Here is a 133,075-nt window from a genome sequence, read left to right on the forward strand (position 1 = left end):
TACAAACTACTATCCACCAATTGTCAAGTCATATTACTTATGAGGCATCCGTGCTTAATGCATCTAATAATTAGATGACATCTAATAAGCAGTGTGTTATCAAGTACAGATAATGGACAATACTAACTGGAAAACCATCAACAAATGATAGGTAAGTATTGATACCACAAAGCCACAACAAATAATAGTTGACTTCAAATATGTTGGAACTATTGAGTAATAGCATTCCCACACACCTACATACATTCCTAGATGCCACATGACGCTCTAATAAATTAGGGTAAATCTAACAAAAGTTATAAGAAAAAGTAAAACATCTAGCCATTGATTTACACTTAAACTGGTGGATAAATTATTTTTAACCATTAGATTAGACCTCTTCAAGTAATCCATTACGACTATGACTAATAGTAGCATTCCTGCACTTCCAAGATGCCGCGTGACACTCTCATAAATTAGAGAACATATAAGAAAAAAATATATTAAAAAAAATCAAAATCCAACTGTTTATTTACATATAAACCAGTGAATATATTATTTTCAGTCGTTATATTATATATATTCAAGTAATCCCTCACTATTTACGTACATAAGAGATGTCATAAATGAAAAAAAAAAGAGTGTGTATACGATTAACCCCATAAAGTAGTTTTCTCTTTCATGCAGCTTTGAGATTTTCCACAAATTGTGCATATAAGTAGCGATCACTCCTGGCGAGGCTGTTGAAGAAGCCACGCTGCACAGCACTGCTTCACACCATCTCGTCAATTTTCTTGAAAGTATTTTTTACTATTAATGTTAAAGGCAATCACGAGCGCATATATAAACATCCATCATAAAAATAGGCATACGCACACCTACCGTAAGAGAAAAAATATTTGTCAAAAAAAGAGGAAAACGTATGTACTTAGTATTTGCCAGGAAAAACATATATATATATATATATATAGCATCGAAAATGTCGCATGCAACCACATATATCTTTTTAATTATATCATTCCCATCTATATAATGTTAATAATTAGCATATATAATTTTGACACTATAGATTATTCCATCGTATATTACCCATGAATATGCAAAGGTGAATCAAATATATAATAAAAGAAAAAACAAAACAAAAAATATATTAACTCATATGTTAGCTAACGATGGTGATAGACGAATTTAGATATAACCGAAACAATTCGTACTGTCATTATAGTTTAAGGGTGTAATTCAGACTATTTCCTTTAAAAAAAGTCATTTCCACATAAGGATTCATAATAAAAAATTAATCAACACTAATTTAGTAAGGTGCCCGTGCATGTGCGCGGGCCACCTTCCTAGTGTAAATAAAACATCAGTGGAACAGAACAAGTATGTAGCAGCGGCCGGTGGTGTTCCACAGCCGCGGCTAAACTTGAACTTCGATCAGTAAATGATATAGCTCCGGTCACTAAGGTGCGATAAGATACAAGATGCGCCCTAAATGATAGACGCAAGCAAGTTGGAAGTGAAGATTATGCATGTCTGATAGCCCTGATGCCTTGCAAACCTATTACTTCATGTGCTGAGTTAGCTTAGTATATGATCTATGGAGTGAACAAGTTTTTTTTTATCTGAATACATCACAGGTGGCAGACATGGAGCTCTGAACTTTATATATAGGCAGGCATTGTCCTACAGATCCAGGACATGATCGAGTCAATTTGGCTCTAGCAAGGCTGCAAGCAAGAATTTATCTCTCTGTAAGAGTGCTCACTTGTACGACGAACAGTGTGAGAGCAGATTAATTAATTAATTATGTGTACAAAACTCAACAATTATTACCAGTTTGTAGCTATTGACTCGCGTATTTGACGGGATTAACCGCACGGCATACTGCAGAGGTTCCAACGTCCATGATGTTATAACTTATAAGGAGTAATTCACACCATATTACAACACTGAATCATATATATGCTTCTGGTGAAACTGAGAAGGAAATCCCCATAAAGAAAACTAAGAAAATGTGAAATGAAATTTGACAATTCTTGTATTTATCTTGCTAGGAACCAACTTATTTCTCTACGTACCTCAAGTTTCCAACTGCATTTAGTGTGAAGCTTTTGTAAAAAAGAGTACCTCTGAGCTTTGTTTGTCTGTCTGTAATTGACACAAGGGCCGGTTAATCCATTGTCCACACAAATGAAGGAATTGGACGTACTACTGTATCCATCAGAACCCTGATAGCACACAAAGAACTAATCGAAGAACATGGTCAAGGAGTGAGTGTTATGTACTGGTAAGATCAGAGATTGAACAAAGAACCAACTGACTCTACATTCAGATTGCTCGGCACCCCTCACGCTACGGGATCATATGCATCAATGTGCTACGGGATAGATGTCACCCATTGTGCGGTGTCGATGGCAACTTTTTGTGTTGTAGCAGATGGCAACAGGACTTGAAAGGGATTATGTGTTATAAAATCAGTCCTGAAATCACATCGGAAACCAAACGCAGAAGAAACATAGCGGATCCAAATGTGATGACGACACCGAGGCACGATATATGTTAACAATGTTTAGCCAAAATCTACGTCTCCGGGATACTGATTACGGGCACTCCTCCCAAATCAAACATATTAGAGTTACAACGACTCACGGCTAGTCACAGCCGGCAGGCGGCAGCCACTCTCTCTCGCTATACTAAGTCGTGATATGCGATTACAACAGGTCAATCCCTCTATTTAAGAGAGATCTTAGGATAGAGTCCGACTATTACTCTATTCATAAACCTGGTTCAAATCCTACTTCTTAACTGTAATCGACTTCGTGCAAATATCCGACACAAAATCTAACGTTATGACTTGGCATGTCCTGCTCAGAAGATAACTACAGGCATAAAGGAATCTTAGTAGCTCGAACTACTTTTCGTCGATGAACCCTCTGAATTCTCTATGCTTCCCAAGCCTATGGTTGAATTGCAGGTGGAAGGCCCCGTGGCAGTTTTGGTTGCTGAAAACACATGCTCACAGCGAAACATATGAATTCCCGTGCTGTGTGTCCATTTTTTTTATATGATGGTAATAGGTTACATCTTCGGCTTATATCATAAGACACACAGCTATAAGTTTAATAGTAATAAAAAGGTAAAATAAAAGTAAATCAAAATGAGAAATAAGGTGATGGGACAAATCCCCAACTCCCCTTTATTATTGACTAGCGTTAAACCACATAATTTTTTTTTAGCTAGCAATTCTAATGGAACTACGCCACCCATAGTGGAATAAAAGACCCTTGGCTACCGATTTCAAGAGTATAGCACCATTGCGCATAGTATCCTGCTCCTCCTGTGGTAGCATCGTAGACAAAAAGTGGAGCCAGTAGGAAGACATGAAGATAATCTGCATAAGGTTAGATAATTGTTTACCATTAAAAACTTTATCATTACGATAATGCCAAATTGACCAACATATAGCACTAGCTCCAATTAGAATTATCTTCTTAATGGACCTAGATACCCCTCTAAGCTAATTACCGAAAATGTTTTTGGCGTTATAGGGTGGAGGGATATTAATAGCAAAAAACAAACATCTCCAAACAAAGTGAGCGACATGATACTTAAAGAAAAAATGTTAGATTGTGTCTTGTGCATAGCAGAAAGAACAATGTTTGTCTCCCCTATTTTTTTTTAGCCAGGTTATCACCGTGCTGTGCGTCCATGAAAACACTTTTTTTATTTTTGCCTTTATAAAGTTTTTGGGGGAAGTTAATTCTATCTCTACCATATCAATCATTTAGACTTTCTCAAATAGAGACAGAATATATACAGTTCGGAGTATGTGGTATTATGTCTCTCCTGCTGCTAGCTGAGGCTAATTCTAAGCTGTTTTGTGCAGCAGTGCACAACATATGCACACTGATCTAGGCCATGTGGCAACAATTAAGTACTTCCTCCTTCCTCCGTTCCGGAATATAAGAAGTTTTAGAGTTAGATACGGTTATTAAGAAAGTAGATAGAATAAAATAGTTATATATTGTGATTAGTTGAGAAGTAGAGATAGATAGAAAAAGTGATTGTTCGAGAATTGTAATTGGTTGGAAAGAGAATGTTGGTGAAGAAGTTGTTATATTTTGGAACAAATCGTTAGTGCTAAAAGTTGTTAAGATAAGACTACATATAGCCCTATATCTTGATGATCTAAAACATCTAGTTTCGGTGACACCGCAAGACATAAATGTTGTTCTTTAGTTTTGGTTAGTTTCTATGCACTATCACTCTATTGTTTGCTCATAGCAAGCGACATATCGACTAAATGAGATGCTACGGATTGGTACTGTCAAGCAGCCAATTCTTTCTTCTGGAACTTGACATGCATTAGTGAAGATTTTAGGAAGGGACATATCGACTAAATGCAAGATTCATTAGGATGCAGCTCCTTGATTCGCTACTATAATTGTATGTACTTCTGAAGCCTATGATCACAGGTATTCTTATTAACACAAGCACCCAAACCATATCTCTCCTCGAGCTCAATACTTAGGCTAGCAAATAGGTGAACAGTGGCAGAGAGCCAACTACAGTAAAGACTGACCTACAGTAAAACTAGCATGCTACCTTTAGATCAGCTTTGAGCAAATGCAGTTCTCGTGCAAGGCTGTAGCTGCAAGCGCTTGAATTTGTACTGCATTCGTAGTTAACGGACGCATGATCACAAAGTGCAAGTCATATCTATTGTCGATCAGCATCAAAACGTGCATAGTTTGCTGAAGAGAGCAGTGGAACCACCAAAGTTTTTTTGGAGCCCAACCAAACCTAATATAAAAATAATCTAATTTTCACTGCAAAAATAAATGGACAATCGTCAGTCCCTACAATACTAATAAAGTTAAGGGAGCATTGGCTAAAACGAGCCAGTAGGTGATCAATAGCCCTGAAATCTGCACTGTAGTGATTCCAGGAAAATTCAGAGATAGCAAGACAGAGGAAGCAGGGGAACATTCAGTGTAAAAGCAGAGAGAACATTTGGGGCATTTTTTTCCTCTATTATTTGTCTAGAATTCAAAGTGCTTAGAAAGCAAATCCTAATTATTTAACACCGCCATCCATATCAGACAGGCTTGCCGTAGCGGCCAGCAGAATGAGATAATTGCGGCCAGCACTAACACTTTAAGCTAGTGAAATATGTAACTCATCTTAGGACACCATAGTTGCGGCCAGCATTGAAGCCGTAGAAGCCCTAGACATGTGGGCGCTGCATATCTGACAATCTCATTGCCTTCCAAACCTAGCTAACAGTATTTGCGTGCTAACTGAGTTCTGCCTCTCCCACGCATATATACTGGACCAGAATTCTTTGGATATATACAGGTGTTATGGGAGAGCAAAAGCGGCCAAAAGATCGAGTAGATATACTACATCAATGGTGAAAATAAATGTGACATCCATATTAGTATCTCTCAGAAAACGGTAGTAGTTGCCGGTCATTTGTACTGCCATTTGCATCAAATGCAAGTTACGGTACCTGGTGGAGGGGCTAATTTACGAAGAGATTTTCAATGTGTATTAATTCCTTAGAGCTAACAATGAGATATGCACAATAAAAGGTCTAAAACTAACATATTACTCCCCCCGTTTCAAAATGTTTGACACCGTTGACTTTTTAGTATGTGTTTGACCATTCGTCTTATTCAAAAAATTTAAGTAATTATTTATTATTTTCATATCATTTGATTCATTGTTAAATATACTTTCATGTACACATATAGTTTTACAAATTTCACAATATTTTTTGAATAAGACGAACGGTCAAACATGTGCTAAAAAATCAACGGTGTCAAACATTTTGAAACGGAGGGAGTAGCAAATAAAAATGAAAGCTTTCTTTGAATTTGTGATGTAGTCGAAGGAATTAATCGATCATAATGATTGCAAACAAGGGTGGAGAACTCGTTTTTACTCCTGGTTAATAACTCCTTGTAGTCCAACCGGGACTAAAGATCGCTATCTTTACTCCCAGTTCAAATACCCGGGACTAAAGGTCGATCTTTAGTTCCGGCTAGTTTCCATTTTTTACATTGTTTTTATTGCTACCTACTACTTAATCCCTAACTGACTTTCACCCAAATCGAGAGGGATGCATATCCCAAATCAAACCCCAAATCAAAGTAACATCCCAAATACCACAAATCAAATATATCATAGATTATACATTTTAGATCCATGCAATGAATCACAGATTCTCAAAAATAAAATTATTCATCTCAATCCATACAATGAATCACAAATTCTTCAAAAAAAAAGAGAGAGAAAAAGGACAAATATCCCCGCCGCCGCCCTCCCATCCACCTGCCGCCGCGCAGGCCGCCGCTCGGCCGGCCCGTCCTCGATCCTGCGCTCGCTCAGCCGGCTATGAACTGTGAAGGAAAAAGAGATGAGGCTGTGAACTGTGAAGGAAGGGAAGAGATAAGGAGTTAGAGAGGAAAATTAAGAGAGAGGAGTTTGTGTGGACGGGGGAAGAGGATAAGTACTAGGGATTATATAGTGCGTTTTGATCTTTAGTCCCAGTTAGTAACACCAACCGGGACTAAAATTGGTGTTATTAACCGGGACTAAAGATCCCGATGATCTTTAGTTCCGGTTGATAATACAAACCGGGACTAACGGATCGAAATTTAGTCCCGATTGGAGTTATCAACCGGGACTAAAGATCCCAAAGGGCCCTAACAACCCCTGACACCATGTGAACCGGAACCAAAGATCATCTTTAGTCCTGGTTAACATAGTCTCGTTCTACTTATTAACCGGGAAACCATATTTAGTCCCGGTTTTCATTGCAACCAGGACTATTGTGGTTTTTGGCTGATCGGACAAAGATGGTTTCTCCAGTAGTGAAATTATGAGCTTCATCACAAATGACTGTTGTCAAAAAATTACATCGATATATTTTGGCATAACGGAATTCATTTCAGACATCGGTCTAACTGTGGATCAGCTGATTCGAGGCGCACCAATCTCGAAGGCGGAAGTGGTATACAAGTTTGAACTCGGTAAACCGCTTGTCACGCCTGAGCAGCTGCAGTCCCTATCGACACAGATGTACAAATTCCATGAACGGTACATGGAAATGAGCGCCAAGGGTAGAGAGATGTTCGGAGCGAGGATCAGAAACCCCGACTTCTTGCAAGGAGAAAATGTTCTCTGGATCCATTTCAAGGATCTCTTCGATCTGTACCATCTGGACGCCCTCGATGTCTCTCTTCTGAGCGCATGGATTTTGTGAGTATCTTTAAGTTCGATTTGTTTCATTCAATAATTAACTCCTAGCATATATGTAAGCAATAATAATTTCCTTTCATCGTTGTAGAATGGAGATTCAAAGGGCCCGACGGCGGAGGATCTACGATACTGGGTTCATCGACCCTCGGAAAATCAATACCGAAATGATCGACAAGTACGAGAAAGACACAGAGGACAATCTCGTCCATCTCCTAATGCAGCAGCATTTCAAGACGTACATACTACTGACGTACAACACAGAGTGAGTTTTTATTGTCGTTCGAACAAATTTCATTCCCATACATATAGCATGTACATTTTCATATATATCTCATCTCACGCATATTCCAGATTCCACTGGGTTCTGTTATTCTTCGACTTGGATGCATGCAGAGTCACTGTATACGACTCAATGAATAAAGAGGAGAAGATTTTTGACAAGGTCTTCCAACTGATAGACAGGTAATATAATGCCATCTATTCCAAAGTCGCGGGGAATCTATTACTATTATGTTGATCTCGGGTAATAATTAATTAATCATAGCTTGCAACTGCATATGTAGGGCTTGGGATCGGTTCCGTCAATTGGTCCACGGGACTTGGAAAGAAAAACTTGGACGGAGGTTTCATTTTCCAGTGAGTACATGCATGATCCAAAATTATATTGAATTGAATTTCTTATTACAGTTAATATAAAGAGTATATTAAATCTCTCATCGTTTCTCATGTAGTGTGCAAAGCAGGACCAGGGAACTAACTTATGCGGCTACTACGTATGCGAGTATGCCCACTGCTTATCAAACCAAATATGCACAACACGAGAGCTCGATGTACGTATACATAAACCATTCAAAATTTCGTTGCGTATCGATTTGTTAAGTTGTTTATTAATTTCATATATTGATATGTCATTATTTTTCAAATGATAGCGTATTCACATGAGGGATAATCTCCCACACAAGGATTTTATCACGGCTGTTCAAGAACAACTGATGGGATTCATCAACGAAGAAGTCCTTAATTCCGATGGTGAATTGTATTACGACGGATCGACAATTCATAACGTCAGTCATTCCTCTTCTGACATAACGCCGGCGTCAAAGTCGTTGCTATAGCTACCGAGTAAATGAATTGTACTATATATGCATATATATATATATATATATATATATATATATATATATATATATATATATATATATATATATATATATATGTACACATTTACTTTAGTGTTAATATATATTTTGGTAACATATATGCACATAAAATGTTAAGTGCTTTAAATTATACATATGTGTAATATATGTATTTATACATATACATATATATACATATAATATATATATATATATATATATATATATATATATATATATATATATATATATATATATATATATATATATATATATATATATATATAATCAACCATGCAACAAACAGGGCCGTGCAAATAAAAAAATGGTACATCGATCTTTAGTCCCGGTTGGTAACACAAACCGGGACTAAAGATGGTTCGGCCGGCCACGTGGCTGACCGATCTTTAGTCCCGGTTATTTCACCCGGGACTAAAGATAGTCCCGGTTGGACAATCGGGACTAAGGGGGGTTACCAACCGGGACTACAAACGGTTTCTCCACCACATCCTGCACGTACGTCTACAAAATTGAGGAATAAAGCTATAGCCAACTGACAAATTCAAGACATCTAAAAACATTGCCTTGGATATAGTGGCAGTTATTACCTGCAGTTTAAACCATCATCCGATTGACAAACCATGTTTCTACCGCGGTTTGCAGCCACAAAACTGTCGGTAATAATCAGGTGCAGTTGTACCAGCGGTTTGTAGTTGGAGCAAACGGTACCATAGTTTCTTTAGCTCGTGATAAATACCATTACCATCATTGTTTTACATATAACTGATATACAGTGCAAATGATTCATGCCCTCGCAAGCCAAAAACGAGGTAACATCATGCATGGATTTTGAGCAGCCACCAAGCCTTATTTTTTCTAGTAATGTATGGATCAATAAAAACTACAAATTATAGCAAGGAACTAATCTGGTTAGCTAGCTAATTAATTGGCTGATGATATTGTTGTCGGTACACAGAAAAATTTTGAAAGGCATCAGTTGGAAAACAATGAGCAATGACCTAATACCGTATGTACACGATTCAATATTGATTATTTGATCTCTCAAAACAAGTAAATGCACAGTAAAGTGAAAGCGATTACAACCTTACTAATCATCAAGTAGTGTGCCTCCTGGAGCAGCGAAGGGTTAAACCTGTTATTAAGCATCATCCTCCACATGCAAACAGAGTGCTTCTGATATTGATTATTTCATGTGTGGAACTCATGTGACTTGTATTGGATATGGTATCTTCCGATGCACATCTTAAAAAATATATATATAAGACCGTAGATAGATTTTTAATTTCATCTTTGAGGGCATCATCTTTTTCGTATGCTTATGCTTAATCAGCCAAAATTTAAATTTTCAAACTTAAATTTAAAGCTGATTTTGAGGGTTTTTTTATCGAAGTTATTTTTCAGTCTTTGTTTTTTGATCATTAATATATAAAAGTTTTATTTATAAATTACTTTTTATTTGCAAATATACCATTACGCTTAGTCTTTTATATGGTAACTCAGCTGCTAATCTAATTGGTCATTCGCTAATTAAACCGGTGTTTCTTGTGCGTAGTATACGACCTCTGTTTCTTGTGCTGACTTTGTAACCTCGTAGTCATCATTATAATTCATCCAATTGTAGACATGCTGACTAAGCAAGCTCAATGTCATCCATTTGGAAAACAACCTATGATTACATGAAGGTCAACAACCAATAACACCAACCAATCATGCCATTGATCGATAAACTATAGATTTGTCCAGGAACGTCTCTTGGTTTCAAACTGTTTTTAGATAGTGGCAAACTTTCATTGTTTATTGAGATAACATATATACTTGCATGAGGCAAGCAACTATATATAATTTGTAAATGAGTTAATTGGATCCATTCTATTGTAAATTTGTCGATTTGAAAAAAAAATACAATTACTCTTCACGATATCGACTGAGTGCCTATGATATTTTGTAAAATTGGAACCGTGTCATCACCGTCATATTTTCCATCTTCTTCCTTCTTTTCTTTTCTTCTTCTCCTTGTCAGTGAGCTCCATGGAAGCCGGACAATGAGCTCCGAGGTGGCAGGCTAGCGTTGGATCATGGGGCGTGGTGGTGCACGGTCACGGTGTTGGTGTCGGTGGATAAGGGCATCTATGGCTCCATCAATGATGGGAGGGGGTCGACGACGATGGTCTCGCCTGCTCCCGATTCCAAAGAGGATGGGGCTCGCCAGATTCAGGTTGGCGCCCTCCTTGTCACACGAGCTCCGCTCATCCTCATCGCATCACCGAGGCAAGAGCAAGAGGAGCCCTTAACCTGGATCACCGACTGCTCCAAAGCCTTCCAGGTGCGATCGATCAAGGCGGCAATGGATGCTCGCCAACCACCTCCTTTTTACGATGGGGATTGGGGGGGGCAGCCTTCGCTGGAGCTCACCAGTCAGCCTCCTCGCAGCGGACCCATCGATGGGGAGAAGAAAGAAAAGAAGGAACAAAATAAATGTCACGACGATGGCACGGTTCCAATTTTATTTCAGTTTCACACAACCAATATCGCGAATAGTATGTCACAGTTGATGTATTCGGTGCCAGTTCATTTAAAAAGTGGCAAAGACGGTCTCACATCAGTGCCGGATTTTCCACTCCTAGTACGCATGTGTCTCTATGTACAGAGGGTCGAAAGTCTAGTGGGCGAATTTTCCTTCATATGTAAACTTTCCACATATAGACGTTCTATATATATATAAACTAGACTTTATATATATAAACTTTCTATATATAGACTTTCTATATAAAATTTTTGTGTGGAATGTTTATATACATAACTATATATAAAAAGTTACCACGAAAATAATTCATATATGTTTCTACATATAAACTTTATGTAGAATTTATATGCAACAAAAAGTTTAGTTTAGAAATTTCGATAGAGATTAAAAATTGCCTATCAAAACAGGATACTTTTGGAAAAAACAGAATCCAATATAAAAAAAACTCGTAACAGATGGTGGATTTGTTTTTTCAACCGAAACTCAGCGATGTTGTAGTCTATACCTACAATTTCAAAACTTCAGAGATGCATCCTGGCCGTTAATCACACTCTGGCCCACTGGATTTTTCACATTTTGGTCCTTTTGAAAAACTTATTTTGTTAATAGACCTCTGGAAAAACTTATCCCAGAAATAGTTCTTTTTGGGGCGCCAGAGTAGCTGGCGCCATTGTCTAACGGGACGGCGCCAGCCTCTTTGGCACCGTCATCCTGCCACCGTGGCACACGCGAGCCGACGTGGCAGGAGGAGGGCGCCAACATGGTTGGCGCCGCCCTAGGGAGGAGGGCGCCAGCCATGCTGGCGCCGCCCCCCTCCCCCCACGGCCCACCCCTCACCTCCATTCCTGTTTCTCTATATAGAGTTGCAATATTTTTATTTTTGATTTATTTTTTCGGATGTTTTTTCGCACTTAGGATCACGATACAACCAACTACTAGAGAAAAAAAATTAAACTCGAACGGAATATACCATTTAGCTAGATATACGAAAATAGTATACCACTTAGCCTACTTTGCACCTTCATCAAAATTATACCATAACTCCTTTAGCATGTTAAACATAATGCACTCTACCACTATATGAAATTACTTAATCTCTAACCACATGAAATGATGTAGTTTTTTATTTTTATTTTATTTTTTTGATATTTTTTTCACACTTCGGAGAATACAGGAACCAACCGTAGAAAAAATAAACTAAACGGATAAAATATGTGACTTCTAGAATTTTCCAAAGCTCTCCCGAAAAGTCATTCGGGTGTCATTTATTAAAATAGGCGTAACTTTCTCATACGGACTCGAAATCAGGCAAATAATATATCCACGGACATCTACAGAAAAAGTTACATCCGATTTTCCCCTACTTTGTCGGGTTCGGCGATATTAAAACCTCCAAATTCTGCTTGCAAAATTGTGTTTTCGAGGAGAGAAGTTTTTCGGTAGAGCTTTGGAAAATTCCACATGCCACATATTTCGTCCGTTTGAGTTTATTTTTTATATGGTTGGTTCTTATGAGTTCCTAAGTGTGAAAAAAATATCAAAAAACTAAAATAAAAATAAAAAAGTTGCACATCTCTCTCCTCTGCACTAGTTCGGAAAGAGAGGAGAGGGGAGGAAAAATTTTACAGGTCACATATTACGTCTATTTGAGTTCATTTTTCCTATGGTTAGTTCTTGTGTGTCCCTAAGCGTGAAATAAATATTAAATAAATAAAAGAAAAATAAAAAATTTCGGGGGGGGGGGGGGGCGCCAGCCACTCTGGCGCGCTCCCCCTAGCCACCTCAGCATCGCCCCGCCACATCGGCAGGGGACGGCGCCAGAGTGGCTGGCGCAAAAAGACCATTTCTGGGATAAGTTTTTCCAAGCGTCTATTTGCGAAATAATTTTTTCAAAAAGACCAAAATGTGAAAAATCCAGCGGGCCCAGAGGTCATGGACTCGTCAACCAGACTTGAGTGCTTGCCTCCTTGTTGGTAAAGGATGCAACGGTACGAGCCTATAGAACATATGCTGTTCTAACTCCAATAGTCAATCGTGATATCCAGAAACCCGTTGGAAATGGGGAGCAGTTTTAGGAATACGTACAATGACCATTGACCAGACTGGAAGGAGACAACCAGAGAAGAAGAATAAAATAGTAAAATGAAGTTATATGATGGAATAAAATCAAACACGAGGTGATTTTTTTTCTTTTTTTGCTTTAGTGGAATCGCTAGGAAATGAAAAACATAGGTCAAGCCAACGGCGAGCTCCGAACGACAACGAAAAAAAAAATAATTGAGGTATATGCATCTCCTAGTTATTCATTTTCGAATACATTGGCATGCGTACATGCACACACAGATGTACACGCAATACCACGCTCACACACTCACGACATCCCTAAACACGCGCTCAAATAGACCGAAACCAACTTGTTATTATGGTTTATAAAATAATTTTCTTACCAATTTCTACTTACTACTTAAAAAACCAAATAGGGAACGGTCTTATAGGTGCAAGTTCAGTTAAAACCATTAAGTATTTATCAGACGTTTTGTGTCGAACTGTGCCCTTTTGACGAGATAAAAATAAAATTTGACACCTATAACCACTCATATAAGTTGGTTCATAATAAAAATCGGTAGTAATAGTTATAGGTGCTGATTCTTATAATAAACCGGCATTGATATGTAGGACATCAGTAACGGTTTTCAAATTGAACCGGCACTTGTGTAGATCGAGCCGAGCTGAGAGCCATCCAGAATCTTTTAAGTCTATTCTCTTATCTCTTTCCCTCGATCTTATCCACTCAAACCCCTTTCCCTCTTTCCCCTTTTTCGGTTCCTTCTCTACCGCTCGTCTCCACAATCTACGCCCATCTCCTCCCCTCTCTCGCCACCTCACTCCTCTCTCGCATGGGACATGCAGCAGAGGCTGCTCCTCCATCCCCAGCATGGCTCCTATTATCTTGGGGCAACACTCCCTCTCCCTGGAGTGGCGGCAGCGGCGGCTACTCTCCTCCCCGCGTGGCAGCAAAGATAACAGCTGCTCAACTTTCCCGATGGCAGCTCCCCCTCCACCTCCATGGAATGGCGGCAACGGTTGCTCCCCTACCACCCCGACGCGGCACCCTCCCCCCCTCCTCCTTGGTGGTGGTGCCTACTCCCCCTCCCTGGAGTGGCGGCAGCGGCAACCGGTGCAAGGCTTAGCGCTAGCGCTCATCCCCTCTCCCAGGTGCATCGCTTAGATCTGGCGCATGTAATAGCTGTTCTGGTTGATTTTTGTTATTGTACTTGTGTTGATCTGATGATGATTTGTGGATTATATTTTATTTATTGATCTGACGATAATTTGTGGATTGTATGATCCAAGATTTGAGCATAAAACTTGTGGATTAAAATTTGGTTCATTTTTGACCTATGGACTGAACAGTGTTGTGTGTTTATGTGTTACCTGTGAATTAAAATTTGTTCTTGTGGATTGGGAGCCGGGACCGAGGTCGGCGACAGTTCGAAGTATCGACTTGATGATGCGTTTTCTTTTTTTGGCTTGTGGAATCAACATGGTTATCAGCTCTCTCATCAGTGTTGCTTAGTGCTGCCGGTTTGGAAATCTGGCACATATGGGGTTTTCCCAACCGAAACCAAAATGTATTTATGTAAGTGATTATTAGTAGTAAGGTAAATTTTGCTACAGTACATCCAAATATATTAGCCACGTAAGCCACGCGTTGCGTGGCTCTTAAAGACCCGTTTGAAAAATGTGTATATATGGCTCAGGCCAACGGTGCCCTACTATTGATATCTCGTTGATGGGCAAATAAATGGTGACACTATAGCTGGTAGGTTTACAGATATCAATCAGCAGTTTTGTCTAAAATCCAATGGCACTGTAAATTGAAAATCAACATACAAACAGCTTCGGTAACACATTCTGAAAGTAACAGAAGCATAAAGGAAGTAGTATTATATTAATTAGTTCGCTTCATAATATAAGATGCAACTTAAGTATGAGGAATCAGTCAAAGGATAACGTTGATTACAACTTTAACTAATAATCTGCAATCATATATTTTCTCAGCGATCTAAAGTGGTAAGTAAAACCATCCTTATTTTCATTCGTCATTTGATCAGCCTCAAGTGATGTGCACTTGAATATTTAGTATTTAGCAGCATAAATTCAGACATCATTTTAGCCCTTGGAAAAGCATATATGTAAACTGCTGAAACCCTGTCTATGAACAAAACTATTTTTACTGTAATCATAAATGAATACAGTAATTCACTCTCCATGGACAAATTCAGCATGATCATAAATGAACATAGTAGCTTAGCTTATTTTTATGGAAGAACATCAATCAATTGTTGAAGAAAATAGTTGAGCTTCAACTCCTTAAATTAGTATAGCATGTAGGATACAGCAACAAAATCTAGCATTTACCGAAAGAAGTGTAATCCTAAGTTTTCATGCTGTTGGTGGCATGTTACGGTTAGGGAAATACACCCAGGATCATTTGTGCAAACATCAATTGATGCTAGCGACCCAATCCCTCCAAAGATATTGCTGGGATATTTTGGTGTGCTTGCTTGTAATTTATGAAATTAATATTCAGAATTAATTGAAAATTTTATATACACTTCAATGCATCATCTATTGTGAGCTGAGAAGTTAATTTGAGCAACATGTATTGGTCAATTTTAATTTATCTCTAGTTAAAGTCTATTAGTTACATCCAGAAAACAGAAATTTCTAATTAAATTGAAAGCCATTGGCTTTAATCTTATTTGGCTTAAAGGGTAACCTTCCCTGGTTTCTGTTCAAGCAATTTATCAAGCACGAAACGTGCAAAAACTATATATCAAGATGGGACAACTAACCAAATGTTTGCATACTGGCTTTGGCCATCTTTACACACCGTACTTTAACACCGACTCGCAACGAATTACCTCAGATTCTAACATGCTATTCCAGCTGGTACGCAAGCTTTACTGGGCTCCAGCCTCCAATGCTGCCCATGTCGCATCTTGAAGGGCGATGGCCAACCACGCCTCGAGCCCGTCGTCACACGCATGTCGCCAAGAAGGAGAGCAAGGGCAACGCATGATGTGGAGGGGGAAGCCGATGCCTTTGGCTTGGAGGTGGGGGTCGACTTCGATGGCTATCTCCGATCTGCCATCGTGGATCTAATTTTACAGCACCAAACTCGCCTAGAGGCAGCGGCAATAGTTGGGAGGAGGCATGGCTAAGGCGCTCGAGCTCATTGGCGAGGTGGTGCAGGATCCAGTGCGCCTATTCTGGGACGCGGTCGAAACTGGTAATCCACTTCATGGTGGCGGTGGGGAGGTTGGTGGGCTGGCGGCGGCGGTGTGGCCATGTGCGGTGAAGAGACAAGGAGGGGAACATTCTCTCCTTTTTTTTTTTGGTTACCCAGGGACGTGGAAGGATGTATTTGAAAAAGAGCTTTCTCGAAGGATCCAGAAGAGATTTTGCAAATAGAGAGATCTTACGGATGATAATGTCCGGAGGATGTATCGAACGGTCCTTGATTTATTGATGACGTGGCCCAATCAGATTGCAAGAAACTTTAGTTCTTTCAATACTTTAGATGTGTAATTTAATTAGCGGTAGACATCAGAAAAACATGTCACGGTTGAAAAACACAAAAAAAATTGGTAATTTGCTGGAAGGTACTTTCGGCTCAATTGAAGAGATAATTTCTTAGGAATGATGAGAACACTTCTAAGACCACATACTTCAAATATAACGTTAAAGGAAAAATTTTGAAATTATACAACTATAAATTTACCTCATCCCAACTACATCCTTAGCATACACCATGTTCCATATTCACTCTAGTCTCAGCTCAGAAGCTTTTGGCCCTAGGAGCATTCTCATCTTTTTTAAAGAAAAACTTCTATCCAATTGAGTCGAAAGCATCATCTCGCAACTTTTAGTTGTAAAACGTTTTTCCGATTTTTACTAGCAAATTACATAAAATTGAAGTGTCCTATAATAAAAGTTACTTAATAATTATTAAATAAACCAACCTAATACATGATATAATACATCGTACTACTATGAATCCGAGAATATACCGGATGGCCTCGCAATTAAGATTTTATCGAGATACTTAGTATTGATGCAAATAAATTCTCCTCAAAACAATGGGCGCCTGTATCAGAGTCATTCTGGCACAATGTACCATGTCTGCACACGGGCACGTGTGTGCGTGCGTCCTCACAGGCTGCAACGTACGTGTACTTGGCGTGTTCTACGACGGCACGTACGACGTACGCAAGGGGATGACGAGCATACATGCACGCATAAACTTGACTCCAAATTAACTACTGCACCTTGTTTTTTTCCCAAATGGATAGAGAATAATACTAGGAAATCGCAATACGCAGCAACTTGGATTGGATATTCTCTTCAGTTTGAAAGCACGAGCTCGAGCTTAGCGTGCCCGACACTATAAAACCCCCTGGTGTGAGGGCTCTTTTTCCAGCAAGAACACCAAGTCACAAGCCACTCCACAGTAGCTAGTGTTGTGAGGTTGAACCACCCCAGCAAATCATCTGACAGGTTTGTTCTTTTGAACTCTCCGGTCTTTTTAGCTGCACAGGGACGAGGGATGCAGAGCAGATGAATAATTAACGGTCCAGTTCATACTTATATATAATATATCCGTATTTTAATACAGAAGTTGTCATTCACCTATGATATAACGTTTATTTATCTTATGTATTTATTTTTTAAATAGTTATGTATTTATTTTTTAAATAGCTACAGGGATGGCGGATTCATATAGGAATACTTAATATTTTTTAACAATTAAACTAATGACAACAAAATAAATGAAACTTGTTTGATTTTTTTTATTAACCCGAATGATCAAACATTATATAAAAAGTGAAATAGGGAACTTTCCCACGTGATTTTGTGGGACTAGTTGAACTGGGTTTGATATGCAACTCTTTGCTCATTTTTCGTATATATACTTGATATACAATAGATACAAGTACAATTGAATTGAATATACGTTTAATATGTAACTCTTTGCTAATTTTTCATATATATACTTGATATACAATAGATACGATTACTATTATATTGAATTGAATATACAATGCTTATATTTATATAAATACAATTGTATTTTTATACAACTATACTATCTATACGCATAAGTTAATATGATAATTTGTAGGCCTCCAGAGTTGACGTGTTGTTTTGTTTTCGAGCAATGTTTTAGGCTCAAATTCTTCAATGACTATTTAGGTGAGATGAAAGATACGAGAGGATATCTTTTCGAGGGATATATGAAATAAACTTTCTCTCTGTTTTTTTTATAACTCTTATTTATATCTCAATTTTTCAAGTTATATATTTTTTGGACTGTGTAGGCGACCGAAGAAACAAGAAAATGGCATCGATCGAAAGTGAGAGGAATGAGGAAGTCGTTGGGCAGCTCAGTTCGGAGCAGAAAGCACGCTTAGATGAGGTCATGAAGCAAGCTGCGCTGTCGTTGCAGTCTGACGAACTTCTTAACAAGGCAGCGGCAGGCAAATTACAGGCCGGCAATTACTATTTTTACGTACAAGGTGATTTGTACAATTATACAAAGGGACCCCTGACTACTACTACGGATGTACAGCAACAATATTCAGGATCCGTTCTCATTGACTATACCAACCCTCTTAAGCCCAGCAGCAACAATAAGGCCGGCACCGGCAGTTTTACCATGGCAGGCGACGGCAGTGTTGAGGCAGCTGTGGTATATTTTGGCAAGAACGACAAAGGTGATCAGGACTGTGCATGGCTCATTGGTTTTAACATAAACACAACGACTAAACCCGAAGTACGTGCTAAAAAAAATTCATTGCCTTGCTCTATATATATATATATATATAAAATCAAAGGTAATTAATATTTTTTTTTCTTTGATTTTAGAAGTTGCAGGTTTATGTGTTCTGCGGCCCTTTAATTAATTCTGTGATTAATTTCATCAACCCCAACTGGGCAGAAATTAAAACAAAGATAGAACGCGGTGGGCAAGTCGGTTTTTACAAGGACGACCAGACTGTTACAAATGTCTATGCCGGCGTTGCTGCTACCGACCCCAGTATGCCAGGCAGGTATTCTGTTTCTATAGCCTTCGATCTGTGAAATACGCACTTTCATCGATAATAATGTACTAGCTAGATCCAGCGGATCATTAGCTAATGTGTGTGCTCTATATATGTGTGCTACTATGTATGACCAAGGGCATTCGCTTGTTCCCCTGTAATTAAGAACATGCAAGGTACTGTCTTGTGTGTTTCTGTGTGTAATGTTTACATGTACTACACCCCTATGATAAATAAAACTGCCCTTCTATACGTAAATCATCTCTGTTCTGTATAAAGCATCATGCTTCTGGTACGGTGACTTACACCGTATTTATTCGTAAGTTACACGTACTGTCGGCTATCACTGCCCCTTCTTTTCATCCAGCAAATGCGCATGTCGGCATGTATAGAACAGTGATAGTGTTGGCTATCTCACTGCTGGTGGTTGCTCCACTGGCACTATTTCCTCTCCAGCAGACAGAAAAACAGGAAAGAAGAAAAAGGAAAAATGCAACTTTGAAAAACAATCCGTACTTGCTTGCAACGTTTGACCACTCGTCTTATTTAAATTTTTTTTCAAATATAAAAAATAAAAAGTTGTACTTAAAGTACTGTAGACAATAAAGTAAGTCACAAATAAAATAAATAATAATTTCAAAAAATTTTGAATAAGACGAGTGGTCAAACGTTACAAGCGAAAAAACTAAAATCCCTTATATTATGGGACGAAGGGAGTAACATACTATAATCCACTAATATCCAGTTTACAACTCAACGAATGCACACATCCATCCATGCACATCTAAAACATAAACATGCACATCAAGATCAGAAGTACACATCAAGAACAGAAACATCCACTACTCATTGTCGAATTGGATCTAGCTAGGAGAGGGAGAGATACCTAGAACAGCCGCCCAGCGTCGAGCAACTGCACACTACGCCAGATCAGCGATGGACCAAAATTTCCCGTCACAGAAGATATTTTTGTGATGGTTATTCCAACCATACTGTGGGTCTATTTTTTAATTGATAGTGACTGTCATTGAGTAATTTCAAGACGTGTTTTTTTCAATAAACAGGAGGAGAAACCTTACTGGGATTTGATTTTTTTTTATACAAGAAAAGGGATAACCAAACTGTACAAGAGATGCGACATAAAGGCAACAAATGCCATTTCAAAGCTTTTCAGGCATTAAAACCGTTATAAAACTGCTCCTGAAAGCATATCGAGAACCAAGCACGGAAGAAATGTCATAGGAGATCTAAACATGATAATGACATCGAAGCTAGCACACGATATTTATAAACGTGGTTCAACAGAAGTCTACATCTCTAGAGCACTGATTACGGACGCTCCTCTCCGATCCAACATATTACAGCATATCAAAGTTATAACAACTCTCGGCCGTATGCCGGCCGCCTGTAGCCACTCCCTCTCACTATGCTAAGTCGTCATATATAGTTATAACAAGTTCACCCTTTTATTTAAAAGAGATTCTAGGATAAAGTCTAACTCTTACTCTCTACTCCTATATACCTATTATAATTTTAAGTCCTAAACTGTAAGCGGCTCTATACACATATTCAACGTAAACTCTAAAAAACCCCGCTTTTGACTAATATGCCACGGCAAACTGAATTTATTCCTGTGTAAACCTTCATGTACCTTTCTGCCGCTCACAGCGAGCTGCTTGGACAAGCCTTCACTAGGCTCACCGTAAACAAGAGACTCCGTTATCCCTATAATTTCATCCTCTTGACTCCACCATGTCTCAGTCGTCTTGCCAAGCGAAATTGAATTCCTTTTGAGCTATAACATCATAAACTGCACGAAGACCATGTTCACCTCCATCTTCTGTGTTAATTTAGCTTGATCTAATCCATAACTAGGTAACACGCGTCATCACCAAATAGATAAATCAAACTCATCAGACATGAAGAAAACCTTTTTCTTTATTTTGAACCAAGTTAATAAATCCAACTTTCACGCTTTTTTGCATCCGTAGACCGATTCCATGATAATTTAAGAAAATCACCGTTACCTTCAATCACCCGAATAAATTATCACCATAGCGATTGCTCTTTTTCTTCGGTGACGCGGTTTTCTTATATTACTGTCATACTGACTTCGCAGATTCTGCATATATTATGTTTAGTCAATCATAGCGTTGACTCCATTAACGTATTTGACCCTTTCTTTCCCAGGCCTAATTAATTTTTTCCTCCCTGCCCATGATTGCCAGTGCTTCGTCAATAACTTAACACACCCCCTTGCAATATCACACGAAGAAATTACCATACATGGCCACACTGAATATGTAGCACATTGGACTATATGCTGGCGACGCGGTGGGCGTGGGCACGGCGCACGCTTTCGGCGTGGACGCACAACTGCGGGCGATGGAGCGCTAGCACACGAGGGCGGTGGACTCAGAGCAGCGGTGCAAGGGCGAGCGACGGCGCCAAGGAGGCGGCGTAGTGAGCGCCGATCACTCGGCTTCTCCTGGGCACGTGTCAGCGACGGATGGAATGGGCGGCGCCCGTTTGGGGCCGGATATCGACATCGGCTACGGTGGCACGGAGGGCGTGAGCTCGGCACACCCTTTCGGCGTGGACGCGCGACCGCGGGAAGGCGAGGCTGTGCACCGGGCGTAGCGGGTGTTGGCGAGGCTGACGGCTTCGAGGAGAAGGGAAGGGCGAGCTAGCGCGTCCGTGTTTCGTCACGGTTATAGATGGCCAAAGGGCCCGTCCGACACGGCCCGGCCCAGGCACGGCTGGGCACGGCCCAGCAGCCATCGGGCCGGCACGGCCCGTGCCGGCCCATGGGCTGCACCTCCCGCCCAGGCACGGCCCACCAGCTGTCGGGCCGTGCTGTGCCAGCCCGAAGGTATGGGTGGCCCATCGGGTCTTTTTTAAAATAAGTATATTTTTCATCCCTCCTCTTTGGGCTATTTCATATGTATAGCTAAAATAAGTCTATTTTCGCCCCTCCTCTTTGGGCTGACATATGTATAGCTAAAATAAGTCTATTTTCTGTCCCTCCTCTTTGGCTGACATATGTATAGATAAAAAAAAGTCTATTTAGGTCCCTATTCTTTCGTCCATGGCATATAATATGTCTATTTTTACTCCCCTAGCTGCCGGCCGATCGTGCCGGGCCGGCACGGCCTAGTGGTCAGGCCGGGCGGGCACGGGCCCGAACGTGCTGTGCTTGGGCTGGGCCAAAATACCGTGCCATGGGCCGGGCCGTCGGGCTTCGGGCCTTTTGGCCATCTATAGTCACGGTGTAGCGCGACGCGGTGCGGCACGGTTTGGCACGCTGCTCGCCCGGTTCAACATTTCGTCGAGCAGGTGGCGGGCGCGTGTGTTGGATGCTTGGGAGGAGAAAGGAGGGGGTGATTGGGCTGGTTTGGGCCGTCCTAGGTCCGCCGAGAATGAAGGAGGGAGATGGGCTGGCCTTGGTGCTGGGCTGAGATGGAGAGAGGAAAGGACAGATTCTAGGGCCCACAGGAATAGTAATATTTCATCATTTTAGGAATTTCAGAGTTTGAATTTTGGAGAGTATTTGTTGGAATTGTAAATGGACTGTAAAAGGGACGGTGGATTTTAATAATCCTAGGAATATATAGGTGGACTTTGGATGAAATATTTGAGATCTCTAATGGCGAAACCTAAAATTCAAATATGAAACAAAATTTTGAAAATAAATTTTGTATTTAAAATAACTTTTAACGGCAACGAAAATCAGGATGTTACAATAAACTTAGTTAAATTTATAGAAACTTGACTAAGAAAAAATTCAAATGACTTATAATATGAAACGAAGTGAGTAGGAAGACTATAGGAATTTTGAGATTATGTAGGCTCCGTTTGGTACCACATGTTCTCAACTTCTCCTCCTCGTTTTCCGCGTGCACGCTTTTCAAACTACTAAACGGTATGTTTTTTTAAAAAGTTTCTATACAAAAATTGCTTTAAAAAATCATATTAATTCATTTGCGAAAAAATAGCAAATACTTAATTAATCATGTGCTAATTGCTGCTCTGTTTTCTGTACCGGGGAGTGAGGGTTCCCGAACGCAGCCTTAGATTGAGCAAGAGAAAAGGAGATGTTACTTGGAATTCTCTTAGAAATCAAATAACATGAGGTTGGAGCACAAATCACTAAAAAGAGGTAAGTGATATTGTTTATTTTCAGATTTATTTTCGCATTTGGGAGAATTGTTTGAGGTAATTGTTCGAGGTATTAAATCAAGTGATAAATTCACTGCAGCTTTCATGTGAGTTTTGTGGGTTAATTTAGGCTAAGACCAGTAAGGTTAATTAGGAAAGGATAGACCAACTAGTTCGCTCGCAACAACTACCTATATGTCAACATTTCTGTCCAAAGAGAGAGATGCATGAGTCGTTGTCCGTTATGAAAGAGTAAAGTGCATGGACTGTTCTTAAACTTATTGGGATGTGTCGTCTAAGTCCTCTAAACTCTAAAAATACATATCTAAATCCCATAACTTGTCATAGTATGTCATATATGTTTCAAATCGTCATAGCCCTTCAAGATCCTATACGTGGCACTGATGTGGTATGCCACATGGATATAACGTGACATCATTTTAATTCACAAATAAGATCCATTTAAAAATTTTTCTGTTTCTTTTTTTCTTCTTTTCTTCTCCTTCTCTTTTTTCTTTTCTTCTCATTTCTCTATGACCCAAGCAGAAGAAAGGAAAAAAAAATAAGAGTGAGACGAAAACGAAAAAGAAAAGAAGAAATTACGAACGTAGTTGCTCGTTACTGATACTGCATCAAATGCAAGCTACACACTACCAAACCAGGTAGATCATTGCCTCCCCTTCAATCAGGGCCACTTCAGATTGAAGTCAAACTCATGTCATCTACCTATAGTACAGCTCATTTTGTTGTGAAACAAGTTGATTTGCTCTTTATTATTTGGTCGCAATCTTCGATGTCCCTTTTTTATGTGTTTATAGTTACATCATCAGTTTGCTGTTCTACACCGTACTTTTTACTGTGTTTGCAATTCATCATCAGTCATGTAATGTGTGTAATGTAATACACGCGCCCGGGACAAACAGAGGATGCTCTGTTCCATAATTAGCACCAAGGAATGCAACGGGGATTCGATTTTATGATAAGGATATATACTAATAATTAGTTCTTGATGAGTGACCAGCAAATGGATCGATCATCACCAGACAGAAATGTACTCTAGCTAGGCACTCCACACACGTAGCCAATAGCTAACTCAAACGCCAATGCTGTGCAATAACTTCTCTACTGTCGATGCATGATTAACGGGCATGACGACCTTGGTTACTCTAATTCCTATATATATCCTAATTGCAGGTTCTTTAGACATGCATGGTGTCTTGCAAGTTCCTGGTGCGTCCTAAACCTATGATCACACACCGGCATACCATAACCAGCCTCTTCGTATTTATACTCATTTGCAATTGCAATCGCTTATCGGAAGCACTACTTAGAAAAAAAACATTTTTCCTAACATGGAGGTCTTTTTTTTAGGCGGACAGGATCCTTGGAGTCAAATGACCACCTATAAAAATATAAATCGGGATGAAGTTCATGGACCACTTAAGCGGCGCCTACGAAAATGATTTTCGTAAGCGGACCATCTAAACGGCGCCTGCACCTTATATGGTCCGCCTACAAAAATCGTACCTACCAAAAAAACTTTAACACTTATCTACTCCTCCAACCCCTTCCACCACTCATTTCTCTAAACTTATCTTCTCAACTCCCTCCCTCCACCGGCTTCTTAGCTCTCTCTCTCCCCCTCCCTCCCTCCACAGGCAGCGGCGTAGCGGGTGGACACGGCGGCAGTGGTGACGTGGTTCCTCGGCCTCCCCTCCTAGATATATACACATACACACGTGCGCGCGTCTATATATATGTATGTATGTATGTATGTATGTATGTATGTATGTGTGTGTGAATGAAAATGCATATTTGAGCTCGGGTACATATGTACCCACCATCCCTGCCGTCCAACTACCTTGGAGATTCGCGTGGGCACCGTCACACCAAGCAGGAGTGGGGAGTGCTTACCCAATTGGCAGTCAGGCTTAAAGGGAGAACAGGAAGTAACATGTACGTACGATTGCATGGGGACTGTGAGCAAATCCCGGAATTGTCCTTTGCTGCTGAGAGCAAACACCACTGCAGACCCACGACGAAGAAAATGTCCGTAGGGCCCACACACATTGATGGCAAAAGCAGTCAAAAAAGATATTGGTGCATTCACTACGATTCATGTCTGGCTTATTTTAGATCCTGAAAAAACTTTTCACTTTACTCTCCTAACAAAATTTCTTTTCTTTTGTTTTCACTGTAGAGGTTTTTTTGTTGCGCTGAAAATTTGGTATAATAAAGATGCGTCCGCAACTTTCGCCCCAACGTTCCTTTTAGTTTTTTTTCATTGTTTACATAGTATGATAGCATTTGGAATTGATTTAAAATAATGGAGGATTACCGGCAACCATTTTTTTAGAAAGAAAATATAAATGTGAAAAAAAACACGTAAATAACGTAAAGAAGAAATACCAGCATAACGGAGAGGAGGTATTTACGTTATTTACGTAATTACATAAATAATAGTAAACATTTGACCGACAAACGCCATGAAAAGTTCCAAAATATTTAAGAATTTTTGTAATTCCAAAAATATTGCAAAATATATAGATGGCAATCTACGGTTCTAACAAATTTCCATTAAAAATGCAACCTGTACAAAGAGAAAAACAACCTATAAATCTAGAGAATGAATTACATACAAACTTATAAAGCGGTGATCTTTTTTACAAGGTCACTCTGTCAAAAACAACGATCCGCCCAGACTTTATGATCTCGATCAAACCGAGTTCTATATAAGAGCGTAGAAACGTCAAACCAGTTAGAATGGGTAGGTACCCTCATTGCTCAGTCTCCCATATGACCAAATGATGTATAATACATGTGCATGCATTACTACTGCGTCGTCCGAAACCGTCAACCAAGTATCTAGGGTATATGTGCTCGTGTACAATTTCCCATCTCCTATATATATATATATATTACTATACACACACTTATTATATATGTTTGTGCTGCAGATAATCATAGGTGGGACATTTCAGAATAAAAGCAGAATACACGAACAACATATAATTTATCCCTCTGGTCAAATATATTTTACGTTTGAGATCTGAGTTTAGCTCTCCAAACATGATATAAATGGCTGGAGGGAGCAACTCATATAAACATATGTAAATTAAAACAGAGCTTCCCTTCTATATAATATCCCCATGCTATTAACAAATTACGGCAAGTGTGTAGCTCGTTGCTCCACCGCTGGGGCGTCATTGTTGCTTGGGCATGGCGGTTGGTCACACTGCCCGCGGGATCTTACAGGAGGGCAATCGGGATTGTTTTGAGGGTCGTAGGTACCTGCACAGGTGACCGAAACGTTAGCTTTTCTTTTTCTCTTATATAAAAGTTACATATGCTAGTTAACATGATTGAAAAATATGAACTAATAATTTAGCGGACGGACAACTCTAAATTTCATAATATTCTTGACATCTATGATCTGCAACAAATTAACGTTTGGCGACGGATTTATGTCATGGCTTAGTGAAAACCTAGTATGAAGGTTCCCTTTGGGATTTTCACCGGTTTCCAAATGAATCTATTTTTATTATATACTAAAAATTCATTAAACAACATACAAATGCTCCCACACCGCCACGTAGTAGACATCCTACCATCGCTTTTTAAGTCGTTACGTGGTACGTACTCTACTAAATTAGAAAAAATCATAGAAATTATGATAAAAGAAAACATCCGATCCGACCATCGATATTTAAATATTTTTACTTAAAATAGGTGGACCATTACTTTAAACCATTAGATCTACTAGAGATAACACAAAGGGTGGGCCAATTGAATTTATTGCAAAAAGATCTCTCCTCCCACTCCTACCGTACATGTGCATATACATAACTATGTGAAACCCCGCGCATTGTTACAGAAGTTTATTATGATAACATAAGTAAAAAATAAGAGTTAATTTTATTTTGGACCATGTTTTATTGCCAAAGTTTTACTTTGGCCTAGGTAACTTGAACTTTGTTGTACAATGGATCATCCCAAACCACATGTTCATATATATATATATATATATATATATATATATATATATATATATATATATATATATATATATATATATATATATGCATATCATTGTCGAAGGAGAAGCTAGACATGACTAGCGAATAGAATTAGGGTGGTCCATTATATAACGAAGGTAAAGTTACCTACTCCACAGTGAAAAGATTGGGTATAGGATGGTCCAAAACTATTTGGCATTACAATCTCTTTTTCGTATGCTGATCTTTTGGAGCTAAGGTGTGGCATGCTACAATTCATGTGACTAACAAATCCTTAAAATCAAAAGTTAGATAAATTTTAAGTAAGAAACTCCCACTTGTTATTTGCATATATATTAAGTCTGTCACTCAACCACAATCAATATAACCAACACTATTCAACATGTTTAAATTCGAAAGGCAAAAGAAGTCACTATTACTTACAACCCCGTCGCTCCAGGGTTGCAGCAGCCGGCCGTGGAGCTAGGATGCTGGCCATAATAACAAGCAGGATCACCAGCAACAAGGCTGAGACAGAGTAATCTGATCTTGTCGACATTGCTGGCCTCCAAGCTAGCAATCCCCTCTCTGCTTGAAGGCCTCCTGAACAACTTCCGACGCACAAGAACTGAAGCCGTCTCATCGATCGTCTTGTATACTCCTATATATATTAATTTGTGAATATAGGGCGGCTTTCTACAACGACTGAGCAATCAATTGGAATTTTTAGTTTACATTGACCGTGTGCTTTTCGCAACGAGGGGCCGATGATCCAGGGAAGCTTCCGTGCCCTGCACTGCAGGCCTCTGTGCCGTGGTTTTCTTTTGGGAAGTGACATAATGTTTTCACATTTTCTTAAATAAAATACATAAATATACTACATCTAAAAACATGTGATGACCAGCATTAGTACAACATATATATATCTACTACCTTAATCGTAGAAAAATTACGGTCTAAAATTGTCCTGCACAATAATAAGAAACAAAAGGTACAAATCCAAACCGTGAAAGGTATACGTGTACTCTTCACCACAGTATCTATGTTTATTTTCACATTGTGTAGGTCGAGTTTTAGACTTCAATTTTTGTGGGATCGATGTTTGATGTCAATATAGTTAGAGTTTTGTTAACTTTTTCGATAACTAGATCTATACCTTATTATATTGAAAAGGTAAAGAAGTCTTATGATTCCTCCTTTTTCTGTTGGTAGTCAAAAACCGATGCTTCCCTTATTCCCTTTCCTTCCCGGCGATAATATCGTAGATGGAGAAGTGTGCCATAAATTTCTACGAAACGATGCAGACATGAAGACCGGTGACTCATGTAACGCGTCAATACAAACTACAATTAAGACGCTGTACGTACAGGATTCTTACAGCAGGTACAATATATATAGTAGACTATAAATTAGCTATAAATATATTCTAAAAAGATACTTCTTCCGTTTCACAATGTAAGTCATTTTAGCATTTCTTATATTCATATTGATGGTAATGAATCTACATAGATATATGTCTAGATTCATTAACATCAATATGAATATGGAAAATGCTAGAATGACTTATATTGTGAAACGGAGGGAGTAAGAGAGAAGAGAGAAGAACAACGAGATACAGATTTGTAGCCAGCTACAGCACATATATTAATATCAACGTATATATGATATGTGTGACAAGGTATTAATAGTGTGATATATGTTTCTAGGTAATTATTAGATTGACTATATAGATGATTTAAAGCTAGTAGTTGGCTATACCGTTAAACTTGCTCTTATAATAATTTTGACCCTGCAGGGAATCACTTTATTTTCGGCAGAACTTTTTTTTTTTTATAAAAAAACATGATCTAAACAATTCAGTACTTCTCTAGAGAATACCATCATGTATGGCAAAGAAGCTCGATATTGTCTGGACTCCACGGCTAAATGTCTGAGGATGTACATATCTATCTATTTGTCTCAATCTATGGAGGGAACGTATTCTATTCATATAAGTATTCTGGTGTATATAACGTGAACATCAACTAAAAAATTTTATCAAAAATTATAAAAATAATTTTACAATTACTTCCAATAGTATTGTATTTATATGTAAAGTCTTAACCTCAATTTTTTTTATATTTCAGCTGTAACAAAATAAAAAATTCTGACAGTGTCGAGAGTATAATTTTTTTTAGAATTTTATCATTTTTGTTGTTTCATATATATATCAAAAATTGAAGATGAGATTTTACATAAATGTAATACTACTAAAGTACATAATTTTTATGATATTTTTAGGTGGTGTGCATGATGTGTATAAGATAAGCCTTGTGTATATAATATGTTCCATCTATCTGTAGCTCTGCTAATTGGACACTTCAAAAAAACTCCCACTTTAACTTAAAAGACCTAACCGTTAATTTGGCATTTGACCTAATCTAGATATTATATCCTACGAAGCCTCAACATTATATTGTGGGCCAATGTTTTTAAAGTTGTAGGTTTGTGGACTATTTTCAAAACCCATATTTTTAGGGTAATAATGCACATATAGGAAAAAAAACACCCCAGAGTAACAAACCTCCCCGCATTGCCCACGCACGGGTGACACGGGGAGAAACCCTAGCTGCCACCCTCCCCCCTCCCTCCTTACTGTCTACCACGTCGTCGCCAGAGCACGCTGCTGGAAAGCCAAGCAGCGTGTTAGGAAGGTGGTGGCGGAGCCATAACCTTAGCGAAGCTCGGCCTCAAGGCGGGGGAGACGGAGTAGCTGATGCAATGTTGACATGCCCCTGCGAGGGCAGCCGCAAATTTGGTGCCACTGCCACATGATCTGGCCCCACACGATGGGACTCGACCAACATGGGCAGGATCTAGCTGGGGTGTTGTCGAGCCATTGGTGGCGAGACTAGGAGTGGAGCAAAGCCATGCCGGTGCTACGCAGAGTGGAGGCGGGAGGCCCGAGCTGCACGGAAAGGCTGTGAAGAGGCGTGGCCAACGACTGTGGGAGGCCACGCGACGCTGAGAGGCGTGGCCAGTGCCTGGAACACAGCTGAGGTGTGACTAGCAGCAGCAGTGGGTTGTTGTGGCCCGATGAGTGGCAACCGGTGGCCGGCAGTGATGCAATGGTGGTAGGGGATTCAGGGTTAGGCGATAGCGATGAGGATGGACGGCCTGAGGTGGCGAAAGCGGTGGAGCCATGAGGTAGGTGTTGCAAGCCTATGTTGGGCTCCGATCTAGACGACAGTCCTCTTGACAGCCCACGAGATGGCCACGTTGGGACGTTGTTTGCGTGAAACCTGTGGGCACTGCTTTTCCCTTGGGACGTTGTTTGCGTGAAATTTCCTATCCTCTCCGATAGTGTCGTTCAGATGAAAACCACGTCCTAGCTCCTCAGGGCGGCATCAGTGGTACTCGGTGCTGCATCCTTTTTAGAGGTGTCGTTTAGAAGTTCCTCTCCCTTAGATTGTCATATTATGTTTGTTCTTCAGTAGAGGTTTTGGTCATAGATGCATGATGTGGGTGTTGTTTTTTCTTCTCCAGAGCTGTAGACTTACTTTCTTTTTCTTGCACGATCAATATGAAATGTCGCACCGTCTTGTGCGTGTTGTTTCAAAAAAAGTTTTTGGTAGGGTATGTTTATACCCTATTTTCAAAGCACATCTACCATATCTCTTGTTTCAGTACTATATTATCGATAGGAACGTAGAACTCATCATTATCTAATCTAAGGATGGCATTGGGTAAAGTCAGGTTCGGGTAGAGCAAGAACATGCCCGACCCGAGACCCAAAACTCCTCGCCCACCCATAGCAACTACTTTCATCAGACGTAAAATAAAACCCATACCCATATCCGTTGATTATTGAGTACACATAGGTTTTCAATAACATGATATAATATATCAATTGATAAATATAAGGAAGTGTAAGGGGGGAGCCGCGCCCTCGCGTCGCCCTCGCGCGGCGGCTAGGGGGCGAAACCCTAGCCGCCGCCGCCCCTCCTCCTGCCTCCTCCGTGCTTCGCCGCCGCCGGAGCTCGTCGCCGGCAAAGCCGGGCGACGTGCTGGGATGGCGGCGGCGGGGCCGTCCTCCTCGGCTCATCTCGCCCCGGCGCGGGCGTGGTGACGATGGCGGCGGGACGGTGAGGTCGCGGCGACAGGGACGGCGCGGCAGTGGGGCTCTCCATGGCGACGGCGGCGCGGCGGTGGGGCTCTCCACGGCTTCGACGACGGGCGACGGCGTCGCCAGATCCGGTCGCCCGGCTTCCTAATCTAGCCGGGGTGACCGGCGACGGGCTCGGTCGGTGACGACGCCAGCGCCGCTCGGGCGTAGGCAGGTGGCCGGTGAAGGGCTTCTCCGGCGCAGGCTCGTCGGCGACGACTACATCGGGTCGGCGGCGGCCCATGTCCAGTCGGCGGTGGCTCCAGTCCGGCTCTCGGTGGAGCGCGCTCCGGCGCCGGCTGCCGCGGTCCTGGCCGGGGGCACCCGACCTACTGCGGTTCTGCCGGCGACGGGGACGGCGCCTCCATCTCCCTCCCTCCTGTTCCTCTAGATCCGGTTCTCCTCTTCAGTTGTTCTTCTTCCGGTGCTCATCGGCGGTGCGACGCCCGCTAACCTCTTTTTAGGTGCTCCTCCCTTCTTAGGCTAGGCTGTTTCAAGTCGATGCCGAGGAGCTCCTTGGTGTGGTAGGGGTGGCGTGCGGAGTTTGGTTTCCGGCGTCCTGTCTCGCTGGTCGTCGGCCGCACCGTAGGTTTGCTGCAGTTGGGTTCCTATGTGTGAGGTGGTCTCTGGTCGAGTTGCAATGTGATTGACTGTTGAGGCGGAGTCGGAGCTTCTTGTCTTGCAAGCTCGGCAACGATGACCCTCAATAGACGTCCAGGAAATGCGACGAGGGTTTGGAGGTGGAGCATTTTGAGCGAGTCTCGGGTGAAAACCTTGCCTAGTGCTATTCTAGGTTGATGATATCGACGCCTGTGGGTGCCGTTTCCTCCTTGGAGGTATCGTCATGATGGCTCTCTCTCCCTTCAGGTGAAAACCGGGTTCCTTTTGGAACGGGCGTTGATAACATTCTTGATGTTGTTCCCTTGTTGAAGGCTTCGCTTAGAAGGTTTCTGCTCCACTAGAGGATGTTTGGTGGTTCTAGAGACCTCGTGCATTATGTTGTCGAAGCTGCTTGCCTTTGGCAAGCTCGGCAACGATGACTTTTGTGAGGTCTCAATAGTTGATTTCCTTTTCTTTTCTGTATAGGTTTTTGCCGGTTTCCCTTTTAATTAACCGTGCTTGTTCGGTTTTTGGGCCCGATTTCCCTTATTAACTGCGCCAATTCTCTTCTTCTATAAATTCCGGCAGGAGAAACTCCTGCCGTCGGTTCCTCGAAAAAAAAACATTTATATTTAGCCAATAAATATGAAATTGTTGACATTTGAGGTCATGATTACGGTATTTTGATGATATGGAGATCGTTGGTACTAGGGTATATACGAGATTGAGGTAAAAAAGATGGAGACAAGGATTTTTATACAGGTTCGGGCCCCTTATCTGACAGGTAATAGCACTACTCCTATTGGCCGAAGCCGGTGTTGCTCTTATTCTTCATAATCACACAAGTATAATATTTATGATAACTTATCTATCTGTTGTCTACTTGGCGGTATAGATAACCTACACGTAGTCAACGACAAGGTAGTCTTCCTCCTTGAGTATGAACTCATCGAGATCAGAGATAGCACTAGATCCCTCTTGTCAGCCTCTCCAGGCACCATATTGGGTCTATCTAGGCTTATCTCTGATGTCGATGTTTCGCAGTGTGTGCTGGTGTTTCGATCTTTTATGTCTCTCCTCTTCTCTTAGGGTCTTGTATTTATACCCATAGATGTCCCCATGTCCAAGTAGAACTAGGGTGATCAATATGGATACAATCCGAGTGGTCCGTGTTATTTCCATATATAACTTTATTTGTCCTTACTTATCTGGAACTCCTTCTATATACAATGTATGATTTTATATAAGACTTGGTATATGGTGGGCCCCACCGAGCTTAGTCAATTACTATTAGGTACGTGGTATCCATAACCATAGCAGAAACCAAAATAATCAATACTACAAGTTACAATCATTCACAAAATATGAAATATGGGCCAAAATTCATAAGTTCTACAATTACAAACTATTTCATCTCTGAGAAAGAAAACAAATGATTAAGCCATTAGTAGTATATGACTTCGTTACACTTGCATATTCAAGTTTAGTTAGTGTTGACCAATCTTTAAAAAAAATTGTATATTAAGATAAATATTTGGGTGCCCATGGGCAAAGAATAAAACCGATGAGTCTACGGGTCGGGCGCCCGATCGGTTTGGAGAAAAATCGAGCGCTGATATCAGCATGACGTCAACGCCCGATTTACGTGCAAAACTACTTTAAACTGATTTTTCTCTTAAATTACTTATCCAAATCATGATCCGATTGCACCATTAAATTCATTGCAATTAAATCTTCAAAACAAGACCACACATGGATATATTCCGACGAATTTTTTTAAGCTTATTATAGAATTATTTTTAAATGTTGCACGATGTTCCACCAGGTGTATCGGAATTGTTTCACTAAGTAGATTGAAAATGTTTCACTCGTTTAAATTGGGTGTTGTTTCACCTTATGTAAAAATAATGTTTTAACAAATAGCGAAAGAATGTTTCAGTTCACTGCAACATTTGATCCATATATAGTGAAACATTATAGTATACTAGGTGAAACATTTTTCGGTGGAAGAAAAAATAAAACAAATTCCATTAATAGGGGGGTTTCCAAAATATGTGGGTTTTTTTTGTTGCAATGGAGTATTTCAGTTAACTGCAACATTAGATCTATAAATAGTGAAACATTGTGAATATACTAGGTGAAACATTTTTGGTGGAACAAAAAATAAACCAAATTCCCATCATAGAGGGTTTCCAAAATACGTGGGTGATTTGTTGCAAAAGAATATTTTAATTCACTGCAACATTAGATCTATACATAGAGAAACATTGTAAATACACTAGGTGAAACATCTTTTGTGGAACAAGGAGAGGGACAAGTGGGTGGGTCCAGCGGGGTGCACACTTGGGGGGAGGGGGAGCAACCGATTTTCCCACCTCCCCCCGGTCGACCGATACAGAGCATTATCGGAATAATACTTCGGATTTCGATTGGACATACCACCCATACCCATCGGGTGCGGTGCGGATGCGGTGTGGACCCATGGATAAAAATACTATCCCTAATCTAGCCTCTAGGCGCACTTCTCGAGAAAAGGCACGGATGACATAATTTGGCTGAAAGGAAGCTACGACACACCAGCGATACACGATGTACTCAGCTGGCATTCATTCGCGATTTCTAATCGGCACGCGCCGGCGGCGCACGTTTCCGGCTCATAAGGCCCAGCGCCGGCACGCGCGCGCCTCCCACTCTTTTTTTTTCGTTTTTCTTTACCCATTTTTTTCGCTTTTACCTTTTTTTCTGATTATTTTTTTAATATTTAGCATGTTTTGAGTTTGAAAGTTTTAAATTTTGAGTTGAAAATTTTCAATTTTGAACTTGAAAGTTTTTAAATCTTGACTTGAAAGTTTTCAAAATTTTCAAATCTGGACTTGAAAGTTTTGGAAATCTGGACTTGAAAGTTTTCACATCTCGATTTGAAATTTTTCAAAGCTGGACTTGAAAGTTTTCGAATCTCGAGTTGAAAGTTTTCAAATCTCAAATTGAAAGTTTTCAAATTTTTCAAATCTGGACTTGAAAGTTTTCGAATCTCGAGTTGAAAGTTTTCGAATTTGAGTTGAAAGTTTTTGAATTTGAGTTGAAAGTTTTCAAAATTTGACTTTAAAATTTAAAATTTAAATCGAAAATTTTCAAATCTAACTTAAAAAATTTTCAATCTGTTTGTAAAAAAAATCTCCAGAATCTTTCCTAATTACTATCATTAGCATTAACTATATTAACTAATAGAGGTAGTTAAGTATATTAACTAATAGTGTTAATAGAGATAGTTAATAGGGGAGAAGTGCTCGCTAGCAGCGAGCACGCGCTAGCTAGGAGTCCCCGCATTCATTTCTAATGCGACAAGGATGTTTAGTTCACATCAAAATTCAAAGTTTGGTTCAAATTGAATGATGTGACGGAAAAGTTAGAAGTTTGTGTGTAGGAAAGTTTTGATGTGATGAAAAAGTTGAAAGTTCGAAGAAAAATTTTGGAACTAAACACGGCCAGAGTTAAGTTACGAATAAAAATCATTAGCATATAATAAATTAAATTTTAATTATTACAAATTTAATAAAAGATGAATTTATCTCAATATTCTAAAGCAAAATCTATTGAGAAAGTTTTTTTATAAAATACACCGTTTTACAGTTTAAAAACATACTAACGAGAATTAGCATAAAATACATATTTTAATCAGAAATAATAACCTAAATGAGTATCGTGGTTTCATCCCGAGCGTCAACGATGATTTGGACTCCTACTCAATGATAGGCGTCGCGCTCCAGCCATCGTTCATCCCAATTGGGGACGAACCATCTCGATTTCAACTCCCGAGGGTACGTACTCCCTCCGTCCAGGGATTTTGATTTTTTATTGGTACTGTTTAACCATTTATCTTATTAAAAAAATTTAGAATTATTATTTATTTTATTTGTGACTTACTTTATTATCTAAAGTAATTTAAGTACAACTTTTCGTCTTTTATATTTGTATAAATTTTTTAATAAGACGAGTGGTCAAACAGTGCATGTAAAAAATCAAAATCCCTAATATTATGGGACAGAGAGAGTACTATTTTTGGTCAATCAGAAAATTGGTTTCTCTCATAAAAAATGACACTAATCGCTCATTAGGACTTTAGGTTCACCATCGTCCAATAAAAAAAAAATGACACTAATCGGGACTCATTAGGACTTTAGGTACGCCATCGTCCAATAAAACAAATTTCAGGCGTCAACACATGCTCATCCACAAAATGGAAAAAAATCATGCACATATCTATCGTCACATTTAACTTGGACATACTTCTGATTTTGATTGGAATAATTAATTCTTTTGTTACCAGCTTCTTCCTATTAAAAAACAAGGTGAATATTACGGGATGACCTCGTATCAAATAATTAGAAGGGGTGAGCCTTCGAACCCAAATCATCTACCACGCTACCTTGTGAAGCTAGCCGGAAAACCCCTGAGCGGTTCTCAATTACCTTCACTACTACAAAATAGGTCTTTGCATACGGGCGGGAGAGATTTTCGCATGTGGTTGGCGCAACCGCATGCAGGAAATCGTCTGTGAAAATCGCTAACTTTGCATGCGGCCAGGGCACCCGCATGCGAAAATCCGATTTTCGCATGCGGGCACTTAAGCCGACCGCATGCAAAGAGAAAAAATCGCCAAAAAAAATAAAATTCCAAAAAAAAAACCCTAGCCCGCAGGCGGCAGTGCCGCCGCCCGAGCTCGCCGGCCGCTCCCGTGCCACCTGCCCCCGCTCCCACCGCCGTTCGCCCCGGTTCCGCCGCCGCCCACTCCCGCTCGAGCTACCACCGCCGGCCACCCCCGCTCTCGCCGGATCCGAGCGGGACGAGGCCCACCACCGCCGGATCTAGACGGGACGAGGCCCGCCGCCGCCGGATCCGGGAGAGACGAGGCCCGCGTCGCCACCCCGTCGCCGCCCAGTCGTCGGGATCGTCGTTGGGGTCGTCGTCGCGCCGCTCTCGGCCGCCTCCGCCCGCCGGATCCGGGAGCCCACTCGTCGTTGCCGCCCAGTCGTCGTCGCCGTCGTCAGGGTTTGTCCGCACCGGGGTCATCGTCATCGTCGCGCAGCTCTCAGCCACCTCCACGCGCCGCGCGCCATGCCGCTCCCGCCCGACGCCACCGCGCGTCTTCCGCCGCCGCTCACCGTGCGACGCGCCGCTCTTGGCCACCGGCGCCGCCGCACGCCCTACGCCTCCGAAAGTTTGAGAGACAGATAGGAGAGAAAGAGTGAGTGAGAGAGAGGAAGAGAAAGAGATGAGGGGAAGATATCAGAGAGGAGAGAGTGAGAGAGAGAGTAGAGAGGAGAAGAGATGGAAAATTTTGAAGTGGTGAGGAGGGAAAAAAATAATCTAAAATTATGAGAACTTCAAATCAAATTTTATGATATTAAATGAACTCATATGAAAAAGTTACCAAAAACAAAGTTGTAGAACTCATTGAGATCTACCAATTTTCTTTTGGTCATTTGTCCATCCGAGTTTGACTGAACTATATAAAATTTGAACTTTTTAATATAAGAAATTCAAATAATGTTTTCACATAGTAAATGATTTCAAATAGAAAAGTTGTCAACAACAAAGTTGTATAACTTATCAAGATCTACAACTACTTTTGTATTGGTCATTTTTCTATATGACTTTGTTTGAATCGTTTGAATTTGAATTTCAAAATATGACAACTTCAAACAACATTTTCAAATACAAAATGATTTCAACTCAAAAAGTCATCAATAACAAGGTTGTATAACTCATCAAGATCTATAACTTCTATTTTGATCATTTCTTCATCCGATAAAGTGATTTGTAAGATTGTTCATAAAATGCACATCTCTTTTATAGTTTATATAAGAGATGTGCATTTTATGAACAATCTTACAGATCACTTTAATTGATGACCTTTTCAGATGAAATCATTTACTACTTCAAAATATTATTTGAAGTTTTGAAGTTCAAATTTTTAATTGATAAAACAAAGTCACAAGAAAAAATAGCCAAAATAATACCATTAAGAACATAATAACATGATAGAGCATGATTTTACAAATATTTAGAGAAAAAAATCATTCAACTTGGAGTTCATATAAGTGAGATACACTAGTTTCAAATTTTTTAAATTTTATTTTCGCATACGGCTTCTTAAGTGGCCCGCATGGAAAAATCGATTTTTCCATGCAGGCGCTTAAGTGAGCCGCATGCAAAAATGAGCTCATTTTTGTATCATTTTTGCATGCGGCCCTCTTAAGAGGCCCGTATGGAAAAATCGATTTTTCCATACGGGCCACTTAAGCAACCGTATGGGAAAATGACCCTCGATTTTTTACAGATGCCACTTGTTACGGTCCGCATGGAAATATGATGGGGCCTCGTACATAAAAATTTTTGGTAGTAGTGCTTCTTCCTATTGAATGTGTTGTTTACCAATTTAACCGAACTTGCATGTTCTATCTATCTATGTACTTCCTCTGTTTTACAATGTAAGTCATTCTAGCATTTTCCACATTCATATTGATGTTAATGAATCTGGATAGATATATATGTCTAGATTTATCAACATCAATATGAATATCAATATGAATATGAAAAATGCTAGAATGAATTATATTGTGAAACGGAGGGAGTACATATTTGTACAAATTGACCACCAGAGCTCACACATTGATCAGCAAGATTTGGATCTTGATTAGATGGACCCTATGTACCTATACATTGATCACCACTTTCTAGGAGCTCACACATTGATTAGAAATATATATTTTTTTAAACAACACGTATAAGATAGTGCAAGATTTGGTACTCACAATAACTATTGAATCATGAAAGATCTATCTCGATATTGTCAAATATCAACAATAACAGCCCAATTTATGGGTCGATGACTAGTATATATAATAGATACTCCCTCCGTCTTAAAATATAAGATATTTTAGGTGGATATGACATATAGTAGTACAATGAATCTGGGACATACTCATTATAATAGTGTTGTCATATCTACCCAAATTTCTTATATTTTAAGATAGATGGAGTATTCGATCTCTTTATTGCATAACAGAACAACACGCAGAGTATGTAGTACTATCTTATATAGCTTCCTAGGACTATATAAGAGGATTTGTGGTCAGGTTAAGCTGAACGAGACAATCCATCTAAACGCCTGGACGATTTAGCGGGTTAATGAATAGGCTAGGCGGTTATATGTCACTCTCATGCATATTAGTCATCAAGTTGAATTGGCCCTGATTGACAGACGAGCAGTGACTATTAGCTAGTAGCAACCAATAGATGAAGACATTACTGAATGCATACAGTTGGTCTCCACCAATCTGAAGATAATTCAACAAATATGTAACCTTTCACAATATATAGGTGTTGCCTCGAGTGGGTTCAGAAAGGAAACCAACTAGACCAAGAGCAAGCATGATATCTCCCCAGCTTCTCCTACTTCTGGCCTTCTTCCATTTCCTGAGCCCATACCTTCCGCTATCTGCTTTTGCGCAATTTCGCAATGATTCCAGTGCTGATCGACTAGCCCTCCTCTGCCTCAAGTCCCAGCTCCTTGACCCCTCTGGAGCGTTAACCTCATGGGGAAATGAATCCCTTTCAATCTGCAATTGGAACGGAGTTACATGCAGCAAGCGCGATCCATCTCGAGTTGTTGCTTTAGACCTCGAGTCACAGAATATTACAGGCAAAATATTTCCTTGTGTTGCAAACCTCAGTTTCATCTCTAGAATTCACATGCCCGGTAACCATCTCAATGGCCAAATTTCTCCTGAGATTGGCCGCTTAACCCACCTTACATTCCTTAATCTCAGCATGAATTCCCTTAGTGGTGAGATACCGGAGACTATATCATCATGTTCCCATCTCGAGATTGTCATCCTGCATAGAAACTCCCTTTCAGGTGAGATCCCTCGAAGTCTTGCTCAGTGTTTATTTCTTCAGCAAATTATTCTAAGCAATAACCATATTCAAGGAAGCATCCCTCCAGAGATTGGTCTCCTTTCCAACCTTTCTGCACTATTTATTCGTAACAATCAACTCACTGGCACCATTCCTCAACTATTAGGGAGTAGCAGATCACTTGTCTGGGTGAATCTCCAGAATAACAGCTTAACTGGGGAGATACCCAATTCCCTGTTCAATTGCACTACCATTTCTTACATAGATCTCTCATATAATGGTCTATCTGGGTCTATTCCTCCATTCTCACAAACATCTTCATCGCTACGATACCTTAGCTTAACTGAAAACCACCTCTCTGGTGTGATACCTACCTTAGTTGATAACCTTCCATTGTTGTCCACACTGATGCTTGCTAGAAACAACTTGGAAGGAACAATTCCAGATAGCCTAAGTAAACTTTCTAGTTTACAAACACTAGACCTAAGTTATAATAATTTGTCAGGTAATGTTCCGCTAGGACTATACGCAATTTCAAATCTTACCTATCTTAACTTTGGTGCCAACCAATTTGTAGGGAGAATTCCCACCAATATTGGCTATACCCTTCCAGGACTCACAAGTATAATTCTAGAAGGGAACCAGTTTGAGGGACCGATTCCTGCTTCGTTGGCCAATGCCTTGAATCTCCAAAATATATATTTTCGAAGGAACTCATTCGATGGTGTTATTCCTCCATTAGGATCCCTGTCCATGTTGACTTATTTAGATCTAGGTGACAATAAGCTTGAGGCTGGAGATTGGACTTTCATGTCCTCACTAACAAACTGCACCCAACTACAAAATTTGTGGTTGGACAGAAACAATCTCCAAGGAATAATACCATCATCTATTTCCAACCTTTCTGAAAGCCTAAAGGTATTGATCCTAATACAGAACAAATTGACTGGTAGCATACCTTCCGAGATAGAAAAACTCAGTAGCCTCAGTGTCCTTCAAATGGATAGAAATTTTCTTTCTGGCCAAATTCCTGACACACTAGTAAATCTTCAAAACTTGTCAATCCTAAGTTTGTCCAACAACAAGCTTTCTGGAGAGATCCCACGATCAATTGGAAAATTAGAGCAGCTTACTAAACTTTATCTTCAGGATAATGATTTAACAGGGAAAATACCTTCTAGTTTAGCCAGATGCACAAATTTGGCAAAACTAAACCTTTCTAGAAATTACCTTAGTGGAAGCATTCCATCAAAACTATTTTCCATTTCGACACTTTCAGAAGGTTTAGACATATCCTATAATCAACTAACCGGACATATACCACTGGAGATTGGTAGGTTGATTAATCTTAATTCACTTAACATCTCACACAACCAATTATCTGGTGAGATTCCCTCTTCTCTTGGGCAGTGCCTTCTGTTGGAATCCATCAGCTTGGAGTCAAATTTTCTACAAGGAAGCATCCCAGAATCTCTTATAAACTTAAGAGGCATCACGGAGATGGATCTTTCCCAAAACAACTTATCTGGTGAAATCCCAATATATTTTGAGACTTTTGGATCTCTACACACTCTCAATCTGTCCTTCAATAACCTTGAGGGACCAGTCCCTAAAGGAGGTGTGTTTGCAAATTTAAACGATGTGTTTATGCAAGGAAATAAAAAGTTGTGTGGAGGTTCTCCAATGCTACATTTACCACTTTGCAAGGATTTGTCATCCAAAAGGAAAAGGACACCTTATATTCTTGGTGTAGTCATTCCAATCACTACCATTGTTATAGTCACCTTGGTATGTGTTGCCATCATTCTTATGAAGAAGAGAACTGAACCAAAGGGAACCATTATCAACCATTCATTCAGGCATTTTGATAAGTTATCGTACAATGATCTGTACAAAGCAACTGATGGTTTCTCTTCAACAAATCTTGTTGGTTCGGGAACATTTGGATTCGTATATAAAGGTCAGTTGAAGTTTGAAGCACGCAATGTTGCAATTAAAGTTTTTAGACTTGACCGAAATGGAGCACCAAACAACTTTTTTGCTGAATGTGAGGCATTGAAAAACATTCGCCACCGGAATCTTATAAGAGTCATTAGCCTATGCTCAACATTTGATCCATCAGGAAATGAATTCAAAGCACTTATTCTTGAGTTTAGGAGCAATGGGAACCTCGAAAGCTGGATTCATCCAAAAGTGTACAGTCAAAGCCCTCAAAAACGGTTGAGTTTGGGTTCAAGAATTAGAATAGCTGTAGATATTGCAGCTGCATTAGACTATCTTCATAATCGATGCACTCCTTCTTTGGTTCATTGTGATCTGAAACCAAGCAATGTCCTTTTGGATGATGAAATGGTTGCATGTCTTAGCGACTTTGGACTTGCAAAGTTTCTTCACAATGACATTATAAGCCTGGAAAATTCATCAAGCTCTGCTGTACTGAGAGGATCAATTGGATACATTGCTCCAGGTAAGGACTTTTCATTCTTATTCGTTCGTTTCTACAGCTTCCACATTATCTGTCACGGAGGTGATGGGCAATCCCATTCCATAGAATCAAGTATTATATTTCGACTGACAGATATTTTATTAAGTAACTTGGTCAATCTTTGTTGCAGAGTATGGCTTGGGGTGCAAGGTCTCAACTGAGGGTGATGTATACAGTTTTGGAATAATTGTCCTAGAGATGATCACAGGAAAGCGCCCAACCGATGAGATCTTTAAGGATGGCATGAACCTTCACAGCTTAGTGGAGTCAGCATTTCCACATCAGATGAATGACATTTTAGAACCTACTCTCACCACATATCATGAAGGTGAAGAACCAAATCATGATGTGCTTGAAATACAAACGTGTGCCATACAGCTGGCTAAGCTTGCGCTGCTGTGCACTGAGCCATCACCAAAAGATCGACCAACAATAGATGATGTTTACGCTGAGATCATTTCCATCAACGACAAGTATTGTGCACTGATCAACTGAGGAAATGAATGGACATCTTTCAAATTTTAGATAAGATTATCTCTGTATGAATCCAAGTAAAGAACGATGACGATTTTGTACTTACACTCTACACACTAAAATCTTAAAATGGGGGCAATGAAGTTATTGAGGTTCTCCAATACTGTGATGCAGTCTATTCCAAAGGCACTGATCTGGAATTGCGTATGATTGATTTTCCATGCAAGATGCAACAATTGCATACGATTGATTTTCCTTGGAACGGCACATGAAGAAAATATCTTTAATTATGCGTACTACGAACTATATATATTCTAGCTAAATTAAGATGCATCACAGTACATATTCAGAGGAACAGAAACACAATGTAATGAACTGTGATGATGACAAAGAAGCAGAAAACTTATAAGTACGAATTTGTTAATCATGGACCAGAAGTCTTAACCCTAGCTAGTATGATCATACACCCAGCCTGGGCCCTGGATACCCTATCAGGTCCAGCCCATGCATGTAGTGCTGAAACTCCAAATTGTGCAGAAATTGAGCAGCTGGATAGTAAATGGAGTCACCCATGTTACATCAATGGAAATAAGTCCTTATGGTGATTTAGCTAAATCAGTTATCCTATTCCACTTCTATTGGTCGCAACTTTCTAGATCCCCTTATACTTGTTTTTAGTTAGTCCATCATCACTTCGCTGTTCTACACCACGGTTCTTCTTTTCGCGTTTGATGCAGTACAATATCAGTCATGCATGGTTGCTGTAATTAGCACAAGCGATCGATGGAACGGGAACTCTGTTTTACCTAAGGATCTACAGTACTTCCTCCGTCTTTAAATATTTGACGCCGTTGATTTTTTTAAATATATTTGACCGTTCGTCTTATTCAAAAAATTTAAGTAATTATTAATTTTTTTCTATCATTTGATTCATTGTTAAATATATTTTTATGTATACATATAGTTTTACATATTTTATAAAAGTTTTTGAATAAGACGAACGGTCAAACATATTTAAAAAGGTCAACGGCGTCAAATATTTAGGAACGGAGGGAGTAATAATTATAGTTTATTGATGAGTAAAGACTAAAAAAAACTGGGAAACATACATATAGAACATCAATGAGTCAACGTAGAGGTAGCCCAAGATAGAAACGAACTCGACGAATTTCCATAGATAAAGCCAGGCTAACTCAGAGGCCAATCTCTGCACAATAATCTCTGGCGTCGATTGAAGATACAGGTGCATGGCTACATTTGTTAATCTTATGCCTAATGGCCTATTTTGAGAAAATGGTGTCCTGTAATTTCCTGGTGCGTCCTAAACCTACGATGACATGTGTGAATCATGTTGGGACAAAATCCAACTAGCGTGTTCAATGTGTACTCTGTATTCAATGTGTCCACAACTATGAACAATGTTTACATATTTATACAAGGGGTACAAGAGGAAGTTACATCTTTACCCTAGCTAAAAACAGATGTAGAGTGGCTGGCCAGTGGACCAGCCCTAGGGCAATTAGTAAAACCCCTGGTGACAGGGAGGGCTGCGCCCATTAAGGAGGTGGTGACGCTTCCCGAGGGTGATGACTATTATCCGGTTAAAGGCATCCTCTCGGATAATAGTGGATGTCATCCTACCCCTGTCAGGATGTCAGAGGTGGTTGGCGGATGCGTAATGCGTATTAATGGTGCCCCACTACGTATACGCTCGTGAACCATTCCTCCATGCTTGAGTATTCTAGCTTCCCGAGCACTCCGGAGCCTTTGATTTGCTCTGAAACCGTTAGTTAGCTCCGGAGCTTGTGACTCGCTCCGGAGTCGTTGGTCCGCTCCGGAGCATGTGGTGGGCTCCGGGGTGGTGAGTTATATTATACCCCTCGTTGGTCTCGAAGAGGGGTATAAACCTGCCCCCCAAGTGGCTCACGGTGACATGGGCCATCAATATGTGACATATTTTTTATTCTCGTGTTCGTGAATAGTAAACATTCATTTTATTGTTCATGTGTTGCATTTGTTTGATATAGAGCAATTAGGATGGCTTTAGTAATCTAGTAATTCCACACATGTGAATTAGGTGATCATCTAGGCTAAGATCATCCAAGTGAGCTGCGCACAGCAAAGATTCTGTTATTAGGATAATTGGGCTGGAAAGGTTTGTATCAGTCCCTGTAAGACATAGTTCTCATATCAATGTACTCTTTTCTAGAAGAAAGATATTTAAATTCAGAAAAAAAAACATGAACCAAGTAAAAGCAAAGGGAGGAGGGCAAGATACACATTCTAATTATCTCGTTTGGTCAATTGACCTGCAATAAGCTGCACTTCCGGTGTATTGGATAGCTAGCTCCATACCTGTAATATATATGCATTCCTACACGGCCAACTGATTAGTAGAACAAAGAGATGAAGAAGGATCGCCGCGATGGTCAATGCTCCACTCTACCAAGTGTGCGCAACAGGAACGGAAACTGGAGCAGCGCAACCTCACCACAAATTTCAAGTGACATGTGAATTCCCAATGCTTTCCAAGCTTACTATATACACTCTGTTAGTCTTTTTTTTTCTCATTTCATATATTTTTTGGGGCATATATAGATGACTTTTAAAGACGCCACATCCATCTTTTTCTTTCTATAAAGTTAATGCTCACTAAACATCTAAATCTTAACGTGCAAGCATAATATTTATTAGCACTCAACCTACATGCAAACATGCCACATCAACCTATTAAGCACACAAAACTCAACATGCAAGCATATAGTAATTATAATTATATCTATAATTTATTTCATTCTAAAACTAAACATACATATGCTAAATCTTCATTCTCAAATCATTTCAATTATATTTTAACTTATATCATTTCATCATTTCTCTATTATCCAGCATATATTCCGCAGCAAAGCTTTGAGCATCATCTAGTATATATTTATGTGGAATGCCACTATTCCGGTTGAGTGTTTTTAGTGTACAATTAAGGATTCTGTTTGTTTGCCCGGTTGAGTGTTTTTAGTGTACAATTAATAGGATTCGGTTTGTTTGCTCTGGAGCGATTGTCCTCGAGAGCGAAGTAATACAAAATAATACTTACAGTACCCTGCTACTTCCATTTCTAGGCATAGAAAAGCTTGGTTGTGTGAGCTGATAATTTATAGGGATGCCAGGCAAGACATCTAACTGAAGAGCCCAGCCAATTATAGCCAAGATTTAGTGTATCTTTTTTTTATTCTGCACCAATATATATGTAGTGTCTTCGAAGTCATCGAACACACTAAAACATATGCGAAATGAAAAAAAACAATGGCGTCGATCGCGGAGTGTGTGGTGAGCTTGGAAAGCATTAGGAATTGGCATTTCACGGACTGAGACTACCGAACGTTTAGCAATCGGTTGCTAACGGCCATTGTTGTCTCCGTATACGCCTTCATCTTATCTGCTAGCTGCGCAGGCGCAGCTAGTAGGCTTCTAAATCTGTCGGCAGAAAACAATAATCACCATAGGTGTTCTGCCTTCATCCGTTTGCTTGGACAGTGGATAAGTGTTCTGCAATCCTACCTAATTGATTGAATGATGGATCACGAAAAGAAAAAAAATAAAAGTAGTTTTGGCATGTGTTTACAAGATGGAGAATGCGTGGATACCAGCATATTAGTAAAGAAAATAGTTACATTTATTATGGTTAGGGGCTTATTTGATTTTAGTCAACTGAACTGGTGCCTCCACTCTACTACTCACCCTCCTTGATCATAATGCATTCGATATGCAGAGTGGGAGCCATGTCTAATTGTCCGTGATGACAGAGCGGAAAACACAGAAATACCACCCTGAGCAAGTATAGTGAGTAGTGAGTGTTGGAGGAACAGAGGAGTACACATCCACTAGCCATTACTGAATACCCGAGAGCATCCACAATGTGTAAACTAAGATGGCTACTAAAACAATCTTTAGATTGTAGCAAGGATCCTATACATTGCAAGAAGCAGGGTCTTAAGCCACCGAAAAGCAAATTGCCTCTTCCATGTGGGCACAAACTGAAATCCTATATATTGCACAAACTGAATTGTGTACTTATCTTTCCATGTGGGCCCTAGCTCAATTAGGGAGGGGGGTATTTACACATTGTGGATACTATGAGCATATGCATATGAATGGAGTGTACTAAATGAGTAGAGTGAGCTTAAAGTAGAGAAACCTAGTTTCACCGATGCCTATTGCCTAAGGATCCTAGTTGAGAGTTGTCTTCCATGCATGACAAGAAGTGGATCATAGGCTTGGAAAGCACCAGGATTGAGTGACTCAACCTAATTAGTATAGGATCAACTAAAAGTTGTGCATTTGCCTAAACATTTCTTAAGCATTAGAGATGCTTCATAAATGATACATGGTGTCAGGTCTCCCTCCAAGAAGCCTGATAACTCGGAAACACGCTATACAGGGGTCAGACGTGTTCCATACCAAGCTGGACAAGGTGGGCCACAACAAGGAAGAAGCCCAGAATGTCCTGTGCATCCAAAGGCCGAAGAAGGACAATCCCAAAAATCGCGAGGAGGAAGCGTGCATCAGTCTTGGCGTGTTCTGTAATATAAGCACGAGAAACATAGGAACGTGGTATATATATACCAGTGTAGATTATAAGCAGAGTAGACAAAGTACGCATTGGAGACAAACACACTTTAAGGTAATGACTTAGAGGATCTATGGCCCACTGAATCGTTCATTTTTCTTTTTGATTGGAATAAGAGTGATGGGCCTTGGGCCAGATTTTTAATGTGGTCCATGCCCACACACAGACCATCTTATAGCTTGGCATGTGTATATATACTATTTTAAAAGGTGGTAGTTGTGGTGATGGTGAATCTGCTACCACTAGCTCTATCACTAACATATGACCCTCCGTGTTCGTGAAATCCATGTAATCAATAAATTTAAACGTTCCCCAAAAGAACAGTGCCTACACAACATAATGTCCATATTATTTGGTAAGATCTGATAAGTATGTAGTGAAGGAATCTATATACTTTAAGTGGTTGAGCCATTCTACATATTCTTCAAATGATGAGCATGCAGTGTGCATAGCATGATAATTTTTTTTGTGATTGCAGTGCATAGGCAATTTGCTAGTCTATCGTAAAATACAGATTGAGAACCCATAATTCAGTGGTAAATTAAGGAGTAAAGCCAGCAGCCCCCAACCGAGTTGTCCTGACAGCACGAACTCGCGCTAGCATTTGTGCAGCCCATTTGGATGATCTTAGCCCAGATGACCCCCTAATTCGATGGCAATACTAAACCCCCTTGCCTGTATCAAACAAATATTTATCAATAAACGACCAAATGAATGTGTGAATGTAACTGTATGTAAGCATTCTTTTTTGTGACTAACATGGATGAATGTTGCATAACTTTCTTCACTGATCACTTTATTACCATCCTTACTTAGGCAAGAGGGCTTAATTAAGGTCTGAAACCTCTCAATTTTAAATTTTAAATAAACTCTCCAAAGTTTTATTTTATTTTGTTTATTTAGTATACTCAGTTGCCCGCACTTATTTTAATTATTTTATTTGTGAACACTCACGCGTCTATTTGAGTGGCCCTAATAGAAGCATGTACTTTGTTTAACACAATATAACCGGTCGATAGTTCGATCTACTAAAGCTTAACTTATCTTGTGCCATCCATTTATTATCATACTACTGTAAGATGAAAAGAGAAAAAAAATGGCAAACTCAAAGCAGTAGAGTAATTAAGCAGCAGAGTTCAGATGAATAAGGTAACTAGATCGATCATCTCCTCTAATAGAGAGTGAACGTACAATCCCAGCTAAAGGGATGGAACAAGGAGCCAACACAACTCAGTCGTTCACCCGGTTTAATTTCCAACCTCACATCTGCAGCCTGGTGCAGATGCAGGCAGCTTGCGGTGACAACAACAATGCTATCGGTCGCACGATGGAAAAACAGATGGTAGCACATTGCTGCTAAGCTTCCCTAACATCTAAGGAATGTCCAGGAGCAACAGCAGCTTGGTTGCTACCATAGCGACACAGGTTTAGCCATAGGCTCCTAATGCTTCCCAATCCTATATATGGCACATATATACCTTTGGCCTGGCATGCATGGAAGCAGGCAGCTATGCCAACTGGGATTCCCAAGCAGTAGAGGTATCTCATAGCTCCTTGAGCTCGATCACTGCTACTCATTTTATACTCTTTTTCATTTAAACATGCTCAGGAAGTACTGGTTAGTGCTTATGCCTCGGCCTCATTTTTTTCTCCCATTAATCATTTACACCTGCTCATGATGGTAGTTGTATGTTCTGCACTGCATCATCGATCATGCATAGTTAACTGCACATAGTTCGTGATGTGGGTAATAAGTAAATATGATCAGTGAGTCGGGTGCAAGCGGGCCAGCCCGGAAACAAATTTATAGTGCAAATAAATGGGTAACACGTCAGGTTACCCACTTATTTATATTATAGGTGGGTTGCTGGATCGACCCGCTTGCATCCTTATTAGTGAGAGTAAATTGTAGAGATGCAGCGCAGAGTCCAAGATGGGAGCCTATTTCAGCAATTAATAAACTCAGTTTCATGACTATATCTAAAAACCATTGGCTTTTTTCTTCTGACCACCGGGTAGATGGGTGTCGGAGTTTATGTTCAACGCCCTCCACATTTTCGTCTCTATCTTAAAGAAATGATACGGAGATCTTCTGCGTGTTCCTAAAGAAAAATATTTTACACTTAACTAATGCCGGTTATCTTTATCTCGGTCATTCGGTCATTGATCCACCCAGGGCCGGGTCTATGGGCGTGCGACAGTACAGGGCCTCCAAATTTTCGGGGCCTAAAATATCAGCCCAGTAGAAGGCCCGTGTACTTGTGTCATTGTGTGAGGCCAGAACGCCAGAAGTCCAGAACCCGTTGGAGTCCACGGCCGCGCGCGGCGACTTCGCTTCGCGTACGTGACGCTTCGTATCCTCGACTCCGAGCCTCGAGGCCCGCGTTTTGTATTCTCTTAATCTCTTTCGTTTTTCGTATTCAGTTCGTCTCGACGTCTCATCTCCCCGACTCCGCCGAGCACCGGCCAGCTTGTTGTCGTTGCCTCGTCCAATTTTTTTTTTTAGAAAATTCACCCGCGGGGGGGGGGGGAGGGGGGAGGAGGAGGAGAGAGTTTCCCCAATCCCCACCTGAATATGCCTCGTCTAATTTCATCCAGTGAATAGCAATTTAACAAGGAAACAGCAAAAGGCACTAGGCAGCCAGCAAGCCACTCAAGCCAGCAACAGCAACGGACCTCTCTCTCTCTCTCTTTTCAGTTTCTGAATTCTGAGTTCCAGTATTGCAGTCCAAACTCCGGTGAGGCCTCAGGCCACAGGCCTGAGTCAGCATGTTAGAGTATAGGGTAGTTAGAGTCATATTAGGATAGGATTGATTTGTGTGGACTCCTTCCATATCTGTAATCTTTCCTTATCTCCTCCCCATGTACTCCTATATATACCGGCCCCCTGAGGCTCAATACAATGTGTCCCATATTAAGCAGTATACCTCTTCTCATATACTATCCACATGGTATCAGAGCGGGCGACCTAGGGCCGCCGCTGCTCACGCTTCCGCTCGTCGCCCCCGGGAGGGGATCGATCTCCCGGGGGGGGCCACCGTTTTCGGTTTTTCGTTTCGTTGTCTCACCGTCGTTGTGGAGAATTCAATCTCCTAGCGTCGGGTCATCGTTCATCTGCGTCGTTGTTTGTCGCCGAGACGGATCGATCTCGGTCTCCTCGGCGGCCGCGTTCTTCGTCGTGTCATCGTCATCGACATGAGTCAAGCAGCAGCAGTCAGCACTCGCTGCTGATCTGGTTGTGTTTTTTTTCCTGTTTCAAAAAAAAAGGGGGTTGCGTCACCCACCGCCTCGTCGACATCCACGCGTCTCCGACATCGGCGTCGACTCTGCTTCGACTTCATCGTTCCACCTCGCGCATATTCGGCTTGATCACCCGTTTAAGCGCCCAGCTACAACGACTTCTACAACCGATCGTCATCGAGTACGCGTCTACGCCATCAAGCTTCGGGTTGCCGCTACGTCGCTCCCCTCGGGCCGTAGTGCCGCTGCTCGTGGTCCACCTCCACTGGTTGTTGGAACGCTGAGAGATTCCCTCCTCAGTGTGGCCTTACTACCGGTAGAGTTCTTGCCGCTGCATTGACATAGAGCTGCTGCTGTGTTGTCCTCTCGGACCGCAGTTTCGCCGCTTTCGTCGTCTTCCTCGCCGTTCGTGCATCGACAACCTCGTCGTCTGCACTGGTCATCGTTAGCCACTCAGAGTCTTCTTCCTCTACTTCGAGCATCGCCGCCGCGTCTCCAAGTTGCCACCGTCGCCGCTCTAGGCCGGTGGTCCAGCTATCTCTATATGGCTACCGACATCGCCGTCCAGGCCGTTGGTCCCGCTACTTCACCTTCTTCTTCGTCCAACATGGTTCATCGCCAGCGTCGTCGTATCTTCCTCGACTACACTTCACTCTTCTCCGGCAACTGCGTGCTGCTCCAGCAATTCTCCCTTTACGCCGTTCTCGCGCCGCGACTGTCCCGGAAGCCTTCTCTGCTAGTCTTCTCCGACATTGGTGTATGATTCATGGTGGTCCCCTACCTCGCCCGCTCGGTATTGCAACACCGTTGCGCGCGTTCGTCCCGAGTTGTCCCCGGGTCTGGCAAACTCGGCGTGATGTCTCGTCCTTCACGGTTCGACTACATCGGCTCTTCAGTGTCATCTACCTCAACGACTGCCGCAATCGCGTCACCATCATCGTCCTGCGCGTTCTCGCGCACCTTGGTCCACGACGCCCTCCCATGCATCCATGACCACTCTACGGCGCCCCCTGCGCAACTCTGCGGCTCGGCTACCTCGACATCGACTCCCGACTACGGCTACATCGACCACGGCTACTCTACGCACGGGTATCTCGACCACGGCTCCCTCGCACCTTTCGCTTTGGCTACATCGACTACGGCACAAAGGGCTATCATCCTTATTGAGTACTCTTGTTGGTTTCTTCTCCAGTCCAAGTGTCCGCGCTGCTCACGCTTGGACTGCGGGGGGATGTTAGAGTATATGGTAGTTAGAGTCATATTAGGATAGGATTGATTTGTGTGGACTCCTTCCATATCTGTAATCCTTTCTTATCTCCTCCCCATGTACTCTATATATACCGGCCCCCTGAGGCTCAATACAATGTGTCCCATATTACGCAGTATACCTCTTCTCATATACTATCCACACAGGGAGAGGGCGACTAGGCAAGAGGCGGAGACCAGCAGGTCCAACAGGAGTGCAGGTTTTCATTTTTTTTTTCAATTCTAAATTTGTAATTGTAATGTACTACTTTAATCCTTCGTATGAAAGTCTAGAACTGTTTGTATAATTTTAATTTTGTTCTTTTCATCTTCTGAAGCCATGTCTTCTACAAATCGATTTAGAAATTTTGAATCGGGTTCCCAAAAGCGTAAGAAGAAACAAAGAATTGAGGAGTTAACTCAATCTCAGAAAGGAGCAATTGATAGATTTATTATAAAAGAATCACAAGTATCTTCCAGTAATCAGACACTTGATCAAGCTCCTGCACTTGATAGAAGTATCGAAAATAATCCTAGAGATGATCAGACAGGGACAGAAAATAATGCTGAGGTTCAAGAAGTTCTTATTAATGACACAAGTGTTGAAATCAATAATAATGATGCTGATAACAATGAGAATACTGATGATTCTTTTCAGCCTGATATATTTGATCCAAGATATTGGGATTCACTTAATCCTAAACAGATCGACATTTTAGCACAAAAGGGCCCTAGAAGAGACTTATCAATTCAGAAAGGTCCCAAGGATAGATATTCTAGAAGGTTTTCTGCACTATTCTATAATAGAGTTCTATCAAATGGAGAGCATTGCGATAGAGATTGGCTTGTCTATTGTAAGGAACTCGATAGAGTATTTTGCTTCAGTTATAAATTATTTACAAAAGGACATAGAAAGGGTCAATTAGCGAATGAGGGGTACAATGATTGGATACATCTTGGTAGTAGGCTTAAAGAGCATGAGACAAGTGCAGATCATGTTTTGAATATGACCATTTGGTATGAGTTACGTAGTAGGTTGGAAAATGATCAAGCTATTGACAAAACCGCTCAGCAACAACTAGAGAAAGAAAAGGACCATTGGAGAAAAGTTCTATTCAGAATTGTTTCATTGTTTGCATTGTTAAATTTCTTGCCAAGCATAGTCTAGCATTTCGTGGTACTAATAACAGCAAACTATATGAAGATAGCAATGGGAATTTCTTAGGTTTGATAGAGATGTTGGCTGAATTTGACCCAGTTATCCAAGAGCATGTTCGTCCTATTACAAGTGAAGAAACTCTACTTCATTATCTTGATCCAAAGATTCAGAATGAGTTGATACACTTGCTTGCTTCTGCTATTAAGTCTGAAATTGTAAGTAAAATAAAGAGAGCAAAGTATTTCTCTGTCATTCTTGATTGTACTCCTGATGCAAGCCACCAAGAACAAATGTCTTTAATTATAAGATATGTGTATTCATCTTCAGATAATATCTCCATAGAAGAATCCTTTCTAGGATTTTTAGATGTAAATGATACAACTGGACAAGGACTTTTTGATGTGCTAGAGAATGAAATAAAATGTCTTGATCTTGATATAGATGATGTGAGAGGCTAAGGTTATGATAATGGGTCAAATATGAAAGGAAAACATCAAGGGGTGCAAAAGAGACTTTTGGATGTAAATCCTAGAGCTTTCTATTCTGCTTCTGGTTGCCACAGCCTTAATTTAACACTTTGTGATATGGCCAAGACTTGTGGTAGAGCTAAAGACTTCTTTGGAATCATTCAACGCATTTATACAACTTTTGCTAATTCCACTAAGAAATGGCAGATTCTGAAAGATAACATAACAGGATTGACTCTCAAGTCAGTGTCAGCTACACGATGGGAGAGCCGTGTTGAAAGTGTTAAAGCTATCAGATTTCAATGCGCTGACATTCGAGAGGCTCTACTTTAGGTATTTTACATTGACATATTAATAACGATACATTTCCTTTGGTTGTCCTCAAATTTTAAGTTATATTTTTTATTTTAATTTCAGATATTTGATGTTGATAATGATGTATAAACTAGCAGTGAGGCTAAAGGTTTGGCAAATAATGAACTTGGAGAATATGAATTTATAGTGGCAATTGTCATTTGGTATGAGGTACTGTATGCTGTTAATTTAGTAAGCAAACACTTGCAAGCAAAGGATATGCTTATTGATGTTGCTATTGAGAAAGTGCAAGGGCTTATTTCTTTCTTCAAAGGGTATAGAGAAACTGATTTCTTACAAGCACTGGAGGCAGCCAAAGGAATTGCACTTGAGTTGGATATCGGCACAACATTTCGTAAAAAGCGAGAAATTGAAAGAAAGAGACAATTTGATGAGAACCCAGATGACACAAATGTTGCCACACAGTCCGCGGAGGAAACATTTAGAATCAACTATTTTATACCTATTGTTGATCAAGCTATTTCTTCGCTTACAAGGAGATTTGAACAATATCAGCATTACCAAAAGAATTTTGGTTTCTTATTTACTGCTGACTCATTGCGATCATTGGATAATACGAGCTTGAAATCTTCCTATGACAATCTTGAAGCAGCGCTTAAAAGAGATGAAAAATCTGATATTGATGCCAACGAACTATACACAGAGTTGAGGTTTCTTCAAGATTTCATTCCTAAAGAAAATATGGGTCCTCTTGAAATTCTTAAGTTTCTAAAGCGGCATGATTGTTTTCCAAATGCATCTATTGCATATAGAATTTTATTGACCATTCCTGTGACTGTTGCCTCAGCAGAGCGGAGCATTTCTAAGTTGAAGCTATTGAAGTCATACTTGCGTTGTACAATGACACAAGAAAGACTTAATAGTTTGGCTATGATAGCACTTGAGAATGGATTGCTGGAGAAGATTAACTATGAGCATATTATTGAAGATTTTATTTCAAAAAACACTAAGAGAATGATGTTATTCAAGTAAAGATTATGCAAAGCAAGAGTTCAAAAGGTACTATTCTTGAAATATCGCATTTGCTCTGCCGTACATACATTATTTTAGCTATATTTGGTATTTGATTTTGGCCTCACTTAGAGCTTTGTACAGAGTCTACAAATTTGACGGCACGGCCCTGGATCCACTGACAAAGAAGAAACTATAGCCAATCAGCATGCAGTTCAGTTATGGTGTGTTAAAGATAAAAAAAACTCAATTAGGGAGTGGGCTTGAATCTGTTACAGATTGATCAAATGTCAGGCTAGATCGAAATGATGGCAAGCGCATCAGTAAGGTCTAGCTTGAGCCACACATTTACTGATGCCTCATAAGCCTACGATCTGGGCTGCACACACACACACCATGCCATGTTTGTTATGCATGGCTGGATGTCTCTTCTTCCTTGAGCTCACTAGCTACTCAGATCATTTTATACTCCATTCAATGAAGAAACATGCTCAGCCATTTCACTAGCTACTGGGTTACTGCCGCCTTTAGTGGTCATATATATATATATATATATATATATATATATATATATATATATATATATATATATATATATATATAGTAAATTTGTTTGGTGCTCCATGGTGCCCGGGCACCATTGCTGAAATTGAGTATATACCCAATTCAAATGAGTATGAAACTTTTTCAATTACTTAGGTATTAACATTAACTACTTTACTAACTAGTTTAAAGCAAGTTTGAACTGAATTTGAACTTGTTTTTGTTAGATTTTGATTCTAGGTATATAGCATCCATACATATAATTAGTTAGGTATGTAATCATGGATTGTGAAATAAAGTTAAATTTGAGTTGTTTTGTTGATAAGTATAGGTATGAATCAAATTATTATAACTAGGTATATACTCACAATTTGAAAATTTTGAAAAATTTGAGTGATTTTGTGCATTAGATACCATGGTGCCCGGGCACCATGGTGCCCCATATGAGTGTCCTATATATATATATATATATATATATATATATATATATATATATATATATATATATATATATATATATATATATATATATATATATATATATATATATATGTGTGTGTGTCTGCCTCTCCTTTCACTTGCTACTTTTATATACACTTGCTGGCTGCGTTCGTTTCAGCCTCTTCCCAACCCCCTCCCTCGTTTTCCGTACACATGCTTTTCAAATTACTAAACGGTACGTTTTTTAAAAAAAAAGTTTCTATACGAAAATTGCTTAAAAAATTAAATTAATCTATTTTAAAAAAAAATAGCTAGTACTTAATTAATTATGCGCTAATGGACTACTCCGTTTTCATGTGGAGGAGATGGGTTCCAACCGCTAGTAACGAACACAGCCAAAAGGCTGGTCTTCTGTATGTTTTGCGCTGCGTCAATATTAGTCTGCTATTTGTGTTGAAGCGAAATAGCAGTCTAGGAGCACAGAGAGTCTAGCTAGTGCCTAGTTCAAAGGTAAGCCCAGTTGACCAAACAACAAAGGGCTGATTAGCGGTGAAATGAAAATTTTTTAGTGTCATATAAGACGTTTGACCGGATGTCGGAAGGGGTTTTCGGATACGAATGAAAAAACTAATTTCATAACTCGCCTGGAAACCGCGAACGAATCTTTTGAGCCTAATTAAACTGTCATTAGCACATGTGGGTTACTGTAGCACTTATGGCTAATCATAGACTAATTAGGCTCAAAAAATTCGTCTCACGATTTACATGTGAACTGTGCAATTAGTTTTTCTTTTTATCTATATTTAATGCTCCATACATATATCCAAGATTCAATGTAATGTTTTTGTGAAAAGTTTTTGGGAACTAAACAGGGCCAAAAACTTTTGGAATCCCATTATGCAGCCTAGCTACTTGGATGTCCAAAAATTTCAAAGTGGCATTACTAGAGAAGGATCCTCTCTATACAAATCAATATAACCCGTAAATTAATTGTACCTTTATTATGTTCAGGGACATGACAATGAAAACAATAAGTCAAATGTTGATGACCTAGCTAGATTACCTTAGGCTGTGATCGGCACCCCTTTTTCCAACTCTTTTCCCTTATTTTCCGCGCGCACGCTTTTCAAACTATTAAACGATACGTTTTAAAAAAAGTTTCCATACGAAAGTTGCTTAAAAAATAAATTAATTTATTTTTAAAAAGAATAGCTAATATTTAATTAATCATACGCTAATGGATCGCTCCATTTTCCGTGCGTACTATTACGGGTTGGGAAATGAATGGCGAACACAGCCGTTTTGACCCTTTTTTTACCTACTATTCCCTTCACGCGTACCCAGAGTTGTCCTCACCACATTGAACCTTCCTGGCCCTGCGGCCCATATCCGGCAAGGCGTGCCACTGAATCAACCATCACTGATCGTTATGAATATTGAATAGGTGATAGATTATATATTTTCTGATGATATACGAGGGTACAAATAAATAAATTAACTACTATAAAATTGAAAAGTTATTTTAAAACATGTTCTAAGCAATTTACATATATATAGAGAGAGAAAGTTTGAGTTTTTTCTTTTTGCAAATTGCACACTGTTTATAAGTTTGAGAGGAAAAGAATTGGACCTAAAAAATCTAGGGTGCTAATTATCAGAAAAAGAAAACTAGTGCACTGTAGCCCTAAACCAAAATGAATATAAACATGTGTTTTTTTCAACAAGCTACTAACATGTTGCTCTCTATATATGATGTCCAGCTTTCCTAATGGGAAGTTCTAGCTTAACTTTCCTCATTTATCACTTTATACCATCCTTCCTTATGCAACAAGACTAGCTTAATTAACTATCTCAGAAAAACCAACAATGTGATGCTCTAGCTAGCTAGCTATAGCTCACACTCACAGCTGGACCAGCTTTAATTTCATCTTTCAAAAGGAAAAAAAGTCTCGAATGTTCATTCCTCCTTTCTAAGTTGTTCATGTACGTGCACGCTCTGTGCAACAGGGAATACGATTCCATGGCCTTCGCTTTCCTCCTTGACGGCACCAAACTGCTAACACCACACTCTTTCCTGCGGAAAGCTACCTCCGTCCAATAAAAAGTTCAGTTTTTAGTTTTTATATAACGTTTGGCTCTTCGTTTTATTTTAAAAAGTTTTACGATTAATATTTTTATTGTTGTTAGATTATAAAACATGAATAGTATTTTATATGTGACTAATTTTTTTTAGCTTTTCTATATCTTTTTTAAATAAGACGGACAATCAAAGGTTAGACACAGAAATCCAAAAATAAACTTAAGGGGTAAATTTAACACGTCTCTGTTATCTTTTAGGCTAGATCTTACCTTTAGTGCATTTTTCTATTGCTGTTCATGCTATATTCAGGCTGTGTTTGTTTTCCAGTGTTGGGAACATATTTTCAGCGTATGGAATGGAGCGATCTATTAGCACGTGATTAATTAAGTATTAGTTTCTTTTTAAAAAAATAGATCAATATGATTATTTTAAGCAACTTTCATATAAAACCCTTTTAAAAAAAACGCACCATTTAACATTTTAAAAAGCGTGCGTGCGAAACACGAGAGAGGTGAGTTGGGAAAGTTGGGGGAAAGAACTGAATCCAGTGCTGCAGGGAGCTTGAGAAACACAATTCAACGGAAACAAAGTGACAGATATGCGTGCACTCAATTTAGTTTTAACTTGGATTTCTCTTGAGGAGCATAGAACTTAGAAGCAGATCCCTTTTAAGTTGTTGTTTCATCTTCAGGACTGTACAATGGTTCCCTTTTGTTGCTATTTGCACAACTCCTTCCTCGATCAGTGAATTAATGAATAGTAATTAATCTGTAGTAGATGGAGTTCGACTACTACATTTTCAGAGAAAGTGAGCACAAGCAGTTGGTTAATTTAGTAGTTTCTTGTCAGTGATCAGGTGGTAAAAGTTGGTGTCACATACAAAGTTCATGTCGAATCTTGCGATCGTCAAGTTAGAAAGATAACTCGTCAGAAACTTCTAGCTAGTTAACTTTATCCATGGATTAATTAGGAGAATCTCCTACCTTAATTAGCCTAGCTAGCTAGTTACCTTCCACATTCTGGTCATTTAATTATATTACAGACATAATTCTTGTCCCTCTGAAACTAAGGATTACTGATGTGAGTGATTCTTGTGCTTTTCTACCCAATCTGCCAGAGGCATCATGCATCACAGGATATGATGCAAACTAGACACAACCTTGGGTTTGATTTTCTCTATAAACTGGATTATATGTGTGTGTGATTCTGCTGAAGTGTACGCATGGCATTGTTTTCAACTTCTTCACGTGTACAGAGTTATTGCTTACCTTGTACAGAGAAAAGCAACACATCTCAACACACATGAATGTTTGTAACGCATTTTTTACAAGAGAATATATTTTGGTATCTTCTGATGTGAAATATCACTCTGGTGCATATTACTGGAAACCTATTACTACTGATGTAGTATATATTGACATCATCCCGGTTTGCGGAGAAATTAGCTGTACTGTAGTAAAATATATGAAACAGGGGTTGGTGACAACTGGCAACCGTGGGAGATCAAAATTAAGCTGGAAATATTAAATTAGTTGGTAAAAAAATAACTGCAGTAATGAAGATTATATTCCAAATAAATAGGTCAATAAAAACAATTACAACATCCTTCTTGTAACGCAGAAATTAAGTGTCAGTTTTCCAAAGTGAGCGTTCGTACACTTGTAACAGCATAGGAGTACCTGTGTTGCTTTGGAGGCATTGTTGTCTCTGCCAGCTGTAGCCGTGCCAGTATACAGAATTAATGGGTAATAAAATGCTTATTAATTTACTTCTAAAACTTAGGGTCCTTTAAATCGCGGGAACGGAAAAATGGGGAATAGAAAAAAAATACAGGATTCTAATAGGAATGTAGGGTGTGTTTAGTTCACATCAAAATTGAAATGATGTGACAGAAAAGTTAGAAGTTTATATGTGTAAGAAAGTTTTGATGTGATAGAAAAGATGAAAGTTTGAAGAAAAAGTTTGAAACTAAACTCATCTGTAAATGCAAAACAGAGAATTGCAAAAGCGCAGAAAATACATAGGAATAACCGTTTTATTGGACCTTAGAAAAACCGTAGAATTCAGATGAGAAAGATAAACTCGAAGAATTTTTTTCAAAAGGTATAGATGTCAAAATTTTGTAATTAAATTGGCGTTAAACTTATAGTTACTGAACTTATAGTTTTATAATAAACTTGATATTAAATATCTAGTTTCATTATATATCATATTAAATATGTAGTTTAATGTTAGTTTAACTAATATAGTTTTCGAAAATTTACTCATGAAATATGTCGGCACACACTACTGAAAATTCCTACATGGTACACAAATTACATTTGTACCTTTACATGCTCCACAAATTAATGTTCGCGTACACGACCACACATCTTCTCGTATAATATGCCCATACGTGTACCATGAACCGTATATATATTTAGTTTGTTACCGGCTAACCTATTAATAAGCTATACTTGTACCATCATATGTATACCACCAAACTACTCCGTATTCCTTTTCTTTTTGAAAGGAGGTATCTGAACATGTTGTATATCCAGGTATATGAATAGGATTGTTTTTTTTTTTTAATGGAGGAAGTATGTCTGATACACAGTGAGCTGAAGCTGGCTAAGCTGGCACATGTGCGACGGATCGAGGCGTTACAGCTTCGTGCGAGGGGACACGTGTCAGCACGCGCGGTGTCCCAGAACGTGGGGCCATGTGATCAGAGACGTCGGTGGGCTTGGCCGGCCCGTTTATATGCGCCCACACCACACGCCTCGATCTCCCATCTCTCTCCATCACTCCATCCCTCCATCTCTTCTTCATCTCCTCTCTTCACACTAGCTGCTCCTTCCTCTTCTATTTCTCTCTCCATCTCCATGTAAGAAAGGAGGAACTTAACACACTTCATACCATAAGCATGGCGGAGAAGGTGATCATGGTTCGATCTCTCTCTCTCTCTCTATTCCTGTGCGTAGTGTCCATCGATCTCTTTGTTCAAAGGATTTGTGTGTTTTGTGTTTGACGGATTCTTTTGGAGTTTGTTGTTTGTTATAATCGTGAGTGTATTATCTATCATGTCGTTGTTCATCAGAATAAACTGAGAGGGTATTAATTGGAGTTTGCGGAATTTATTCTCGAAGTTTCTGTCTTCATGTTGATCAGGAATATGTTTTTCTTTTCCCGATTGTGGAATTATGTCTCCATCTTCATTCAGGAATATATGCTCACACAACAGTTCAGAATCTTTTTACGTCGTCGATTTTTTTTCTATTCTAAATCATCCGTTTTTCTTGTGAAGAAGAGCGATGGTTTCCCTTTTATATATGATACGTTTCTCATAAATCGAATTGATGTGTGAATTGATTACTCTCTCTTAATTAATTAAATTCTAATATTTTTTTATAAACAACTAAATTACTGTTTATTACGGTGAGAATTGACACTTCTGCTGCCTTGTTTTGTTCCTGTCCTTAAATCCTTAATTTGTATATTATATATATATATATATATATATATATATATATATATATATATATATATATATTGAACTTGAGTACTTGACAGTTGACAGTGTTGTGCGATGTTTTAAGTAAGGTAAAAAAATATTAATATGTTTTCGTGTGAATCTGTAATAGCTCCACGATTGCTTGACAGTGTTGTACAATGTTTTCAAGAAAGGCCTGACCTGGCTATTAATATCTTTATTTTTTTATGGGTGATAGCTCCACTGGTAGAATTGATGCTCTCTTACCCCATCACCGTCAAAAAGAATAATATTTACCCTCTCACTAACATAATGCTGCTGTCAACACAGATCTCCACGCTAATCCTTAAGGTTGACCTCGCTTGCCACAAGTGCTACAATAAAATTCGCAAGATTCTCTGCAATCTCCAAGGTAAGAAGGACCTCTCAATTCTGTACAATAATACTACTCCAAGTTAAAATTATCAGTAGTATATGACAGTAACCAAGAAACAATTAGCACAACCCCACAGTTTGCCATTTCAGTTAGAAAATTTCAAAATCTCACAATTTTTGTAAATTACCCTCTGGCACGAAACTATTTCTCTTGAAAATTACTTTTTTATTATTTTTGTGTGAGAATTTAGCAAAATATATTCAAATTTTCTGAAGTATTCTAAAATTCCTGATTTTGGGAACCCCTACATTTGTCAGTGTTTTAATTAGTTGGATAAGATATTCAGTAATAGCACTTCTTGAACGGTTAATAGCGGGCTAAATAAGGTTATAGTGGCTGAATTATAAGTGAAAGCAAATAGCCAGATCATCTCCAAATAGTTACCTCTAGGATAGCGGCGGTTATATATAGCCGGAGATTTAAAACCTCGACAGTTGTGCATACCGAAATACCAGTAGTAAACATTGATTAAGACATAAATAATTAATTACTGTCTACTAATCCCTATTAGATTTGGTTTTTGTGCAGACCAGGAGAGGATCACGACGATCTCGTACGACACCAAGAACAACATCGTCGTCATCGCCGGCACGTTCGATCCTCAGAGGCTTTGCTGCAGGATCAGATGCAAGGGAGGCAAGATCATCAAGGACATCCACATCGTCGACGCCGCCGGCGGCGGCAAGCCGGCGAAAATGCCGGACTCGCCGCCGCCATCACTACCGCCGCCGGTGAACACCGGCAAGAAGAAGTGGAAGAAGGACAAGCGCAAGGAAATTCCGCCGCCGCCGCCGCTGGCTGAGACGCCACCGCCGATGAATGAGCGACCGCCGACGCCGCCGCCAGTACAGCCGCCTCCTGACAGGGAGACATCGGCGATGGTGCCGGCGATCGTCGAGGAGGAGAAGCCGAGGGATAGGGTGGCCGAGCTGGAGCCGCCGTCACCGCACAAGGAGATGCCGCTGCCGCAGCCGACGACGATGGAGATGCCACCGCCGCCGGTCACGTGCACGCCGGTGGTGGAGAAGCCGAGGCCGCCGCCGTGCGCGAGGCCGTTCTACCCGGTGGACATGGCGACGCCGACGATGGTGGAGATCCCGTCGTGGCCGGCGGCGCCCGCGCCGCCGTCGTGCTGCGCGCCGCCGCCGTGCTACCAGGGGTGCTACGAGGGGTGCAGGTGCGGCGGCTGCGGCCGCGTGTACGGCTACTCCGTACCCAGCGCCAGGCCGCCGCCGCTGCTGCCGCCGCCGTGCTACTCCGGCGGCGGCGGCGGCGGCTACACGCCGTACTGCGGCGGGTACAGCGGCTGCCGCCTCGTCAACGAGGAGGACCCGACGGCTTGCGTCATCATGTGATCTCGCTACGTCATCATTTCTCTCTGGAATTTCAGTAGCGTGACGGCGTCTATATATGTCCATTGGAGCTCAGTAGATTTGCATGCTTGCATACCGTGATTTGCATTGGAATTCAGTAATTAATTAAGGCAGTAATTTTTGCACAGATTGAATGATCATTACCGTCGGCTTGAAGCTGAACCGTTGAACATTTCACTATCTATCTATCAATACTATTTTTGTACAGATTGGTTACTGCTTTTCTGCCAAGTGTCAATGTCAGAGAATTCATCATCTCTATGTTTCAAAAGAACAACAACGAAAAAAACACTGAAGAACAGAAAAAAAAAAACAGAGAGCCTTACTGTCCTGATCAGAGTAGCACAACTAAGATGTGTCAGTTGGGTGATTACAATAATCCAACGAGTCTAAAAGATAAGCAGAATCAGGTTCTACTACTGCACTCAGAAAAAAGGGATGCTTCCTGAAAGTAGTTATTCCCTTGGATCATGCTCATGCAGATGTGACCTTTGAAACACTGCAGATTAGGAGTACATAAAGTGTTAAATTTTGTAGATCTGTACACCACTAATCTTGTGCCTGCCAAGCAGAGTCTAAGGGCTTGTCTGGTTTGCTGCCAAATTTTTCCCTAACAAACTTTAGCAAATTTCGGCACTACTAAATTTGGTAGTATATATAGGAAGGATTTTAATTAGTGTGGACAAATATTCATACTATTAAAATTGCCAACATTTCAGTGTCGAAAAAATGGCCTCAATCCAAATAAGCCAAATAGGCCATAATTTTTTACATGGTGAAAACAAAGTCTAATTAATTACCAAACAATGAAATCTTCAAAAGAAAACAAAAGAGCAGCAGAAGTAGCAAAGCAAAGCTTCTTCCATTGTAGATTTGTGATGTCCTCAGATTAGGCCTGCAATTTCATATGATAAGTGGTGCACCTTCTAATTAGCCACAGCTGGAGGGAATCATATGCTCTGTTGTGTGGTGCAGAAGTGAGTCTGCAGACAAGTAGTGCATCAATCATATATCATACAGTTGATTCGCAAACTTTGATGTTCTAGTGGAACAACCGTACCTGATATGGTGATACATTGCCAGAATTGGGGAGAAAAGCCATGCACATCCATGATATGCTTGACAAGAAGATCTTCAGTAGCTTCTCCTGGATTTCTGTTAGTACTGGTAGGTACGAAATTCCTCACTATATACAAAGCATTCGTTGGCACAGATGTTAATCGTCCAGATTAAGAGCTCATCAAAAGTTCTATAGCAAAGGTAAAGAAAAAGTGCCTTTTTTTTAACCGAGGCAGATATTCCAGCTTTTAGATTTAGAAGAAGAGAATTGATCCAGTTTATAAGAAAAACAGTGCCTGAAAACCATACAACTGCACGGTTAATTACAGGAAAACCGTCGGCTGAAACCCACTGCTACACAACTAACAACGACGGCAGAGCCCAAACACTGGATATCGCTGTCAAGCTAAACACAAAAGCGACACAACAGCTCCCACATCGCAGAAGAACTGTTATCGTTACCGAGCTAGCTGCCCAAGCAACCCAGCAGTGCCGACTTCACAACCGCAGCGACACTAAAGCCACGAAAGTCGAAAAGCAACTCCGACATCCAACAATGGACATCAACCAAGCCACCGAGGAGCCACTTCCTTCACACGGCTAGCACCATAACTCCTTGAAAGAGACTTCAACATGTCATTGTTGCCAAGCGAGCAGCTCCGACTTCATCAGCAGAAACAACCGAAGAGTGCGTCGTCCACCACAAGAATGAAGCGGACCCAAAAAGGCGAAGGACTCGCCGAACACAAGGTATAAAAGCTTTTGAACTGAAAAAGACCATCAACAGTCGTCGATGCGTTGGAACTTCTCCGAAGCATCAATAAATTTGTATTTTGACAAATTAAACTACTGCTATAGTATGGCATCAATATATTTGTATTTTGATTATGTCAAAAGCACGGGAAAATAGCTAAGGGTATACTTGTCCTTTTTACCCCCACATTTAACACCGTTAGTAAGAATTAACGGAATAGGGGCAAACGGCTGTTTCGTTTAAAAAAAGTAGGGGAAAAACAAAAACCGTAGAAAACAGGGACAAAATCAATATTAGACATCGAAGTAGATGCAAGAATGAAATTGCCCAAAAAAAAAAGGTTTTCAATGCTGGGGATATTTGAGAATCAAGCGCATTGCGTAAACACCAATAATTATACTAGTGATCTTTTGTGTATTTGAAAATTTTGAGAGACATATGAGAGGCAATAATAGTTTATGCTTAATTTGTTGAATAAATAGTTTGTCGAAACACAAGCGGATGAAAGGAAGCAATCGAGTTACGAGACTGAAATTGGAAAAAGAGAGCCGTTTGCTTCTCGTGCTCCCGTCCAGCATGGCCCACCTTGTCAGTCACATGGGCCAAACACCCGGCCCAACCCAACCTGATCCCACCTGTGTTCCGCTCGTGTGATGCAGAGAGAAAAAAATTACAAAAATCCGCGCAAAAAAAATATTAATAATTCTATAACGTATAAAAATCGACGCCTCAGATTCGTTTGCTCACAGTAGATCAACGGCCAGGAGCGCACCACAGGTCCGAGAGTCTCAGTATTACTGCAAGTGGGCCAGCCCACCCAACTCGATCCCGATCCCCCTTCACACGCGGCGGTTGACGTCTCCGACGCCGGCGATCTCCTCCGCCCCCTCCCCTCCCCCGCCGCCGCCGCCGACCCTCCTCAGCTCGGCCGCCACCTCCTCCGCCAGAGGGAGAGCCCCCTCCACCTCGGCTCCTGCTCCTCCAACGCCGCCATGGTAATCCCTCGTGATCGAATCTAGTTGCTTCCACCGGATCCCGCTCTGATTTGCGCTGCTGGGGGGTGGTTGCAGAATTACATCATCGGAGCATTCAAGGCGCCCTGCGACGTCTTCATCACCTTCGCCGATGAGAGGAGCCGGAAGCAGGTAGGGGAGGGGAGGGGAGGAGCCGGCGTTGTTCTTGGTGGCTAAGGATTAGCTGGCTAGCTATCAGGTTGTTTGAAAGATTGGGATCGTGTGTGGTTCTTGCAGGTGGCGATCAAGAAGGATAACGGGAAGACGTTGATGGTGCCGGCCTTCCAGAGCCTGGAGACTATTGCAGGAGAGGTAGTGCCTACACTCTGTCTGCTTTTCTGTATATTTTTTTCTAGTGTTGGAGATGGGAGTGTCTAATTGTGATTAAATGGTGTGGTGTTGGAGATGGGAGTGTCTAATTGTGATTAAATGGTGTGGTGTTGGAGATGGGAGATGGGAGTGTCTAATTGTGATTAAATGGTGTGGTGTTGGAGATGGGAGTGTCTAATTGTGATTAAATGGTGTGCAGGTGTCGGTAGCGCCCGTTCCAGGTAAAAGGGTGGAGCACCAAGGTGTCAAGATTGAGCTGCTGGGTCAGATAGGTATGATGCACCCTTGATCTGTTTGATTCTGAATATGAGTGCCCTAATGCCTATGGTGACTGCATCGAATATAAGACATGTTATTTCAGGTTGCTGAAAATGCGATTTGTTTGTAGAAAAACAAGTGTGAACGGAAAAGGTTCTTCGTTGTTCTGAAAATTCATTGCATTATTTTCCCAGCTAATGTTGTTTCAAAATCTCATTACCATGACAAAGTATAGGATTTCATTGCTTGAGAGACTGCAAAAAGTACCCGCATGAATTGTTTCTTCTACCACTATCGGCAGCATTGATCTTCAATAGTTCAGGTCCTTCCAAGTTCTAACATTATTATTACCTGTGATCTTTTATATTGCAGAGCTGTACCATGAGAGAGGTCACTTCTATGACTTCACTTCGTTAGGTATGCTCTTTCTGTTAAGATAGTCTTGATCTTTTTGCAGCCCTCCCTGTATGCGCTATTCCTTTAGGTTCTTTGCACTCTTCAAATCTTATATATTGGGGCTTTACATTGTCGATTGACCCCAAGAACACTATCTTGCAAGTTAAATGGGAAAAATTAACCCTCTGAGAAAACTTTGTTGTTGTCATACCATTGTTTGTTTCATGTGCGAACTATTCTCACTAAAGCATTAGTGAGGTGCCAAATGTTTATTTGTGCTATCTCTATTCTACAAATAATGGAATATAACTTAGCATCTTTCGATTTAGATTAGCTCGCTGTTCAGTTGTAAGCCAGTAAAGCTATTCATTATCTTAAGTGCTTCTCTTTTCTTTTTTTGTCTGTGTAGTGCGAGAGTTAGAGGTTGCTGGTGAAATCTATGAAAGGAAGACTTATCCATTTGAATTCTCTACTGTTGAGATGCCTTATGAGTCGTATAACGGAACAAATGTCAGATTGAGGTAAGAAGGCTAACATGCTTCCATTATGCATTGCACAGGTCATAACAAGAACAGCTTGCATGACTTGTAGCATCGACAGCTTTAATAACACTATCTTGAAGATCAAAAGTCATGTTTGTAATGCTTGCAGGTACATCCTGAAAGTTACAATTGGCAGACCATATGCTACTAGTGTTGTGGAATGTCGAGATTTCTGTGTAAGTCTGTAACTCCTACAATTGCATTTGGCAGACCATATGCTGCTCCTAACAGTCATGCTTTATTTCACTAACTTCATATATGTAAATAGTCTGTAACTCCAGCATTTTTTGTCATTCTAGTTGGACTTGTTAAAATTAGATGTCTCGTCTATGTTGTGTTGATAGTCACGTATGCATCCGCATCCGTTGTTCTATTTCATCTTTTCTTGTTATTAATCGGTTCAAAGGGAATGCGTTTCAGATTTCATTATTAAAACATTTCAGGGTTAATTAGCTATGTTTCTTTCTCTTTTTTTTCAGGTAAGGAATTACACTCCTCTTCCTTCAATTAACAATAGCATCAAGGTGAGTGCTATAGTAACTAGATGGCTGGACATTCAGAGTTAACCTGTCTTGGCATTATATTATGGGTTAAGTGATAACTGTAAGATAAGCCTACTATGCCTTGATCATTATCTTTATTCCCTTAGTGATGGTGTTGCATGCTTGAAATATTCTTCAAATTATTTGAATTACCATTTAATACCATTTAACCAAATTTTTTTAATAAAAAATATAGTAACCTTAATAGCTTAAGGGAAGGGAGGGGAGGGAGAACACAAACCTTACAATTTTAAGGGCCCCTTTGAATCAAAGGATTTATGTAGGAATTTCATAGGATTCAAATCCTATAGGAAATTTTCCTATTTGGCCCTTTGATTCAAAGGATTGAAGCTTTCCAAATCCTATGAAATTCCTATGGAATGGCACATTGCATGTGGATTTTGGAGGAAATTTAGTAAGAGCTCCAACCTCTTGGAAAAATTCCTTTGAGTCTATCTCTCTCATCCGATTCCTGCGTTTTTCCTATGCTCCAATCAAACAACCATTCCTGTGTTTTTCCTGTGTTTTGCAATCCTCTGTTTTACACTTCAATTCCTGTCAGAATCCTGTGTTTTTCCTATTCTTCCGTTTTTTCTACCCTGCAATTCAAAGGGGCCCGACGTCATGGTGAAATGGCCATAGTACCATGCCAACAATTTGACATTATTCCTGAAGCCCAGCAGTAACAGGAAAAGTGAACAATGCTGTTTGATCTACTTCAGAACCATGTTTCCAGGCAGCAATTTTTTTTTTCAAAAAAAAAAAAAGATTCCAGACAGCAGTAAATGAAATACAAGAAGAATGAAGGATTCATTAGATTACAAAGATATCCTTTCCTGGTTTTTATGTTGCTCATTTAATTTTGGAGTAGCTCAGTCAATTTATCTTAATCATATGCAACATGAGAGAGTGGCTAATTTTTTCCCAATTTCCCCTTTATTTTCTCAAAATGGGAATGAACTGGTCACTTCTTTAAATCCTTCTCATGTGACTCCAATTGTTCTATGTGGTAATTGGGTGTACTTAATAGTAATGTGAGTATTTAAATTGTTCCTTCCTTTACAGATGGAAGTTGGAATTGAAGATTGTTTGCATATTGAATTTGAGTACAGCAAAAGCAAGTAAGAACAGTCCCATGTTCCAATTTGCCGCTTGTTCTGTTAACCAGAGTTCTGATATTCTTTCTTCTGGGCCAAACCATATTCAGGTACCATCTCAAGGATGTGATCGTGGGAAAAATCTATTTTCTTCTAGTCAGAATAAAGATAAAGAACATGGAGCTTGAGATTCGTCGGCGGGAATCAACAGGATCTGGGCCTGGCACATATATTGAGACTGAGACACTTGCAAAGTTTGAGTTGATGGATGGCGCTCCCGTAAGAGGTAATGTCTTTTGTGGCATTAGGATTAAAATAACTGCTGCATACTTGCCTATAAGTCTAATATGGCAATATTTCTTAGTTCAAGCAAAGTATTTACATTAAATTGAGCTGGACCAAATCATTTTACAGGTGAGTCTATTCCGGTAAGACTCTTCTTGACACCATATGAGTTGACCCCGACTTACCGCAACATAAACAACAAGTTCAATGTCAAGTACTACCTGAACCTGGTTCTTGTTGACGAGGAAGACCGGAGGTACTTCAAGCAGCAAGAGATCACAATGTACCGCCTTCAAGAAACTCCGCAATCTTCATAAACTCCTGTTGCCTTGACTTGGTAACGACCAGAAAAACTTGGGTCTGTCTGGCATAGGAGAGCACCGGAGTAGCAACTTAGCATGATGCGCCTTCCTGTATATAACTCTCCAGAGGAGCGATGCCCTTTGTGATGTACCGTGTACTGTTTTTGCCTATGCTCTTTTCCCCCCCATTTTCTCCTTCATTCTGATCAGGAAACAAACCATGACAACGCTGGCATTGTTGCCCTTTTCGCCTTGTTCATTTGAGCTTTCTTGTTAGACTTTGTGGGATAACCATATATTTGTTGATATTTTGCTTCATTGTTTTACCCTTTAATAAGTTCAGTTGAACCCGATATGGTCTCCAAGTCGATGTACTGCTGGCTGCATGTTGATTTTGTACCAAAGCAAGAAATCTGAACAAACTCTGATTGGAAACAGTATGAACAAACAACACTGGAATGTAACTGTTTGCGTGTGAATGATAAAGTTAGCTATACTGTGTCCAAGTCAATTCAGAGAATAATTAGCTGCTTTCGGTTAATCATTCTTCATCACAAGAGTCCAACCATGCTGAGCACATGTTGGAATTTGCACATGTTTGAGCTGAATTTGTGTATGCATGAACAGGTGTTTGGTGGCTGAGCACATGTTGGAATCAGCACATGTTTGAGCTGAATTTGTGGATGCATGAACAGGTGTTTGGAATTCTCAAAAAAAAAAAAAAGGAGCAGGTGTTTGTGGACAATTTGCAGCGTTGTTGACTGTAATCAGACGGTGGCTATGTTGACTTCAACACAGTATTGGTTGAGATTACCAAAACAATCATCGGAGCATGGGGATTTTCTGAATGTTTTGGGGATGATCCTTTAAAACTGAAAGTAGTGAGAATGCTTCTTGCTTCAGAGGCAAAAGTGAAGCTGCCCATGTGGGCGCCACCTGATTAGCAACCCTAAATCATCAATCAATCAATTAATTAGTAATTCAAAGTACTAAACACGCACGCATTGCCGTGTTGTACACCTATCTTGAGATTAGAGAAGCCAAGCATCATCTTCCATCGGGCGAAGAAAGAATCTGCACCAAGACGGAGTCAGCAACTGAGAATTCAGGCCCCGTTTAGTTCCAAAAATTTTTTTCCCTAAAAACATCATATCGAATATTTAGACACATACATAAAGTATTAAATATAAATAAAAAAAACTAATTGCACAGTTTGCATAAAAATCACGAGACAAATCTTTTGAGCCTAATTAGTCCATGATTAACCATAAGTGCTACAGTGACCCACATGTGTTAATAACGAATTAATTATGCTCAAAAAATTCGTCTCGCGGTTTCTAGGTGAGTTATGAAATTAGTTTTTTATTCGTGTCAAAACCTCTTCTGAATGAACATTTAGTTAAACGTCCGATGTGACACTCAATAATTTTCTTTTCACGAACTAAACCAGGCCTTAGCAAGCAGCAGCTAACGGGTCCCACCCGCTTGGGAAGCGGATCTTTCGTGGCGGGACCCGGTAAGGGGGGCGAGGTGTCCGACCGTGTATATACGTGTGCAGCGACGGCAGCAATGGAGGACGGGAGAGAGAGAGAGAAGAAGCTCAACCCAATCCCCTCCTCTCCCCCAATTCCGCCGCCGCCCCCTGCTCGGATCCTCCCCCACCCCCGCCGCCGGCGAGAAGGGCCCGTAGGCGCGGGCTCGTCTCCTTGCTGATCCCGACTCCGCGCGCACGGCCGGTGACTCGACTGCCTCGTCTCGGTTCGAATCGAGCTGGGAGGTATTGCTCGTTCGATTGATTGAGCCGGGTTCGCCTCTAGATTGTAAATCTATCGCCCCATCGGGAGTTTGGGATCGATTCTTTCGTTCGTTCTTTCTTTCTTTCTTTCTCCCCCCTCCATTAGCCAATCCATGATTTATTTTTTATTTTTTAATTTTTATCTGGGTTTCTTCTATTCGATGCGTGGTGGAGTGCTCATAGAAGCTTTTCTTTTCTAAAAAAAGAGAGAGAAAAAATTTTGAGTTGAGCTGAGAGCCTGGGTCTACCACCATGCCTTTGCGTTAGGTCCACACCTGAAGCTGGAATATACGATGGATTGATCGAACTTTGTAGTACTATTTGTGTTTGGTGGATGCGTTTGTTCGACGATTACTGACCTGATTTTGCTGCAACTGACAGATATTGAGGAGCACTTGGACTGAAGAACTCAATTTTGGAGCACTTGGATTAGCATTGGCCACCCTGCTGGACTCACTGACTGTTAAAACGGCTCTGGTTTAAGGAGTTGTTTCTCTTGTGGTCATTCTTTGGATTATGGGAGCTCTTTGTTCATGTTTGCAAGCTGATTATTCCGACCACCATGGGCATCATGCTTCACCGGCATTAGGGGGATGCATGTGCCTCAGATGTTTTACTCAGCAGCTCATCAATGCGGTATGTCTTGTCCTAGTATCTTGATTCTTTCCATTTTTTCTGTATGTTGTTCTGCTCACCGTGAGCTTATTAACTGTTCTTACTTAAAATTATTAAGCTGCAAGTAGATAACATGTTAGCCATCTCTTTGAAGACACACCAAATGATATGTCTTCCACAACATATTTCGAGAAAAAAACCACAACATATTTCGAGAAAAAAACAATGAGCATATACAATCATGTATGGGTGAATAGTTGAGAAGTTATCTAGGTTATACTGAAGCTCATCAGTTTTCCTTATTCAAGTTCTAAACAAGACTGATTGTGGTGTGCTCAGGAAAAGCGAAATACCCAATGTGAATTATCTGCCAGTATAGATATAATTGTCTCGAGTGTCAATCCGTTGTCATAAGTTTTCAAGTGATAAACAAGAGAAGGGTGTTCAATTGAACTAAAAATGCTCTGATTTTTATTGGACAGCTTACTTCTTTTTAAATTGAGCTAACACAGGTTGGAAATCATTGACATTTTGATTTCTTTTCTTTTTCCAGTACACTGTTTTATTCCGAGCTGGGACAGTGCACGCAGTTTCTCAGTCTATAGAAGCCACTCCTGTTGATTCATCTGAAAGTTCATTTGACACATATCGTTCACCCCCAAGACCACTTCCATATGATGATCCTAGATTCTCCCCTCCTCAGCGTGATTGGTTAGTGTCAAGGCATGGACCTTCATGCCATTCCCCAGAGGAATCAGAACCACTGAGGGCAAATGATGACGAGGAAATGGAAACACCAAGTTCAACACATAAGTCAAGTAAAACAAACTATGACACAAAAATGAAAAGAAGCAGCTCTACTCATGGAGAGAAGCTGCCAACAAAGGAACCTGGAAATTATTTCACATACTTTTCCCCATCCGCTGAAGATGAAGATGTCTGCCCAACTTGTCTTGAAGGTATTAATCTACTTGTCATCAGTATACTAGAATGACATATGTAGTTAATATTACATATGCAATTGTCTTCATAGAATACTTAATGAGAGTCATGTGTACTGACCATGAATGACGTCTGGACTGATGAATTTGCTAGTATCAAACTAATTTGTTCTGTGCACTGATTGTATAATTGTTACTAGTAGTTGATAAATTGATACTACAGAGTCAAAATTGTTCCTGAATTTACGGTCATGGGTTTCATTCAGGTTGATTGAAAAAAAAAACTGACATCAAATCTGTTGTTAGCACCATGAACAATTTATCTGCCTAAGATTTTGTACTAATTCTTACATTATATCTATGCAGATTATACTTCTGAGAATCCTAGGATAGTAATGCAGTGCTCACATCATTTCCACCTTGGCTGTATTTATGAGTGGATGGAAAGAAGTGAAGCATGCCCTGTTTGTGGAAAGGTAATTTTGCTTTAGCTCTTCCTTTTTTTTCCTCCTTATAATTTTTGTCCAGTTATATGCTTTGTTGACTATGTTTGCTTTTTCTAGGTACTACGTACAACTTTTTAATGCAGCATGCATTTATTTAAGGATACCTGAGATAATTGCATTGTACAATTGATGGTCATTTGCACCCTAGTTTTAAGTTTTAACTTCATAAATGCGACATAAGAATTTGAATAACCCTGTAATATATTACCATTAACCTATATTTGATATTGTAAGGAGGACATGGTTTATAAGATTAGAATTGAAAGCTCCACCTTGAAAGCAGCCAGCTTCTGATGAATATTATATGCGATAACTTGCCCATCTATCTCGTAGATTTTTTTCAGAAGATCTTTTTTTTGGCACCCTTAACCTAGCTTTGAGGTTTGTGGACCATGCGTTGGTTAGTCCACCAAATACTTGTTTTGTGGACTAACCAATGCATGGTTTAGGCTGATTACTGCAGTATCCACTTTGCCTTACATAAGGATATGGTGACTGTAAAGCCCCTTAAGGTAGGAGGATAGGTGACTTATCACATAGATAATAATTTAGCTTGGAAAGGGAATCACATCTACTTTGGACCGACAAATATAAGAAATGAATTGTTTTGGGGGAAGAACACTTACCTAATTGAGATGCTGACTATTTGAATTAAAGAAAAAGTAAAGCAGTTTTGGCAGTATTAACCTTAAATAAAAATGTGTGAAGCTGACCTTTTTTAACTCAGTTTTTATGCAGTGGTAACCTCCAACTGATGTATCTTTATAGCTGACAGCTGTCGGAATCTATTTTGTTTCTCCTTTCCAAACGATGTTTTCCTTCTAACTCTTGATTGATGTTTTGCTTTCTTCTAATCCTCCGCAGAAAATGGAGTTTGACGAGACAACATAATTGTCAGACTGGCCTGTATTTCTTGGATTAACAACCCTCATGGCAATCTGAAAGTACAGGTGGTCTAGGCCACCAAATACTCTGTACATACACCTTGTAAGTATTGAATCAGTAGTGTGATCCTCATCGCCTCTGATATTCTTGAAATGTTGGAAGGGCGCACAAAAACATTCTTTTCTATTTCTTTGAAATAGTCAGTAGGGGAAGTTTGCTTCCCCATGGTTTCTTTGTGTGCCTGCGTTGCTATGTCTCGGAGGCGCCTTTGATTGTCCGGTGATAGTGCCACCTGAAAAAGCTGTAAATTGATGATGGCCTGTGTTGATATAATCATATGAAGTTCGATGATTATGGGGAATCCTCTTTTCTCGCAACGCTTGTTTGGCACCGTGATCATGTTTCATGCTATTAAAATTGTACCGGGCTTTCATCTCTGACAATAGCATGCCGTATTTCCAGCTCCAGTTGTGCTATCTGTGACCCAATGTAACAGTGGTGATTGTTTGGTACAGTCAAAGATGTTCCTAGCTGAATTTTGGCTTGCTCTTGAATGAACTTTTGGCTGCCCAATTCAGCAAAACTTGAAAATAGGCGTGCTGTGTCAAGGTGGATTGTACCAGATAGATACATTAGCTAGTGAAGGGGTTAATGGTTACCATTTGTGTTCACAAGAGCAGAGTTTTTCTTTAGTTTATATGAAAAAAAAAAAACTGAAATGGTTAAGAGAAGTATTTCTTGCCACCTACTACTTCAGCATGACTAATATAAAGTGGAGTAGACAACTTGAAGGAAACAGAGACATGGTCATGTAAATGTTTACAAGTTACAACTGCATTCCAAGCATACTAACTCGAAGAATTAACACCATCTGAGCATTTTATGCCAGTGGCTGATACAGCCATCAGAGCCTGCAGAACTAGTTAAGTTTTTTTTTTAAGTAGCTGCAAATCACACAAGAACACATCACAACACACAATACACAGGCAATCTACACAAAAGCAGGTTTAAAAATAATCACGTTATCTGCTAGAGAGAAATTTCTCGAGCAGAGGATTCTTTCTTCTTTTTTTTTCGCATCACTTGCCGCCGAAGAGGTAGCCGAGCGACGAGCCGCCGCCCGGAGCAGCGTGCACCTTGGTTGACGGCCGATCCTGCATAGTCTCACCACAATCAGTGTTCAACAACATCAGCATCCAGAAATTGTACATTCATATATCAGAATCACAATCTTTATTTCACTCGAAAGATTGGAGAAAATTGGTTCAGAAAAAAAAATCATGCCTAGAACATCAGCAAGTTCCATTTGCTTTTGCAAAGAAAAAAAGAATGGAAATAATTGCAAATAAATTTCATCAAAAAAGATGACTGGTTCATATATCAGAATCACAATCTCTTTTTTTTTCACCCAAAAAAAAGATGAGAATGTTTCAGCAAAATTCATGACCGGAGCATCATAAAGTTCCACTTGATCTTGGAAATTCTGAAATAAGTTTAGTTTCATCTAAAAAAAGGTGAGTGTCCATGTGCAAATAAAATTTGGCGGGAACGAATCAAATCAAACATGGAGGCCGACTGAATCGAGGGAAGGATGAACAATGGAGACACTGACCGTGAGGAAGTTGCCGCAATTCTGGCCCTGCGCCCGGAAGTAGTTGTTGGCCTGGGTGCTTTGTATCCCCGCGGGGATCTCCTTCATCTTCTCCGCTGCCGACGGCGACGCCGCCGCCGCCACCGCCGCCTTCTTCACTGGCGCCGGCGTAGTCTCCTTCTCCGCCGCTGCAGCCGGCTTCGCCTTCGCCGCGGGAGCCGTCTCGCCGCCGCCGAAGAGGTAGCCCAGCGAGCTCTGCCCTCCCCCGCTGCTCACCCCTCTTCCTCTCCCCATCCTCCCCTTACTCCCTCTACGCTTCGACGGCGATGATGCGGCGGCGGCGGCGGCGGAGGAGGAGGAGGAGGAGAAGAGCTTGCTCTGCTCCGGCGGTGGCCATGGCGCGGCTTCTTATTTCGGAAGCTCCACTTTTGCACAAAACACCTCGGACAAAATCCTAAATTGAGTATAGCCCACCTCGAGTGGTGGAGAGGAATGTTTTCGTAAATAGGGGGAGATGTAACGGGGTGATGGTAAATACGTGTGGATGCATCGTGGCCGTCGGATGGGAGCTTTCTACCCGTCGGCCGTTCGATCGGACGGTCGGGAATTGACGGCGCGCGCGTCGGTGGGGAGGGGTTCGCGCGTTCGTGTGTTTGGCGTTTTTTTTTTCCGTTAGGTGACGGGTCGCCGTTAGTGGCGACTAGGAGAGAGAAAGAGACTTCAAAGAGAGAGAAAGAGAGAGTGATATGAAATTTGGTAGTTCATCCGTCCCAAAATATAGTAACTTTTGATTGGATGGGATATATCCTAGTACGCTCTTTCCAGATTCGTAGTACTAGAATATATCACATCTAACCAAAAGTTGCTATATTTTAGGACGAAGGGAGTACTCAAGATTGGTGCATTGCTGATAGGCTTGGATGATGAAATTGGTTGTTGTTCTGATTTGCTGATGATGCACCAAATATCTTAACTATAAAAAACACAGTCGTCCTCTTGTTTCTCTAGGGAAAAAAAAACTACTCCCTCACTTAAAAAGAAAAAGGCTCCAAAAAAAAGCATGTGAAAAACTGGCAAGAATGGAACTCAATTGCATTTTTATCTCCTGATCCCGTTGTAGCTTATGGGCATGTAGCTAGTTTTGTAAAAGAAATAATTGTAGTGGTTTTCCTTTTTTTGAAATAGTCATGGTGTCACCGTGATCTCTATTTTTGGAAGCGAAAAATAATATCATTACTTCCTTGTAACGATAATTCTTCTATAGCCGGCGTAGTAACCGGTCACCCATCCCTATTTTTCTCTCAGAGGTGAAATGAATCTAATGAGAATTGCCATGTAGTTGGTAGTTGGCTAGAGGACCAAAACGATGGAAGTTCCAGAAATTACGTGTTAAGGATTGGGGTCACTATGATCCTAGAAAATTTGCTTGGCAACCCTTGGTTCAATAAGTTCGTAAAACCTCTATTGGAGGATCATCTCATCTAGCAAAATTTGATGAAATAAGGACATGTTTACTAAGATATATTTGTTTCTGTTTCGTAGAGGATGACGATTCAGCAATAGAAAAAAACAATGGTCACAGAGGTGACAATTGTAAAAATAATGCAATTTATTTTCTTGTCACCAACAATAGATGATCTACTAGTAGTTATTGTTGTCGACTTCTACAATGATTCTTACTGATCCAGTAAGCCCGTGTCTATTGCTTTCTTATAATTTAAATAAATCAATTTTAAAGCGATCTTCATAGCTGTCATACAACTGTCCTAAATCTTGACTTTTCTGCTATGACCAACATTTTGAACCTAAGGTCTTAGAACAAAACAATAACGGTTTATGGTTTATCTCTTTTTTTTCCCTACACCCTAGACCCCCAAGCTAATGTTATAGGCTTTTTCAAGTCACACAATAGGGTCTGTCCTAAAATCTCCTGCAGAACTGAAGTTACACAACAATGCTTAGGCTGTGTTTAGTTCCATCAAACTTCCAAAAAATCTGTCACATCAAATATTTGGACACATACATAGAACATTAAATATGGAAAAAAAAAGCCAATTGCACAATTTGTATGTAAATTGCGACACGAATCTTTTAAGCCTAATTACGCCATGATTTGACAATGTGATACTACAGTAAACATTTGCTAATGACAAATTATAGGTGGAATCTGTAATTTATTTTGTTAGTCTACGTTTAATACTTCAAAATTGTGTCCGTATACTTTAAAAAAAAATTAGCTCACGAACTAAACACGGTCTAAATTCTAGAAACATAAAAACAAACAAATTCACTGTCAATGGGCACTAGTACTACTATATGCAAGATAATGAAGTGTTGGAATCTTGAGAAAGATAATGGCATCTTGAGAAAAATAAACAAATTCTCCTGTCAATATCATGTAATGGATTACGGAATAAAATGATACGGCAGGTACAAAAAATTTCTTGGCTGCAAACACTGGTGATGCAAGTACTAGCTAGATTGTGGTTGAAGAAAGCATCAGCACCAAAGGCGCAGCAACAAGTTGGAGAAAGCAATAATCACAAACAAAGAAAAAAAAAGGTTTGGAGAAAGCAAGAAAAGGACATGGCATCTGTTGCAAGGGAATGAAGGATGGATGCCATTGCAACCAGAAGGTTCTCAAAGTTGGGCAGGTTAGGAGCATATAAATCTAGGTTAGATGGAGGAATCTGTGGCTTATTTGAATTTGATGGACTGGCTAATAATATACAGGTCATTAGTTGGTACAATGTTACTGAACTTTCTGGTATCTTCATAGACGGGGACATATCATTTGCAGGCTTTCCATCACCTGAAATCTGACATTCCTACCATCGGCAAAATATGGGTGAACTGGCTTCAGAAAACTGAAATAAGACCTTCAATACTGGATGGTTCATGTAGTAGTCCACAGGCTGCTCAGGTCAAAAATGGATTACTTCAAGTTCAACTATATAGTTCACCACAATTATTTGCAGAATATTGATATCAAAGCAATAGCACCCAACAAACTATGATTCATGTCGATATTTCATTTAGGACACTGACAATATAGTTTCACCACATTTCTTGCCAACATTGCCAGATAATAAAGGCAAAACAGAAAAATGGCTTAACTCTGGCAGTCTCAAGCAATTGCTTATGAGACAATTTATTCACAATATTCAGTGCATAGGAATCAAGTTTAGGAGCCTCAGGATCATTTAAAAAGGAGGTAAGGTTGAGGAAAGATGAAAATTAAAAAATAAAATACATACAATTAAATAATCACGCATCAAAATTGTAATGCTTCAATGACATCTACAATTACATGCACTCATTAGCAACAATGCAAAAGTTAGGATTGCAGTGTGGTACTAAATTATGGCAATTCTGAAATTAGTTCTTGAAAATCGATGACAACCCAATCTGCTTTTGCTGCAACTGCTTCTCTCATCTGGACACCTGCGTAACAGATGAACAAGTCTGCTCCTCCAGGCTGCCGAGCCTGCAAGGAGACAAGTAAATAAATGAAGATATTACTAGATAGACACATTTTGTTCAATGTCATCTATAAAGACAGCTCATTTCTTCTATTAGAAAGCCAAACTACTGCAGGCGAATTCACGGGTTAGGTCAATATTAATATACCACATAGCCATAGAAGTGCCATTCCCAAACTTTACCCTAACTGAAATATTGACAGAAGAAATAACTATCACTGTATCACATGTCAATGACTTGAACCTTTTCCCTCAAGCAGCACTACTCACTGCTTTATGGAATTATTTGACTTGTGCAAGAATAGCAGGACTGCAGGAGACCCTGCTACGTTATATTTTCTATCAACACAGAACACATTCATTGTTGCCACAAGACAAATTAACAGTAATGCTGTTCGAATGAGGAATGAGCCAACAGCTCTGTAGTAATCCTAAATGCACATCAATGTACCACCAAACCTCCATGCATTCACTTCTAGCTCGTATTTGTAACGCATTTCTTTTTGGTAGATGCTTACTCTCATGCTACTTATTTACACACACTGCCCAAAGGGAGTGCATATCTCAGCAATATAACAAATAAAACAGTTAACCGCTTACATCTTTGACAACAGCCGGTAGCTGGTCTCTTGCCAAAGAAACATATTTACATCGTATATAATATCCAGGAGCATTTCAGTTACATACCTCAAGATCAGTTGCACCATCTCCAATCATAACAAGTGTCTTATAACCATGGTTCTGAACAGATGAAGAAGATAAATAATCTGGCAAGAAGTGATAAATGCAATACCAAATGGTACAAAACTAAATCAAACCTGTCTAATTTGTTGGACTGCTAGTGCTTTACCCCCACTTCGTGAAGTGGGTTCAGTGGGATCAAATCCAGCATACTCTCCAGATGTTCCAAAAAGAAGTTGGTTTGCAATGATGTTTTCAGGAGGAATGCCAAGCTCAGATGCCACAGGCTAGAAAAAAAAGGAAAACAGACAACTGAGGCAACTTATGGTATCAAATGACACATTATAACCATTTGATCAAAACCCAGTACATATTACATATGTAAATTCGTCACACATAAGATTCAAGTCATTCAACACCTCGGAGTGAAAACAGGGTATAGCTGACAGATTGTCTAAGAGAAGAAACATATCCTTGATTTTGATTCAACAAATAATATAGGTAGAAGCTGTAGAAAATGGTTTAGATTCATTTTTTTTAATAACTGAAAATGCATATCTTGGTGCAGGATGAGTATAACAGGAATAAAATTTCGTCAGGCAAACTTAACAATGTTTAGATATTCCAGAACCACCAGAAGTGTGACAATAGAGCAGAATAATGTACCTTGATCATTTGTCGAAAACCTCCTGACACAAGGAATACATCAGTATTATTTGCTTTGAGCTTCTTAATCAAGTCAGCAATTCCAGGAGAAATCCTGCAGTTAAAAAGGACAACTTTTTGGTGATTCTGAGTGGACTAAGAAACAGTGTTTGTAACACAAAAAATAACATAAGTTAGACTGTACAGTGCTGAATATATGGTTGATGAATTCTATCCGAGTTTTTTCTGTTATAAGAGAAATCTTAGAATCTCTCTTGTAAACCTATGAGCAAGTTACGCAAAAGATCTATTCTTGTGGTTGCTTGTATAGATTAACTGTATTTATAATTTTCTTACCGGTGTAAAAATAAAAACCCAATAAATCTATTTATTGTTCCAAATCACATTATGTCTGTTTAGTGACGCAAAAGAATAAAATGGAAGGAAATGGGCATGTCCAAGATTTCCAGAAGACGAATAGCTGAAGTATTATATGACAAAGATAAAAAATGCTAGAGAAAAGTACTGCTAATTAAATAAGTCAGGACTCAAATAAGTTTACCTTGGAGGCCTCTTCACTAAACAGTCATCAACTTGGGACAGATATGGCTTAATTAACGATAGCCTGGCAGCTAGTGCCTCCTCAAATGGAACAGTTCCTGTCATTGCCCTAAGAATATTAAACCAATGAGCATCCTGAATGAATTTTATGCACTAAGCAACAAACACACTTCAAAACTAATGTTCATAACATGTTATTTACTTTGCAGTCCACTCAGCAACAGCCTTCCCAGCCCCACAGAAATCAGCGAGTTCATCAATACCCTCATCCAAGCAGACCGTGCTATCAACATCAAAACACACTGCATCGGCATTGCACCATGTCTCAAGAACCCCTAACAGAATCATGCAAGGACAAAAGTTATATTAAATTTAGAACTGGAGACAGTGCAACCCGCAGAGGCATATCAATCAATTTAATAAGATGGAGTTCTCAGCAACAACCTTTGGAAGGCTGGCGATTGGCAAAGTCAGCAGAAGGGGCTTCCTTCGAGACCTCCATAGCTGCTACTACTACCAGGGGACGAGTCTTGCAAAGTTTAGCAGAAAGAAATGATGGGCTTGTACACCTCGTTGCCAATTGTGAAGCCTGCAGCGGACGATTCGGAACTGTCTGAGTAACAGACAAGGAATGGCTCAGACCAGCACGGGCGCTGATCACACCAGCCATATCATATGTTCCTGAAAATAAAAAATGAATCACTTAATCATCAGAGAATAGATAGACAAATAAGATTTGACAGACGAAGCTACTTTCCGCGCAATAAGAAAACCCCCCAAAATCCCAACTTTTGAAACGGCAGACAAGAATAAACTCGACCAATCTGACCAGAACAAAGCCACCATGTTATCCCTGCAAGAACATTGTTATGGCGGGCGAAATTTCACTCTCAGGCAAATCGTCGAACACCTTAAGCGCACACTTGTAAATTCATCTAGCAGGGAACACTAATGAGTCGATGAGTAGGAGAGGATAAACAACCTTGGGAGAATGGAGGGAAGAACAGAGGGATTAGAATTGGAACTCACGATTCGCGAAGCAGCTCGAGCTCGATGCGATCCGAATTCTCTTCCCACCACCACCCCCGTTGGTGGCGCGCACAAAGGGAGAAGAAGGGGAGTGGAGCCCTGCAGGGAATCAATGGAAGAGGTAAAGAGGAATATGAAGTGTGAACTTCTCACATAACCCCCTTTCCTTTGTCAATATTTTATCTACTTTATGAAATACTCCAGGGCTACCCACTCACTCATGTAGAAAAAAATATATAGAAAGTAGGTGGAACTGGGCAGCGGCAGATCGGTGTGGGTAGGGAGGGAAGCTCACCGGCGAGCGGTGGAAGCAGGAGGACGCCGGGCTCGCAGGATGGGGATCGGCGCAAGCGGCGGCCGAGGAGACGAAATTCGAGGCGAATGCGGCGAATCCGTCTCGACGGCGGAGGCCGCCGGCTGACGTGGCTCCCAACAGTCTGAAGCGCTCCGCTCACATCATGGACTTGCGCGCGCGGGGTGCGGCGTGGGTCCCAACTACAACTGTAACGTCGTCTTCACCTGCACACGCAAGGGCTAGGGCTAGAGCAGTCCATTAGCGCATGATTAATTAAGTATTAGCAATTTTTAAAAATAATATATCAATATGATTTTTTTAAGTAACTTTTGTATAGAATTTTTTTTAATAAAAAATGCACCGTTTAGCATTTTGAAAACGCTTGCGTGCGAAACACAAGGGAGATAGTTGGGAACACAAGCCGCCGAGCACAGCCTTAGTACCTCTTTTTTTTTTTGAGGAATCTTAGTACGAATTACCCATTGAAAATTTTTTAATCCAGTGATCAGCACTACACAATTTATTTGATTAATTGTTCTAGACTTATCATGAAGTTAGCACATAAAAACACTATTGAACATCAGAATATTAGTTTTAGTAAAAGGCAAAGATAACACCTAAACAAATGTGAGTACAACACAAGGCTTTATGTGGTTTGATATGATGAAATTATTATTCACTGTCCGTATTGATATTTAATGTGTTCAAACTAATTTTTAGTTGGGGATACTAAATTTGTTTTTTTTAAACAACACGCACAAGATTGTACGATGTTTCGTATTGATAAAACAAGAAAAAAAATACAAGTCTACAGCTTTGGAGACACAATAGCCACACCATACATTTACAACCAAAGACTCCACTGAAGAACAAACAAAACACGACATTACAAGGGAAACTTCTAAACGACGTCTTCAATAATGTTGTACTAAATTTGCTTTAATGCCTTGGGCTCTGGTCGCTGCTGGCGGTTCCCATCCGGAAAGCGTGGAAAATGGAGTAATCCATTAGCGCGTGATTAATTAAGTATTAGCTAATTTTTTTTCAAAAATGGATCAATATGATTTTTTTAAGCAATATTCGTATAGAAACTTTTTGTAAAAAAAAACGCACCGTTTAGCAGTTTGAAAAGCGTGCACGTGGAATACGATGGAGAGGGGTTGGGAACCCAGGTTCTGGACGTACCCTTAGTTTTCTTCATTTATGTATGAACTGGAAATTCCAATATAGCAAAATTAAGAACCCTCGAAGTATATTACCTGCAAAGTTCAAAAGGGTACAAACAACAACCGGAGAGATCTCATAATTTCAAACCTTTCAAGGGCCCAATCATAATTAGTTCGGAGAAGTAACGGTGGTTGGTAGGAACGCATTTCTACTTACAGCTTTTTGCTCTCACTGTCCCCACCTACGCTGGTAGGGACAGGTGGGCCACAGTTTTATGGGCCCTACATGTCAGTACATTGAAAAATCTCACCCCTGCAATCCTCGTAGCATAACCGCAAGTTGTTTGAGCTGGTCGGATCGACACGTCATTGCGCACGTAAGACTCAGACCAACGTGCATTGTTGTTAGTGCATTCCCAATCCAATGACTAGAATGGTGTCCATAGTATTAAATAAGTTGCCACCTATGATAAAAAATGATGTAGCAAGTGAATAAATGAGGAAAGAGAAACCATGTCTTGTATGAGACATGGTTTCTACACAATATCCAAGACATCATGTGAGATAAGTAGCATTAAATTTAAGTATGGAATAGTGGTGTTTGCATTGGAAGAGTAGTGTCTAGTACTAGTTTCTTGATGATGTGGAGCTTATGGAAACTATGTCTAGTGTTTTGGGTTGGGAATGGCCTTAGAGCGGGTACAATAACCGGCGATAGTACAGCTATCTCAGCAAAACTAATGAGCTGGAGGATAGAGAAGAAAAAAGGTGATAGGAACGGGCGACTATTTTGTCGCCAGCTCTACGTGAGCTCCAAGGTGAAAAAGCCTGTAAGGTAGAAATTTTTAACTTTTAAAAATGGTCATGGGTCTACATGCAGTGAGATGAATACTATGGAAGATGCTTATCAGTTGGGTCCCACAGAAAAAAAGAAATGCTTCTTGGGGGCTGTGATGTACTAGATAATTTACTCTCCATATTAACTGTTAGCTGATGTGGACATGGATATCGCCGGTAGCTGGCGATACTATTGAACCTGCTCTTAATCATCTACGGAAAAAAAGTTGTTCAGAAATGATCACAACTTCACAAATGTGATTCACGGTTAAATTCACCACTACCGCTATCTTACAATAACTTTTAACTATACATCTTGATCACGTTATTTAGATATAAAATCAGCGGTACTCTATCTCTCTTAATTTACACGATTATATCGAATACCATTAAAATGAAAATAGGATATACACGTCCATTTGATTCTCAAGATAGAAAAAAAAGTAGGTATTGAAGTGGTGTGCTTCTTAATCCTACATGCATGAGTCTTTTGATAGTATTATGGAAAAACAAAAGATTCATAAAAAAAATCACACATCTTGCTATCTTTCCTATAAAATGTTTTTTTTTGGGGGGGCGCTAAAACAAACATTGCACGTGATGGCTGATGAGTTGTGTTGCATGCTGTACAGTAGGCGTAGACAAAGCTGTGTTTAATTTTTTTCTCTAAAAATTTGACATTACTCAAAAATTTAATACCGTGCGCTTAACTCTGACCAATTTTTACACCTGATTTTATCCTAACCTAGTACTATCAATCACCTAGTACGCGATGGTATTACTCGAGATTTTCACCTGATTCCATTTCTGCATTTTTGCCGTCACCTTGGACTCGTGTATTAACTAGTCCAGAACAGATATTTTATCGTATTACCCAAAACATAAATATTTCGGTTAGATTTATAACCGGTACTAATAGTCCAAGTCTCAGAAACATCTTTAGTTCCGTGTAGTGTTACCAACCGGTACTAAAAATACATATTTAGTACCGATATTTTTAGTACCGGTTGGTAACACCAATCCGGACGAAACATATTTTTTTAAGTACCGGTTGGTGTTGCAACACCCATCGGTACTAAAGATGGCTTCAGGATTAATTAAAAAGAAAACATCTCTATCCAAGTCAGATGTGTGTAGAAAGTTGGATTGTAATGCACGTGAGGGTTAAGGTGAGAGATCTTAAATTTGAATCCCATATCCCACATTTTTTTTTTGACTTTGTATGTGTCGAGGAGTGATACTTATAGACCGGATAATTAGGGTATTGAGGTACGTTGGAATGAGGATATACGTAATTCGACATTAAGCAAACAGAAGACAAGGATTATACTGGTTCAGGCCCCTTATTAGGTAGCCATAGTCCAGTTTATATACGTAATTCGTAATCGATGTATTTGACGAGATCTCCCGGCGACTTGACTCCGCGTACTCCGGCTTCGTAGGCTGTGGTAGGTGTGTTGGCGATAAGATTCGATGCCTTGCAACCATCCAAGGGGGTCCCTTTTATACCGTGCATCATCTTGATCTCCAAGTAAGACTCGGAGATATCGGACCTCGTACGATACAATAGAAACTCTATCCACACCGAGTAATACTTGGTTAGTCACCCGACTCATGAGGATACTTTTCATAATTCATATCAAATTCCTATAACACGCACGGAGACAACCTGTGTGCGTGCCGTATTCGTATATTCCATAATCATAGGATGTGAGATATGCCTTATCCGTAATTTTGACAGTAGCCCTCGACTTCAACTTAAATGAATTCATGTTGTTATCCGCGATTGCTCCTGTCAGCGCCTTGTCGTATTTGCTTGGTTGATTCTGGTGTAAGACCGTAGAGACATGGAGTTATCGACAACGCTAAAGGGAGTTCAACGGTCTGAATCATGAATTTAATTTGAAGTCTAAACGACCTCCCGCAACGGGCGCCATAAATTTTCTGCGGCAATATCTCTCCTTTCCTTTGAAATACGAACCGTCAAGTAGTGCGTCTATTTAAGGGGAATTCGGGATCCATTTCAAGGCCGTTTGCCAGGGTGCTTGCAAATTAATAGGGGTAAAAAGGTCTGTCACTAATTTTAAAAGACCATTATTTCTTTTTTATCTATTTCTTTACCGCAAATTCGGTTTCACTAACCGCTGTTAAAAACAGGGGCAAACGTTTTATTCAATTTAAAAAAGCGACAGTAAAAACGAAAACCTAAAAGGATAAAAACGAAGGGGCTTGTTTACTTTGATGCCATTTTCAAACATATTATTTTTTTTACAAAGTTTGCTAAAAAAATATTTACGTTTAGTTTATTGTCAAATTTAATAAAAACATAACAAATCCTGCCAAAATTTAATATGATTTATTTTACCTACAATACGAACAGTCCCGAAATTGTCCAAACATAGTGAGGCCAAAGTGCAATCTACCTTTTTTTTTTCTTTCAATCTCGATGAGCTCGCCGCGCGGGGCAATGGCGCCCGACCGCCGGAGGGCTAGCGGCAACGGCGGCGGTTTGCTCGACGGCGTTCAGCGCCGGTACCCGCATCCCCATGCCCGCCCGCCCCCCCCACAACCGCATGGCGAGCGCGGCCCGATGTGCTGCTGCAGGCAGGCGCGGCAATGGCGGCCACGGTTCCAGCGGCGGCCGGTCCCGACGACCTCACCGCGTGCGAGGCAGCAGCCGAGAGGTCAGGTCTGTCTCTCCCCCTGCGGCGCCACGTAACGTATCCCCCATCACCTCATCCACCACCCACCAAAACGCCCCCCAATTTTTACTTGCTCGCCGCATTGACCAACGACCTAGCTTCTGTTTGGCAGCAGCTTCTCCTCAAATCCTCTTTTTTCTTTTCCAGACCAAGGCGACAAGTCCAATTTCTTGGCAAGTTCAGCGAGTTAGCGTGAGGAGAGGAGGTGCGTACCAATGGCACGAAATGTTCTTTGATTTTTTCGTTTTTTTGTGGCCAAGAACCTGTTCTTGATTTCTCTGGGACACTTTGGATGTCATGTGTATGTAACAGCTCGCAATTGCTTGGGTGGCCCATTGATTCTGCTCAAGATTTTGAGCAGGAGATGGAGGGGAATGGCATCATGGTGAGCGCGGCGACCGGGGCGATGAACTCGCTCCTCGCCAAGCTTGCCGCGCTGCTGGAGGAGGACTACCAGATGCACAAGGGGATGAAGCGCGAGATCGCCTTCCTGAAAGATGAGCTGAGCAGCATGAACGCGCTCCTCGAGGGGCTGGCCGACACGGAGGCGACGCTCGATCCGCAGACGAAGGAGTGGAGGAGCCAGGTGAGGGAGATGAGCTATGACATCGAGGACTGCATCGACGAGTACACGCGCCAGCTCCGCCATGGGCGGCCGCAGAGGCCCGGTGGCAATGGCATCATGGGGTTCTTCAGTGGCTATGTGCAGAAGGTGAAGGACCTTGTCGGTCGGCATGAGATTGCCGAGCAGATTCAGGAGCTCAAGGCTCGGATTGTCGAGGCAGGACAGCGGCGAAAGCGGTACAAGCTTGATTCAGCAGTTAACTGTAAAAGTAATCATGTTGTGCCAATTGATCGTCGGTTGCCTGCGCTGTATGCGGAGTTGGATGCTCTCGTTGGTATTGACGGTCCGAGGGATGAGATCATTAAGTCATTGGATGATGGGGAGCAGAGGATGAAGGTAGTTTCAATTGTGGGTTCAGGAGGATTAGGCAAGAGCACTCTTGCTAATCAGGTGTACCAAAAAATCGGGAACCAATTTGATTGCAAAGCTTTTGTGTCACTTTCGCAGCATCCTGTCATGGGAATGATCTTTGAAACCATACTCTACCAAGTCAATGATGAGGTTGGTACAATCAGATCAGGGGATAAGGAGCAGGTCATCAATGAACTGAGGGCTTTCCTGAAGAACAAGAGGTATTCCAATATGATAAATTTATCCGCTCTAGCTTCAAATACACTAGTAACTTTTATCATTATCTGTATTTGACACCACCAGCTAATAGACTATCTGTTATAATTTACAACATGAAAAGCGGTATCCACCCATGTACCAATCACAAAGACTTTCCTGTAATTGAGAACTTCTATCTTGATAGGAAACAAATTAAAACAAAAAAAAAGAATTTTGCATTTCTAAACAAAATTTGTCACACATTTCATATAATACTATGCATATATTAATCTATAGGCTTTCTTGCAAAAACCTCACCATTGAATTATAACTTTATTTTGTTTCTTAGGTATTTTATTGTGATAGATGACATATGGAGTGCCCAAGCATGGAAGACCATTAGATATTCGTTGCTTGAGAATAATTGTGGCAGTAGAATATTAGTGACAACAAGAATAGGTACTGTTGCAAAGTCATGTTCCTCCCCTTGCCTTAATCTTGTATATGAACTAAGAGTGCTGAGCGAAGATGACTCTAAAAGGTTATTTTTCAGAAGAATTTTTGGTTCTGAAGATAAATGCCCTCATCAATTGAAAGATATTGCAGTTGAAATTGTGAGGAAATGTGGTGGTTTACCATTGGCAATAATTTCTATGGCTAGTTTGTTGACTACTAAATCATATGTAAGAGCAGAGTGGTTCAAGGTGCGGGATTCAATTGGTTCAGGAATTGAGAAAAATTCTGATGTGGAGGAGATGAACATGATATTATCTCTGAGTTATTATGATCTTCCTCATCATTTAAGGACTTGTTTATTGTATCTAAGTATGTTTCCAGAGGATTATGTGATCAACAGGGACTATCTGGTAAGAAGGTGGGTAGCAGAAGGATTCATCAAGGCTAATGGTGGAAGAACTTTTGAGGAAGAAGGTGAATGCTATTTTAATGAACTTATAAACAGAAGCATGATCCAACCAGTACATACCCAGTACGATGGTAGAGTTTATTCATGTAAGGTGCATGATATGATACTTGATCTCATTATATCAAAAGCAACTGAAGAAAATTTTGTTACTATCGTTACTGACAGAAAACAAATGTTGGTCTCAAAAGACAAAGTTCACCGACTCTCATTTTACAACTATGGTCAAGAAGATGTGACATTATATTCCATGGTTACTACTCATGTTCGATCCTTGAATATATTTAGATACAGTGAACAAATGCCTCCTCTTTCTAATTTCCCAGCCTTGAGAATGCTGGATCTAGATGGAAATAACAATTTGGAAAGCAGTTATCTTGAGGATATTGGGAAGTTATTTCAGTTGAGGTACCTACGGATTAGAGCAAGTAATATTTCTCTCCCAGATCAAATAGGTGAGCTGCAGTTTTTGGTAATACTGGATCTTCTCAACTGTATTGGTATAAGCAAATTGCCAGCAAGCATCGTGATACTTCGACATTTAAAATGTTTAGTTGTTCATCGTGTTGAGTTGCCAGATGGAGTTGGGAACTTGCAAGCTTTAGAGTATATGTCACTTGTGGTTGTAGACTACAGTACCTCTGTAAGTTCATTACAGGAGCTGGGCACTTTGACCAAATTGAGAACCCTTGGATTGGATTGGCGCATAGGTGATTTCCACAAGGAAAAACTTACATACGCGGATAATTTTGTTTCATCACTTGGAAAACTCGGTAGATCTAACCTACAGTATTTGACTCTCATCAGTCCATGGTCCCTTGATTTTTTATTGGATTCTTGGTCCCCACCTCCTCATCTCCTTCAGAGGTTAGGAATCACAGGTTGGTATCTCAGTAGGATTCCAGTGTGGATGGCCTCACTGGCCGACCTCACGTACCTAGATATCGAGGTTAAAGTCAGACAAGAAACCCTCCAGATCCTTGGGAATTTTCCAGCTTTGCAGTTTCTGGAATTATACTCAAATGCAGCAGACTACGGTGATAGGTGGCTCACTGTCAGCAACTGTGGATTTCGGTGCCTGCAGAAGTTCAAATTTGTCCACTGGATGAATCTTGTGTTTGAGGAAGGAGCCATGCCAATGCTTGAGACTCTTGAATTCCAAATAATAGCACATGAGGCACGGACTGAATGTGGATTTGGTCCTCCTGATCTCGGTATCTGCCACCTCTCTTCCATCAGGAACCTCATCATCAATATATACTGCGAGTGTGCAAGAATTGAAGATGTGGAGGCATTAGAGGCTGCTATCTGGCTTGCAGCCAGTACTCTTCCTAACCATCCTACACTAACTTTACACAGATTTCGTGAAGCAGAGATGGTAAAGAATAACCAGGGTAACCTGTAGGACAAGAAGCAACTTAAAAGCTCTGGCTAACCCTGCATCTGCAATTGTAATCAAGGTACCTATTTAATAGTGACTGCTCATTAGAACGATATTCTGTTGATGATACACATGGGACTTCAAACGGTGACTTTTGATTATTTCCAGGTAAAGCGGATTAGTTAGTTAGTCATGTTAGCAGTTGCTGGTGGAACTAGACTTTAAATTTATTTTTCATTTATAAGTTTAAGCTCTTGCTTGCAGTTGCACTAGCTCAGTTAACTGGCGAACTGAAACTTCCAACTTCCAGGATGAATGCACGTAATAACTGTCTCTATTTTGTTGACTGCCATAGACGACTCACACCTCTGTTACCAACTCTTATTTAATACTCTTGGGTTCTAGTTCAGTTTTCACATATTTGATTTCTGTAATGTAGCAATGTCCATTTGTAATTTGTACTGAGTTAGAAAAACTGGCTTATGACCGAATTCTTCCAAAACAAGAAATGATATGTTGTTCAATTTTTTTTTTGACGTGAGATGTTCCTGTTCAATTGTTTCAGATCACAATTCACAACACTCAACACAGAAGTGGATTTAGGTCAAACAGTTAGTTCTAACTTCTAAACCCCAGTGTATGTACAACATATCGACAGACAGAATACTGCATGGCTGATTCAACACTCCTGAACAATGGAGCGAATGCCACAAGTGTGCCTTTATTCTTCAGAATGGAATATGGGAGTCCATCAGCTGTCCTTTTATGCAAATAGGCAACCAGTCGATTACTATGAACTCTGTACTTCTTTTGTATTCTATTCAGCAACCAGGATTTATGTATTTTCCTGACATTTGTCTTACTTTGATGTCAACATGATGTTTGAAACTTGAACCGCTGTTTCTTGTGTAATTAGCCTTAAAAAGTCTAAATTTCATTTTATTTGATATATACACTTGTGTAGCATTACAGATATATGCAACCTAATAATCAAGATTACTGGATCTGGGGGCTTGTTTATAACACTTCAAACTTGCTCCTATATCAATCTTGCATAATTTTATCTATGAAAATACTGATTTTTTTTGTTTACATCTAGGCAGCAAAGGTACATGCATGCCTGGTTTTACTTAAGATTTCTTGGTTTAACTTTCAGATCATACTTTCTTTTGGCTCCTTTATATGATTCTTGGTGGCTGTATCTGTATGCACCTTGATTCAGAAGGCAAGAGTGTACTCTTCTGTCATATAAGTAAAATACATTTCTTTGCGTGGCAGTATTAGCAGTTAAGCTTGCAGTTAATTCTGGAAACTCAAGTGTTTCTGTTGTTATCAACAACTCTTCTGATGTCCTGATATTTCACAGAACAGGTGACACTGACGCCACAATGTGGACAAGTTGGCCTGGTGATTGACAAAGATGCTTCAGCAGCACATGACATGAGTGGCTTTGGCCTACTGACATGACATGTGGGTCCCACCTGCTGCCCTGCAAATTCCTCAGCTCACCTTCCAGTGAATTACTCCAGTCGCTTTCACCAATAATTAGTCAACTAAACCGTGTTTCCTTCTTGCATCTCCTCCACTTGCAACTTTCTCATTGCCCATTGCAGAGAGGTTTGCACATCTCCATGAACTCCTGGTAGTCTGAAGCCAAGAGCAGGAAGACACAGGGAAGGTATATTTTCTTGATCTCTCATTAACATGGTTAGATGTTTGTAATATTCAGAGATCTGAACTTTCAGCATCCTTGGCATAAACAAGATAGTGTTATGCCAACTGATAATTGCTTTCAACTTCATTGTTTCTGAACAGGATTGACCTCAGGTGCAAACTCGTCCAAGAGTGCAGAAGACCAGCAGAGGCGATGGATGGGTTCATGGTGAGCGTCGCCACGGGGGCGATGAACTCCCTAATCGACAAGCTCACCACGCTGCTGGGTCAGGAATTCAGGCTGCACAAGGGGGTACAGCGCGACATCGCCTTGTTGAATGGTGAGCTGAGCTGCATGAATGCTCTGCTGGAGAAACTGGCCGGCATGGAGGTGCTTGACCCCCAGATGGAGGAGTGGAGGAACCAAGTGAGGGAGATGGCCTACGACATCGAGGATTGCATCGACAGGTACATCTACCAGCTACACTACGAGCCACAGAGACCTACTGGAATTGTGGGATTCTTCCATGACTATGTTCACAAGGTGAAGGAGCTGCTAGCTCGACGCGAGGTCGCTCAGCAGATAAAAGTTCTCAAGGATGACATTGTTGAGGCAAGCCACAGAAGGAAGAGGTACAAGATTGATCCTGAATTGTACTCTGAAACCACAAATGTGGTGCCCATTGATCCTCGATTACCTGCACTCTATGTTGAGGCATCGAATCTAGTTGGTATTGATATTCCAAGGGATCAGCTGATTAACCTGGTAGATGATGGTGATCAGTCATTCAAGGTGATTTCAATTGTAGGAGTTGGAGGCTTAGGCAAAACTACCCTTGCAAATGAAGTTTACAAAAAAACTGGTGGGCGATTTGATTGTCAGGCTTTTGTGTCGGTCTCCCAGAAGCCTGATGTAAAGAAGATTTTACGGAGCATAATTTGTCAAATCATGGAACCATACCATGCTAGCACAAATCCAGATAAAGCTGTAATTTCTCAAATCAAGAAGCAAGATTACAGTAGCACAGAATCTGGTGATGTGGAGTGGCTCATAAACATACTGAGGGTTTTCCTGAAGGACAAGAGGTAAGCTCTCTGTTTCAAATTACGTGCCATTTAGCATTAACTCTGTTTGAATTTACATGTCATTCTACCAGTAGGCAAAATTGTAATTTCATTGCAACATTATGTCAGTGATTGATGTACATGTTGTGCACATAAATAGATTAGAGAATAAGTATGTACAGTAGGCCATACTTATGTCAGTGATTTGTTCCATATTAAATCGTTGTATCTCTCATTTGCTAGGTATTTGATCGTAATTGATGATATATGGAGCACGCAAGAATGGATGACCATTAAATTTGCCTTGTTTGAGAATACTTGTGGTAGCAGGATACTAGTGACAACAAGAATTTTTACTGTTGCCAAGTCATGTTGCTCCCCTGATCATGGTACAGTTTATGAATTAAGGCCACTAAGTGAAGCTGACTCCATGTGTCTATTCTTCAGAAGAATTTTCGGCTCAGAAGATCTATGCCCAGTTAACCTTAAAGATGTTTCAACTGAAATTATAAAAAAGTGTGGTGGTCTGCCATTGGCAATTATTACTATGGCTAGCCTATTGGCTGATAAATCAGATAGAAGAGAAGAATGGGTTCGCATTCGGAATTCAATTGGTTCAGGACTCGAGAAAAAAAACGATCTGGAGGTAATGAGAAGTATTTTATCCCTTAGTTACAGTGATCTCCCCCTCCATTTGAAGACATGCTTGTTATATCTAAGCATTTATCCAGAAGATTATAAGATAAATATGCATCAGCTGGTAAGGAGGTGGATAGCAGAAGGGTTCATCAAGGACAAAAGTGGGATAAATTTAATGGTGGAAGGGAAATGCTATTTTAATGAACTTATAAACAGAAGTATGATCCAGCCAGTAGATATTGGGATTGATGGTCAACCAAAGGCTTGCCGTGTGCATGATATGATTCTTGATCTCATCGTATCCAAGGCAGTAGATGAAAATTTTTCGACTTCCATTGGTGATGAAACACATAGATTGGCATCTCAAGCTAAGATTCGCCGACTCTCTGTTGACTACTCTGGGCAAGAAGTTTCTGTATCATGGCCATCCCTGATGTTAGCTCATGTTCGATCCCTTAGCATATTTGGATACTCTGAACAAATGCCTCCTATTTCAGAATTCAAAGCTTTAAGAGTGTTGGATCTAGAGAGCAGTGTGAAATTGCAAAACTCTGATCTTAACAACGTGGTGGATCTATTTCAGTTAAGGTACTTACGGATTGCAGCCAGTAGAATCACACATCTTCCAGAACAAATTGGGGAGCTTCAGTTTCTCAAAACATTGGACCTGCGTCGTACATGGATAAGAAAATTGCCAGCAGGCATTGTCAAATTGCGACGGTTGAGCTGTTTTTCTGCTAATGGTGCACAGTTACCTGACGGAGTCGGAAAAATGCAATCTCTACAGGAACTGTCAGGTATAACCGTGTACGACGAATGCTCAACAAATTCTTTGCTGGAGCTGGGAAATTTGAACAGCCTGAGAACTCTCAAGCTAACTTGGTACATTCGCGAATCGCGCAAGGATAGAACACATTATACTGATAGCTTGGCTTCATCACTTGGCAAACTTGTCAGTTCCAGCCTTGAATCATTGAGCATTATCAATGGACCTTTTTCTGGTTACATCCCCTTTGATTCTTGGTCTTGGTCATCATCTCCTCATCTCCTGCAGGAATTATACATTCCGAAATGCTGTTTCCAAAGGATCCCAGATTGGATGGCTTCAATGAATAATCTCTACAGGCTATGCATCAGGTCTAAGCAAGTGACAAAGCAAATCCTCCAGATCCTTGGAGACTTGCCTGCATTGCTAGACCTGGAGCTGCGTTCAGAATCAGATGATCCCATGGAAATTCTCATTATCAGCAAATGCATATTCCGATGCCTGAAGATCTTCCGTCTGTATGGATCGTTCGTCGGCCTGATCTTCGAGGATGGATCCATGCAGAAGGTCAGAGAAATCTCGGTTGTTGTTAGAGCACACAAGGCAAAATCTGCATTCGCTGATCATCCTGATCTTGGCATTCGCAACCTCACCTCTCTTATGGATCTCAATGTATGGATTAATTGCGAGGGAGCTAGGGTTCAAGAGGTGAAGGTGTTGGAAGCTGCCATTGCAGATGCAACCGCTCTACTTCCCAACCATCCGACACCACATTTCTTCAGAGAAAATGAAGAAAATATGGTGAAAGATTATCTTCCCAACCATCCGACACCACATTTCTTCAGAGAAAATGAAGAGAAGATGGTGAAAGATGAAGCACACATGCAGGAGAAAATGTTCGAGTAGGACCTGAAGATTCAAGGATTCATTTCTACAGATAAACATAGAGGTTAAGATAAGTTTTTGTTGGATAATATCATATCAGTAAATTAGTTGGAAACCGAAGTCATAAACTTGAAATCCAAGATACGATCATAATCTTTATTTTTTTAGTTGTAATCTTTGAGTCAGAATCTCCATAACCACCAAAAAATTATCTGAACCGTAAAAATCTCTACAATTTGCTGCCAACATATCATATCATCATTGGCTGATCGATCTGTAGTACGTTCCAAACTCTCGTCTCATGTCGTGTGCTTCGCTGCTCTCCGCCGCCATCCGCCGCGGCGTCGCCGGCTGCCGTGCCTCGCCGCCGTCCGCCTCCGCCATCGTGTCGCGGCCGGCGACCGGGTCCCACATCCTCAGGATCGACGGGTACACCAACACGAAGAGCATCCTCGCCACCGGCGAGTCCGCCACGTCGAGGAGGTTCGCCGTCGGCGGCCACAGCTTCGTCATGCGATACTACCCCAACGGCCTCGACGACGGCTGCGCCGACTCCATCTCCCTCTTCGTCGACGTCGCCGGCGGCGGCGGCTGCGGCCGGAGCGGCATCGCCGGCCATGCCCGGTTCAGCGTGCTCGACCACGCCGGCTCGCCGGCGCGCCGCACCGACGACGCCTCGTCGGAGGTGGTGGATTTCAGGACGCACTTCTCCGGCCAGAGGAGCCTCATCACGAGGGACGAGCTCGAGAGGTCGCCGGACATCCTCAGGGACGACCGCTTCGCCGTCCGCTGCGACCTCACCGTCATGGACGAACACCTGCTCACCGTCGATCTGGATCATCACTAGGCTCTCGCCGCCGGCGCCGACGCTGGCGTCGTCGTGCCGCCGTCCGACCTGCACCGGCACCTCGCTGAGCTCCTCTGGAGCAAGGAAGGCGCCGACGTCGTCATCGAGCTAGACGGCGGCGACGGCGAGACGACGACGTTCCACGCGCACCGGTGGGTGCTCGCGGCGAGGTCACCCGTACTCAAGGCCAAGCTCTCCGCCTCGCCGTCGTCGCCGGCGACGCTGCGGCTCGCCGCCATGGACGCCGACGCGTTCAGGGCGCTGCTCCACTTCATCTACACCGACACGCTGCCCGACGACGACGACGATGACGACGCCATGGCGCGGCGGCTGCTCGCCGCGGCGGACGCGTACGGGATGGAGAGGCTGAGGCTGATCTGCGAGGACAGGCTGCGCCGCCGCGTCGCCATGGGCAACGTCGCCGTGACGCTGGCGCTGGCGGAGCAGCACCATTGCCGCGCGCTCAAGGAGGCTTGCGTCGAGTTCTTGTCTTCTCCGGGCAACCTCAAGGCGGCCATGGCTACCGATGGCTTCGAGCATCTGAAGGCAACATGTCCTTCAGTTTTGACTGAACTCGTCATGAAACAATTAGTTTAGCTAGATTTTTAATTAGTGGGTATTAAGTCAAACTAGTTTCTGCAAAATTGGTCATTAGTGTTAGTGTCAAAGTAATCTCACCGAGTCATTGTGTTTATTATAGAAAATGCATGGCCGAGTTTTCTTTCTCATATGTAATCTCTGTCAATCCAAATTAAATTCTTTCCCAGGTCGTCAAAAGTTTTCTAATTGATATTTTTGTTTGGTCGAGTTTAGTCAAGTACTAAATGCATAAGTAGTAGATAGCTAGAAAGTAGAAACACAGTTTCTATAGTTAGACTTGGAGTTGGACTCAACTCCACCGAGTGAATTTCACATAATCTGAACCGTTTGCCTTTTTCTAGGGTCCCTAAGCCAGGGTTCTTCTTTAGTCTCTACTAATACTATTGTCAATAGAAGCCACGTATTAAATAAGAAAATAACTTGATCAGAGGATCAAACTGTACTAAGACGGCAATCAATACCAAGTTAACCAAATAATCACTTGATACCAAATTAACCAAATAATCACTTATTAAATAAGGAAATTACTTGATTAGAGGATCAAACTGTACTACTAATTAACACGGCAATCAATATTGTAACAAGGTGGCTCAATTGAGATCAATATTAGACTGGAAAGGTGCACAACTGCATATATATATATACACGGACATTCAGTTCAACTCATGCAAGTACTGGTATAGATGAATCGATCCATGCTTCAATTCAAAAGGATTAATTTTCAGAGATTCCGATCGATCGAGAGATAGAGCAAATGTAGGCTTGGGAAGCATCGAGAACATGTGCTGCAGTTAAGATTCTTTTCTACTCCCTCCGTTTCGAAATGTTTGACACGTTGACTTTTTAGCATATATTTGACCGTTCGTCTTATTCAAAAACTTTCGTGAAATATGTAAAATTATATGCCTACATAAAAATATATTTAACAATGAATTAAATGATAGGAAAAGAATTAATAATTACTTAAATTTTTTGAATAAGACGAACGGTCAAACATGTGGTAAAAAGTCAACGGCGTCAGAACGGAGGGAGTACTAGCTAGCTGCCTTAGAGTCCCAAGTCGCATGTCTTTTAGTACTGCGTGATTCCAGTTTGAAATTACCTACTACTCCTTCCATTTTTTATTCCAGTTTTTAGTACGTGTTTGATCATTCGTCTTATTCAAAAAAAATTAAGTAATTATTTATTATTTTCATATCATTTGATTCATTGTTAAATATACTTTCATGTGCACATATAGTTTTACATATTTCACAAAGTTTTTTGAATAAGACGAACGGTCAAATATGTGCTAAAAAGTTAACGGTGTCAAATATTTTGAAACGGAGGGAGTATTTGATAGACGCTTCATGCCTGCACTTGAACGTAATGACTAATCTAATACTTTCAGAATATAAAAAAGTGTAACTTTTGTTTTTATACGTTGCAACTTTTAGATTGGTTTGCATTTTATATTCTGCATTAAATTAACTAGTTAGAAATCCATCTACTCTAAGTCTCAACATTACTATACTTTTTTGTGTCAAAAGAATATTTCTGTATTAAAAAGCGTAAAAATATCTCTAGCCTTTTCTCATAAATACACCTAATTAATAACTACGAAAGCGTACGGAAACTATTTTCGCAGATGAGAGCACTTATGAACCGTCTAAAATCTAAGGAGGGTCTTGTCCAGAAATTAAATATCAATTTTGTAGTGGTAGCGATTGATGTGGTAATATAAGTAGGTATAATCCATTAAGTTGGAAAAAAAAGTGGTCTAGATAGATTTACTACCGGTGAAAAGCATTATAAAACAACTCTCCTTACATTAATTTGCTTTAGCTAAATGGGAGAGGAAACCAAATTAAACTAATATAGCCACGTATAATTAAACTCGGGAAATAACTTTTTTTTTAGAGGAACTCAGGAAATAACTTGATCAGAGGATCAACCTGTAGTGTGTACTGACACAGCAATTAATCAATGTGACAAGATGTTTCAATTCAGGTCAATATATATACGCCGTGTTTAGGGCCCGTTTAGATCCCAAAAAGTTTTTCCTAAAAACATCATATCAAATCTTTGGACACATGTATGGAGTATTAAATATAGATAAAAAGAAAAACTAATTACACAGTTATGGGGGAAATCGTGAGACGAATCTTTTAAGCCTAATTAGTCCGTGATTAGCCATAAGTGCTACAGTAATCCACATGTACTAATGATGGCTTAATTAGTCTCAAAAGATTCGTCTCGCGGTTTCCCGGCGAGTTCTGAAATTAGTTTTTTCATTCGTGTCCGAAAACCCCTTCCAACATCCGGTCAAACGTCCGATATGACACCAAAAAATTTCCTTTTCCCCAACTAAACAGGGTCTTAGTTCCAAAATAATTCTTCAAACTTCCAACTTTTCCATCACATCAAAACTTTCCTACATACATAAACTTTCAACTTTTTCGTCACATCGTTTCAATTTAAACCAAACTTTCAATTTTAGTGTGAACTAAACACAGCCATACACCGGAGACAAGGTGGGAAGGTGCTTGACTGCACATATACACATATGCCTCAATTCAGAAGGTTTGATTTTTAGATATTCCGATCGAGAGACAGCATGAGCTGGGTAGACCGATCGAGAAAGTGTGCATCGTAAATCAATGAAGCCACCGTGTGTCTCTATTACCATGCGCTGGCACTCGACAACAATATTGTTACCGTGTGTTTATTTGTTGAGGGATTTTACGATATTTGTGAGGTACAAGGAGGTGGGGCGACGTGAGCCGTTGATCTGCGAGGGGCAAGGTATGGAAAGAAAATATTGTAATAGGTGGCATTAATGTAAATATGATGTTATTAGAATGCCAAATGTGTCTTTTACACATATGAAAAGGTATGAGAAGGTATCGAAGGAATTAGCTTGTAGCCTGTTGCGTTGCATTGTTCTTAGATACGTTCTGTTCGTACGTAAGGTTTACGTGTTCTTCGATAAGTTGAAAGGTGGAGAATTGAGGGCTGGCGGTGGACGTGTGGCCGGAGGCGGTGGTTGGAGGGAGGGGCGGCGGAGGAAGAGGACCCGGAGGAAGTGGTCCAGGACTGCCTATGTTCGCCGGAGCTAGAAGCGGCCGCACGGTCTCGATCTATTAGACGATTGGTTTAGTTTTTTTCGCAAATCTTCCTCATTGAACTTGTTTTGTTCTTGTTAGGTGCGTAAATCTTCTCAATTTGTTGTCCTTTCGATCTTTGATTACATTCATCAAACGATGGATCACCAAATTGCTATGAAAATTAACGACTAACTGGAAATAATTATCAAGATCATGCGAATATGATATGTACCACGTAAATCGGACCAAAGTTTAGAAACCGACGCAAACAGAACGACCGAAGATTGGAAACCGAATAGAAGAGAATGTAATTTTTGTCCCCACCACATAAATCATATTTTACGTTACCTTTAAAAACTACTTACGCAGTACCTTGTGGTACCTTTAAATCCACTTACACCGTACCTTTCGGTACGTCCATACGTTGTTAGACATAATTGCCCTGTTATCAATTACCTTTTAATCCTTAGTACCTTTCTACCTCTGATACCTTTCATAAGGTACCTTTCATCGTGAGCTGTTAGATCTATGCCATTTTAGGAATGCAAACACTGTAAAAGGTCACTTATTTATTTTTTCATGCTCCTGGTACACAGGAGCCTTTCAATCTACTCCCTTCGTCCTTTAAAAAAAACCTAATCCTAGAGATTGGTTTTCAGGATTGGGTTCTTTTGGAACGGAGGGAATAAAGTAGTGGAATGAACGATTATAAATGTAGAATTGGGAAGCATCGAGAACATGTGTGCTGCATTTAGGATTCTTTCCTAGCTGCCTGAAAGTAAATGTGAGCGGCGGGCGAGCAAGCAGGATTTTTTTGCCCGGTTATTCTACTTCTAGCTCATTTTTTTCTCTAGCAAGCGGGAAAATCTTTTGAGCTCACTTGCTTATCCTACCTGGAAGGCCCAAGTCGCATGCTTTTCCTCAACACTGAGTGAATTTCCAGTTTGAAATTACCTATTTGATAGATGCTTCACCTCTGCACACTTGAATATATCATGGCAGGATGGATAACTTGCTGATATGCATTCATAGAAAAAACCAGCTCGAGCTGTTAAGATAGTTGCAGAAGCTACAAGTGCTCCCTTGTATCTATGCCTGATTCCTTTTTATCAATCATTTACCTAAACTTGAATGTGATAATTAACTAGCCTAAAACTTTCAGAATATAAAAAAGCGTAACTTTTGTTTTTATGCATTGCAACTTTTATATTGGTTTGTATTTTATATTCTGCATTAAATTAACTTATAATTCGTAAAACTTTAGTTAGAAATCCATCTACCCTACGTCTCAATATTACCATACTTTTTTGTGTCAAAAGAATATTTCTATACTTTTTAAAAAGCATGAAAATATCTCTAGCTTTTTGCTCATAAATACACCTAATTAATTAACTATGTAAGCGTACGCATAGATATTTTACAACTTTAGATACGGTTTGGCCAGTTAATTTTCTTTTCTTTTGTACTCCATCTCTGCTTCCAAAGTTAATGTCCTGTTGCCTTCTCAAAATTTATATGATCGATATTTTAGTACTTCCAAGTACTTCATCCATCCTAATATATATATAAAAAATGCCTACTCTTTTCATGTTTCATAATTTAAAACACGCATACATGCATGCAATTATTTAGTACCTCTCCCTTCCCTAAAATCATTTTTTAAATCCATCACCTTTAAAACCTCTAATCCTATCGGTGCATGCATTGTCCTTGCATTAATTAGTGGTAGTTGTATCTTATATTCTAGGATTATTATTGAATTGACGAAATAACTTAATATGAGGATCAAACCGTACAACATGAATCAATGGAAGTAGCTGCACCCATGTAAATATATAGTGAGGTGGAGATAAGGTAGAGAGGGTGCACAAGTGCATATGCAGACATTCAGTTCTACTCATGCAATTATAGATGAAACACCATGCTTCAAATTCAGAAGGTTTAACTTTCATAGAGATTTTGAGACATGGCACGAGCTAGCTAGGTAGACTGAATGAATCCAGTTAATTAGCATATATGTAGCCATGTAGATGTAGGATTGGGAAGCATCGAGAAAATGAGCGGCTCATATAACTCCCATATGGACACCTTATTTTTGTTGGGCACTGCATATGATAGGCCAAAGTCGCGTGGCATTCGTCGTCGATATATATGGTGCGTGTTTCTATGTTGAAATAATGCAAGATTCAGAAGGTCGTCGATATATCGCAGGAGATTCCGTGGGATCGTTCTGTAACCTAGTTTGTGAAAACTCGATCTGGTTTTTTCTCTCTTCTCCTAATATGAAATTGTCAGAGCTCCTGTTTTTACCCCTAAGAAAAATAATGCAAGATTGATCAGTGCTTCAGGCATGTTGTTTTGATTATCATGGCAGTTTGGAGATCTTGCTGATGAACTAATTACCAAAAAGCAGCTCGAGCTGTTTAATCAGATGTGAGATAAGAGTGCAGGTGATGTGTGCCATATAGTTTATCGTAAACGCCCCATATATACTCGCAGTACAAAACTACAAATTCACAATCAAGTGTGTGTATGCAGAAATTCAGTTCTTAGACACTCTGAGATCATGCTTCAAACTCAGAAGGTCTAAACTCTTCCTAGAGATTCCCATCTAGACATGGCACGAGCTATATAATTAATTAGACTGAATATGAACCATTTGGCGAAATATGTAGGCTTGGGAAGCATCGATAGCATGCACAGCAGTTAAGACACTTTTCTGGTCACAGTGGCATACGATCATGCTTAGTGATCGATATCCCCATCTAATTAAGTCGCCTGTCTTCCCTCAACACCGCGTGATTCCAGTTCTTCGAATGATGCTTCACGTATGCACTGGATTATATATCCTGGCAGAACTAATGGAGAAATTGCTGATGAATTCATAGCAAAAGCAGATTGAGCTGCTTGCTTGGAATAGGGAGTAGATGAGCCATGTGCTGTTTGTATTAGTTCCTCCTAATTGAACTGTACTCTCGGTACAAATTAAGAATCAGATGCAAGAGATTGATAGGAACATTAAAGCAAATACTATATAGTTGCATGAGATTAAGCGCCCGTATTTATATCTGTGTTCCACGAGCAAAAAGGTAGCTAGTAAAAACTTTCTTTTGATGTGTGTTTATTAAAAGAAACACATGGCTCAATTTTCTTTTTGTCTGTTATCTGTGTCCAAGTTACATTCTTTAATTTAACTAGGAAGATGGCCTGCGCGATACGCGAGCATTTATATTGTTCGAAGATAAGATTTATAGTTTATTTAGAAATTATCTCATAAATAACAGACTAAGGATCGAACAATATCCTTTTAAAATAATTCAGGGGTTCTATTTTTCTAACTTATTGTTGAAGGAAAACACGATGGCCTAGGAGAGCGTCCAGTTTTAGCTCAGTTTTTATTCTTCGTTTTTTTCAGTTTTTATTTTTTTCCTTATCCCCTGGCATTGGCCCTCTGGCCGATTGCGGTGTGTATCTGAACTTTTTTTGACGTGCAATTTTTTTGCGTGTTTGGAAAAAAGGACACCATACATGTCAGCATATGTAGATATTTAGTGTTAAGGTAAAAGGTGCGCCCACACAACCATTCAGTTCTTCAAACTCAGAGAGCTTAATTTTTCTTGGAAATGCATTCTCATGAGTAGATGTCAATATAGTTGACTGGGTGAACCCAAGCACAAATTGTACATTGTAGGCTTGGGAAGCATCAAGAATACGTGCAACATTCCAATTCCCCTTCTGGCCGCCATGATGTGTGAGCTCGCTGCTTGATTTTCCAATGAAGCATACGCTTTGCTTGAAGCATCAGGACTGCAGCTGCTCGTCGCAGCGGAGATGGCGATTGATGGTAGCTTTGGCCTTTAATTTTGAGCAGCTGGAATAAGCAATCCGCACTTTGTTTTGATGGAACGTACTAGATCGTTATGAAGCAGTTAGCCTAATTGGATCTGAATTAGTGGTACTAATTAGTATTAGTTATGCTAATTAGTTGTGGTACCACTGTCAATGTAATCTCACTGAGTCGTTTTGTTGATCATTGATTAGTATTCAGAATTTTTTTAAAACATAATACAAATAATTCAGGTACAAGATTAACGAAAGACTGTGTGACATAATTTAAGATTAACGAAGTCACCACGAGCACCCCAATATAAATGTGACTACTCATATCAAGTCCGAGGCTTGAACCCGGCTGAGCTGGTCTCACCAAAAGAAACTTCACCAATTAAGCTGCGCTTACTTTGCAGAATATTTAGAAATGAATATGCATGGTTTAATAATTTTCTTTATATATTTCGGTTGTTTTAGTCTAGTCCAGTATTAGCTATATATAGAGACATTCACAAAGGATATGAAAACGGGATGAATATATATAAAACCTTCTGAATTTGTAGAATAGTATGAACTGGCCCGATGAATCACATTTCCTAGAGATTCTAAGCGACCTAGCTTGGTAGGATGATAAAATCCAATGCAAGCACATATATAGGCTTGGGAAGTATCAAGAACAAGATTGGCTCAATATAATCAACTCTTGTAGGGCTGCGTGCATGTAAGCTCGTCGCATGAGTGGGCAAATTAAAATTGTATGAGTACTTTTATCGATGAATCAATTTGTTGGCGATGGTTACTGGAGCTCGCGCTTGCTTAGTAAAAGTTGCAGAGGTATACCTTGTGTGTAGTGAGAGAGTATTTTCAACAACTAAGCTAAATTACGTTTAGGAATGTATTTCATACGAATGCTTCAATAAAGTTTTAAAACAATTAGTTAGAAATATTGTGATAATATAAGTTAGTGCACAAACATACTGCTACAAATTCGTTCTACACTAAATAAAAAAAATAAAAACAACAAATTATGTCTGCACTATATATATATAATAGTGCCCAGTTTTTTTTTATTTCCTACTACTTTAAAAAAGGGATTTCGCAAGCGAGCCACATTGACCATCGAGGTGGTTCATGAGGCAAGTCGCTTGTGCAGCTCGTGAGAGGTGGCGGTAAGGACCAACTAAGGAAATAGTTAGCCTCTAAAAATCAGTTTTTTTTCCATGCAATCAACTAAACTGACAACTCGCGAAAATACCATATTTTCGTTGGTGGTTGGTTTATGCTCCCCTATGCCCTAAACCGACTGTCTTTGAAAATAGCCTTCACTATATACATCTTCTTCCTCAAACTCCTCTATTTCAGTTACATTGTTCGTGTGAGCATGGATGAAACCAAACCATGCATGCATTCACAAACTAAAAGGCTTGATTAATATTTATAAAAGATTCTGAGCGACCTATGGCTAGGCAGGATGAGTGAATATGCAAGCACATATGTGGGCTTGGGAAGCGTCGAGAACACCCGTGGCACAACGAACTATCCTTTTGCTGCTTGAGCATTTGTGGTCAGTGCAAAGTCACCTTCAGCGTTGGTACGGCATGATTGTGGCCACGACGCGCGTGTCCATCGAAATTGTGTTTTTTTGGCGTGGCTCAGCTTGTGTTCCCCTGATCTAATCTTATCGAATTGAAGTTGGAGTTACCATTTCGCGTCGATGGTGTGATGACGATCTATGAAGGCGAGTTGTTATTACCGGTGTTCATCGATAAAACCAACATTGTGCTTTTGAGGTTGCTAGTCTTGTTCCTGTGGTTGTATATGTTGACTGGTAGTGTGTTCTTTGTGTCCATGGTTAACTTAATTTAGTCTGGTTTTTCCTAAGGGAATAATAGCTATACGAAACTTAGTCAGAGAGAGGATCAAACCGTACTGACACGGCAATCAATATGAGTAATTACATCCAGGTCAATATATAGACTGGAGAGTACGTGGAGATAATAAGGTGGAAAGGTTCACAACTGCATACCCAAGACATTCAGTTCTGCACTTGTACTCATGGGACAGTATAGATTCATTAAACCAATAATAATGCTTCAAGTTCAAAGGGCGTGAGTGTTTTTAGTTCGGTTCTGAAACCTGAATGTAAACTCTTTGTGAATCCAAACACATGGTATACATATATTTGTGGGCTTGGGAAGCATCGAGAACATGCGACGCAGTGAAGACATTTTTCAGGCAGCAAAAGATATGACAAAGTCGCCTGACTTTCCAGTTGGACCTGATGAACGTCGCAAGGTTTCCAGGCCGACATTGCTACGTGAGATTGATGGATGCTTCACGCAGGTTGTTCTGATTATGTTTAGTATATGGCCGAGTGGATTAACTAGGTGACGAATTAACCAACCAAAATTAAGCTGTTTGATCTCACTACCAGACTTAGCACCTAGCCTGTAGGCACGAAACCCACAGGAAAATACATTTTACCGTCAGAAATTGTTTTTCTGTGGATGGACCGACAGAAATTGCCATCAGAAAAAAGACCACGGACCGACAGCGCTGTGAGAGAAGAGACAAGAGAGTGCAGAGATGATCCGTGCATATATATGCAACATAGCTTCTCATGGGAAGTGCATTTTTGTCCATAGCTCAAGGGGATATCCTCTCGTTATGTGCATGGCGTTCAAAAAGTTATCAAAAATTTTTAAAAAATTATCAAGATAGATCAATATATAATATATCTTTTCACAAATATGCAAGTTAAAATTCGACTTATACAATTCGAAACAAATATAGCAAATTTGACCGTGAATTACACGTTCTTTTCATAGTTAAATTTGTTATTTTTGTTTCTACTTATATAAGTTAAATTTGAATATGCATGTTTGCAAAGTGACATATCACATATTGATTTATCATACTAAATTTTTTTAATTTTTTTATGACTTTTAAGTGACATGTAAAAACGAAGGAATATCCCCTTAAAGATGAATATAGTTTTCCCTTCTCAAGAAAGTAATATTTGTCCCTCAAGAGGACATGCCCTGGTTATGCGCATGGCGTTCAATTAATAAAGATTCCTGGTCACATCAGTAGCAATGTTTCACAGAGTTTAATAAAACTGTGGACATCTCTATACATAACTTTCACAGCCGGGCACATGCTGAACACAAATTTTCAAGTTTCAGAATTTACAGAGTTAATAATAATGTAATGTAAGGTTGCCGTGTTTTATTTCTCTCTTCTATTAATGAATGACAGAGCTCCTGTCTTTTCCCTCAAAAAAGAGGTAAGGTTGCCCATTGATTGATCTTGCAATATTATGCAAAATTATAGTTATGTCACCTGTACGCAAATTTCTTGTCAGATGAGCCATGTGCAACAATACAATTTCACATGAATGAACAGTGTACTCCCAGTACAGAACTACAATCAAGTGTTGAAATTAAATATTGAGATGGATCAAGGAGGCGCATATGCAGAAGCAGTACATTGGTTTATTGGTTCTTGGCGACAAGGGTTTTATTGGTTTTCAGTCGCGGTTTTCCGTAAACCGGTGAAGAGCGGTTTTTATAACGAAAAAGAAAAGGTAAACCTGGTTGTAATTCATGCGGTTTTAGAAGTTCAATACTATCAAATTTCTGGCATTATTGTTTAGGGGATAAATTGGATTAATTAATGCAATATTTCAGGCGGTAAATCGGACCTTTTTAATTAAGAAAGCGTGTCACCCGTTTCATCAGACCGACGGTTGCTGCTGATAACTCCTCGTGTCATCGTGTTAACTACCAAAGGATATTCTAATATATTACCGAAAGATATGAGCAGGCCGAATGCAGAGTTTCGTAGGTTTTTTGTCTGACTAGCACTGCTGAACGTTTCAATATGTATAGAAAAGAGATAAAAGGCGCACAAACTGACCCAAGCCATCTATCTATCTATCTATCTATCTATCTATCTATCTATCTATTATCTATCTATCTATCTATTATCTATCTATTATATACTAAAAGTCCATTAAACTCCCTACAAACGCTCTTAAGCTGCCACGTGTCTCCCTCAAAACACTCTCAACTTGCCACGTGGCGTAACGAGAGGAATTCAGCACCTCGTAGGGCCCGCACATTATTTCCATAAATATATGTACGTGTACACAAGGCAAGATTTGAAATCTATCTAAAAGCAAAACATGTACTTGTCGTGAACGAACATAGATTAGTTCCATATTTGTGTGTGAGAGGCAATATTCCAAATCTCTCAAAGCAAAACATTCCAAATCTCAAAAAGCAAAATTTAGATCACTAGGAAAGATTATTAATTGCAACAAGGATTAGTTCCATATACATGAGACAATATTCGTAAGGCTTGCATGCATATATATACACCCCGCCAGCATGCGACATTAGTCGATTCCGGAAGAAGTCGATTCCGACGACGGAGCAGAAGAAGTCGATTCCGGCGGACGGAGCAGAAGAAGTCTGCGGCACCTTGCGAATCATCTTTGGCATAAGAAGGTATATCACGCACCCACAAAAGAACACAATCATGACATCATCTAATCATGATCTTGCAGCTAGGAAATAACATATGCATCTATACAGTTTTGTCATCATATTTTCAACAGAAGAAACTAACATTGCACCTACAAAAGAACACAATTACGATATCCTGTATTAGTTAGAGGTACATTATGTTGCATCTATGTATACAATTTTGTCAATTTTTTTTCCAGCACAAAAAAGTAACCTTGCACCTATCAAAGAACACAATTATGAGAGTTTGTATTAATTAGTTCTATAAAATAACATAAACATGTATACGACTCTCTGTCAAATTTGTTTAGTAACTATATGCAGTACTACTCATTTGCAGATAACATGGCACCTAGCAATTTGATTACTGCATTAACACCAAAGAACGATAGGTGGAGAATCAAAGTAAAAGTTATTAGGCTATGGGATGCGGTTAATCCTACAATGGTTGATGAGTTCTATGGTATACATATGATTGTACTAGATGCAGAGGTATGATTGTTGTAAACATGTGATTTAATATATTGTTCTATTATGTAAATACTATTTTTTTGGTGCAGGGCAACTCAATACATGTCTCTATCTCAAAGCAATTGGCGAACCACTTCAGGCCAAAAATTAAGATTAACTCAATATATACTTTTAAAAATTTCAAAGTTATGGAACATGATAAATACCGTGTCCTAAAAAACAATCTGAAAATCCTTTTTTATCATGATACCATAGTAAAAGAGGTAAAATCAAAAAGACAATGTTTCTTGGACTATTACTTCGAGTTTACAGACAGGAAAACATTAAGGAGTAGGTTGAATAAAGATCAACAGTTATCAGGTATGTGCATAATCTTACTTCTTTTAAACATTGTTATTTGTACTAAAGACCTGTTTGTATTTAGATGTGATTGGCTTACTTAGCGGGATGAAGCCAATCGAGCAAAGAATGCTAGGAAAAAACACAAGCAGGGAGAGGGTTTGCAACATGCGTGAAATTGAACTCCTTTTATTAGAGTAAGATTGTTGTCTGCAAATTTAAACCAGCACTAATACTTTCTATGTGGTATATTTTACAAGACTTTATTGCATTTGTAGGGGAGAAAAAGTTAAAATTACTCTATGGGGAGATATTTTAGCAAATATGGTTGACGACGATTTGCTTGGGAAGCAAACTGTGTTCATCGCCACTGGACTTCTGGTTAAAGAATATGAAAGTGATGATGTTATTTTTTTCTAATTTAACGTACTTATAGTTTTAGTAAACTAACGACATTGATCATTTAGAATTATTATCATTTGGAGTAACAAGTTCAACAGAAGTTTTTTTGGATATGGAAATTCCTGCAAGCATGGAAATATTGAGCAGGTGTGCAGTAGTAGCATTTAAATTCATATATATTTGTTGATTTGTCTAAAATTATCTGATGGATTATATTGCATTTTATTTATAGGCATAATGCTGAAAAGGTTTTGCCCACAATGATTGAAGTGGACGCAAGCACTCAAGGAACCATTGAAGAGCAAATGTTCTACAATAGAAAGACATTGAAAGAAATAACAGAATTGCGATATAGTAATATACAACAGAAGGTACATATCCATTCCTATGTTACGTTTATTTTTCATTTGTGTATTTAATGTTGGGAAAAATCTACTTGATGGCTGATGTAATGAGCATTACCTAAATTAAGTGGTACGTTTAGTCGTGAAGTCATCTTTAGTCACTCTTTCAAGCTGATTAGTTAACCAACATTAATTTGTTTTTTATTTAGGAATTTATATGCACAGTCAAAGCTAAAATTGAGGAGATTAAATCAAGAAATTGGTGGTATATGTCTTGCGATAAGTGCTTTTGTGGAACAAGAAAGGAATCAAATGTATACATTTGCAATTCATGCGGAAAGGAAGCAGTGAACCCAAAACCACGGTAAGCATGCTCTTCAAATTTTATTTGACATATTGTAGCAGGTATATTTACCATTAACGGCACATTGTACCAGGTATGTAATAAACCTTGAGATAAGTGACCACACTACTAGGACGACATGTACAATATTTAATGAGGAAGCAGAAAGAATATTTGGTCATAAGTCTGTGTCCACCATGCTGGAGGAACAGAATGGACAAATTGATATGATTCCTGATACAATACGTCAGATATGTGGAAGAATATTGATATTCAGATTGAAGTTGACTAAACGAAATTTAGAAGAGTGTAAGGAAGACTACAAAGTGAACTACACTTTTACACCTAATGAAAAGCTTGAGATGAATTATGTAAATGACAAGGCAGAAGAGGTATGACTATTTGCATTATTCTTTTTTATACATGTTATAGATCTTATATTACAATATAAATATTAATTTGCAGTCAATGTTGAAGTACAACGATGATTATGGCTTCACTGATTTGAAAAAAATATTTTTGTAATGCATATGATATATATATAATTATTTATTGGATGTTCTGTAGTTTGGGCAGCACAATTTTCAGGTAAAAGAAGAGCCAAAAAATGAAAGTAGTGATGATTATGAAATGAACAATCATCGCAAAACAAAGAAAGAGAGATCAAACATGAGATCTACAAAAAGATCAAACAAGGTATGTATAATTGCTTTCTTACATAACAATTCGTAAAGTTGTTTATAGTAGTACACTAATAATGATGTTTTATAGGAACCATACATTACCGATTCTGATGGGAAAACAAATGAAAAGGCAATCACAATCGATGATGATTCCGAAGAATCACTTGATGATTATTTTGATGAAGAATACAATAAAAAGGTTACCCAGGAGAGTACAAAGACAAATCCTTCTAAAAGAAGAGTTACAAGACGCTTTAAAATAGCTAACAAGGTACTTCATTTATTTACTTTCCAAATTCAGTCAATTTAGTTTTCACATAAATTATTTACCATTTCAATATGGCACTATGATATAGGCTAAGAAAGATCTTATATTACAATATAAATATTAATTTGCAGTCAATGTTGAAGTGCAATGATGATTATGGCTTCACTGATTTGCAAAAATCAGAAGATGAGGTAATATATAACAAATAAAAAATATTTTTACAATATATATTATATATATAATTATTTATTGGATGTTCTGTAGTTTGGACAGCACAATTTTCAGGTAAAAGAAGAGCCAAAAAATGAAAGTAGTGATGATTATGAAATGAACAATCATCGCAAAACAAAGAAAGAGAGATCAAACATGAGATGTACAAAAAGATCAAACAAGGTATGTATAATTGCTTTCTTATATAACAATTCGTAAAGTTATTTATAGTACTACACTAATAATGATGTTTTATAGGAACCATACATTACCGATTTTGATGGGAAAACAAATGAAAAGGCAATTACAATCGATGATGATTGTGAAGAATCACTTGATGATTATTTTGATGAAGAATACAATGAAAAGGTTACACAGGAGAGTACAAAGACGAATCCTTCTAAAAGAAGAGTTACAAGACGTTTTAAAACATCTAACAAGGTACTTCATTTATTTTACTTTCCAAATTCACTCAATTTAGTTTTCACATAAATTATTTACCATTTCAATATGGCACTATGATATAGGCTAAGAAAGGAAAATGTTCTGAAATGAAAACTCAGAGAAATAAGGTACAATTCTTACTTTTCTTTCATATACAAAACGATTTGTCAAACTATTACTGACATGTTATATACAATTGATGGGTATTAATAGGAACCATATACTACTGATTGTGAGAAGATAGCAAATGACAAACCAATTTCGCTTGATGATGATTTTGATGAAGAATATAATAAAAATATGGTCATGGCGGACACCAGTACTTCTAAAAGAAAAGTCAGACACTACATAGGACAAACTAACATTGTACTTCATTGAGTTTTACTTTCTATTTAATGTTACCTTTCATGTTTGTCCATTAATGTCAATATGCTATTGTGCAGGTAAGGGGAAAAGGTTGTGGAAAGAAGAGTACAAATATGGGAACTTGCACAAAAAGTGCAATTGAAAATACAATTCAAGATGATGAAGTATTTGATATATTTGTTAAATAAATCATGTATTTTAACATAAAACTTTTTTAATTAACTAACTAAGAACACAAAATTTAGGTGCATGACGGAAAAATTGCTTTAGGAACTGCTAAAAGACCATCAAGGAAATTTATAATTTCAGATAGTGAGGTACTGCATGAGACAATTTATCAAGTTATTAATTAATATATATTTTTTTTGTAACAACTAATTTTTTTCCATAGGATGAGCACAGCAGTAATACAAAGGTGACTGGGGACAGCACCAGCTGTAATAGTAGTAAGGAAGATATAAACAAAGGTCGATGCAATTATAATATTGAGAACATTAAAGTTCACATGAATGAGCAGTCCAGTCGATGCAGATCAACAAGGATTAGAAGACCACCCACCCGATACTCATATTAGGTACAACATATTACTTCTGGGAAAATGTTGGTTGCTTTAGATTTGGTTTGATTAGTAAATTATAATAATATGGTCTTTCGTCTGCAGGTAATTTATCGTCAAGAAGGCCCAAAAGAACCAATTAAAAGGAGGGTTCAGCCAATACTTTTTATTGAAGAATAGTATTATATATGTTCCTATTAATTTTTATGTTCATTAGATATTGTCAGATGTAACGTACAACTTGCACTTGCCAAAGGAATCCTTGGATTACTTTGTTTATTTCTAAGATAGAGAGTTAATAACATTCAATATAAATGCATGCATGTACCTTCAGTACATGTATATGAGTCGATCCCTGCTTGCTTCCTCTACCGTTGATATCCTAAAAGCATATAAAACAAGATCAGTTGATTTAATAATTCTTAATTAATACAAATCCCCAAGCAAGAAACTTAATGATTAAAAAAACTTGATTATGTAAAATGGAAATCAATCAAGAAAGATGAGCTCTCGGGGCTACCTTCGCTCTCAGCCATGCTTGATGTTGCTGCACCTGCTATCCGCACTGCCCCAACACCTGCCATCCCCACTGCCCCATTTCCTACAAATACCACCTCCCATACCAGAGCCAACTAACCGATGGCTAACACTGCTCCTGATCTAGACATCCTGCGGTGGATCTACCAAGGCACTGACTTGGATGCCCTATGGTGGATCTAGCCAACCAGTCTTTCAGCCGTCGCTACCACAAGGCATTCCCTCTCAAATCGGCTCCGATGGATGAGTAGTGGAGGAGAAGGTAGTGATGAGTGAGCTAGATAGATTGGAGAAGAATATATGTTCAGATTCTCCGCCGCCTGGCCTTCGCCCTCATGTGGCCATTCGGGACAGGAAGACAAACGCGACCGCAGCGCAGATATGTGGCCAGGAAGGGCTTGGGAGGAGATAACGATGTGCCTGCAATTTTACACTTTGGTCCTGCAGTGGATTTTAATTTATAAATGAGCCCTCAGTCTATTATCAGTACTTCAGTAATGAAACGTGTTTAGTATTTACCAAAATATAATGAATCTCCTTAGGATGATTGTAAACCTTTGGATGTTCTAAATAAAACCGCATCAAAGGAACTTTCCAAATGTGTAATATTTAAATGGATTTCACAATAATTTAATTAACTTCTGTAAAAATCAGGCAAAAAATATCTAATTAGAAATTTGACAATATATATATGCAATCTATTTTCAAGTACAATAAAAAAAATATACCATCTATTCAGCTTATCATCCGTACCAATAATTTCAATTTTAAAACTGCCAAAAAAAGCCACATTGTTTTTTATATAACCGTACTAAAAGTATTGCAAAATAGAGTTGACCGTACACAGTATTAAGGAATTACATCTTATACATAGAATGGAAACGATACCATTAAAAAGAATGGAAGACAATTGTTCAAGTATAGTAATAATATGGATGGAGTACTAATCCAGGACACATAGGTTCATGGAAACTCCACGGACTCTATATTCCTATATAAATTAATCTTACAACAATGCTGCAATAAACAATCTACTATTCCTTTCTTCCGGAGACACCAGTCAGGTCCCTATCAGTTCTCTCCATCATCTTCCATCACAGTGCAACTTATAGATTTATATTGACAAACACTCACATATGCAGTTGATACTTTATATTTTTTGACATTTGATTCGCAGTTGATACTTGCACAACAAAAATATAGGAAAACACGATGCAGAGTGGAAATCACCCTACGGATGATGGCAGTCCAACACAGGACAGGTAAGAATCACCCTAAATACCTTAATCGTTTGTGATTGACTCCTGCAAACTGCGACAATTATGAACTGATTTTCATATCCAATTTTAACAGTTCAAACTTGACTGCTCGAGCCAATTCAAAGGAATTATCGCGGTTAGCAAGATCGAAAAGGAAAAGAAAACTAGACCTGAGAAGGAGCGGATCTCCATCGACCAAAAATTACTCCAGTGCGGATGAAACAAATGCTCTTCAAAGGTAAACACTCAAGTTATCATCACAATTACTAAAAAGGAAATGCGTCATATTTAACAAGGATATGCCAACATTTACCAGGAAAAGAAAACTTGATGAAAAAAGGACTGGGTTTCAAATGAGCAACAATGAGTCAAGCGCAGACACAGGAAATCCCCTGCAAAGGTAAAATTATAGGCGAAGAATACAATTACCTATGAAGGTCCTGTATTTAATAACAATTTATTTCAACCGCAACAATTATGAGCTGATTTTCAGATCCAAGTTTAACAGTTCAAGCGTATGTATTTAATAACAATTAATTTCCGAATAGGCACAATACATCAGAATCAGTCAAAAAAAGTAGTTATCTCCCTGTTTTGACATCCAATTTTCACAGCTCAAACTTCACTGCTGAAGTAAACTCAACGGAACTCGCACGCTTATCAAGACTGAACAGGAAAAGGAAACTTGACCTTAGAAGAAGCGGATCTACATTGAACAACAGTTCGACCTGTTCAAATCCAGCAAATCACATTGAAAGGTAAACATACAGAAAATCAAAAAAATTGTTAGAAAGGAAATTTTTCCTTATTTAAGAATAAACACTGACTGTGATATGAATAAAATCAGGTCTAGAAAAGAAAAATATCAGATCCCATCAACCAACATGGAAACGAATAGGTATGTTAACCACATTATAAAAATGATATCGTCATTCAGTTTATTTTTAAATCACTTTTTTCTTTTATGAAAAAAAATATTTGTCTTCCAGTCTCAAGATGAATGATCGAGTAAGTAAGGAAGGAAACATTATAAGGAATAAGGTTGCTGATACAGGAAATCCCCTGCAAAGGTAAAATTATAAGCAAAGAATACAATTACCTATGAAGGTCCTGTATTTAATAACAATTTATTTCAACCGCAACAATTATGAACTGATTTTCATATCCAAGTTTAACAGTTCAAGCGTATGTATTTAATAACAATTAATTTCCGAATAGGTACAATACATCAGAATCAGTCAAAAAAAAGTTGTTATCTCCCTGTTTTGACATCCAATTTTCACAGCTCAAACTTCACTGCTGAAGTAAACTCAACGGAACTCGCACGCTTATCAAGACTGAACAGGAAAAGGAAACTTGACCTTAGAAGAAGCGGATCTACATTGAATAACAGTTCGACCTGTTCAAATCCAGCAAATCACATTGAAAGGTAAACATACAGAAAATCAACACCATTGTTAGAAAGGAAATTTTTCCTTATTCAACAATAAACACTGACTGTGATATGAATAAAATCAGGTCTAGAAAAGAAAAATATCAGATCCCATCAACCAACATGGAAACGAATAGGTATGTTAACCACATTATAAAAATGATATCGTCATTCAGTTTATTTTTAAATCACTTTTTTTTTATGAAAAAAATATTTGTCTTCCAGTCTCAAGATGAATGATCGAGTAAGTAAGGAAGGAAACATTACAACGAATAAGGTTGCTGTACCACCAAGGAAGAAGAAAAAATCAAGCGTGAAAGAATGGAATTTTGGCAAGCCTACATGCACATGTCAACACTGTGGTGCACTTTTCTGGTATGAAGAAAGAACTCGTGGCAAAGGAAAAGGGCCACCTTCTTTTAGCTTATGCTGCAAACAGGGCAAGGTTGACTTACCTACACTAAAGAAACCACCTACTTACCTTTCAAATCTGATGTGCAAAGAAAAAGGAAAGAGATCGAGGAACTACATGGACAATATCAGAGTATATAACTCCATGTTTGCATTTACCTCCATGGGAGGAAAAGTTGACAGAGAGATAAACAATGGGTCTGGACCATATGTTTTCCGCATGAATGGCCAGAACTACCACCGAATAGGTACTCTACTGCCTGAAGAAGGCGATAAACCTCGCTGGGCGCAACTTTACATCTATGACACTGAGAACGAAGTCAAAAACAGAATTGACGCATCAACATCATCCCATAATAGAGAATCAATAGATTCACACATTGTCTTAGGCCTAAAGAACATGCTGGACAGAGAAAACGTACTAGCACAGACATTCAGAATAGCAAGAGATAGATTCAAAGAAGGTGACTATCATAATGTAAGCCTACGACTTATAAGGAAGCGTGGTGGAGATGGCAGGCAGCATAACATGCCATCGGCATCGGAAGTGGCAGCACTGATTGTTAATGACACGAGTGAGAACCAAAAAGGACGTGACATAATTGTTCATTATAAAGACACAGGGCCCAGAAGAATATCAGAAAACCATCCAAAATTCATGGCAATGCAGTACCCGTTGCTATTTCCCTATGGAGAAGATGGCTTCACAAACAAAATATTGTACAGAGATAACCATGGATCCAAATGCAAGAGAAAACATTTGACCATGTTGGAGTACTATGCTTATCGCATACAACAGCGCAAAAATCAATGTATGCACTTGCTAATGTGTGAAAAATTGACGTTGCAGTTCATTGTTGATGCACTAGCGTGCATAATCCAATATAGGCTGGACTGGATAAGAAAACATCAAGGGAATCTTAGAACTGAACTGTATGCTGGCTTGCAGGATGCAATTGAAAGGGGTGACACAAGAGCTGAACAGGTTGGAAAAAGGATACTACTTCCTTCATCTTTCACAGGCAGCCCAAGATACAAGGCACAAAACTACCAAGATGCTATGGCAATATGTCGTTGGGCAGGATACCCAGACCTGTTTGTCACTTTCACGTGCAACGCTGCTTGGCCAGAGATACAAAATATGCTAGATGAAATAGGAGTTCAGAAACCATCAGATAGACCTGACATTGTTGACCGAGTATTCCATATAAAATTGAGGGAATTGATGACAGACATAAAGGACAAGCAATACTTTGGAAAGACTCTTGCAAGTAAAAATCCTAAACCCGCATATTCATTAGTTCGAATTTATTTAATTTTAAAAAGGAACTAACAATTGTCCATCTTAATGCAGTTATATACACAATTGAGTTCCAAAAGAGGGGACTTCCACATGCCCATATACTAATCTTCCTTGACAAGAAAGACAAATGCCCAGACGCTTCAGAGATCGATAGAATAATAAGTGCAGAGATCCCAGACAAGGAAGAAGACCGCGAAGGATTTGAAGCTGTGGAAAATTTCATGATGCACGGTCCATGTGGAGAGGAAAAGTCAAATTCACCATGCATGATAGAGAACAAATGCATCAGAAATTTCCCCAAGAAATTCCACAGTGAAACAACCGTGGATGAGGATGGATTCCCAACATACAGAAGAAGAGACAATGGCAGGTACATAGAGAAAGGAAACGTTAAGCTAGACAACAGATATGTAGTCCCTTACAATAGAGACTTGCTGGTAAAGTACCAAGCACACATAAATGTCGAGCGGTGCAATCGATCTAAGTCAATCAAATACCTTTTCAAGTACATGCATAAAGGCGACGACCAAGCAACAGCCCTAATCGAATCTGATCATGACGAGATCAAGAAGTACCTGGAATGCACGTACATATCAGGACATGACGCATGTTGGCGAATATTCCAATTTGAGATGCACTATCGATATCCATCTGTTGAGAGGCTACCATTCCACCTGGAGAATGAACAGCAAGTTATTTTCCCAGACTCGGCAGACTTAAGGAAGATTGTAAGAAAAGAAAGAATAGGAGTCACTAAATTTACACAGTGGATGGAAACAAACAAGATCAATGATGAAGCAAGGGACTTCACTTATGCTGAATTCCCATCAAAATGGGTATGGAAGAACAAACTAAAACAGTGGAACAAGCGGAAAAAAGGAAAAATGATTGGTAGGATCTACTATGCACATCCAGCAAGCGGAGATAAATACTACCTAAGGATGCTACTGAACACAGTGAAAGGACCCAGAACATTCGAAGAAATCAGAACTGTAGATGGAGTTGTACACCCATCATTCAAATCAGCTTGCGAAGCATTAGGATTTCTTGACGATGACAGGGAGTGGGTTGAATGCATCCGAGAGGCATCCAACTACGCATCAGGGAACCAACTACGACATCTTTTCACAACAATTTTATGTCACTGTGAGGTAACTGATCCGAAGAGAATATGGGAAAGCTGTTGGGAGGATCTAGGTGAAGACATAGAATACAAACAGAGAAAAAATCTCAACTATCCTACGCTTCGCCTAACAGAGCAACAAAAAAAGGGACATGCTCTGATAGAAATAGAAAAGCTGATGAGACAAGCTGGAAAAACACTTGAGGAATACCCTGATATAGAGCTACCAAAATGTGCTGAACTACGGGAACTTGGAAACAGACTTCTGAATGAAGAAATGAGCTATGACAAAGACAAGCAGAAAGAGGAACATGATAGCATATTTGGTAAACTTAATGCAGAACAAAAGGTAGCATTTGATTCAATAATAGAGTCAACCAACAAGGGGTTGGGAAAACTAATGTTTGTCGATGGCTACGGTGGAACAGGAAAGACTTACCTGTGGAGAGCTATCACAACCAAACTACGTTCAGAAGGAAAGATAGTACTCACGGTTGCATCATGTGGTATAGCAGCCTTACTTCTTCATGGGGGGAGAACAGCTCACTCAAGATTCCACATCCCACTAATTGTTACAGAAGAGTCAACATGTGACATCAAACAAGGATCGCACCTGGCGGAACTACTTAAAAAAACATCACTCATACTGTGGGACGAGGCTCCAATGGCAAACAGAATTTGCTTCGAGGCGCTAGACAGAAGTCTAAGGGACATACTAAGGTCCAAGGGTGAAGATAACAGCACAAAGCCATTCGGCGGTATGACTGTGGTTCTAGGAGGAGACTTCCGCCAGATTCTTCCTGTTGTGCGAAAGGGAAGACGCACGCAAATAGTAAATGCATCAATAAAACGGTCCTACCTATGGCAGCACTTCCACATCTTCAAACTTACAAGGAACATGCGCCTGAGCTGCATCTCAAGAGATGAAGACGAGCAAAAAAGGACTGCAGATTTCGCACAATGGATTGTGAACATTGGTGATGGCAAAACAACATCAGCGGATGGAGAGGAATGGATAGAAATACCTGATGACCTGATACTGAAGAAAGGAGGTGATCCAAAGGAAGAAATTGTGAAGAGCATATATCCAAACTTGGTACAGAATTATAAGAAACGAGATTTCTTAGAACAGCGAGCAATTCTATGCCCAAGAAATGAGACAGCGAGGGAAATTAATGAATTTATAATGAACATGATAGAAGGAGAGGAGATAACATATCTGAGCTGCGACACTGTATGCAAAGCAACAACTAATGACAGTGAAACCGATGTCCTATATCCAACAGAATTTCTAAATAGTCTAAACTTCCCTGGAATGCCAAACCATGTGCTGAAACTGAAACTAGGCCTTCCAGTGATGCTACTGCGAAACATTAACCAAAGTTCAGGGTTATGTAATGGTACACGAATGACCATTACTCAGCTCGGGAAAAGATTCATTGAAGCACAGATCATAACAGGAACACATGTAGGAGAAAAGGTATATATCCCTAGAATAATAATGACGCCAACAGAGTCAGGATGGCCCTTCTTGCTAAAAAGAAGACAATATCCACTCAGTGTGTGCTTCGCTATGACCATCAATAAAAGCCAAGGACAGTCTCTAAACATGGTAGGACTATATCTGCCTAAGCAAGTATTCACGCATGGGCAGCTCTACGTAGCGTTCTCCAGAGTTACAAGACGAGATGGGCTACGGATAATGCTAGATGACAATGAAAGCCCAGGTGAACATATGGTCAGGAACATAGTGTACAAAGAGATTTTCTAGAAGGTATTATATCATTCTCATTCATCTATATTGATCATACAAACTATGTTGCAAACTACTCATGGGTACCTTATCATTGTAAATATTCATTGCAGCTGCTTTATTCCTGCTTCTCTCCAGTACAACATTGATTGTGCTACAACATACTCTAGCGAAAGGCTGCAATTCAAAATTACCATTTACAGTGAGTATTTTTACCAGCTGAAATAGGATGATATTTCAAACATTATATCTTCCTTTCACAAACAATATATTTCATCTTTGTACTATATTCAATAATTACTACCTCTGTTTTCAAATGAATGACGTTGATTAGTGCAATTTTGAACTAACCGGCGTCAAACAAAAAGAAATGGAGAGATATAAAGTTATAGGATAATTACATTTTCCTTCTATTATAACATTTTTCCCCAGAAAGTAAACATCCATGAACCATTTATTTTTTTAGACAATGGATTAAACAGGCTTAAACATCCAAAATACATGTACACAGCCAATGAGCCATTTAATCACATCATAATTCCGCAATCTTTCGTATTATGCACATACCGTCTTTCCATAGAGCTGTGAACAACAACTCCATCGCTGCCAATTGTCCCCTGGCGAACACCCCAGCAGCTGATGCCAAATCCACTAATCAAGGAAAATAGAGAGGACATAACCAATACAGACGAAGGAAGATAGAGAGGTCGACACACCGCAGCCGCCAACCCACCCACTGAGCTAGGAGATAATTCAAGGAGGATGTTGAGGTGAGGACGGAACATGGGAGGTGGATATGGACATGGCGCTGCAAGCCTGCAACAGCCACTGGAGGGAGGGAGTCGGGAAACTACAGGAGACCCACGCCGTCCCCGCCACTCGCTGCTCTCCGCCCGCGGACCACGCCATCCCCGCCTCCTACCATATGAAGTTTTGTGAAGGTCTGGTATGGTAATTATATATAAAATTATCAAATTGAAAGCATTTTTTACTTTGAAGTTACAAGCTTTTTTTACTACAATTAGTTAACTACGAAAGCTCAATTATACAGAGCCATACAGACACCCTTCATGATGGGCCAAAAAATCTCAAATATGCAGTACAAGAGGGATAACTTGAACGTAAAGCAGAGACAAATCGATACAGAGCAAAGACATGGGAACAGAGCAACAGGACATTAGTGCAGTACACATTGACGATGCAGGGATGCACGATGCAATACCTGAGGACAGCGCCCGTTGTACAGCCCAATCGCGAGTGAAGCGGTTGGCGATGCAGTAGCTCGGCGGCGCAACCAGCTCGGCCTCGCACTCCACAACCTTGCGGGAGCGCACGTCAGATCGAGACCTCCGTCCCCGCCACCCGCGTCGCCGTCCCCCCGTCCACAGCGCCTGCAGCTCTCCGCTACCGCTCTCTGCCCGCAACCCACGCCATCCCCGCCGCCCGCCGCCGTCCCCGCCATCTACGCCAGCAACCCACGCCATCCCCGCCGTCTGACGCCGTCCCCGCCACCTACGCCGCCAACCCACGCCATCCCTGCCGCCTGCGCCGCCGTCCCCCCTGCCCAAAGCTCTCCGCTCGCACCTCCGGCCCGCGCCATCCGCCATCCGCCATCCGCCATCCGCCCTCCTCGTCCGCCCTTCCCCTCAGACCTCATCCTTTCCATTTTCCCCTCTTCTGTCACTCTCTCCTTGCTATCCATACGTATACTCGTATAGCGGAATAGAAAAGAAGAGCAAAAAAAATTAGCTTAGACAGAGTTACAGAGTATTAGTTGCCTACTACTAATTAGTATTTTAGTCAAAGCAAAGTGATGCAAAATTTGTTTGGTTAAGTGCAGTTTTTTTTTCACAAATGCATAATTATTTCATCTACATAGATTAACAAAATTTAACAATCATCTGTTTTTCCTGTACTTGCGAGACGAAACTTTTAAAACTAATTGCGCCATGATCTGACAATGCCGTGCTACAGTAAACATTTGCTAATGACCGATTATTTACGCTTAATAAATTTGTCTCACAGTTTATATGCGGATTATGTAATTTGTTTTGTTAATAATCTATGTGTTAATAATTCAGATAACCACTTTTCTCTATCCTCTATTTTACACATGCTTCTAAAAAACCCTACGCTATCACATGATTTAAAATCTTAGACCTATTATTTTGGACCATTACATTATATCTTTTCAAAATAAAAAACATATATAAAATATAAAAAAAAATATGACCATTGTAACTTTAATCGGTAAAACAATTATTTACATCCGATAGACCAATCCTTAAAAATACAAATCCATTCCACCTCCCTCCCGTACATAATCACTCGTCTCTCCACGATATCTGTACGTACATGCAAGATATATATCTTGCATATAACAGAATTTTAAAAAATTACCATCGAGACAATCGTCAAGCTACTAATGCAAAGGTTGTTTGATTATTATTTGTCCAGATGATAATTTGATCTAACTGGGTTAATACATTTTAAATTTTTTACACTCTATCCAAACATCCATTCTATTCCATACTATATTTTAAACATTCATTTCTATCATATTTATATACCATTTTCTTTTCTTTTCTCAAAATCATTTATATACCATTTTCTATTCTTTTCTAAAAATCCTGTGTTACAAAGGAAACCCTAAATTCTTTCTAATAACAACAAAAATTATGATAGTTTAAATAATATGCCCGCGCAACTGCGCGGGCTACCTTCCTAGTTCAGTTATAAACGGCAGTGAAGACACCATGCACGAAATTCAGAATCTTTTTCTTAGAGAGTGAGCTTTGAGCTAGTCTTCTTGAGCTATAGGAAAAGAGAGTTTTTCAAGTCCATCGGGTGGTACCTCCAGGTATCGGTACTGCATGGTACCAAAGTAAATCTAACCGTTGAATCAATAGGGTCACGATCGGAAGAACAAAATGAGGATGGATAAGGCCTCGCGAGCCGATCCTCCCGCGCCAATGCGCGACCCTGTCAAAGGCGCGAGGCCAACCTATCTTGGCATTAACGCGAGTCCGTATCTGTATTTGTTGAAGGTGGCCTACGACCCTAATTCTTTTCGACGGCTGCGGTGGCACGTCGGAGAGGCGAGCCCGACCACATTTGATCCACACAGCGGCACCGAACAGATCTAAGGCAGCGCAGCCACCCTAGTTGCATATTTCTTTCTTTTGCATCGATGTCTCAGCCTGGTGTTGCCATCTTCGCCACCAGTGCCAAGCCGCAGTAGTCGAGTAAACTAAGCCACCACTAGCGACCATCTGTACGCCGAGTCCGCAAGTGAATCCACCGCCACTAGCTCCGATGAGATAGTCTTAGATTGGTTGAGGGTAAATGAGCATGACGGTGTCAGGAGGTCATGTCTAAAAGGAATTTTGTTTCGGATGAGAAGATCTAGATCGAGAACCTCCGTAGCCATGGAGAAGAGCACAAGCTTCCACTTTCTCTGTTCTCATGAGGGTGAGGACAAAGGAAAAAAAAAGCGGATGAGGGTGCAGAGAAATCAAACGTGGAAGAGAGAGAGAGAGAGAGAGGGGGGGGGGAGGCTGAGGTTGTCGTTGATCTTGGGAGGAAGGACCATGCTGCCGGCGTGTAGGACGGATGCAGAGGAGGTGCCTTCGGGTAGATGGATAGGGAGGAGCGAGCTTAATCAACACAATACAAAATTCGAGGTTTGCCCTTCCACTTAATCATCCTAATGCGGACAGAGGGGAGGTACAACCCAATGGGACTATGGTACCTCGCGGTACCAACATTCATCAGCCATCGGATCAGGCTAAATGGACGTACATGATTTGGTACCTCCTCTCCGGATGGATGATAGTAAAGCTCATAGGGAAAACTGCATGAGCATATTAGGCCCATGCAGTTTTTCCCATTTTTAAAATTAGCAATATTATATATTTAAATATAGAGGTACAGGAGCTGGTTTGGACTACTATTTGTTTCAATGTTTCAATCTTGAATCAATAATAGCCTGAGTTTACAACAGAAAATGTGCATATAAATGATTTAATGAGTTTTGAGTTTTTATCAGGCTTGATATCCCAGAGTTATTTTCCTCTACTTATATCCAATAATACAAGACTGAAGATAGATATGAGCAGGTGAAAGCAGAGTTTAGTAGGTTTGATTCTGTTTGACAGGAGCATAAATTATTTTCTCTGTTGAATGTTCATATATAGAGAAACCAGAGACAAGGTAAAAGGCGCATACAAAACGCTAAGCCATTGATCAGAGTGAGACACAATGCATCAAACTTTCTAAGAAAACTGCATGAGATCCCTCCATCTCTGTACAGCTATAGGCTTGGAAAGCATCAAGAATGTCTTCGAAGCTGCATGTCATTCCAACATTGCCGAACGCTCCACATCACCCTTCCAATTCTTAGATAGGCTAGGGGATCTCTGCTTCACTATCTTCAGAGCATAGGGAGCCTGACAATTCCTAATTTCTGGAGAGCATGGCGATTCTGTGATGCTGTGTTTGTAACATATGGACGGCTCATGCTCATGAATCATGATTGCAGTGCTGCTGATAGGTTTTTTTTTTTTTGAAAGAAGGGCATAAGCTTTGCCGCTTTTATATTGATAGATAAGGAGTAAATAGATATTTACAGGATCCGACAAAAATCGTGCCAGGAGCAAACAAAAAGCCTAATCTCCCGCCGGTAAAATCTCAATTAGTTTAGTCGCTCCCGCTGTTTTTTTAGATAATAGAAGCTTTATTTAGACTCAATTAATTACAATCAAACTGAGTCACCTCCGGCCTCTGCATAAAATGCACACAGCCAAAAAAAGAAGAAAGAAACAACTAGAACATCTCCCAAGCACAAAAGTTTAACAGAAACATATATCGCTCCCGCTGTGACCCAAGTATGCGCCTCCTCCTTGATTTTGGCAGTGATGGTAGCAGGCGTGGATGTAACTTGTCTGAAGATTCTGGTGTTTCGCTCGCCCCATAATTCCCAAGCAATCTGGATGATCATTCTGAAAATTGTCAAGGGTTGCAGCAGTAGCAATGTTAGATAGAGTACCACTGGAAAGCCGTAGACATATATCTGCATAATAATAGCTGGGAACATGCTGAACAAATTAGTATTACATGTTCTTAAATTAAAATGATAAAGCTGCCGAATTTACAGAGTCAATGTAAGACTGCCGACTGATTGATGTCTGTTTAACACTATGCAAATAACTGTACACACTAATTTCATGTCAAACTACTTGGGACACGGTTGAGTATTGAAACTAGGCTATGGCAAATTATTTTCACCAGAAGTAGCTCGAGCTGTTAAAACAGCTGTGAGAAAAATAAAGAGTGCAGATCATGAGCCACGCCCAATCATATAAGAGAGAATCACATAATGAACCGTGCTCACGGTACAGAATTGCAATTAGGAACGTGTTGACATTGAAGATTGAGATTGAAGACGCACATCTATATATATTTCTGGAGCTAGGTAGCTCGTTTGGCAAGAAACAGATGACCATGGCCAACTGAAGTACAAAAGCCTAGCTAGAGCTTCTGCAAGAGATGCCATGAGTGTTAGAAAATTGCAAGCATGAGAACGGTGAAATCATATAGGCTTGGGAAGCATCGGGAGTGCATCTGACACAGGAGCAGCGAAGGACTGTGCAGCGGTACAGCTCTCCAGACTCATGGCATTTTCGATATGAAACGAACACAGAATGAATCATGCATATGACAGTTCAGTAGTAGCTTAAGAATCTATGGAGATATAAGCAGCAACCCTTGACAATTTTCAGGTGTTTTGTGCAGGGTGTTGGAGCGATTTCTGCTGGAAACGTTTCTTGGAGCTGTCACTTGATTGGCCAGTCTTGCAGGTGCACATTGTGCACCGGCGTCATGTCTGATAGGGAGAAACCGAATGGACAGTACAAGAACGCAAGGATTTCGCAGTTCTTCGATCCATATTCGAGAAGCAATATGTCAAACTCCAATTATGCTGGAGGTTGGGAGTGAATAGGCAGGAGTAGAAGTTGCAGAGTAATGTTGAGATGGAAGGAAGAAGATGTCAAGACTGTACTAGAGGTGAAGATGTGATCCTGCAAGAGTGATTAGTGTTGTTGTAAACTCTGCTATTGTTCGTAGCTACGATCTTGTAGGCCTGATATCTTTTGAGCTTTTGGTTGAGAAATGATCATGACTTTCCTGTGCTCTGATTCTTGTTTTGGCAGGTTGTTGAGGCTGGATTAGGCTTTGTCTAGCTGTTGATTTGCTGTGAAGCACCACCCATAGATGCAATGGGGATTGTCTGCAGTACTGCTGATGCAGTAGCAGATACTGACGTATGCAGTACTGCAGAGGATCTACATCCTCATAGATGATTTTTCTAGATAATGGAAAATTCATTTCACCCTTTTTCCCCTGTATATCTCCTTTAAAATTTCTGTTTCTGGGCATCTTTTGGTAGACCTGATGTAAGGCCTTTTGGCCATTTATTCCCTGCCGATCTCCTTTGCTCCAAAGAAGAAAAAGAAAAAAAAATCAAGTGCCGACTGTTTTTCTTAAAAAAAAAGTTCATTTCGCCATCTATCTATTATTATATACTAAAAGTCCATTAAACTCCTACAAATGCTCTTAGACCGCCACGTGGCACTCCTACAAATGCTCCTAAGTCGCCACATGGCACTATCTAATCTCATCGTTGATTTTCACTTAAATTGGTGGACCCGTTATTTTACACCATTAGATTACATCTATTATTAAAAAATAATAACTTCCTCATGTACATATGAGTTTGTACGGCCCCTGCTTTCTTTCCGTACGTACAAACATTGTATGTGATTGAAAACAAAACTTTCCTAATCTTTGCTGGGAGAAAAAAAACATATACATGTACATAAAAAAGACGGAAAAAACATACATTCTTTAAAATCAACGGTTTTAAAATATGATTTTCTACAGTATAAAGATAAAATATATTACTTCACAAATATAAATATATTTAGTTAAATTAAGATTTATAATAAATATCCAATCAATGTTCTTTTAAACCATCATCTAAATCTATCTATTATATATACTAAAATTACATTAAACTTTTTCTCAAATAAATTAGAGAAATCATAGAAATTTAAAGTAAAAAAAAGAAAGCCATCCAACCTTCAATTTTCAGTTAAATTAGTGGACCCGCTATTTTAAACATCTATCTATTATATTATATATAGTAAAAGTCCATTAAACTTCCTACAAACGCTCCTAAGCCGCTATGTGGCGCTCTAATAAATTAGAGAAATCCAAGAAAATCTAAGAAAAAAACAAAACATCCGACCATTAATTTTCACTTAACATGGTGGACCCATTATTCTTCACCATTAGATCTATCTTTAAAAAAAAAATCTTAAAACCCAATCCATAATCTCCTCCCACCCCAACCCCACCACCTAACTTATGTACGTGACCTCCTCTCCCCTCACGTACGTACGTACGTCTCTCCCTCTCATGTCCTTCCTTTCGTCCTGCCATTTACCTTCCAATCTACCAATTTTCTACCTAGCAAAATTCAATATGTAAATAAAAGCAAATTATCTAAATGATTATAATTTTTACAATATTTATTTATCTACATTGGCCATGTTTGGATATACAAGAATATATCATTTGGAAAAAAAACTCCTATCTTTTACATCAAAAAATAAAAAGTTATTAAATATTAAATTAATAACGTGTATATGATCTTCGCTCACTTTCTCCTCCCTATTTTTTTAGCTCGCAACTCAGTATAAAAATAAAAAGAGTAAATTTCACAATATTATATCTATATATCTATCATATACTCTCTCCGTCGCAGAATATAACAACCTAGGATATAACAACCTAGAATGGGATGAGACCCATGCTAGGACAATGTATATGGACATGAGCTAGGATGGGTCTCATCCTATCCTAGGTTATTACATTCTAGGACAGAGGCAGTACTAAAAGTCTATTAAACTTCGTACAAAAGATACTAAGCCACCACGTGGCGCTCTAATAATTTAGAGAAATCCAAAAAATTATGAGAGAAAAGCAAAACATCCGAGATGAACCACCATACCTAAGGCAGCTAATGTGATTTACCAAGGTCATCACGAGTGTCGCAACAGTACTGATTTGCCAAGGTGAAGATGAATCAAATCATCAGTGTATAATGGTTTGTTTTGTTAATAACATGAAAACAAATTGAAGGTGTGATGATAGAAAGAAAAGAATCAAGCACCGAGGTTTGAACCATTGGATCCATCCTTTTGTTTTCTTATGTTAGTAAAAAAACCACATCTTTCCCACTCTCTTCGGTTCATCCCGTTATCTATGTACATACATATATATATATATACGTACATCGGTACGTGTATTGACACCCCTACACCATCCTAATCATGCAAGTCTCTCCTTCCTTCTGTTCTATCTCTTATTTTTATGCAATATTAATTATCTCTTATTTTCATGCAATATTAGTTAGACTATTAGACCAACTTTTATAAGAAAACAAATCCCTTTCACCTCCACCATCCTCCGTATTGTCACGACCATCATTTTTTTTAGAAATTTCTTTACTTTTTAATTTATTTAAATTGTTACTTAATTTATAATTAAAGCAACCTATATTGCTCATATTTTTGCTATATATGAAAATACGTTGTATGACATAGAACATATCCTTTATATGACAACCAAATAGTAATGAAATATCAATCTATATATTATATACTAAAAGCGCTATAAAACTTGCTACAAATGCTCTTAGTGGATTCCTACAAAAACTTTTTCTCCCTGCACGGAAAATGAGGTAGCTCATCAACGCATGATTAGTTAAGTATTAGCTTAAAAAACTTGAAAATGGATTAGTATGAATTTTTACGATAACTTTTCTATATAATTCTTTTGTAAAAAAATGCACCATTTAATAATTTGAAAAGCATGCATGTGAAAAATAAGGGAGTAGATGTTGGGAAAGTTGGAGAAAGAACACAGTGGCCACCACGTGGCACTCTAATAAATTAGTGTAATTCCAAGAAATTTTGAGAGAGAAACAAAAGTCTAACCGTCGGTTTTCATTTAATCTTGTGAACCCATTTATTTTCAACCATGAATCATTTTGTAAAATACCCTTATACCCTGCTGGCCGTACAAATGCTCACATACTCGGTTTGAAAAAAAAAGTATGCACATATTCTGTTATCATGGCGCAACACACCTCTTCTCTATTGTAAGGTGGTTAATTAAGATAGAAACTTACCATTTAATATTTCTTGGATAAATGAGAAATATTAGGCATGTGCCTTCGTGTGGCTTCCACCACACATGCAAAGAAACGCAAGCATGTAATCCAATCCCTCCATGACTCCCACCCGTGCCCTCTAATATGATTGAAAAACATTCGTAGAGAAATACTACTTTTGAAATTTGAAGCGTAGAATGTACTGTTTGGTTAATATTCCAATCTTATAAGTTTCTTGAGCACAACTTACGATACATGATACATGATCGTGCGTATGCGCGGGCTACCTTCCTAGTTTGCTTTAAAGAAGCTATATACATCCACTCACCGATGATGGGATATGGTGTCATTCCTAGAACTGCTTTGCTTTACCCCTTGTCCTGCTGGTGAATAGAGTACCATGCAAAGCTGAAGCTATTTAAACAGCTGTGACAAAATAAAGAGTTCACATGAGCCAGCTCGTGTAATGGTCTGCACAAGATTTCTCATAAATGATCGTATACTGACAGTACAAAATTACAATTGACTAGTGTTTGACATAGAAGATTGATATTGAAGCTCCTGCATGCATGTTGTTGCAGGAGCTTGCTTTCCTTTGGCAAGATATATATAAAACCCCATGACCAGCAGTACTACAAGTGTAAAAGGTCTTGTATCCAGAAGGGTTCTTCAACATCTGCCACGAGTTATATAGCACTAGCGAAATTGCATAAGATCACAGCAAAATCGATCATATGGTAGGCTTGGGAAGCATCTGGAGCATATGCGACACAAGAGCTCGGCATCAATCTTGCAGTGGCACCGTTCTAGTCGCATTTTTGATATGAACGGACAGACTCAAGGGACGATCTTGCATTCTAGTTGGTAGCATCAGGATGGATACGTGCATCAACCCTGGAAAATTTCAGATGTTGCATAGAGAGTTAAAGAGAATATGCCTGCCATTGGAGGTGATATTGCACGTTTTACTTGGCTATGCAACCATTTTGCTTTAACATCCCTCCTCCCTGTATTGCCAAAAATATTTTTGTTAATTGGCTAACGGGAGTGTCGAAATCTACTAAAGAACTTATTTTGTTCGGGGTTAGTGCCTTATTGTTGCGTGCTCTGGTGTTACCAAAATGATATAATTTTTAACACCAAAAAGATGTCTAATATAATGGAGGCTATTTTCATGTGTTCCAGTTCGCTCTACTTTTGGTCATTGATGCTTTTACAGGAAAACAGGATACCATGCGCATACCATGCGCAGTGGTGCTATACTCTTGAAATCGATAGCCAAAGACCATTTATTCCACTTTGGATGACGTAGCATTAGACGTGTTAGAATATATGTGATTTTGGAACTTTTTGACGATCCCGTTATTTGAAAGAGTTACCATAAGAAATTGAAGAGTTACAATTTGTTTCATATTTTAGTAGCGCTCTCATTTCCCGTGAGATTGAGATCTCCCTGCTGCATGATGTTCAATTCTAAACGACCGTAGGTTATGTTCTACCCTGACAATTTTTTATGTGCAGAGCATGATGACTCTGTGATGCTTCCTTAGTGACATATATATAACGGACAGGTCATGTTGATCTGATTAGTTAGTATCTATTAGTGACCTCATCATGTATACATATTGATCAGTACGTACGTAGCAATATTTGACATACAGTCACTACTGGAGAAAGCGTTTTTGCTCTTGGTTTGTAACCCTCTATACTCCCGATTTTATAAAGATAGATATCTTTAGTCCCGAATAAAATAACCAGAACTAAAAATTCATCTTTAGTCCTGATTGGTGTTACCAACTGGGACTAAAGATGGCAGCGCCAGTCCTGGTTGGTCACTATTTTTTTCTTTTTTTTTTCATTGTTCCTTTCCAAATCGAGTTGCTCCTTCCCAAATCAAGTTGCTCCCTACATATCGCCAATCATATCCCCAAATCAAAATCAAAGTATCATCACAAATCAATGAATCATATATTCACATCACAAATTCTCAACAAAAAATCTTAAATTCTAAAAGAAATGCATCACAAATCACATACATCATATATTTTACATCACAGATCCAATGAATCACAACTTCTAAAAATTCTCAGATCCAATGAATCACAACTTCTAAAAATTCTCAGATCCAATGTATCACAAATTCTAAAAACAAAAAAAAGACAAAATGCTACCGCTGCCGCCTCCCGCCTACCCTCCGGCAGAGGGGAGGGCGCTGCCAGCCGCCAGCTGTCGTTGCCCTACCATCCGCCTGCCGCCAGCCGCCGCCTGACGTGCCCTCCGCGCGGCCCGCCGTGCCATCTGTCGCCGCCTGGGCTTGGCCGCCGTCCCCGCCCGGGCTCGGCCGCCTGGAGAGGAGGAGGCGGGGAGGGGAGGAGAGGGGAAGGGGGAGGAAGGCCAGGGAGGGGAGAGGGGAGGTGGAGGCTGAGATGAGGCTGTTAATTTAATGAGAGGGGAGGAGAGAGGAAGGTGGAAGGGATAAGAACGACCAACTGACTGAGATGAGGCGCACGGGTCGGGGTGAAATTTGGTCCAGGTTGGTATATGCAACCGGGACTAAAGATATATTTTTAGTCCCGGTTGTTTATATCATCCGGGACTAAAAATAATTGGGGCCTGACTTGACCCGACAACTTCATGAATCGAGACTAAAAATGATCTTTAGTCCCGGTTAGTGTTATTAACCGGGA

General features: G+C 39.8%; 10 protein-coding genes, 2 long non-coding RNA genes and 2 pseudogenes across 22 annotated transcripts; 10 read left to right on the top strand and 4 right to left on the bottom strand.

Annotated features, from left to right (window-relative positions):
• Positions 1–26,178: 26,178 nt before the first annotated feature.
• Positions 26,179–27,831, bottom strand: LOC107279443 (uncharacterized). The gene is made up of 2 exons (XR_001541301.3): positions 27,635–27,831; positions 26,179–26,486 (listed from the first exon to the last, which is right to left on the bottom strand). It is a non-coding gene; the product is annotated as an uncharacterized lncRNA (long non-coding RNA).
• Positions 27,832–39,349: 11,518 nt separating this feature from the next.
• On the top strand, positions 39,350–42,977 carry LOC9272400 (receptor kinase-like protein Xa21). The gene is made up of 2 exons (XM_015760189.3): positions 39,350–42,321; positions 42,470–42,977. The coding sequence occupies exons 1-2, from the start codon at positions 39,369–39,371 to the stop codon at positions 42,832–42,834; spliced, it is 3,318 nt and encodes a 1,105-aa protein (XP_015615675.1). The 5' UTR covers positions 39,350–39,368; the 3' UTR covers positions 42,835–42,977.
• Positions 42,978–47,197: 4,220 nt separating this feature from the next.
• Positions 47,198–51,537, top strand: LOC107279405 (uncharacterized; annotated as a pseudogene).
• Positions 51,538–52,265: 728 nt separating this feature from the next.
• On the top strand, positions 52,266–54,898 carry LOC136354222 (uncharacterized; annotated as a pseudogene).
• A 5,792-nt stretch (positions 54,899–60,690) lies between these two features.
• Positions 60,691–63,438, top strand: LOC9270222 (protein PYRICULARIA ORYZAE RESISTANCE 21-like). Of its 2 annotated transcripts, none has more exons than XM_015760339.3 (3): positions 60,691–60,867; positions 61,744–61,825; positions 62,378–63,438. In XM_015760339.3, exons 1-3 carry the CDS (start codon positions 60,847–60,849, stop codon positions 63,202–63,204), a joined length of 930 nt encoding a protein of 309 aa, XP_015615825.1. In that variant the 5' UTR covers positions 60,691–60,846; the 3' UTR covers positions 63,205–63,438. The 2 variants fall into 2 exon arrangements, with proteins under 2 accessions (XP_015615825.1, XP_015615826.1); XM_015760340.3 differs by having other exon boundaries at positions 60,711–60,858.
• A 2,421-nt stretch (positions 63,439–65,859) lies between these two features.
• LOC4350961 (vacuolar protein sorting-associated protein 26A) lies at positions 65,860–70,153 on the top strand. The gene is made up of 11 exons (XM_015762533.3): positions 65,860–66,030; positions 66,106–66,180; positions 66,286–66,360; positions 66,578–66,650; positions 67,009–67,053; positions 67,442–67,553; positions 67,684–67,750; positions 68,054–68,098; positions 69,182–69,237; positions 69,324–69,499; positions 69,628–70,153. Exons 1-11 carry the CDS (start codon positions 66,028–66,030, stop codon positions 69,813–69,815), a joined length of 915 nt encoding a protein of 304 aa, XP_015618019.1. The 5' UTR covers positions 65,860–66,027; the 3' UTR covers positions 69,816–70,153.
• A 1,226-nt stretch (positions 70,154–71,379) lies between these two features.
• On the top strand, positions 71,380–75,008 carry LOC4350962 (E3 ubiquitin-protein ligase At3g02290). The gene is made up of 5 exons (NM_001423220.1): positions 71,380–71,577; positions 71,977–72,231; positions 72,764–73,169; positions 73,518–73,627; positions 74,522–75,008. The coding sequence occupies exons 2-5, from the start codon at positions 72,112–72,114 to the stop codon at positions 74,546–74,548; spliced, it is 663 nt and encodes a 220-aa protein (NP_001410149.1). The 5' UTR covers positions 71,380–71,577; positions 71,977–72,111; the 3' UTR covers positions 74,549–75,008.
• Positions 75,009–75,280: 272 nt separating this feature from the next.
• Positions 75,281–76,513, bottom strand: LOC4350963 (protein SPIRAL1-like 2). The gene is made up of 2 exons (NM_001423221.1): positions 76,155–76,513; positions 75,281–75,696 (listed from the first exon to the last, which is right to left on the bottom strand). The coding sequence occupies exons 1-2, from the start codon at positions 76,425–76,427 to the stop codon at positions 75,622–75,624; spliced, it is 348 nt and encodes a 115-aa protein (NP_001410150.1). The 5' UTR covers positions 76,428–76,513; the 3' UTR covers positions 75,281–75,621.
• Positions 76,514–79,241: 2,728 nt separating this feature from the next.
• Positions 79,242–82,634, bottom strand: LOC4350964 (phosphoserine phosphatase, chloroplastic). Of its 2 annotated transcripts, none has more exons than XM_015759870.3 (8): positions 82,532–82,634; positions 81,947–82,183; positions 81,705–81,837; positions 81,504–81,611; positions 80,963–81,056; positions 80,434–80,583; positions 80,303–80,356; positions 79,242–79,620 (listed from the first exon to the last, which is right to left on the bottom strand). In XM_015759870.3, exons 2-8 carry the CDS (start codon positions 82,170–82,172, stop codon positions 79,495–79,497), a joined length of 891 nt encoding a protein of 296 aa, XP_015615356.1. In that variant the 5' UTR covers positions 82,173–82,183; positions 82,532–82,634; the 3' UTR covers positions 79,242–79,494. The 2 variants fall into 2 exon arrangements, with proteins under 2 accessions (XP_015615356.1, XP_066161692.1); XM_066305595.1 differs by having other exon boundaries at positions 82,332–82,634.
• A 4,634-nt stretch (positions 82,635–87,268) lies between these two features.
• Positions 87,269–91,959, top strand: LOC107277659 (disease resistance protein RGA5-like). 8 transcript variants are annotated; one of them, XR_001541400.3, is made up of 5 exons: positions 87,269–87,518; positions 87,679–87,736; positions 87,844–88,728; positions 89,055–91,176; positions 91,273–91,959. XR_001541400.3 is itself a non-coding variant. In XM_015761498.3 (4 exons), exons 3-4 carry the CDS (start codon positions 87,896–87,898, stop codon positions 91,030–91,032), a joined length of 2,811 nt encoding a protein of 936 aa, XP_015616984.1. In that variant the 5' UTR covers positions 87,269–87,518; positions 87,679–87,736; positions 87,844–87,895; the 3' UTR covers positions 91,033–91,959. The 8 variants fall into 8 exon arrangements, 4 of the variants coding, with proteins under 4 accessions (XP_015616984.1, XP_015616987.1, XP_015616985.1 ...); XR_001541402.3 differs by having other exon boundaries at positions 89,055–91,087; positions 91,574–91,959; XR_010737599.1 differs by having other exon boundaries at positions 87,269–87,513.
• An 87-nt stretch (positions 91,960–92,046) lies between these two features.
• LOC4350965 (disease resistance protein RGA5-like) lies at positions 92,047–96,190 on the top strand. Of its 2 annotated transcripts, XM_015761497.3 has the most exons (5): positions 92,047–92,233; positions 92,380–92,478; positions 92,622–92,686; positions 92,824–93,747; positions 93,970–96,190. In XM_015761497.3, exons 4-5 carry the CDS (start codon positions 92,876–92,878, stop codon positions 96,035–96,037), a joined length of 2,940 nt encoding a protein of 979 aa, XP_015616983.1. In that variant the 5' UTR covers positions 92,047–92,233; positions 92,380–92,478; positions 92,622–92,686; positions 92,824–92,875; the 3' UTR covers positions 96,038–96,190. The 2 variants fall into 2 exon arrangements, with proteins under 2 accessions (XP_015616983.1, XP_015616982.1); XM_015761496.3 differs by having other exon boundaries at positions 92,111–92,686.
• Positions 96,191–96,317: 127 nt separating this feature from the next.
• Positions 96,318–97,679, top strand: LOC107275276 (BTB/POZ and MATH domain-containing protein 1-like). Its single transcript, XM_015760860.3, has 2 exons — positions 96,318–96,800; positions 96,864–97,679. Exons 1-2 carry the CDS (start codon positions 96,318–96,320, stop codon positions 97,458–97,460), a joined length of 1,080 nt encoding a protein of 359 aa, XP_015616346.2. The 3' UTR covers positions 97,461–97,679.
• A 10,987-nt stretch (positions 97,680–108,666) lies between these two features.
• Positions 108,667–114,250, bottom strand: LOC107279450 (uncharacterized). Its single transcript, XR_001541313.3, has 3 exons — positions 113,853–114,250; positions 113,661–113,714; positions 108,667–109,016 (listed from the first exon to the last, which is right to left on the bottom strand). It is a non-coding gene; the product is annotated as an uncharacterized lncRNA (long non-coding RNA).
• An 831-nt stretch (positions 114,251–115,081) lies between these two features.
• Positions 115,082–121,168, top strand: LOC136354223 (uncharacterized). The gene is made up of 10 exons (XM_066305913.1): positions 115,082–115,131; positions 115,223–115,366; positions 115,445–115,528; positions 115,743–115,886; positions 115,976–116,026; positions 116,118–116,198; positions 116,414–116,557; positions 116,647–116,697; positions 116,786–118,242; positions 118,326–121,168. The coding sequence occupies exons 1-10, from the start codon at positions 115,082–115,084 to the stop codon at positions 121,166–121,168; spliced, it is 5,049 nt and encodes a 1,682-aa protein (XP_066162010.1).
• Positions 121,169–133,075: the final 11,907 nt, after the last annotated feature.

Source organism: Oryza sativa, chromosome 11 (assembly GCF_034140825.1).
Source record: "Oryza sativa Japonica Group chromosome 11, ASM3414082v1".
Classification (NCBI taxonomy): Eukaryota; Viridiplantae; Streptophyta; class Magnoliopsida; order Poales; family Poaceae; genus Oryza; species Oryza sativa.

What these genes read in the sequence shown, in the direction of transcription:
- LOC107277659 (XM_015761498.3), top strand. Translation starts at nt 87,896, where the DNA reads ATGGAGGGGAATGGCATCATGGTGAGCGCGGCGACCGGGGCGATGAAC. An exon ending in GCTTTCCTGAAGAACAAGAG is followed by an intron (nt 88,729 to 89,054) that starts GTATTCCAATAT and finishes TTTGTTTCTTAG; the next exon opens with GTATTTTATTGTGATAGATG.
- LOC4350962 (NM_001423220.1), top strand. Translation starts at nt 72,112, where the DNA reads ATGGGAGCTCTTTGTTCATGTTTGCAAGCTGATTATTCCGACCACCAT. An exon ending in CTGCCCAACTTGTCTTGAAG is followed by an intron (nt 73,170 to 73,517) that starts GTATTAATCTAC and finishes ATATCTATGCAG; the next exon opens with ATTATACTTCTGAGAATCCT. An exon ending in CATGCCCTGTTTGTGGAAAG is followed by an intron (nt 73,628 to 74,521) that starts GTAATTTTGCTT and finishes AATCCTCCGCAG; the next exon opens with AAAATGGAGTTTGACGAGAC.
- LOC107275276 (XM_015760860.3), top strand. Translation starts at nt 96,318, where the DNA reads ATGTCGTGTGCTTCGCTGCTCTCCGCCGCCATCCGCCGCGGCGTCGCC. An exon ending in TCAGGGACGACCGCTTCGCC is followed by an intron (nt 96,801 to 96,863) that starts GTCCGCTGCGAC and finishes GATCATCACTAG; the next exon opens with GCTCTCGCCGCCGGCGCCGA.
- LOC4350963 (NM_001423221.1), bottom strand. Translation starts at nt 76,427, where the DNA reads ATGGGGAGAGGAAGAGGGGTGAGCAGCGGGGGAGGGCAGAGCTCGCTG. An exon ending in ATTGCGGCAACTTCCTCACG is followed by an intron (nt 75,697 to 76,154) that starts GTCAGTGTCTCC and finishes GAGACTATGCAG; the next exon opens with GATCGGCCGTCAACCAAGGT.
- LOC9272400 (XM_015760189.3), top strand. Translation starts at nt 39,369, where the DNA reads ATGATATCTCCCCAGCTTCTCCTACTTCTGGCCTTCTTCCATTTCCTG. An exon ending in AATTGGATACATTGCTCCAG is followed by an intron (nt 42,322 to 42,469) that starts GTAAGGACTTTT and finishes TCTTTGTTGCAG; the next exon opens with AGTATGGCTTGGGGTGCAAG.
- LOC4350964 (XM_015759870.3), bottom strand. Translation starts at nt 82,172, where the DNA reads ATGGCTGGTGTGATCAGCGCCCGTGCTGGTCTGAGCCATTCCTTGTCT. An exon ending in GTTTTCGACAAATGATCAAG is followed by an intron (nt 80,584 to 80,962) that starts GTACATTATTCT and finishes TTTTTTTTCTAG; the next exon opens with CCTGTGGCATCTGAGCTTGG. An exon ending in CAGTCCAACAAATTAGACAG is followed by an intron (nt 80,357 to 80,433) that starts GTTTGATTTAGT and finishes TCATCTGTTCAG; the next exon opens with AACCATGGTTATAAGACACT.
- LOC136354223 (XM_066305913.1), top strand. Translation starts at nt 115,082, where the DNA reads ATGCAGAGTGGAAATCACCCTACGGATGATGGCAGTCCAACACAGGAC. An exon ending in GGCAGTCCAACACAGGACAG is followed by an intron (nt 115,132 to 115,222) that starts GTAAGAATCACC and finishes CAATTTTAACAG; the next exon opens with TTCAAACTTGACTGCTCGAG. An exon ending in CCAGCAAATCACATTGAAAG is followed by an intron (nt 115,887 to 115,975) that starts GTAAACATACAG and finishes GAATAAAATCAG; the next exon opens with GTCTAGAAAAGAAAAATATC.
- LOC4350961 (XM_015762533.3), top strand. An exon ending in CTATGACTTCACTTCGTTAG is followed by an intron (nt 67,054 to 67,441) that starts GTATGCTCTTTC and finishes TTGTCTGTGTAG; the next exon opens with TGCGAGAGTTAGAGGTTGCT. An exon ending in TGGAATGTCGAGATTTCTGT is followed by an intron (nt 67,751 to 68,053) that starts GTAAGTCTGTAA and finishes CTTTTTTTTCAG; the next exon opens with GTAAGGAATTACACTCCTCT.
- LOC4350965 (XM_015761497.3), top strand. Translation starts at nt 92,876, where the DNA reads ATGGATGGGTTCATGGTGAGCGTCGCCACGGGGGCGATGAACTCCCTA. An exon ending in GTTTTCCTGAAGGACAAGAG is followed by an intron (nt 93,748 to 93,969) that starts GTAAGCTCTCTG and finishes CTCATTTGCTAG; the next exon opens with GTATTTGATCGTAATTGATG.
- LOC9270222 (XM_015760339.3), top strand. Translation starts at nt 60,847, where the DNA reads ATGGCGGAGAAGGTGATCATG. An exon ending in TGGCGGAGAAGGTGATCATG is followed by an intron (nt 60,868 to 61,743) that starts GTTCGATCTCTC and finishes CTGTCAACACAG; the next exon opens with ATCTCCACGCTAATCCTTAA. An exon ending in GATTCTCTGCAATCTCCAAG is followed by an intron (nt 61,826 to 62,377) that starts GTAAGAAGGACC and finishes GTTTTTGTGCAG; the next exon opens with ACCAGGAGAGGATCACGACG.